The sequence below is a fragment of the Lipophrys pholis genome, assembly GCF_963383615.2.
Source record: "Lipophrys pholis genome assembly, chromosome: 13".
In the NCBI taxonomy this organism is placed as follows: domain Eukaryota; kingdom Metazoa; phylum Chordata; class Actinopteri; order Blenniiformes; family Blenniidae; genus Lipophrys; species Lipophrys pholis.
In genome coordinates, this window is record NC_137632.1 from 8,193,772 (window position 1) to 8,328,034 (window position 134,263).

The following is a 134,263-nucleotide window of genomic DNA, read 5'->3' on the forward strand; positions in this document are numbered from 1 at the left end:
ATCTCGCTCCGCCGGGTCCGACTCTGGCTCCAACATGTATGGCTGGATGGACAAATCTTCCGTTGTTGACATTTTGTAAATAATGTGTGAATATAAAGTTTCTGCGCCGCTAGATAATTGTATCTGTTCTATCAAACTACAAAGATGGCCGAACAGGGTGACGTTGAACCGAGTGTCACCTCTGCAACCTGGAGAGGAGGCGGGGTATGAAGAGACCGCCCCAAAACGAGTTGCTCTCAGAAGCGCATCAGAAAAGGGGTTGAAAAGGGGCCTGTGGAGCTATAATAATGAGGAATTCAGACCCAAGCATTGCAGTTTCGCGTTGTATAGACCACAACTGTATGATTTATATGTAAAAAGGAAGGATTTAAAAGCGTGATATGTCTCCTTTAAGATGCATCGATTTTCAGTAGTAGTTTTAGTTTCATGTGTGTCGAAGGCGACGTGACTATAGCTTTGCATCAAAAATGATCATTATCACAGCATACGTCCTCAGAACAAACAGTAAATGGAGGGATTCGTATGTCGCCGTGTACCAGGAGTTCACTACACCAGGAGTGTTAAACATATGACTGTGTCTAATATATATTCCTCTGCTTTCCAGCTATTTCAGCATTTTCTGATATCATAAACAGTGTCACGGTCATGGCAAGTAAATCTGTGATGTGGCAGTAAGAGTTAACTTATTGAAGTCACAGTCGCATAAAAACTATCCTGAGAGGGTGAGTTTCTAAAAAAAAAACTATGCCTGAAACTGAAACTCTGACAAGAAGCGATCTGGCAGATCGAATCAGAAGACAAGTTCCTGAAAGTTTACGGCTTGTGCGTTAGAGCGGCTCATAGGACTGCTGTAAGTCCAGAATAGAAAGCAAGTCCCAGTTTCAGCACTGAAGAGAAAATAGGACGAGTTGCAGAAAGAAAGTCATTGCTAAGACGTCGGAGGAGTAAGAACAAAGAGGCTTTCCTGGGCCATGAAACACGGCATTGAACTGTGGGAGGCTGGAAGAAGGTATTATGGACTGATTCATTTGAAATGTTCCTTTCATCAAGCAGGATCTTTCTACATCTTTTTTTGTATAAGAGAAAGGATGGTTCCCCAGTGTGTGACAGTAAGTGTCCGACATCGAGAGGGAGACGTGAATGCCTGAGTCCAGAGTCGGTGACTTGTACGGAGGCGCCCTGAACCAAAACGACCATCACAGCGTTCTACAGCGCCACGCGAAGCCCCATGGGGTGAGCCCAGTGCGTCGGGGGTTCGTCCTACAGGAGGAACTTCCCGCTTTCCCAGTCCCAAACCCCTCATTTCACCATGTAGAAATGTAGTGGGAGCGCCCCCACCTCCCTGTTACACACATAAACACACACTACTCTTAGACCAGCAAAATAAAACCTTTGTTGGTGAATGATAGGGCCTGACAGTGGAGTAGTGGTTAGAACTCTCCCTCTGTGAAGCGGTTCCCAGCTCAATTCTGGATTGACTTTTAGTGTGAAGTTTGTATGTTTCCCCCGAGTTTCTTTATGGTATATTACTGAATAAAAGCACGCATTGGACTTGATCAGAGGCTTAAATGTGGACGTGATCCTGTACTTGTGTCTCTTTGGATGGATGTGATTAAGATTTATTCCCCTAGATGGCGCCATTAACGTTTGCACTGCTGGAAAACGCTTCTCATAAAGATTACTTCCGGCCAACTATTGACGATGTTTCCAGTGTTCATGTATTTTTCGTTGTGTTTCCATTTGGTTGGATATTTAGAAACATTTTGTATTAACTTTGTGCAATTCTCATGTTTTATCAGTGGATGCCAGTGTTATTCTTGGAAGGTGTCGTGGTGAACTAGACATCAAATTGAGAGGTGGTTTTAATATTTCAGCCTCCATCTTAATGCACACAAGCCGATGAAGTATGAGGAACACCTCTGGATATATAGTAGTCTAACCATTGTAGAATACAACCTAAAAAAAAACCTCTGATGAGCTCCAGCAAAACGGATCATTAGGACCCTTGTTAAGATGGACTTGGTGGCAGAGCTGTTTCGTTGAGTCACATATCCTTGTTTACTTCTGCTCTTGTTTGTTGTTCTGCTGATTGTTTCATTCATTTCTATTTGTGTCTGATGTATGTTTGTGTTTACGTTTTCCCACTTTCCTCTGTGTCCGCCCGTGTCTGTCTGTGTGTGCGTGTACAGGTGTACTCGGTGGCCCTTGTGGACCCTTGACATGATTAGGAGTCCAGCAGGAGCCTCACAGAGGAGAGCAGAAGCTCCGAGAAGCTGATGGAGTCCTGAGCTTGGGGCTGGTTTCTATTGTCCCCAGTAATTGGATTTGGTCTGGGAGGAGAGATGGCTGCCAGTGAGAGGCTGCGATCATTAGGTGTGAATGAGACATGTGGTGCCAGGGCTGAACGCACGCGCACACACACACACACACACACACACACACACACACACACACACACACACACACACACACACACACACACACACACACACACACACACACACACACACACACTCGCTGGTATTGTGCGTTTCAATGGACAACACACGTGCGTGTCTACAATAATCCAGATTAATCTCAAAACTGCTGTTTCCATGTCAAACACCTTTCTGCCAATGTGTGTTCAGATCAACTCCTCTTAGAGATACCTCGCTGAAACATGAAGATAAACACGTCAAATACTGAATCACTTATACTTTATTCACACAAAATAAACCTGGTAAGTTTAATGATCATCTATATTGACACGTCTAAATGAAAAGCATCTAGTTTTGTAGCAGAAAGTCTTAGTAGGGAGATGCACTATCTGCATTATTAAGCATTATTGGCTTTGAAATATTAGATTTTCCATTTTCATTTTTTATTTGCTTATAATCATGTTGCCTAGCCATCGTCCACACCAGCTTTACAGAGACCACAATTAACCTGACACCTCCTGCACGAAGCTTCATCGCCTGAAGATGAAGACAGGACATGTCAGTTCCAAAGTTGAACAGGGAGACGTCAGTGCCGACCGCTATACCAGCTCCCTACACCTGAGAAGAGGTTCAAACACAGAGACAAACCTGGGAACTCTGACAATGTAAAACAATGCAAAAGTTCATCAAAGCTGGTGAAATTATGTTTGTGTTATGGCCCTTAGGTCAACACGGTAACTTGATATGTTTAATTCACAGCAGCTAAAGGCTTTTCCATACGGGCGTAGTACTGGCATCTATTAGTGGCCAAAATGGTGAATTATTAGGATATTTTGAGTGTCTTCAAAAAAGCTCTAAGCATGGATTTAATTTATGGCTTTAAAATGAGTCAATCTGAAATTCCCAAAGTGGCTGCAATGCAGGAGAAAAAAAAAGATTCACACAATAAACTACAGTTTAGAATTGAAAAGATGTCCATCTCGTAAACTGTGAGTGAAACGCACACGTTCATTCTAAATTCACTCTGGCCACGTATTTCTTTGAGTTGTACTTTTTGGTTGAATGGCACACTTCCTATATTTCTTATTGCAAAAAGTTACAGATGCAACCAACACAAATGCATTAGATCTTCTATAGTGTTTCATCATAACTTATTATGTGATTCTATTGGAAAACAAATTTAACTTTATGCAAGTGTTTCCTTGTATTCCCTGTTTTTCTCCTTATACATAAATATTCTTGCAGCAGGATACGAGCCACCGCCAAGGACGTTATTTGCATATTAAAAAAATTAGCCAGTGTTTTCTTTTTGTTGTTGTGCATGTTCACCTCAATCACAGTCAGAGAGAAACATTTACCCAACACACACACACGCACGCTGAGCGTTTCCATGGGGACCAGGCAGCCACTCTGCGCTTCAATAGCACGCGAGCCAGTCGAGGTAGACGTCTATTGTGTTGTGTGTGTTCAGGGGTTAGGGTGGTGGTTGGAGAGGGGTTAGGGGGAGCACTATTAGACAACGCACTATACAGATGAAAGCGCTGCACATCCTCAAACCTAATCATAATTTAGTCATCATCAGAAGATGGTTTGATCAAAATAAAGAAGGAAATAGGCAAGACGGACAGCACAGAGGGACCTGAGTGCACGAGTCAAGGGAAGAGGGATGTGAGATTGCTGTTAGATGGGAAATGATGGAGCCGCGTGGATAGGGACGGTCTCATTCCTGAAGCTGATGCTTATTTGGCGCATCAATCCCTGTATACAGACACAGCCACTTAGCCTAAAAGGATTTCTGAAGCTCAGATGTGACTCCACTGCAGCAGAGACAGTGGGCTTTTGTTATACCTAACTATATGTGGATTACCACTCATGCAATGTGAAATGACAAATTTTACCACATGAGCCAGATGTCACACAAAAACTGTCTCTGTGTGGAGGAATATCATCTTTCCACCAACAGATGCGACCAGGAAAAAACCTGCAGGATATTTCCAGCGTCATTAACCAAATTAAATTAAATTCAGAGAACTAGAAGATACCAAGTTGTAGAACTCTAGCAGTTTGTATTGTTGACATGCTGCATATTGTTCTGCAACAATGCTGCAGACAGAGTAACATAGTGGAGCCCATTAGGGTGACCCGGCTCTCCTCCTCTTCACTTTTTATACAAATTCAGACAAAGAACATTCAGGGAAACGAGGAGGAGGAGAAGAAGGAAGTCCCACTGGGTTTTTCTTCTCAAATAGGCTTTTGAAAACTCAGGATTTTGTTAGATTGTAGCGACGGATAATCAGTAATTGGTGATGAGCATCACAAAAAAAAGGTGAATTTGCACTGAAATATCTAAAATAGTTACACATTTAAGGATTTATTATCCATCCTGTGTTATGCATTCCCCCTTTGAAGTGACAGCTGTTGTATTACTACTTAAAATAAAATGCAGTGCTGTACTAATAAATTACCTCCTTTGTCTTTCATTCTATAAACTAAATTTGATTGAAGCCAGAGTCCTTTATTTCACGGGTAACTGAGTGAAGTTGATTTGATTGCTGATGATTTGACACAAAGTCTGAACGCTGTTCCTCCTCAGGCATGAATAACTGAGTTATCCAGACCAGATTCATATTGATCACACGAAAGTCTGCATTTCTTTATTTCTTCAAAGCTCTTTCAATATTAATTGGTGACATTTGTCAGAGTAGGGCCTTGATATGCTCCTACTAGTTAGCACTTTCACCTCACAGCAACAAGACCCAGACTCTCTCTCCTCTCTTTCTCTAAAGCTGACATTTTGGGTACTAGGTCAGCTTCAAGGAGCCCATTAGCTGGAAACTATTCTCCTCTTCTGCTTTGTCCTCCCCTCTCTGCTCCTTTTTTTTTTTCTCCACATCTTGGTCAGACTTGTCTGTACAGATGTCTGTCACAGCTTTTCTTTGTCAGACTAAGTAAATGCACTACCTCCTGCCACAGAGGATGGTATTGATCATGCTTTTTACTGATTTTTTTTTTTTTTTGAGGTTCCATTTTGTGATGATGATAATGGAAATGCTCCGGTGTGAAACAGAATTGCTCTATTGCCAAACACATCAACAAGACTCAGAAATGCAGAAAGCTCACAAGTTTTGGTGAAACTTCTTTGATCCATGTGCATAAAAAGAAGAAAAGACGAGTGTTTTTATCACTCCCATCATGTTATATCAACCTAATGATGACAATACGTCCAGTAAAACTCACAGATGCCACTCTTGATTGAATCTTTCTATTAGAAAAAAATAGTGATGCTAGATTGTGTTAATTGTCTATATTACTGTACATTGTCTTGTGAGTTGTTATTATTTTGTCATAAATTAAAAATGTAACTATTCCTAATTACATACTCAAAAATACATAAACATGATTTCAAATCTATGAAAAGTATATTGTCATTTAAACCATATGGCGTAAGCTTTACTAAACAAATGAATACTTCTCCCACCGTTCAACAACTACACACAAAAACAGAGAGACTTCACTCACTCAAGTTCACACACACACACACACACACACACACACACACACACACACACACACACACACACACACACACACACACACACACACACACACACACACACACACACACACACACACACACACACACACACACACACACACACACACACAGGCAATTTATAGAAATAAAATAGCCTCAACCAGATATTTTTGGAAGGGAGATGGGCCAACTGTCTTTAGAAAATCCAAGCATGCAACGCGAGGATATACAAACTCCACAGAGAAATATCCCCAAACCCAAAGACCTGAGACACAAGCCAGAAATCTTAGATAAGATAATTAGCCATAATCAAATGGGACTATCAGCAAAGTACAAAAGTTACTGTAACAAGGCACAAAGGAGAATATAATCAATATATTTGTTGTTGTCATGTCAGTTCACTCATTAACTGACATCTATTCGTTTAGGAAAAAAAAGTTTGTTTCAAAATGTGAATGTTTACATAATTGTGGGCAAGAGCTATTGGAAAACACATGCAAAAGGTAATTTGTCTCATTTTGTTTTGTGTTGGAAAAAACTGAGGTGCTCATTTTAACTCCTCAACATAGGTTTTTTTTGGCCAGTTTTTAAAACTCAAACAACATGTAGAACTTTTTATGTAGCACTTTTCACAGATAAACACCACAAAGTGCTTCACAATAAGACCCAAGGAAACACATAAATTCACAATAAGACACATCCATCCATCCATGTAAAAGCACTTTGTAACCATGTTTAGAAAAGTGGTATAGAAATAAAGTTATTATTATTATTATTATTATTATTATTATTATTATTATTATTATTATTATTATTCCATCTTCTATATCACTTTACACTGTGCAGGGTCATGGAGCACTGCAACCAATCCCAGCTAACTATGGGCGAGGGCCGTGTTCACCCTGGACAGGTCGCCAGTATATCACAGGGCAAACACAAAGATACAGACAACCACACACACTCACTTTCACACCTAGGGACAATCTAGCGTCAGCAGTTAACCTTGTATGCATGATTTTGGACTCTGGGAGGAAACTGGAATAAATGAAGCAGACCCACATATATGGGGGGAGAACTGCAAACTCCAAACAAATGCAATATGACACAATACAACGTAAAACTAACTTAAATCAAAGCTTATCTTTATAAAACGGTCAGATGGCAGATGGAGGCAGAAGCGTTTGATCTATTTCTTTTCATTTCTTTTCTTTTCTTTTCTTTTCTTTTCTTTTCTTTTCTTTTCTTTTCTTTTCTTTTCTTTTCTAATTTCACTTTGCTTCATCCCATAATTGTGTACCTTGAAGGTGGACTACTGATGGAGGCGGAACCTTCGTGCTGGGCCTTCGGTTGCTGTCGGAGGAGTTTATTACCAGGGACGGACCGTCAGATGACATAATGGTAAACATAGTAAGGTGAGTCTCTGTTTACGTCTGACAGCTTGTGTTTGCCTCCAGTTTCACCCTCACACGGTGGTACCGCAGCTCCGGTGAGACACGATGGCTTTGAGGATAGTCGGTGAGCAGATTATTCTCTTGTTAAAATGACATTGGTCAAGGATGGAGAGAGGCTAACGTTAGCATGTTGCTAACGAGCCCCGGCTCCCTTCACATCAGCTGCTGGCAAACACACAGGCCGCATTCACCCTGCACAATTATTGCACCTCTTAATTTATGTGTCGATGCAGCTGTCTGACAGGCTGACTGTGGCTTCACCTCTGTCATTGTTTAGTGCTTACATTGTTTGTTTATGGATGAAGGAGGTAAACACAAACAACTCAGTCCAGGCTCGGATCCGTTAATTAACAAATCCTCGACTCCAGGAAATCTCATTAAACCTAACTGATAAAAGTATCGGACAATAGCATGAGATATGGAATTTAAAATTTAAGTATTTCTGCAGTTATTTTGTTCTACTATTGCTCATTTCTTAGACACAATATCTGTATTTTCCGTCCTTACTTACAAAAGAAGTGTATTTACTACTCCCTACAATTTTAAAAGAGCTTCCTTATACATACAGAAAAGTATGAGTCTGGTTTAGGCTTTGGAGCCTTGCTATGTGAGCACGTTTTTAATATATTGTGCTTGGCTTTTATCTTTGTAGTCTGGTTTTCCTGCAGGGTCCAAATACATGCATTTGAGGTTTTTTAGTGACACTAAATTGCCCCTAGTTGTGAATGTGAGTGTGTTTTGCCCTGTGATGGACTGGTGATCTGTCTAGGGTGCATCGTGTCCTCGCCCATAGTTCGCTTTGGCTTTAATGTCTCATCACTCTACATTGGGCAAAACTAGATGGATGGATTGTTGTTGTACAGAGTGAATGCCCAGTATTGTTGTCACATTATGGCATGATATTGGCTTTACAATAAAACCGTATTCTCTAAATTCTTTTTTTCTTTGCAGATGTTTGTTAATCTTTTAGACAGAATGGCTCTCTTGCTTGTTGTCGGGTTTTATTTCATGTAGCGTGTTCAGATCGCTGCTTTTCCCTCTGTTATGTGCTCGGACTCAACATCGTGTGAGACAACAGGATTCAGGGGAAAGCTCGATGAGTAACTTGAGACTGATGACGGCGCACAGTCTGCTCAGAGCTGTATCTGCAGGCAGATGATGTCATGGGGAGTTTGGTTAGATGTGCTCATTGCGACGTCAGGCGTTAAAGTAAAAATGATAAATAAACGGGTCACTTCTCGTTATCGATAATACAGTAGAAGTTCTCAGTAGCTGATGCTTTGTTATTCAGTAAGAAATAGCAATGAGAATAAAATGTAATTAAATTAAATGCTGGTAACTTCTCTCCTGAATAGCTTGAACAAACAGCTTGATTTAAAGTAGATTATTATGCCTGTTAAGGCCTAAAAAAACAAAAAAGAAACTACTGGCCTTTTGAAATTAGGGATTGTTATTGATGTTCCGGTCTTATAGCAGCAAACTGATGTGATGTATTGTGTTAACTTTCAGGCTTTTGCTTAATTTATCCAGAACAAGCTTCAAGAGCTGCATGATTTCTCTCATTGCCTATTACAACTGTTTATTAGTTATAATAGTGTTTGTTTTTTTTGCTTTCTGTGTTCGATGGAGAAAACCAAAGACAAACTTTTATACTGTGGCTAATATCGGGTTTTTTTTCCCATATAAATTATGTATAAAAAAAAGAAGGTAGTTCCTATTGATTTATTTTTACTTGTGAGTTCTCAGACTAATTTTTATCTGGCTCAGATAAGTGAACTATATTTACATACTTTTCATACAGTAACTGTTGTGTCTAAGGTGTTGACTTAGATGTGTTGGGGCTAGAAAGCAGTGTGCTCTATCGTCTCAGATGTGTGTGCATAATAAATACTGGAATTAATATTTAAAAAATCTTTGCAGTACCAATGATGAAGTATTCTTTGATATCATCAACAAATGTATTAAATGTAAATGTTTGCTGTATGAAGCACAGAAACTGAATCGTGGTGCCGTAATGGTTGTTCAATAATTCATACGTGAAGAAAAGTAAAAGGCTCAGCTGTGGAGCAGAGGAAAATCAATACGAGTGAGAGAGAGACAGCGCAAATGAACAAGGAAAGAAGTGTGTATAAATTGTAGAGAGGGAGAGAGAGAGAGAGAGAGAGAGAGAGAGAGAGAGAGAGAGAGAGAGAGAGAGGAGTGCACAGGATCAGACGAGACAGGCGGTCTGGCAGATGGATGGGAACCCCACCCAGGCCTGCTTCCTCTCTGTCTACTCTGTCCAGCGATAAGCAACTGAAGGAGGAAGTCAAGCATCATTTCACCAGGACATGTGAGGCAGGAAGATTGTTTGTATTTGCTGATGTGGAATTTTTGATGCTTTGGTCTCAGGGTGATGAAGATGCTGAGGGTCTGTGGTTCGTTTTAAAGCTTAGAGTTGACAAAGTCGCCGTTTGAATTTGTCCAAAGTCCCTGGAAGTGGAGGCGGCTTCATGGTATAAATTAATCATAGTTTTCTGGCTGTCAGTTGTGTTTCTACTCTTTGTCTTTGTGGTGCATGCTTCCTCTTTATAGCTTCCTTTTTAATCTATTTTCTTCTTTTACAGCGAAGTCACAAATGGCCTCCCATCAGATGACCTAACAGCCACCTAACAGGAGAGACGACAAATTACCAAGCCGAAATTTGACTACAGCTTCTAAACAGTTTGACTCAAGCTGAGGCCTTTCTGCCAGAGTGAGTGTTTCTGGCTTCATGACATAGTTTACCACCCAAACTGGATTTTAGTAGCGAGTTTCAGGCTGCTGCCAGGACTGTGAAGCTCTGGCATGAAGCCGATTTTCCTCCACTGACTTTCTGCCGCGGACCGTCGTTAAGGAAGGAGCGGACCTGTCTCGAGCAGAGACTTCAGATCGCAGTTTGGGAAACTTGCAGGATGTGTTTCTCATTTTCATAGCTCGCCAGCATAGGTGAAAACTGTCCGGCTGACAGCATTGTGTTTGTTGGACATGTGGATGCTGCTAACTGGGTTTTTGTGCCATACTTGGGGAAACTAACCAGTTGTAAGTCTTTCAGCTCAGGGAAAGGCTCACCCTGGTACAGCCATGGAGGGTCTGGAGCAACTTGACATGGTGGGTGACATCAGCCCAGCTCTGGAGGCCACAGAGGACTTCATCCATTGCATGGATAGGATACAAGGCCAAGGCCCGAGTCAAGCGCAACCTCCTCGTCAGCCTAAGCAGCTGCAGGAGGTTTCCAGTGCAGCTTTAGGAAAGCTGAGTTCCAGCGGCGTGTGGAGCCTGCTGGCTGGAGAGCAGCCGGAGGTTGGGCCTTTGGGCCTGGCCTGGGCTGACAACTTCAGCGTGTTGGGTCTGGGGATGGGTTTGAGGCACGGCAAGAGAAGTCGAGCGCGCTCCACCAACGACTTGGCGGCTCACAGCAAAGATTGCACCAACAATACCGCAAACTCCTCATCCAACTCTGTCTTCAAGAAAGGACACAACCGGTCCAGATCGGACATCAACTACCGGCCGTCTGCCTACACCGACAACGGGCTGCCTGCAGTGGACTGCAACACACTGAAGAACATGATTCTCAACCACCAGCAAGAAGGTGAGTCCATGTGCTGTGTGTGTGTGTGTGTGTGTGTGTGTGTGTGTGTGTGTGTGTGTGTGTGTGTGTGTGTGTGTGTGTGTGTGTGTGTGTGTGTGTGTGTGTGTGTGTATTGTCACATATGCACATTTTCATTCTATATCTTTTCCTTCTTTTTCATTAAAAATGAAAAGAAATTATACATCAACCAACAGACACATCCAGAAATGTCCAACAGCGATCATAAATCACCATGAACACCAACAATCATACACTGCTGTCAGACTGCATGAAGGTGGGAAGTTGTGCTGACATACACAAAGTTGAGTGCAAAACAATCTGAGCTGATATTTGGGCTCACGAGAAGACCTGTCAAATCTTAAACATTTTGATCTTAACATGTTGGCGTTTTGTCAGTCTTTCAGGTCTTTTATCCCTTTGTCTGTCCCCTAAACCATGTGAAGCAAGAAAAGAATTAATTTAGCATCTACCGTGTTCCTGACATCATTTTGTGCCAATGTCACGAGATAATCAGTGTTTATCACTTGACTGTTAAACCATTTTGGTCATCTGTTATTTTTTTGTCTAATTGGAGTGAACTCACCCTTTAAAAACTAAATTTGCCTAATTGGACATTTGTGTTCTGGAGAGTTGCTTTGACTCATTGATGATCATGTCATGTCCGCTGGCCACCAGCTCAATGAACCTGAAGTATTCCTAATTGCATCTAACAAGCTGGCCCTTACCTGCCAGAGACATACACTCCTCCTCCTCCTCCTCTGATTGACTGTCCACTCACTGAAAACCTTTCTCAGTCTTTTTAGAGGCTTTAAGATGACAGAAGTTCCAGAGCATTCGAGCTGCAGATCGGGGCGTGTGCAGTACTCAGGTTGAAGCATCCTCAGAGAAAGCAATAATGATAGAAGATGATGATAACTCAAAATGACACAGCTGTGCTATGACACAGTATTCAGGCTGAGAGCCCAATACACACACACACACACACACACACACACACACACACACACACACACACACACACACACACACACACACACACACACACACACACACACATGCACTATGCACCATTTGTTTGTGTGTTTTCCCTATCTGAAGGCCTAAGGAGATCCTAAAGGATCCTGAGGGATAATAGCCTGTAATCCTGTCAGCAAATGGACTCAAATGAGGCGAGAGAAGAGGCAACCCAATTACCCGGCCCCTGATACTGGCAGGATTATTTAGTATTAGCATATGTGTGAAAAGACATCGGGCTATTTAGTTTGGCTCGATGTCTACTGAAAGGAGAGAAGTAGGAAAGGGACAGTAATAAGCAGAAGGCACAGTGATTTAGCCCAACCTTGCGATGTCTCTTCATTCACATTTAAAAAAAAAAAAAGTGGCCTTTTTGCCTTTCCATTAGTGACAGCTGGGGATCTTTAGATGGTAAATAGAAAGGATGATGACTGTTTTCCAAACACAATACGCATGCATATGTGGACCCAAACAGGCTTTATATGTTGCTTTTATTGAGATTCACTTATGTCTCCCCACTTTGCCTACTTAACAGTAAAAGCTTCATTGATCAGAAATGATGTCACCGGACTCTGGAGACTCGCTTATGGTTTTGTAGTTGGACCATTCCAGGAGTTGTAAAGACAAGCAATACGTAATAAGTGAGGTAAGAATTCAAAAGGTGTGTCTCAAACTAGGGAAGATGATTTAATGTTAGAGAAGAAATGTTCACTTTAAAATATCTTCATTAAAAAAGATTATAAATCTTTGGATCAGTTTGATGATGATTAGAGTAATTGTCCCTGTTTGAGGTCACTTTCTCAATGCTGTACACTGACTCTCACAAAGTAGTGGTGATGGAGCTCCACTGGGAGCAAACCACGCAGTTGGACAGACATGGGACGGGGATCGAACTACCAAATTTGCTGTCGGAAGACGAATCGGCAGTAACAGCTGGACTCTCGCCTTGTCCTTACTCCTCAGCGTTGTTAGGCCGATCTCAGCTGATGGCGACTGAAGGCAGGGTACGGCTCAGGCAGGTGGCCAGCGTTAACAACATTACTGTGCAGCTGTGGGAAATTTGAAAACAAAATCTAAAATTATTCAGACATAAACCGACAATAAGTGACAAACTTCTGTACTTCCTGTCGTGATCACTACGCCAGATCCTGAAGGCCCAGGTGGACAAACGTGTCCTGCAGGAAACCTTAAACAGAAGTTCATCATGACTTGACAGTAGTGGTTCTTAGTCCCTGAAGTCTCCACGCTATTTTTCAGTGACGATGATGTTGATGACGGATCCTTTCCGTCAGGAAGTCCAGCATGATTTCCTCCACACCCGCTGCTCTTCTGGCTGTTTTTGATTCCTCGTGCTACCTGTGAGCTGAACACCGGCCTTGTTTTATTGATTTTATATATATATATATATATATATATATATATACTCCACATAGCTCTATGACATCAGTGTATTTGACACTTTAGCTCAGCTGTCAGCGCTGTGCGGGTCAGTCTGATGACGAGACTGATGAGTCTGATGAGGTTCAGCTGAAGATTCATCAGTGAGTTGAAGGAAGAAGAAGATGATGCTCTAGATGACCACTGGATGAGACAAATAGTCGGGGATCTTTTCATGTTGCTGTCCGGAGGACTGAGTTAGTTCATTAATAAGGTTCTTCTCATTGAGTAAACAAGAGTCTAGTAAAAAAACCAAAAACATTTTCTCATCACTACAGATAACGGCTCTTCAACCGCAATAAGTAACCAAATCCATTAAAATGAATAAATGTTAATATTGTAATTACAAAGTCATTACTTTCCCTTCTTGTGGCTAAACCATAACGTGTTATTGTAGAATGCGCCTTTGTTTTTGTTTTTTTACAGCACTGGTGTGTGGAATCTAAACCATTTTATCATGCACAGGTTTACATCTGGGTTTACATGCGGCGTTGGAGAGTTTAACTGCACTGAGAGAGAAACATTAATTCTAGCGGAAGGCTCGCGTGTGTGTATATGTCAGGTTATTGCTGCGTGCAATGTCACAACCTACCAGGTAGAGATGAAGGCTAATTGAACCGAGCAGTTTTCCTCACCACAATGCCTAATTCTCATCTCAACCCTCCCAAGCGTGAACACTGCCAATCAGCCCGACTTGATTCCAGCGAAGCACATTTGCATATTCATTTGTTCCTTTTAGTCAAAGGTTTGTTAACATGCACACTCGGAGACCCAGAGCGACACTGTGTCCGCTACTGTTTTGATAAGATTGATGAGGCACTGCACTCGCCACCTTTAACTGGAGGTTTGTTGTTTTTTTTTTTTGTTGTTTTTTTTTTACTTTTCCTGCCCCGAGTGATTTGGCACGTTAAAGAAACGAAATGCTACATCGAGCAATTACACAGTTTTATTGTGCCGGTTTGCAATTAAATCAGTTTGTCAGATTGTTTTGTGGGTTTCATTTTAAATGATTGTTGGTATTGTTAAGTAAACCTGTCTGTTCAGTAACCATTGATTGATGGATTTGCGGGTTAAAATAGTCAGTCTGCATGCCGAGGTGTAAACTGAATTTTAAGCGTTTAGTAAAAACTGGATTTATTTTAGTTCATTTTGTTGCGCGTGACATGTCACGTGGCCAATTCGGTTATTTGAAGTGAAACCGCATATTGAAAGGGAGTGGAGGCCTTTATTGTATACGGCATAGACTTTTTCCAGAAGCTTGTCCAGGTTTAGAGCATTTCACTATTCTCCAGTGCTTTAACGTTTTCTACACAAAACCAAAACATGCTGTTATGTACTTTTAACAATGCTGCTGTTTTAACTCATTTATATTACAGAAGCCAAAACAAGTATGTCAAACACATTTATCATAATATAGTATATTTAAACCACTTCCAAGCATTGCTTCTTTCATTTTATAGCAAGTCTTTGTATTTCATGACAATAGAAAGCACACATAGAAACACATGCGCTATAATGTTTGGATTTATTGCTCTTGTGTGACTTTTTAATGTCCTTTCATCCCAATGAAATATTTGTCTAGTATTTGACCTGTTGTGTCATATGAAAGCTCCTGAATATTAATGGAAATATATATATATATATATATATATATATATATATATATATATATATATATATATTTTTTGCAATCCTTCATGAATCGGGCACATTTTAATACAAATGTTTTACAATGGCCTGATATTTAACATTTCGTTCTTGTCACGTGCCAGTTGATTGTGAAAAAAACTGTATCTTCAGATGTCCTTTAAAGTGCTCTTTGCCAAATAAAATCTGCATTATAATGAAATACTGTATATAAATGTTTTAAAGGGCTGATATTAGTTTATCAACATTTGTAATGTATTTTTTTTAAGAAAGAAACTTCTGTGAGGGTACTGTTTTTTTTTTAAATTATTAATATCATCTTGAATGAATTTATTTAATATTAAGGCAATTTGAGCAAATGCAAACTATCTTGACTCCCACATATCGATCGTTCACCCCTGGCACTGACAAGATTTACATCATTTTGGGGATTTACCATCAAAAAAGTTTTTTTTCCAATTGTTTGAATCTAAAGTGCAAGAGGAAGGGAAATGTGCATGTAGGCCAATGACTAAACCAAAAAATAAAAACTGCAAAAAAAAAAGAACTCACAAAGTGTGTTCAATAACAAATAGGAAAAAGTTGACAGAGAAAAATGAGGCTAAAAAAAACAACTTTCCAATCAGCAGACGAGGAAAGACTGGAGAGAAATGGTGTCCCTCTGGCCTCCAGATTAGGAAAGTAGGACAGGCGACCCGATGGAGTCTTTAACAATACTGTTTCTTCCTGCTGTGGTGACATGAGACATTGCCGAGGCACCTAAAGATGGCTGTCTCTTAGAAAAATACTCACCCTCAGCTCTCAGCCAGACGACCGTGATAAGCTGCTTTGTTTAGGTAACTGGCCAACCTTGATTACATTTCCTGGTTTCCCTATAGCGGTAACAACGAGGAGAAAAGGCTGCAGAAACCTTTAAGTTTTCAAAAAGAAAATGTCTGATGATATTTTTCAAACAGGCTTCTAATATTTATAATTGACCTGTACAAGTGTAATAGAACCAACAAGTTAACACAATATGTTTAAAATAATAAAGCCTCAATTGATGTGTAACTGGTCAAAAAGGTCTTTGTTCAAATACTGTTTTCCCTGATCAAACACGCATTAATCGTCTCATCTTTTCTTTCTTTCCTCTCCTCCTCTTTCACTGTTCAGCTCATAAAAGCAGCAGTAGCAGTGTGGTGAAGCAGGGTGAGATGGAGCAGCGTGAGGGCCCCCGGGGCCGATGGACACCCTGCCATGTTGAGCTGACGCCTTGCGAGCTCCGGCTGTACACTCTGGACAGCAGTGCCAACCGTCAGCTGGGCACCGCCTACTCGCTGTCACACTGCCAGAGCGTCATCTCTCCGGCACCCTGCAGCCAGCCCAGTCAGATCGCCCAGCCTGCCGACCAGCGCACGCTCCAGGCCCTGTTCTTCAACAGCACACGTCTCCAGCTGAGGGCGGCCAGCCAATGGGAAGCCATGGAGTGGAGGCAGCTCATGTGGGAGAAGGTGCAGGCAGCGCGACCCACCAGGCAGGAGAACCGCCAGCATAAGACCGTGGTGGAAAATCAACAGGTTGCCAACTACCCTGCCCCCATGTCGCCCTCCTCATCGCCATCTCCGTCTGGGCTCGACACCAGGCCTGATGGCGGTAGCGACACCCCCACCCCAGCAGAGGCGTCACTGTCCCTTCAGTCCAATTCTGGCATCCTGAGCAGGCCCACCACACTTCCTCTGTTCACCCAGCGCTGCCAGGATGTCCTGAAATCTGGTCTTCTGTACCAGCTGGTGGACCAGAACAACTGGCGAGCCTTCAGGTTTGTCCTCACCAGATCAGCTCTCCAGGCCTTCCCCACAGAAGGCCGTGGGTGTGTGTCGCAGCCTGTCCTCCAGTATTCCCTGGCAACCTGTGTGGCTGTGCAGCACGAGCCTGAGCCGGAGAACGGAGAGCCGGGGACTGACAGAGGGGAGTTTTTCCAGGCTGTTTTCCCCAAAGAGGTGCTCCGACTCCGGGCAGAAGACCAGCTCAAGGCCCAGGAATGGGTGGAGGCTCTGCGGGAGGCGGCTGGAGTTAAGAGGCCTGCACAAGAAGAAGGGAAAGAATCAGGAGAGGGGCCACCTGGTCTCCAAGGGGTGCTGTTGAGATCGAAACCATCCAGGGACAGAAGGCAGAGGGACGCCCAGAGAGCCAAGCGGCAGTCAGTCACCACCAGTTTTCTCAGTATTCTCACCTGTCTGGCCGTGGAAAAGGGGCTCACCGCTCAGAGCTTCAAGTGTGCAGGTGAGTTGCCCTTAAATCACACATACATCCAAACAGCACCTGTGAGACAAAAAACGTCTGTGACAAAACGTCATGTCTCGCTGTCCAGCTGGGCTTAGGACCCCTTTTGTGTGGAGTTTGCATGTTCCTCCTGTGCATGGATGGGTTTTCTCCAGATACTTAAATAGTTTTGGGCCCATACGTGGATCACTAAACAAACAAAAAAAAAGGGTACAGTTGCACGTGGTTCTGCTTATGTTACTTGCTCTTATTACCATTCCTTGCACCTGCATGTATGGAAAAATCGCACCGTTCTGTGACACAAAGAGTTTCCTGCACGTCACATTGGATTATCATAATGAGTGTACAAATAATGGAAACGGTTGAGTCAGATAGTTGTCATCATGCAATAATTGTAAGTATTGGTAGGTGCTTATTCTCGTATGATAGATGTTAAATCGTAAACTATTAAAGCATTATACCGCATGTTGCGTACTCGTTTAAATAATAATGCTCGCACCCTGTTGAACACTTACATGGCTGATCTGTGATGGTTTTGTATATTCCTCAAGGCTCTTTTGTGTTTTTCTCAACCCATATTTTTTTTTCTTTTTCTTTTTTTTTTCAAAGCCACGTTCATCACCACCTCTCCCTTCTTTGTTATTATTATTATTCAAGGTAGTCTTCATACCGGGCACTTGGTTAGCCTCATAAATGGCAGGCGGTGCTTTTACTCTCCCTGGGTGTGAATCATTGGCTTCCTCTCTCTCTCTCTCTCTCTCTCTCTCTCTCTCTCTCTCTCTCTCTCTCTCTCTCTCTCTCTCTCTCTCTCTCTCTCTCTCTCTCCCCCCCCCACACCTCTTTAGAAAGGCTTTGAATAATGACCGCTCACCTCCTTTTTTTTTTTTATTTGTAACAACTGGCTTATTAATGCAGGGCTAATTTGAAAGGCCAGCTGAAACAGGAACAAGGGACAGGGGCCGTCTGGGGCCATCTGATGATAATTGGTAGGCTTAAAGCACCGGAGGAGAGGAAAAATGGATGAATGAATGAATGAGAGTGAATGAAAGAGGCCTGGGGATGCTACAGTGGTCAGCCGCGATCATTGCTGTTTAAAGGACTTCTGGGTTGAGCTGGATGGAAGGAACTGCTGGATACGTCCATTTTCTATGTAGGAAACACCGTTCCTCGCTCAGTCCAGTTATTTCCCCCTTTTTTTTTTCTCTTTTAAGTTCACACTCGAAGCCTTTCCCTCTTTTTGTCTCCCTCTCTCCTGCATCACCCCCTCATTTGCCTTCTTAACCTCCTGCTGTGTTACTTAGTTGAGTACTTTGCGCAACTTATATTCAAAGTCTTTAAAACATTTGGTATAACCTTTTATTTAATTTTATTTTTTTTAATAAAGGCTCCCAAATTAATGAGTTACATTTTTTTCACAATTTTTTCTGGGGAAATTCGTCTGAAACCTTTACTGCCACCAATATTAACAATAGAATTTAGAATCTGATAGTAGACCAGATTTATCTTCTCTTTTTTTATTATTTCATTTTTAATGTCATCATTTTGATGCCCTTTTTTTTCCCTTGGTCGTGTGCCCGCCTGTTTTCTTTTGTTTTATGTCCTTTCAGTTTTGATGGTTCTTAACAAGTGGCATTTACGACACTTTCAGATGTTGGGTTAAAGAGAGAAGACGTTCAGCCCGAATTATAGTAATATGACTGAAACATTTATATACCAAGTATAATTGAGATGATATGATATATTGAAATATTCTAAGTTATATGCTAAACATTTTCTGTTATTTTTTTTGTGTGTATGTCCTTTCGTCAGATTACAAAGATATAGCACAATAAATATCCCCGCCATTTCATTTTACTTAAAGCAGTTTAGGTTTGTTTGAATCGACCATAATAAATCCTCTCATCCAGTTAAACAACACAAACGTAATTTATTGAAAACGCTGATCCTCTGATGTTAACCTGAAACTGAATGGGATTGTTTCTCAAGAAAACAACTACTCTAAAGAAGATCTTTTGATAGTTGCGACTGCAGCGCTTAATGTTCAGTATGCTACTCAGGTTACCGTGTTATCTCTTTGAACTTGTTTCAAGTCTTCCCTTTGCATATATGCATGCTACTTCCATACATACAGAGTAATTAGTTATTTAACATCAAAATGTAAAATTTATTCAACTGATTATATATGAGAATTACTGCATTTTAGATTCCCTTTTGAAGCAAACAGTGTTCGTTTGAAGACTGTGACTCCACACCAAGCTCATAACCCCCCACACACCCACCAAACCACCACAAATACACCGTCTAGAGGGTGTCTTTAGGTTAGGTGACCCCTGTTCTAGCAGTGGAGCACTATCCCAGGCCCCCGATGGGCCACGTGAATCTGCTGGATGGGGTTGGGGGGGTGGGTGGGCGTTTTGGGTGAAGTGGGAATCAGTAGATATTTGGGAAGTGATTAAGTAAGAGGTGGATTCACATCAAAAGATGAACGCACGCACACACGCACGCTTTTTCACTTTCTTGCTCATAGTACTCTCCAATTGTCCACATTATTATTTGAGCGTTTTTTTGCTGGTATGAATGAGGCACATCAAAGCTCAGGCTTCTTTCGTCTTTCGTTTTAATTCACATATGCACATCACACACACACACACACACACACACACACACACACACACACACACACACACACACACACACACACACACACACACACACACACCCCAGTGTCCTGTCAGAGGTGTGGTGGTTTGAACCAGTGGCGGGCAGATGAAAGCATGATCCCCTTTTTGCCCTGATGCCCCCCCCCCCCCCCCACACACACACACACACACCTCTCTCTCTCTCTCTCTCTCTCTCTCTCTCTCTCTCTCTCTCTCGCTCAGGTCAAAGTGACCCTCTCTCACTACAGAGAGCCGCGGTACAATCGGTGGACCTTTGAGCTATGTTTGAATTCCCATTCATCTTTCACTCTGTCCCGCTCTCTCTTCATCCCAGAAAGACACATAAAAGATCAGAGCCCGGTGGAAAACACTGTTGTCACTGTGTGCTGATAATGGAGGAAGAAAGGTGCAGCTGAAACTGTTAGTAGATTCTCCAAGAAATTAAAAATGTCGCATCAAAAACACTGAAGAATAGCTGAGGCAACAATCCCTCATAAATTGTCCTTAATCTCACTATTTGGGACAAGCACAACATCATATTACACACACAATCGGTATGTATCTTTATGAGTAAACTGGCAGAACCCCCCCCCCCAAAAAAAAACCAATATCACCGTATTTATTGGTATGTGTAGTATACACAGTATTTAGCTTCACTGGTAAAGCAAGTAAACACTCTATTTTGCTGTTTTTGCACATGAGCCGAGTGAGATTTTCTGTTTCGAGGTTTTTCTGCTGTTCATTGAGGTTTTGTTGTGAATATGGTCAGAATTGCATTGTACACTTGGCGCCGTTTCACCTCCTTTACTTCTCCCACAGTGCCCCTTGCACTTCCTCCTGAGACTTCCCGGCTAACGGGGCACATGATACGGTGCCTCCGCTGTGGTGGAAGCACTTTTCTGGGTCTGTGTGGGTGTGTTCTCTTCTTGCACTCATGATATAGAATTTGAGGTTAAGGTTAAAGGTTGTTATTCAGTTTGCAGGCTATGTATGTATGAGTCTTTGTTCCTCTGGCCCCGACAGCAGCAGACCAAATTTGAGGCCACAAGTTGGCCAGAAAGCTGGTCTGGTGGTCAGCAGTTTCCTCGAAGTGACACAGTGTTCCCCAGACTGTTGACCATCCCTTCAGCCTTCTGGCCTCCAACCAGTGCACTGTGGTTTCTTTAAAGAGCATCCACCCCAACAACAGCATGAGATCATTGCTAAAATTAACCTACCTAGATCTCAGTTGCACACATGCGTTCGATCATGGCCCGTTCAGTTAGATAAGACTTTGTTCGGATTTGTTGTTTTCTTCCCCCATCGAGTGAATGTCAGGAGAAATAACAAATGGTGTGTAGAATGAATGGAAATTATACATTTCTGTTGAGTACAAGGACCTTCAATACAGTGGTTTTTTTTTAGGGATCTGGTGGAAATGTCAGTGATCGTAGGAGTCAGACGGTGCTCAGGAGCAGCAGATCACATCTGGAAGTGATTTGACTTTTGTTGTGATCAGAATTCTGTGCAGAGAAAAAGGAACTTAAAAGGAGCTGCACAGCTTCTTTAGATTTTAGATTAATGATATGGGAACTAAGAAAAGGGTCATATAACTGGCGTGTGTGGCTGCATGCTGACAGCCAGTGATGTATGATACCACAAACTGTCTTATTTCAATATGATTACAAAGTAAAAGGTGACTGGTGCCTTTTTTTCGACAGTCTCGACTCGCTTTACATGTCCACTTTCATCCACCCATTCTTGCACACAATTATTCACACACCAATAGAGATGGCAGCCAATCACTTACTCCTCAGTTTCTTGGGGGTTTGTGGTTTGCCCAAAGACATCAATAGTGATTCATTGTCCAACAGCTTCACGTGTTTGGAGATTGCCGTTATAAAGCTGAATTTTGTGAAGTATATCATTACAATCAAAAGTAAGTCACAGACTATAATTTCTAGTCTTATTTTTCTGATTTCACAAAAAAAAAAAGGGTGATCATCATGATGATCATTCTCATATTACCAATGAAAACTCTTTAACTATGAGTCTTTGGAAACTGACTTCTGGGGCACGTTATGGGGACTGGGCTGGCTGTAGCCCATCGGCCAGTTCCCATAGTTGATATTATTTGGACAAGCTAAAGAAGAATTACTTCCTGACATAAGCTCTTCCTGTAATAAGAGTAATGATAATTTGCTTCTGGTATATATTTGTTAATATATAGAGAGTGAATCATTGATCTTTTGACACAAAGCTATCCAAAGCACTGTCACTTCACCTCACAGCACCAATGTTTGCTGTAACGAACCTGCGGAGGTTCCATGTTCTCCCTGTGCCTGCCTGAGTTTTCTTTGGGTACTCTAGGTTGGCTTCATTTGTGAGTGTCAGTTTTTCTTTTGTGTTTGTCAGAAATAAAAGGAATTTGTCTTCTTAGCACTGATTAGACCATTGTCTGTCTCTTTCAGACGTCAGATAGTCGATCGACTCTTCTCTGTATTGTCTGCCATCATCTGTTCCTGTTTGATCTCCCTTCTTCTCTTTCAAGCACTCTTATTCTCTCTCATCTCTCGATAGCCTTTTACCCGTGTCTTCCCTCTGTGTGTTCTTTTTTTAGAATGTGTTTGTAGTGAAGAGACACAGCTGACCAACACGCTGACACTTGTCCCTCTTCCTCTGTCTTTTCCTTTTTTTCCTCTCTCTCTCTCTTGTTAGCAGGTTTTCCTAAAGACCTGATGACAATCTTCTTTTTCTTTTCTTCTCCTGCCTCTCCTCATTCACTGTTTCCCCCCTGGCCTCATGTACTCTCTGATAGTGTGGATAAGGAACACCTGTTGTCGAACTGCAGCGCCGTGTGCGATCTCGGAGCAGGTCCGGGTGTTTGGGTGAAGAATGACCTTTGAAGAGTCAGGAAGACAAAGCGACGTGAGGAAGCCATCAGGCTGAATAGAGCAGATCTGTTTTGAGTCTACAAAGCTCTGCCCTATTGAAGTCTGCAGTGTTGTGACTACCAGAGATACCAAGACTCTGTCATCTAGGGATTACATAAAATGGATTAGGCAGGTAGATTTTGACGAACGAGTATAAAATATGCTCTAAGCGTGAAATATTACACACAATGTTTGATAAAGTTCTACAAAATGTTACATGTGAGGTTTTTATAGGGACATTAATGTAAGATTTCTTTTCCCAAAGCAAAAGATGCATCATTGTACTACCATGTACTGGATTGGAACTTTTATGAGTAGACTCTTAATAGGATGTGTCATTTCAGCTTTCAGTACAAACACACTTGTGAAGAACTTGAAGAATTTAATACAGAGCCAGAAAATAAATCGTATATGAACTATAATACCGAGACAAAATTCAAGCATTCTTTGTGTACATAGACTGAGATACAGTGTCACAGTTCTACATGCACACATATGGTTTAGATTTGTTTTGCGCTGCAGCCCCAACCAGTAATAAGATGGTGAAACTTGATGATAATATAGCTCCTCCTCAAACATTTGTTCCTCTTCTACACCTGCTTCATTCACAGTTTAGAGCTGGAGAGCTGCGGGCGACCTAAAACAACACAATAACACAGAAAATTCTCTCACATGACAGTCATGTCGTAACCCAATTAGTGTGTCGCTGAGGGAGGTGATGGAGGTAGAACATGCAAACTCCACATTTAAAGGTCTTGTGTTAACCATATTCAAACCCTGTTCCTTGTTACTGAGGTCACTGTGTCACTGCATCATATTGCATACCTTTACTTTGCATCCGTGTGAAGAATAATTCCACTGACAGTGTATTTTCTCAATTTGACCACAGTGGTCCTCTTATAAAGTCTGTGATTTTGCAGCCACGTCTCTGCAGGCAGGTATTTTAAAAGCTGTAGTGCCTGAAACAAAAAGTTCTGTAACCTTTAGTTTTCCGTCTCGGTCCAAGATGACCACTAAGAGAGGTCTTTTATTCCGCCACACTGCGCTGCCCAATTTGCATAGAAACACTGATGTTTCAGTGTGCTGCTGAGTTCTTGGTTGGCTTGGAGCTCACTGCTGGTATTTTCTTCTCTTGGTTGTTCCTGGCTTGGGTTTAATGTGCCACGTGTGTGTTTCAAATTCAGCCTCTAAATCCGAAAAGAAAAACAAAAGTGAGCAGAAGTGCGATTTTGAATTTACTCCTACATGTCAAAGTTTTATTGTTCAGCGGGTGGAGTGAACCACACTCAGAGTTCCCTTCAAACTGTGTTCTCTAGTTTCTGCAGGTCCGCTTGGACAGATCAGTGAGGTATTTAGTGAGGTAATAAACCAACACATATTAACACTAGGCTTTTTGCAACCTTTGTTTTCTCCCGTGGTTCCTTCACCTTGTTCACACCCAGGCTGACTTGTGCAACACTTGTGGTCTAAATAGACAGGGATGGCCCTGAAATGGATCTGGAGATATGAATCTCTTTACCGAAGCTGTTGTTTGATAATAAAAGTCTGCAATAACTCAGCATTGATAAGATTGATATGTGGGATTCAGTTTGTAGAATTCCTTCCCTCTTTAACACATATATGCAGCGTAATTTTGCAACACCAAATCAATCCACTTCCTTAATCTCCAGGTTGTCAGCGTCCAGTTGGTCTTTCCAGAGGAAAGGCGAAGGTCTGTTACTACAGCGGCTGGTACTACTGCCAGAGCTGCCACCAGGACAACTCTTTCCTCATCCCAGCACGCCTGCTGCACAACTGGGACACCAGCAAGCACAAGGTGTGAACTCACACTCAGAAATATGCTGCATGTTGGTTTTTTTTAACTCAACACATCTCCTCTGATTGCTTATGAATATGTTATAAAACTTTACCCTGACGTCCTCTCGAGATGCTTAACATGTTAGTGATGGAATATAGAAAAGATAGTGAAGCAGCATTTTTGTTATAAAGCTCACATGGCTTAGAACAAACTGCCAGCTCATGTAAAAGAAGCATCTTTCTGAGCGAGTCGACCAAACCAAGATGTAGTTTCATGCCTTTGCTTTCACTCAGCCTACTGGTTTTCATAACATCTTCTACTTGATTTCATTTCCCTATGTTTTAATAACTTCAAAAATACTTTTGTAATTATTTTTATTTATTCCCAATGCTTTCTTCTGTCTTAATCTTAAGTTGTATGATTAGTGTTTTGTTTTTTTCAAATATCACCTTCTATTTATGTTATTATCATTTAGTCCCATTCCAATCACTTTTGCCATCACTTATTTTTGTGTTTATTGTTTTTTTGTGAAGCCGTTTTTGCAGCACTTTGTGTAAGAGGGGCATTATTATTGTTTCCAATTTCTTAGAGATGATTGTGTCATTAAAAGTAATATTGAAAATAATGTAATGAATCTGAAAAAGAAGATGTGAAAACAGCAATTATGCCATCAGGTCAAAAGTCCTGAATTGCCACACGTCAACAAATACTATTATTACTTTTGGATCCCAACAGCTGCTAACAGCTTTTTTTTTTAAATTATGAATAACTTAAAAAAAATTAACATTCAACCAATAATAAGAATGAGACTCTCGCATACCACCACTGTGGTGTGAAACACACAAGTTTCACCCACAAGAGTTGGGAGCTGTGCTTCACTTCCAGTTTTGTGTTTCGTTTCCAATCTGCTTTCATCACTGTGAGAGTCAAATAGACTGAACCTCTGAAATAGAAAAACCAAGTTGCACCCTCTTTTTAATTGATTTATACATGAAAAGCAAAGGAAGCCATCTTTCCAGAAAAGATGAATTTCTGTTGATTGAGAGATTGTAGAGGAAATTGATTGGAAGTTTATTTCCAAACTAAATATGAAGCCACAGCAAAAAGACAAATCTTAGATTAACGTGGCACTCTTTAGTATTAATTTCATAATGTCTTAAAGTCTCATGTGTTTGCCGCACTGGTGTTGATGTGAACTCTGTTGTGCTCCTTCAGGTGTCGAAACAGGCCAAGGAGTTCCTGGAGTTTGTGTATGAGGAGCCTCTGTTGGACATCCAGCAGCTCAACCCCTGTCTGTACGAACACTGTGAGTCTCTGAGCACCGTGCTGCGCCTCCGCCAGCAGCTGCAGTCACTGCGGGCCTACCTGTTCAGCTGTCGAGCGACTGTAGCTGAGGACCTCAGGCGAAGGTACGCGTGCCAGCTCTCTGGCTTGCTGTGGCAACTTTCTTCTCGTAGCACATGAAGACTTTTCAAGTCCAATACAAGTCAAATGGCCACAAACTTACAAGAAACTAGATTTAAATATTGGTGCGCTTCCATTCAGCATAAACGATGAGGTTATGATTAAAAGTGTCAGGATTAAAACAGTGATTGTTTTATATACAGAGCAGAAAGGTTGTAGTGTGGAGATACCTGACATTGATCCAGCAGTTGCAGTGTGAACATGTTTAATCACCAAGAAGAGCAGAGTCAGCCGGCCCATCCGTCTTTCAAGGGCTGTGGGGGGGTGTCAGACACTGATCAGGAGCAGCAGTAAATGTTGACTTGGCTCAATGCGACGAAAAAACGTTAAGTTTGTACGACCACTTTCAGTAGAAACACCACCGAGTAGATTGTGTTGAAAATCTGAAAAAAGTAGTTCGTAACGGGTGCTTATCAGGTTAGTGTTTTACAGGTTTCACAGATTTATGTGCAGATCAGTTGTAACATTCCAATCAAATATTGTGAGGAAAAGATTTAAATGGCAACGAAAGGTTCCTCTTTTCAGGTATTCATAAATTAAACACATTTTTTTTGGTTATTTTCTTCACTTCTGACTTGACTTGTTGGGTTACTGCTATATTTAATGCTAAATTATGGTTTCATAAACACATTAATTTTACATGGTTAACATGAGTAGTTGGTGTCATCAGGCTCACACTGACTGATGCACTTAAATATTTGTTTTATTACTGACGAGTACCATCTCTGTATATGCTGTGTGTGTTTGTGTCTGAGTTCATATATGTATATATTGCCATAACTTTTATCTGTATGTGTGTCTGTGTGTGAGAATATACATTGAAGATGTGTGTGTGTGTGTGTGTACATGCTCATGCGTGATGGTCGGAGGGAGACGGCTGTTTATCTGAGTGGGGGTCCCACACTGAAAGCCCTGTCTGTGCTCTGATGGATGCTTCCTGACCTGGTCCAGGTCGTTAACACACTCCGATCCCACAGAGCAATTCTGGAGAGAAGTCAGGAGACAAAGTTAAAATTCAGTCATAATATTTCAGTATAAGAACTACAACAACATTTTATTTATCTGTTGTGTCGAGAGCAATCTCACAGAAAGTAATCAAATGTTGGATTATTAGATATTTCAAGACACCACAAGTCACTGCTGTGTTATTTCTAATTGTTGACGATTTATTTAGCGTTAACTAAATATTTTATATTTTATAATTTTAATGTTAGATTAATGTTCTGTTCAAATTGTCTCTGTTTGCTCAGAAGAGGGCTTACGGAACGTCCCTGCAGGATGGATCCATTAAATTGATCGATTTCAATCTGAACACTTTGCTAATGATGCAGTCCGTTTCAGGCTTTTTAAAACAACAGATCAGGATCCTGAACGACTGATCCTCCCATCAGACTAAGATAAAGGTGTGTGAGTTGCACTTTGCTGCAAAGCGGTGCAGCATCGCTGCTGTGTTTACTTCTGTCCCATTAGCCAGTGCCGGTCAGTGCCCCGACAATTCCAAACACTGCAGGATTGATGATCGCCGTGGCGCTAAAACCTCCTCGTAGTCATCAGTCTGCCTCAGGGGGGATCTGAAGAGAGACGTGTGTTGCATGCCTGCAGGGAGTTCTGGTCACACAATCACAGGAGGCAGTGAAGTCTGCAGGTTAGAGAGCGCTGTGTTTGTTGCCCTGTGGAGCAGCTGTCAGACATTATCAGAGGGATCAGCTTGGGATAGCAACAGAACCTGTCACCTGATAGCGTGTGCAGAATAAAGGGCATTGTTTTATTGTTGGTGAGGGTGAGACTTGATAAGGTGTCATTAAAATATCAGGTGTTTGTGCATGTGACAACAAAAACACCTGACGAGCTTCATCTTCTGGGAAAGCTTTACTTTTAATACATTAGATAATGAGTAGTTGCTTAAAACTCCTTCAAAAATGCCCTCTTGCATAATTAATCTACATTAGAATGTATGATTCATGATGTCATAGTTGTATTATTGTAGCGTTGTTGTGACATATTGGCTGAACTGCCAGCAGGTTCTCTAATAACTGATTCACTCATTTGGCTGCTCCTCCAGTAAACAGGAGATTTGTGAAATAGTAAACTTTATAACTACAGTTTTGGGTAGTGATGATATTAACAGTTGGTTCACAAGCAGGTTAGTTTTGTTCAGTGACCATCATGTAGTCAGGCATTTGTTTCTGGTTGAGAAATAATTTTTGGTTTCATTTTTATTGAGGCGTCTTGGATTCACTTGCAGGAGAAAAATATCTTTTTATATATATATATATATATATATATATATATATACATGTTTTTATTCTTTTTTATTATTAGCAAAAATGATCAAAAATTGTACCAGAAGCTCTCACTTTGTTTAAGTAGTAGTTTCTCATCTTATACAGAATGCCCTTCAGTGATGCCTATTGCTTTAGAATGCAGATTATTTGAAGCCAATTGCAGTTAAATTAGCAAAAGATTCTTTTGACATAATCTTTATAAGTAAAATGATAATCCTGATGTTTTTTTACTTTAAAATAAGAATAGTAAGAATCAAACAAAGTGTTAGTAATATTCATGTTTTTTTGCTTTTTTGTCATTAATTAAATTCTTCCTATATGATAGATTTTGGATTGTTGAAGAAGTCAAGCAGTAATGATTGTAGTGGTGGTGGTAGTTGTCAGAAGAAGCAGAAATACACAACTTCTACTCAACTTTAAGTTCTTGCCTTTAAAAATGAGTGGAGGAAAAAAATGGATTTGGAAATGTAGAATTATTTTTTTTGCTGATATTTGTTTGTAAACAGGCAGTAAAACCTGCAAATAAACACTGACATAAAGTACGAGTACCTGAACAATCCCTTCAGTATAGTAACAAGTAAAGTACAAACATGTTATTACTTGGCACAGTCGTAAACCAAATAACAATTAAGACAACAACTTTACAAACAGCAGCACCTCTGTGATTCTTTGTCTGGCTTTAGTGTGACAAACGTATATATTTTTGCTGACACGCTTCTATTATTTCCAACCACACACGCAAGTGCACACACACTTGCAGGACGTCTACACACTTACTCAGGTGTAACGCTCCTTCAGCACATGATCATAATCTCTTGAGTGATAAGAGGATTTTCTTTTATGAAAAGTACATCTGGAGTGGAAACAGGCCTGCAGGACAATCAAGAAAAAGCTACAATAAAAGACTATCAGGTGTGGTGCAAATACTGCGTGCCCTTGACGTGTGCCTGTATTTGCATACGCGTATGAATTTGTGTCTGCTCTTTGTAATCTAATCTCAAAAAGTTTTTTTTTTTTTTCTTTTCCCTCCCTCAAGTGCTTTTATCAAGATCAGCACACACTTTAAGGGTGGTTTCATCTCGGACAGAAACGTGCGCGTGTGCGTGCATGTGTCTTATGAATGCTGAAGTGGTAACCATTGGTAACGTACCAAACAGAGTGGGATATCAGTGTTTCCTATCACCATGAGGTGTCTGGCTCACACATACACACACATCTTGTGTTGTAGTGACACTCATCGCAGCTTTAGACAGGACTTAACATGGTGCCATCCATGGTAGTGGTCTGAGGGGAGGCCTCAGCAAACACGCACACACACACACACACACACACACACACACACACACACACACACCACACACACACACACACACACACACACACACACACACACACACACACACACACACACACACACACACACACACACACACACACACACACACCACGTCACTTTAGGTCCCGTTGTAACCATCAAAACTGAAAACTAACCAATAAACCAGGTTAAGCATTAAAATTTGACCTGATCTCCTCCTATATTTTTGCCTCTTTATCTCATATTGTTAAATTGAATTGAACATGTGCCTCAAAGTTTATTTCCTGACTTTCATTTGGCACAATGAATCAAGAAGCTGGTTAAACATCAAATGTGAAAACAATAGATTATGTAAGGGTTGTTTCCTTGGTCTCATGCTGCATCATTCATTTACAATATTTAAAGACCTGCACACAGTATGTCAGGTGCCATCTTGACCTTCAACTTGGATTCAGTTTGTGTTCACAGTTTTTGTGTAATCCAAAATTAACAAAGACAAGTAATCGCTGTGCTTACATAGGTAATGACATGTCGGAGCAGCGCAGCAGTGGCCATCTCTGTTCCCTTAACCCGTGTTTAATTTGGTCAAAATGGAAGATTTTGTAATGATACAAACATTTACCTGCACCAGTTAAATACAGAGTTATACACAAGTGACTGCTGACAATAACTTAAACGAAAAGCGTTGTATTTCACTACTAAATGTGCTGAATAAACTTTTTTTTTTTTTTAATATTCATTGTATATTCCGTGTATTACACGGTGTTGTTTTGTTTTTTGGGGAGTTTTCTTTAAATGATGTGACTTTTTACTGTATGTCTTCTGACAGGATCTTTCCCAGGGAATACCTGCTACAGCACATCCACCTGTACTCCCTGGCAGACCTGCAGCAGGTACCGACTGAACACACAATCTCACCTCCATGAATACATCAACTACAGTTTTTAGAGCTTTTGTTTAGAGGTTTGACTGAGCTACTCCCTTTTTTTTCATGAATATATGTTTTTAGAGCATTTAAGTTCAGTTTTCCACAAAGTGTGTGAGGATAAGCGCCTCCACCTGTTGCATGAGAAGGAAAGAATTATCATGGGAGAAAGCATCCCCCTGGTCTTTCGTGCTACCAAAACCCCAGAGCTCAGAGGCTGAAGCTGACTGCTCACTGAAACACTGGTTTGGATAAGATGTAACAAACCGCATCGGATTTATTTACATTATAAGATTTAGACTTTGTGAAACTTCCGTGTATCCTGCTAACAGATCCATGACTCTTTAGCAATTAATGCCTGATGCTGCATAAGCTTATTTTGTTGGTTTCAGATTTAATAATAAATATTGCACATTGTAAAATTTCTAGAGAATAAAAAACATATTCTCACTAATAAAGGACACAGCGTGGTTGGATTATCGGATTGACCCGTCATGTTTGGTTACGTGTAAAACCCCCAAAATGTCTTTGTACTTCAACCTGAAGACAACAGTTCTGTAAAATGTCTTCCACCCTGTTGTATGAAACAGTTGTACTTCAAACAATACCTTACTTTTACAAATGTCGCCCACGTTTCTTTTTTTGGGAGCAAAAGTAAGTTAGGCAACAATAGTTGATTTAAAATGGTCACGTCAACCTTGATTTAAATGATTTCACTTCATTTATTAAAGGCTTCATGTGGTTGTACAGGACGCATGCTTATTCATTTATTTATTTGATTTTTCAGGGACCACGTACACAAACATTAGTCTTAAAGAAATGATGCTTCGTACCAGATTTTAGCCGTAGCTCGTTTCCACCTGCAGTCCCCGGGCAGCCACGCAACATAATAATCCGTATTTACAAATATAAGATGCAGTAACGCTGCTAACGCAGACATCTGCTCCATCACTAATATTTGCCAACAATAAACCCCCAAAACTCCTTTACTCGCCTCATGTTCTCTTATGTTGTTGAAATAACTGCAAATCGATGAGGCGACATTAGACGTATGAGGAAATACAACGTAAAAAGGCTGATAAGTTACGCACATTATTAACCACATTGTGCCATTGATGACTAATGACAATTAGTGAGCGACAATAATCTGCCTGCTGTTGCAAATTCTGACAAAGGAATAAAATCTCTAAAAATATAAGAGATTTATACAACAGTTTTATTGAAATACTAGTATGAACTTCTTCTCTGATGATACTTTTTCCGCAATTTGTTTGTCCTAAAGAAACACGTGGACTAATGCTAAACTTATTCTTAAGGTAAACACCAGCTTTCCTTTGTTTCTTTTTTCAATTGTCCTTGTCATAACAGTGATAAGAGAGGCTAATTCCCTCTAATAGCCTCACTTGGAACAGGGTGAGCTCTTTCGAGGGTCCTGATCCAGGAAAACAATGGTGTCGCTGGAAAGAATTCATATCTGGCGTCGTGAAAACTCGGCCTCTCGACTCGGGGCCCCATCTCGGTGTGTTGTCTCTCATTTAATCAGCAGATCTTCTTATCAAGTTACAAAGTGCCATGTCTCCGTGTGCCTGCAGTTAATAGTCACATCTGTTTGAATGTTTGAGGAAAAATGTAATTTGGAGAATTGGAATCTTTCATTTGCGGCAGATTAATCTGTTTTGCTGAGATCATGAGAAAGAGGGGGGGCACACACACACACACACACACACACACACACACACACACACACACACACACACACACACACACACACACACACACACACACACACACACACACACACACACATACATACACAGAGCCTCCCCTCAGCAGTTGAGTGTCGAGTCGTGGAGCTGAGTTGGGGGGTCAGAGGAAAGCGACCACAAATGACTGAAAAGTTCTTTTGTTTGTCATTATGCTCATTATGTTGGACCCTGCCCCGTTTTTTTTCTCCGACTCAGAGCACGGCCAGACTCTCACAGTGAAAGAGCTTGGAGCTCCTCTTCCATCTCCTCCTCCTCCTCCTCCTCCTCCTCCTCCTCCTCCTCCTCCCCCTCCCCTTCCTCCTTCTCCTCCTCCACTCCCACACTGTGTGTCTCTGCTTCACTAATTGGTCACATTCAGAATCAACAGGCAGAAAAACAAAGCGTGACATCCCTCCATTCTTTCCAACATCCCCTTGGCCTCACACACGCTCACCTCACATGTGTGTCTGTGTTTCTCTTTCTCTCTCTCTCTCTTGCTCTCTCTCTCTCTCTCTCCCCCTTGCTCTCCCTCTCGCCCTCGATCTCTCTCTCCCTCTCCCTCGCTCTCTCTTTTTCTCCCTGTTACAGCTCCAGGATTTACCCATAAAGCCCAACCTGGAGATCTCGCACTGATCTCCACAATAGAGCGTCTTTGGGAGAATCTGCTCTACTCACTCACTTAGTTCCCTCCCCCTTTTCTCCCCCTTCTCTCCCCCTTCTCTTCCCCTTCTCTCCCCCACCTCAGAGATTCTCAAGCACTTTGGCACTTAATTGGTTTTCCATATTAACAAGCTTGTTTCTTTTGATTCACCTCCTGAATAAAATGACGCTCTTAATCAACATGGCTTTTTTTGTTCCAGAGCAGAGGTCAGTGAAGGCTAACCCCCCCCCCGGCTAAAACACAGACCGCACTAGTCTTTTCACCTCACGACAAATAGCCTCCACCCATATCCCCCATTAGCAACCGGAGTATTTTGTGAAAGCCATATGTGTTTGTCTAAGGACACTCTGCCCTTTCCCTCTACTTGCCTCAACAACAGTTTCTAGGGTTTTGTGTGGGGACACAAAGTAAAAGTGTTTGTGTGTCTGCATGTCGCAGGCTTCCCACAGTGACACCCTGGCATTCCCTGTATGCCAGGCATGCCTCTCCACTCACACTTGTCCCAACACACAGAGACCTCTTCAGTGTATGTTAGATGTTCTCAGAAAGATTTAAAAACAAAAAAAAAAATTCCGCTCGTGGCTTTAAGTGCAGGAGAAGCTCTCACCCCTAAATACTTAACACTTAATTATAAGATAAGAAACGAACGATGCAGATTGTGACGTGCGCCGCCTCAAAAATGCAACATGTGAGGACCACCAGCTCTGCGGGGGGTCGGTTTGGGTTGCGCGTGTCTTTTTCTGTGTTTAGGATGCCTCCAGGGTCGTGTAGCAAGTTCAAGGAGGACTTGCTATCAAATTGATGTTTGCAAAACTAACCTAATCTAAACCTACGCAGTCGCTGTCTGTTAGAGCGCAGGATCACTGAATCTTCAGGACTGTCAGTCACATCGGAGTTTAAGTTGCATCTGTCAAAAAATTTTGCAAATGCAAACACATGCAAGTTGCTTTGGTGTATGAGATGCATTTAATTTTTCATGACCAGGCGAGGCTGCGCCCTCAGTAAACCTCGGTCAACAGCCGCTGTTACTGAACCATCTGGGAATTTGTTCCTCCAGCTCTGGGCTTTGTTCTTTCGGCCTTCTTTGTCCAATTCATCTTGGCAACATTTGGTTTTTGCTGTCAGTCAGACATAATAGTAAGTCGTCCTGCAGCCGCATTCTGTTGTTTTATCATCCGGTGGTTCCAGATGATATCAACTTCTACATTCTGATCTAAGTTAGTAATTAATATGTTGCATGACCGGCCAAATCAAAAAATGTGACTTGCTGTGCGGAAACTATCAGTGCATATCTGTAAGTGTGAGGGTTGCCTTTTCCAGATTCATTTTCTGGTTTAAATTTTCTATCATTTGCAACCAATTGTCGTTCTTTGAATGTTGTGAAAACCCATATTATTTACAATACATGACTATGAAGTCGAGCTTCTCATGCCAATATTTATCTCAACAGAAGCCTCGAGTCATGTCAAACTGCTAGTCCCTCAGTCGTCCTTCAGATTCTTTCTGTAAATTGAACCTTTTGTATTATGTTAAGGTACATTAGTGGTTAGTCTTGTTAACTGGCAGCAACTAGACAAAGGTTTGACTCCTGGTTGGGGCCTTTCCATGAAGAGTTTGCATGTTGTTCCTGGGTCTGTGTGAGTTTTCTGCTGGCAGGTTTCTTCTCGCCATCTAAATACATTGGTGACTCTTAAAGTGGATATACAACGTGCAATATTGGCCATCCCATACTAAAGGTTTTGTTCAAATATCTCTAATAGTGGCGTTAAAATCTGTGGCCTTATTAGGGATTCATTGATGGCTGTTGTAATGGTTGTGTGACCACAGGCAGCCCGCAGAAATCCTAAACAGTGTCAGATATTTAACCAACGCTGTTTTACTGCAGGACACGTGACTGCCGCTACGAGCAGCAGAGTTTTACCAGAAAATGAGCTGACAATCGAAGCGCTACCGGTGCTGCACCATAACAATAGTTTACCGACGAGTTAAAATACTCCTCCACTTCCTCGTTCTCTCTCTACTTCTGTGCTGAGACTAGTCTCTGCACTGGTGGAGTACGTAGTTGACGTACAGGATAACGTTGTTATTCTTGCTTTTGAAATACGTCGTAGCGGTTGTCAACTCAAACTGGGTGGAGAGCGACGTCGTGTAGTGAAACTGACAGCTGTGGACCCAAGTTTATGTCCTCTTTGTGTTTTGTGGTCCATTTGTGGAAGTGGCGACGCAGAAAACCTTGGTGAGCCACACACGCAGACAATCTCAGTTGGACAAGCGACTCTCGGTCCCAACGAGCTCTTGTGAGGTTTGATTAAAGTCTGATGGAGGCCTGAGTGCAGACCGAGAAGCTGTAAACAAACCAAATTAACCTGGTGAACTTCAAACCCATCATGTCTTTGCAGCAGATCATAATCAAGCCTTTTGCTGTCTTGAAACCTTTATAACGTTCAAGTATCTTTATTATCCAATTGGGGGCAATTAGTTCTGCAGTCAGCATAGACGACTGAAAACACACAACATCTGCACTGAGGACACCACGCAAATAAAATACTACAAAGCATTTGAAAGATCAACAGAGATTAATTAGTTTTAAGTTTTTGTTTTGTTTTATCTCTTCGTCTGAGCATGAAGTATCTGCAGCCAGAAGAAAGCAGCTGAAACTCTTGGTGGACACGGGGTCTGCCAGGATCAGAAGCTGCTGGAGAGTAGAAATACCAGCGCAATGGGCCAACATCCAGCTGAGCAAGTCGTGTTGCAGGATCCATGTGAAAACTGCTGACAATATTGCCATGAATTCACAGCTCTGAGTCTGCAGGTTAAACTGTTAGTGTGAAACAAAACCGCACAAGTGAGAACACCGCCTGGTTATTATAGATGTATGAACATATTCTCACAGTTCAGTGGAGGAGTAGTGACGCCAAAAGGAAAAACATAAAGAGATGTTGATTTTTTAAGTTGAATTGGCTTGTGTCTATAGCTTTAACATTAAATGAAATGTGTTATTAAATCATTCCAAGAGCACTGAAGACAATTCTGCTGCATCGTCTCTGCACTTTCCCCTGTATCTTTCACACACACTTTAGTGTATTGAGGTGATTTTTTTTGTTAGTTTTTTTGTCTTTTCACGGTGGAATGTCTAACCTTCACAGTCGTATGTAAATCTACTTCTTTAACGAGTCGTCTTTATTCACATACACAATCATTCATCACGCCTCCCGGACACATAGTTACCGTTGGTTTATTAATCTACAGAGAGATAGAAGTTGTATATCTCTTGCCTGGTTGGTTCAGTAGAGATTTTGGGAAACCCCCTCAAGACTGCGGTGTGCACACGTCGGCATACATCAGGCTTTCTGTGTGACAGATAGAGGAGAGGGTGTTATCCAAACACAGCTCACCCTGCTCTCTCCAGCCGTGTAATCCCAGCTGGCTTTCCAGGTTCTCAATGGAGCTGCGGTTGCGTGTGTGTGTGTGTGTGTGTGTGTGTGTGTGTGTGTGTGTCGGCGTGTTTGTGTGTCTCAGTGTGTGTGTGGGAGATGAGGGCAGGCGAGCGGCTGTTAAACAGCAGTTTTAGGGGATTAGGAGGTTTTGGAGCACAAAAACGCAGCGTGGAGCAGAGAGAGAGGGCGAACTGGAGGGGGAGGAGTCTGAGACGATGGCTGGAGGGAGAGGAGGTGAAGTGTGTGTGTGTGTGTGTGTGTGTGTGTGTGTGTGTGTGTGTGTGTGTGTGTGTGTGTGTGTGTGTGTGTGTGTGTGTGTGTGTGTGTGTGTGTGTGTGTGTGTGTGTGTGTGTGTGTGTGTGTGTGTGTGTGTGTGTGTGTGTGTGTGTGTGTGTGTGTGTGTGTGTGTGTGTGTGTGTGTTTTTGGAGGGAAAGAGGGTCAAACGGGGTTTGTCCTGTAGACTTAAAGGATATTTGTTTGTAGTGGGTTTCTTTTCTCTATCTGTTCTTACATGCAGCTAAAAGTATTTAAAGGTTTTTACTGACTCAGTGTGGATTTGCCTCAAGTGAGCTGCTATTTAGACTCACTGTCTAACTTTTTCTACATCAGTGCACAGCTGGCTTGTTCTGAAAAGCAGATTTAGAAACGGTGTAAGGACCTAGAGAAACGTAACTCAGGAGCTGAAACACTGCAACAACCTAAACTGTTACAGTGTATTTGTAGGACTGTTTTTAAATTGTCTCACCATATGAGAATAAAACCACAATCAGCATTGAAACTGGATGTCAGTGATGTAAAAGGGCTTCATTTTTGATTTAGTGTCTTGACTGTGGATTTAGATTTCTCTTAGATCAGAGCACTGTTTTTTGACATATACACAGTGAGGATGTTCGATTTTTCATTCCTGTTCATACACGAGGAGGCCTGTTACACAGATGATGGAGAGCAAAGAGTGTTAATGTGGTAAAGGTCTGGAGATTGGTATTTGAAATGTGAGCTTCATGGTTGCTGATAGCAGCCGACTGGCCTTTACATGCTGAGTTTACATGTTCTCCCTGTGCCACTGTGGTCTTTCTCCTGGTCCAGTCTAAATTGGCTGGAGGTGTAATGTGTGGCTGTTTCTCTTTCTCTAATTAGATGTTTGTTTTGTCTGGTTATCGTTTTTTGTTTGTACCCTGATTTTCCACTGTGTTCGCTGACATAAGCTCGGAAATGCTTTCCCTGTAACCCTACAAATGAAGGCTGGCAGTATTTCAAAAGATCCCACCCACCATGGACATCACCTGAAATGAGATAGAAATTAAGGGTAGTTAAATGGCTAAGAAATAAATAACACAACAAATAAATATCAATCAATTAATGATTCTATCACAAGCTCTCGTCCCGTCTCTGGATTGTCTCTGAGGCGTCAGCTGACCAGAAACAAAGATTCATTCTCTTCTGTTGAGTTTGTTATTTTCAGGATCACTCAGGGATTTGAACTCCAGACTTTTGGGTTTGAGCAGAAGTTGTGAGTCGGCCCTGGTTGGCGGTGGACAGACCTGCTGGTTGGTAGGAGGCTGGAGTCATCAGACATATTTTGGCTGCACTGTGTCGTTCATGATGCCACTACTGGTTTGATTTGTAGTAAATCAAATGGTCTCCGGCTGCTTCTATCAAGCAGAAAGAGCCAGGGTATGAACATTTCAGGGAAATGGTGAGAAACATTCTTCGAGAGAGAAAAGCAATATTAACCGACATAAATCAGTTTCGGAGTATCTCACTCTGTAAATTGAAAACTGCATCCGGGCTCCACGCACTTTTGATTTACTTGTGCTTTTCTGTATATTGCCCCCTTCGTCTTATGCCTGTTTACTCTGTCACCCTCCATCCATCTGTTTTCCTGCGCCTTCCTGCTTCGTTCCCACCGTCCCTCCAGAGGACCAGTCAGCCACCAGAGCTGTGCTGCCAGTCGTTTGATTCTGCCCAGTCCAATTATAGTGGGCCTTAATTACCGAGCCTGTCAGGCTCCATCAGGAGCGCCATTCGTCATGTGGACTGGGCTGGACCGGGCTGAGCAGGCCTGCTGAGGGCTGCTGTGGGTGGAAGGGGACACGTATATCCGTCTGCCCCTCTCGGTACCTGTCTGCGTGTCTGGAAACGTTTATCATCTCAGTTTAACGGCTTCAAGCGCATCGGGGAGACCTCATGGAAGGTTTTTTTTTTTTTTTTTTTTAATAACTTCACTCAGTAGAGCCTTTTGTTCAATCACTCCCATCACTATTTGACTTTATCTGAGTCAGATCAGAGGCTATTTTCTCACAGATAGCCAACGTGTCATGGCATTTAAACTCAGAATTAGTGCGAGAAAAAATATCTAATGGTGTCATTTTTCGGACATAACTTGTTTACAAATAAAAGAGAAACTATCCCAAGGTTTTTGAATACAGGCGACACAGGTTTTCCGTGTTGTAGTCGTTGTCACTAAAGCACATGTTTTGTTCCAGGATCTGGCCAACTTTAAAACACGAGTGAGTCATTCGGTCCTCTTCCTTTGCAGACACACAGGTGGAAGAGTCGCTGCTGCTGCTGCTCGTACTTTGAGAAGAACAAACATCCAAACTCAATGCAGATTTTCTCTCTTCATGAGAATCAAAACTGACTTTATCTTGCCAAAAGCCTCGATTATATCCCCACTTAGCAAACTGTAGTGTTGCTTGCTTCTATTTGATTTTAATGTGTAGTTTTGTGAATCTGTTATGTCCTCCTACATCACTATCCTCACTTTTAGCTGCTTCGACTGCTGTTTGGTCTCGTTTATCACACGTTCCGTTCAGAGATCAACAACACACATGTAGTTTAGTCCTTCTGGGATCTGGTGGGTTTTCTTGTGTGATTATTGTGGCCAATGTGCAGATTTAGAATTTATTGCAAAATCTTGTTCACACGTTCTTCCCTTTATATATTTTGCTTTGACTAAACTATCAACTGTTTCATATTAAAGGCATACATTTCAATATTCTTCATTCAGAAAAACAGGACTGACGTATAGAAGTTGAAGCAATAGAACCATTTTCTGCTGCTTCTGGAGAAAAACGTGTGTCGTTAGATGATTACGTTGTAGTTACTTCTATACAGATAAAACACATAAAGATTTTCTCATATTTCATACAAAACATTAGGAAACATTCATCTTCTTTTACAGTTAGGACCCAGTGGGTCCAGCTCTTTAGGGGCCGCTCCAAGACTCTCCGGGACCAACCCACATTTAGAATCGGATTGATCAATTGTGTTTAGTCACAAGTTTGCAAGAAAGAAAAATGGAAAATACCAGTTTCGTTGAATTCAATGTTTTCATTGTCGTTGTAGAAAATCCAATGAAATTAGGTTGTTCCTCACAGATTAAGGATACGATGGGTCAACAAAGGTGGAGAAGGTCATGAAAGCAATGAAACTGTGGATCAAAGTACATAAATATTACCGTAGTGGTAAAATATCAGATATTAGTTTGGGCTTGTCGAGGTGTGACGGACGTGCAGAACAGTCCCTGAACATCCTTCATGTGGACTCGCCTGCTGCGGTTGATTGTGTGGATTACACTCACCCTTTCTGTGTGGACGTGCTGTGACATTTACGTCTGTTCAGTGGAAAGATGTTAAAAGCATCTGGAGAGGTTGTTCCGTATGAGAGTGAACCTAAGAGCTCAGTATTTGTTAATATATGAAAAACAAAACACACACAGACACACACACACACACACACACACTGCTTTTTCCATGCGGGATCTGATTTTAACACTCGATTGGATCATGTTGATTATGTTGATTATATGGGGAATGCAGCGACGTTGTGCAGCTGACTGATCTCAATGGAAAGAACCAGGTTTTCACCCTTTTGTGTGATTTAGTGTAAACAGGATCAGTGAAGCCCAGAGTGCTGCGATATACGGTGTGAGTGTGTGTGTGTGTGTGTGTGTGAGTGAGTGTGAGTGTGAGATTTCTTCCTCCTCACTCCATCTCACGTCCTCTCGTCCTCTTCGTCTAACAAACAGCATGAAGGAGGTTATAATTGGGAGGTCCAGAGCTCTGCCAGGTGGAACCACTTGTATGTGAATACGGTCTCTCTCTCTCTCTCTCTCTCTCTCCACTCCCCCCCCCCCCCCCCCCCCCCCCCCCCCATATATTGTTTCTTTCTTTCTGTTCCTTCACCTTCCGTTTTGCTCTGTTACCTCTGCCTTTCTGTCTTATTTCACTTCCAGCTCTGTAAGTGATATTAATGCCATGCGGCAGAGTTGTTCAGTGAGTTTGTGCGTCTCGGCTTTTCTGTGCCGCCGCTTGAATAGACGAGCACAGCCCCCCCCCCCCCCCCCACCCCCTCCACCCTCCCCCCCTTCTTGAAGAAACTTGCCTGGCGTTGCCGTTCAAAGACGTTCACCTCATTTCCTTTCTTTGGGTTTCCTGTCCTGTTTCCCCGTCATTCGTGCAACACTTTGTTACAGTCGATTCCATTCGGACCCGTTTGTCTCCCTGATTTTCTCTCATTCGTTGTTTCTCAACAGTCTCAGACGTCCGCTTCATCTCGCACATCAAAATTGTGTGTTTCATCAAAATAGCAGATTTAGAAATCCCTGTTTGTTTTTATGTGTCGGCCATCTTTGCTTAGTGAGATGAAGCTTTTTTTTTTAACTGATAAAGGGAAAATAAACCTCTTTACACGTCTGTGTATTAAAGAATATTTGTTTTGCCGCACATCATCTTCCTTTCTGACGCTGCTAATCTCTCAGTGAACCATACCACTGTATACGAATGAAGCCACGACTGATGTGGTCCTTTGTGTTGTTCTTCTCGCTCTTCTCCCTCCAGGTCATTGACGGAAAGCTGGCTCCCTTCCTCTCCAAAGTGATCAAGTTTGCCAGTTCCCATGTTTTCGGCTGCAGTTTGTGTCGAGAGAAGGGTTTCATCTGCGAGCTCTGCCACAACAAGCAGGTCATCTACCCCTTCCAGGAGAACGCCACCCGCAGGTACGCTCACCTCTGTCAGAATGGGAACAGTTACACAGGCAGAGAAATCCGAGCTGGACTCTTCATTAATGTGACTCGTTCTGAAAGAATTTGATCTCGGGGATTTATAATTTCAGAAATTGCGTGAACTTTCCCTTTATGATGCTGAAAAGCACAGCGACACCGAGCCTGCCGTTTGTTAGTAACACTGCCGGGGGTGGTGGTGGGGGGGTTCCACGACACAGTCCAGATCCTCGTCTCCACCGGCGAGACTCAGAGGGACCGACAGCAGGGCGATAAGAGGCCATCGGGACCGGTTCCTAAAGAGAGACTCGCACACACCAAACGTGTTGAGCTGTTTTATGACTTGTGAGGAAGTGTGAAGTGTTGACTGATTATGGCTGCATCTGCTGTACTCGCTGGAGGAGAGCAGCCGAGATTCACAGAGCTGGACTCTGACTCTGACACCTGTAGGAAATGAGTTTCATCTGGACTCAAACACACATTCAGACTTTACTGTCACTGTCTACACGCTGACCGTCAGTATTAACCAACAGGTTAATGAACTGTTGGTGTTTGTTGTAAACCTATGATGCTCACTGAGCTTCACATGGCAGTTTAATAGTTTTAATGGACCTGCTAATAACATTTACTGATCAATTTTATCTACTTTGAAAACCGTGTGTCTGGTTGGTTGTGTATTTCTCTTTACTAATTATTTTTATTGTAATATTATATATGTGAGGATAGACTAGTAGGGTCATAAAAATGGAGGTAATAACCAGGCTGGATTTGATATAAAACACTATAAATTGTTTTGTTTTTTACTTGAAAACAGAAGCGAGAGTACAAATACTTCATTATTTGTCACCTACATAAAATACAGAACTTCATGGCTCATTGATATGAGATGGAGTAAAGGTATCGCTATAATATAGTTCAGCCTTTTATGTTTCATATTCACATGGATTTGAATCCTGATTGCAGCAAGACGGGCATTAAAAACTTGCTTTGTGCACAAAAAATGTGCATATTTGTTAATTTTTAACAGAAACTGTAAAAGGCCTTGCAGCATTTGAACAGACAGTGAATAATCTACTGTCTTCTTCGGTATAATTAAGGAGCATTTAAAATGAGCGGCATCCTTTCTGAGCTCTGTCAGAGGTGGTGTGTTTTTAAAAGTGGCTCAGTTGATGGTGGTTTGTGGTTTGATGCCCCGTCTCGCCTCGTCCTGGTGTTAAAGTGTCCTCTGGCCAGACACTGGACCGCGGCTGGCGCCGGAGCTATCATGGCCGCCGTTACATTGGTTCTCTGGTCAGGAAGAAGTGTGTTATTACAACTTGTAATTGGTAAATTGAATAATAATAATGATAATAATAATAATGCTTTAACTTGCCAATAATGTGAAAAAACAGTAGAAGAGTTTTTACCATCATGAGTTTGTATCTTTAATAAAGGGGAATGACGACGATAGCAAACTGAACAAAATTCAGCAGTGTAATAACTTATTACGTTATGAACTTCATCACAATGAAAAAATACCCAAATTATTCCATTATTGGTTGTTAAAGGCCTGTGTGTGTGTGTGTGTGTGTGTGTGTGTGTGTGTGTGTGTGTGTGTGTGTGTGTGTGTGTGTGTGTGTGTGTGTGTGTGTGTGTGTGTGTGTGTGTGTGTGTGTGTGTGTGTGTGTGTGTGTGTGTGTGTGTGTGTGTGTGTGTGTGTGTGTGTGTGTGTGTGTGTGTGTGTGTGTGTGTGTGTGTGTGTGTGTGTGTGTGTGTGCAGGTGTGACGGTTGCGGTGCCGTTTTCCACACCGAGTGTCGTCAGAAGGCTCAGCCGTGTCCGCGCTGCGTCCGCCGAGAGCTCCACCACAAGCTGCCGTCGTCCTTCTGGTCGCCGGACGACGACAGCCCCGGGTGTTTCCACCTGCCGTACCAGGACACCTGAGGCGGCGCGGCGAGGGTCCGGGGCGGCGCCGGGACCGCCACACAGGCCCAAGTGCCTGCGTTTCCGTCTGCAGGACTCAACCTGGTGACAGCTTTGACCACGGGACAGATATCAAGCTTTCAAAAGCGTCGTCGGGTTTGTGTGTGTTTGTGTTTCTGTGTGTGTGTGTGTGTGAGACGAACACACACACCCTGAGCTGAGCCCCCTTTGCAGTACTGTACGGACGCCATGACGGGAGATCTGCTGCTTCAGGCTCGACACACTGAACTTCTTCTCCCACTTTGCTGACCCACGGCTTCCTCCCTGCACCACGTCTTCACCTCCACCTCGTTCTTTTGTTGAAATGAAACGACGGAGCTCCACTCCACCAACTGTGCGGACTGGTTACAAGCTGAAAGCAGCGACTTTGAGAAAGTGTGATTTTCGAAAATTGTTATAAACACATCATGAAATCACTAATCAATTGTAACCCGTCTTATTTGAAACAATCTCAAACCATGTGACTGTGAAACCTTCCAGCTTGGAAACTGTAAAACCTTTGTAGTTTTCTTCTTTACAAGCGGCTCAGGTCAGGCTGCACGTCAGGGAAAACAAATTACACTGTCCTTCACTTCGCCGGGAAAATCAGTTTGATAATCATGTCGACGGTTTGGCAACTCTTCGGCGCTCGTTTGGGCCTGGTTTTAAAATTTGAGCTCCCACATAGATTCGATCAAAGATCGATTCTGTCTGTATCTTTATTTTACAGACTCCCATCAATCATCCAGCGGTGCTACGTTTATTTTTATTTTATTCGCTAAAGGTACATGCTCTCTCTCTCTTTCTCTCTCTCTCGGCCACCGGGTGGCAGTGTTGATGTCGGACCTTTCTACCAGCGAAGAAGTCACATTGTACATTCAACCTCAAAACAGCAGGACGTATAAGAAAACTTTTGCTTGTTAAATCCAGCAACTAAAGATGGAGACGTTACGATATTGACAACACTGATAATATGATATAAATATGGCATGGGTCAGATTCTAACATCCTCCGCTCACTCGTCGTTCAACGGGAGCAGCTGCGGTTTGTTTTTTCCTCTTTCATAATGTAAAGAAACATTAAACTTTATCACACTGATTGACGCAAACTCAGCTTTGTATGGACGTCTTCTCTTCGCCTTCAACTATCGTCTCCGTCCCGATTCGCTACTTTAACCTCATGGAATCGGGGCCACGCCCACTCCGTCGTCCGCGTGCGCGTCTCAGCGTTTCCCAGCCCTCGTATTCCCATCAGGCTGCGGCAGTTTAATATATTGACTGTTAATGCTATAACCTATAGCATTAAATTCACCTCAGTTGATCCAAAGTGTTTGAAGAAGCAAAATACAAAGAGTTTACAGTCGGATCCAGGCTTCAGAGTATCAGATTCAAGTCTCTTAACAGGTTGTTTATGGTGTCGATGTGGAACGAAAACTGTTTTTAACCCCGATTTCCTTTGACGGAAATGTAAAATGCACTGAGACATTAATTTAAAAGGGACTGGTCAGTCTGACTGTAACATAAGAAGAAGAAAAAAGAAAACGGGGGGGGGGGAGCAATAATACCCTGTAACTTTCCCTCTCATTGTTGCCTTTCCTCCCCCTCCGGCGGCCCGGCTTTACTCACGTTGAATCTTTCCCTCATGATAGCGGCTTTAGCGTTTTAGTATTTCTATGCAACCTAGATGGCCTTTAGAATCTTCTGCTTTCATGTGTAAAGGTCTGGTTTGTCCCGACGCTGCGTTTCCGTCCCGCTTTCGGTCCAATCTACGGACACTTCAAACAAATCCCACCGAAGTGTTTCGCTCACCTGATAAACAGGGGGAAATTTCAATATTAACAAATAGGCGTCATAAAGTTAATCCGTTTATATATCAATAGTCTCAATCCAATTTATTAGAATTTTCACGTGCAGTTTTTCCATGTCTGGTGGAAATTTCTTATATTTCTTGTTTGAAGGGACAAAAACTAAATTCTGGTCCAGAACCAAATTTAAAGTAAATCAATGTTTGAAGCTGCATTTCATTTATTTAATTCCATTGTTTAGGTGCTGAATATGATTATTCTTGCATGAAATGATTTTTAATCTTTTCATTTCTTGTAGCTTTTATTTTAGTTTTCTTTTCCTCATATAAATGTAATTCATAGTCTTCATAATAAATCGTTGTTTTTTTTTTTCGAGCTTTAAGATGAAATAACGTTGGATGGAAACGCAGCGACTCTCTTCTGCTCCGTGTCGTCGGTCTGACCTCTTCTCTCAGCTCTCCTCTCTGATCCTCGTCCTTCAGCTTGTTTGAGCCATAAAACACTTGAGTGAAGGAGGGGGGAAAAAAAAGAAAATCTGTGTAATCAGATTACAGACTCCATATCTGGTTTTATTCAGGAATATGTGTTTGTTGTGAGGATTCATGTTTAAGAAGCATGCAGGGGCAGTGTAGACCGAAACATGTAGTTAAAAGTGTGTGCGTGTGCGTGTGCGTGTGCGTGTGTGTGTGTGTGTGTGTGTCTGCTGCATTAAAAAACAAAAAACAACCTGGAGTATGTGAAGCTTTTAGTTCGTATCATTTGATTCACTCTGTTTGTTTACTGTGGAGCTCAGCGGGTGTCAGGGATTGTTTCTTATTATTATTATTATTGTTGTTTTATTCTTTAGTCATGAGAGTATTACCTCGTCAGGTCTGAGACACGGAGCCTTGTTGTCCTCTATCTGCTCTCGGCTCATTAAACGTGTGAAACTAAATCATCATCAAACTTTAACTCGGTCCGAGTGGACGGCTGGACTCCACCTTTAGGACCGGCTTCATCCACACAACGACCGGACCTCCTCGCTTCCTCAAGAGTCAAAGCACATTACGAAACTACGAAGGAGTTTCTACTCTGGGAGGGATTTGGGATTAATTGGGATTTTTCTTGAGCAATAATGTGTGAGACTGTAGAAGTGTCCCACGACTCGCCTCCACCGTTCAGTCTGTGCACGACGGACGGAAACGAAAACCTCCGCTTTACTTCTTAATATGAAAAAGCACAAGTCTCTCTGGTGCACAAATTCCAAACATGCAGAACTGAAGGACTCCTGCTGGGCTCCATCCTTCGCCGCCGCCGTCGACGTAGCTGAAGCTGCTCGTTTTGTTCACTTGATCAACTCGAAGAGCAAAGTCCGACGTTTTATTTCCTTTGTTTGTATGAAGTTTGGTTTGTTGTCCTTTGATTTGCTCTGATTTGTTTCCCTTGATGTTTGTTTAAGTAGATTTGACATAAAGCTGAACTCGCAGCTCCACCGTGTCCCAGTGAAAGACTGTAAATGTTCTTTATGTTCCAGGCACCTTTTTATTCACCGCAGATTGATTTGGGATCAAAGTTTCCTGTACAGTATTTAAGCAGAACAACTGGACTGAAATGCTCATCCTTTTGCACTTTTTAAGTTATTATATTGTCGTTTGTGGCATTGTTTACGTTTCCATCGGAGCCAAACTCTTATGCAAGTACAGGGAGTTGTTTGTTTGTTTGTTTTTTGTTTCAGGTTTGTCTGCTCGCCACTGATGCCAATAAAGACAAAACTTCTTAATAGTGAAAATGTTTGGACGCTGCTGAAACGTCATTCCGCAGGGCTTCATTGCTTTGCTCAGGATTTGAACCAGCAAACGTCGTCTCTCTGGAGTGCTCGGACCCAAAACGAGTTGAGCACAAAGTGCGTTAGTTCCGTTTTTTAGAAAACAAGTCCCGAGATCGTCAGGAAGGGTCCGAAATAGACCCAAGTGTAATTAGAGCCGATCCAAAGCTCAGTCACCCTGAACAGACCCACATGGAGAGAAAAGCCCCACCGTCCTCATCCTGCCCCGGCTAACGAGCCCCCGGACGCCGCTGCTGCCCCGCAGAGCGCGCTTCTCAAAAACTCAAAGTCTCTTCGGTTGGTTTTGGAGACGAAAAGCAGAACCCGGCAGCCGTACATCAGAACCGGAACCGGATAAGAGACGAAGCGTAGATTTAATGTAATGGTGTGACTCTCAAAGCAGTGAAATCAGTGTGTTTTCCTTCTCACGTCATTCAAAATAAGTCGGTCCAATAAGAAAAATGAGAAGTAAATCTATATGGGAACAAATGAAGATTCATGGCGCCCTCTAGTGGCCGCGGTTCATTATGACAGCAGCAATATAGCAACGATTACTATCCTCAGCGCCCGTTTGCAGCGGGTCACTAGTCCCACAACGTTTCGGAGCACGTACACAAAAACCACGTGAAAACGTGAGTTAAACTCTGGAATAGTGTGCGACCACTTTAATGATTAATGATTCAGTGGAAAAAAACAAAAACAATCTGCCAGACAAGTCAGATGGGATTTTGTTGAAAATGGGAGCACAAACACAAAAGACACACCAAAATGAGAAAACTTGAACGTTCCTACCAGGAAAGTGGGACGTTGGTTCTCACTACATAAGGCAACACGTCTTAATGAAACTAGGCAGACTAGAATAGCCTGACCGTCATAGGTTTAAAACAAAATAATAAGGGACAGATGAGAACCTGCTGGGGGGCAACTGGATGCTGCTCATCCCACAAATGCATGCTCCGTACAGCTATAGCATTATTTGAAATGGGAACAGCCTCTTTGACTTGCCGCTGCGCCGGGGAAACGAGCTGTTGATGGAGACGACTCCCACCGTCGGTCGTCGGCTCGTGAGCCTGAACTTCACGATCCCGTGAAGACGAGAGTCTCGTGAATAAAGGCGGCCGTAGACCTGCCCGACTGAATGCGGATATTGTTGCGAGGGGAGCGGGGTGGGGGGTGGGGGGGTTGGTGCTCAATCATTCGGCTGTGATGTACGTGGAGCGGCCGGCAAATTGGAGCTGAGTGTCGACCGCGCTTAATTGTCATCGCCAATTAGTGCATTGTGGGACGCCCACAATGGATCAACTGTAGCGAGTAGAACGGGGTCCTTTGTGCTTCTCCAGTGGCCTGCGAGCCAGTCAAGACTCATTTAGGGCCCGAACAACGACGGGGCAGAAATGCCAACGAAAATGAAAACAAAAGACAGTTTAAGGAGGAAAAGGGGACAGAGGGAAGAGAGGAGGAGGAGGAGGAGGAGGAGGAGGAGGAGAGAAGGGCTGGGCCTCCACTCTCCCAACATAAGAGGAGAGCGTGCACACACACACACACACACACACACGCGGTACCCTCAACCCTCCTCGACATTGAGCGAGCTGCAACACAAAAGCTGGCCGGGCCCCAGCGTTCCCGCTGACCTGCTTGTTCAGAGGCTCGTTGGGCCACATTGACGCTTTCAGCAGCTCGTCAGTGTTAAAGGCTAAATCCACTGTTTTCTATTTACAACCTGGACACAAGACGACATCCTTCTAAAAAGGTTTTAGGACGGGGACTCAGTGGCGGCAGCAGGAATCAAGTTTTTGGAATCAAGTTTAAATACATTCCCATGCAACATTTTCCCCAAGAGATCCTGAGTTTTGTGAAATGAAACAAGGCTGAGTTCGTCTACAACCACATTTCCTCCCGACACTTGAGACCGGCTAAATGACATGTCATTATTTAAAAATTAGTTTTAAACAACATGAAAACATCAGACAAATGCAAAACCTGAGAACTGCAATGTTTAAAAAAAAAAAAAAAAAAGCATGCCAGCGACACAAGTTCAAAAAAGGACAACAGAAGATCGATGTCGATTTGTAAAATCCTCTGTAACACATCGACGGGTCCCGAGACGTTCCAAATTATTGTCCTGGTGGAACTTTATGAACACAGCACGCCGGTTAATCAAACCTTCTTTGATTTGATTTATTATGTATTTTCGTGCATCAGACTGATCAGTTGTGTGACCAGTGAAGACGTCTGTGGTCATTTGTAAACTAACGGCGTCAGACATCAGTTTCTTAAAGGGAAAGTAAAGTTTTGAGATAAAAGGCGTTTTAAAGTAAGTTGATTGTTGGGTGTTAGATAATGTAGGAGTGTGTGTGTGTGTGTGTGTGTGTGTGTGTGTGTGTGTGTGTGTGTGTGTGTGTGTGTGTGTGTGTGTGTGTGTGTGTGTGTGTGTGTGTGTGTGTGTATCCTGTGGTTACCTGATCAGCCAGCGATGCAAGACTGTTTGTGTTCTTGCAGAAGTCTTAGTCAAACAAATCTGGCACCAGGAAAATCACTACAAGCACAACCATGTACGTGTGTGTGTGTGTGTGTGTGTGTGTGTGTGTGTGTGTGTGTGTGTGTGTGTGTGTGTGTGTGTGTGTGTGTGTGTGTGGGTGTTATACACCAGAGATAGATGCCCTGCAGGCTTCAGCCATGAACTCTTCACTGTTTGCTTTAATTTGTGAGTGTAACCTGAGAGAGACTCGTCTTGGCCGATGTGCTCAGCACACACACACACCTTCACCACTAAACACACACACAAACACACCTTCTGAGACCTTTGTCCCCCCGGAGAGCATCATGACCTTTGGCCAACGTGTCTGTGAGTCAAAGAGAGAGAGAGAGAGGATTAATGCTGTCAAAAACAGAGTATTTCTCAGGGTTGACAGACATATTTGCAAATAAAACTCAGTTATTTTTCTATTTGTGAGGTGTGCATGTAGAACAGAGTATTATTCTCTAGTCTTCATTCCTCCGGTAATATCTGAACTTCCGCAGATATGAATTGTTTAACACACGGGAGTTCAATCATACTGTATTTAAAATCGAACCTCGGACAGTTTGTATGAAGCGTCTGGGCGTCATCACACAACTAAAATAAAGATCCCACAACTAGAATTGAATTACTGAATGATTATATACATAATGATGATGACGTTTGCTCATGTCAAATTCTGATAAAACAAATCAATACCTGTGTCTTTACGTGAATGTAGCACACATTATTGAAATAAATAACTCAATCAAGTAACTTTATGAATTATTGTGATTTGCTTCCATGATGTATTAAAAACTTATTTTTCTTTTTTAGTATATCATATAGCTCCAGGATTTGTTCCCTCTATGTGGAGCACTTTTACAATTATATGAAAAACAATGCAAAAGATAATAAAAAAAATTAATAAAAAAAAAAAAAGAAGAAGATCCATTTGTGCTTTTTAATCCTTTAACCTCACCTGACACCTTCAAGCTCTCCTGGTGAACTTTGACCTCCTCGTGCAGGAAGGAATAAACATGATTCACTGAGGCGTTCATGGACTTCGGGAATATTGAGACTCAGTCACACCAGCGAGTGAAAATCAAGGGTGGGGAAATACTATTAATTAAATAAATAAACCAAGATCAAGGCTACAAACAAAGTTTGATTCCAACGAAAGAGGTTAGATGTTATTCAACACTTAAAAGTTACAATATGTTAGTTTTATTTTGATTGTTTGTTTTGTTTTAATAGAGGTCAAACTTTAGTTTTGTTTAAAATGTCGCTGACTTCAATCCAATCCAAGCTGCTCGTCAGAAAACAAGCCTGTTAACTCCATTGGATGAAAATAAATCTTAAAGGTTCCACTTAAGACGTGTTCTTTATACAAAATATAGAAATACAAAAATGGACCTCAAAGTTCATATTCAAATTGAGGAATTAAGACTTATTAATCATTTTTCATTTGATGACGTGTGTTTGATACAAAGTCCTGACCTTACTTCTAAAGGCAGGGTGTTGATATTTCCGGGGGGTCCTGAACGCATCAGCAGCGGGTGAGACGAGGAGGCGCTGCAGCGCGCGGACCAGACGGACTTTATTCCGTCCTCAGACGCATACAGCGCCGCGCTCACCCACCTGATCTCCCTGGATTCTAAGTCTCTTTCTCACCCTTGGAGGGCTGCGGTCATCATTTCCGGTGCATTTCTATCCGGTGACCGTGGAAAAAGTGGAAACTTGTAAAAACAAAAAAAAGTTTTTCACCAAAGATGTTTTCAAAGTTTCCGGCGGAATAAACAGACAAGTGGATTTTACGCACCGGGCTGCGGTTGTGCGCTCACACCGGACACTTTATTCTGGGAAACTGATTTATTCTTTTTTTTTTCTTTCTATTTCAATAGACATGTTTTTGTAGTTGTTTTTTTTTTTTTACCCCCAGCTGTGGCTGTCAGGATGCGTCTCTCCGCGCTGCAGGCTGCTCGGGCACAGAAACTGTTACTGGATCGTTAAATTCATTGAAACGTGACCGCCGGAGATGAACTTTCTCCGTAATGATTGCGGGAGCTCTGGTGAATGATTGACAAGCTCTCACAGGGAAACGGACAAACTGGATTTAACTGTTTTAATCATTAAGAGGCCGAGGGGGGGCTTTGACCCGGGGTTTTGTGTTTTTTGATTTCTCCTTGAACGGAATGAAAATCTGCTCTTGATTCTCCCAGAAGAAGAAACAAAAATTAATTAAAATTAAAAAATTCAATGACAGAAAAGTAATGATTTTAAACATGGCATCTCGAGGACACGTGTGCAGCCTGGTGTTCCTGCTCCTCTGTCCTGGTCTCACGTCAGGAGCCTCCAAGGATCTGGTCTGCGAGCCCATCACGGTGCCCATGTGCCGGGGGATCGGCTACAACCTGACCTACATGCCCAACCAGTTCAACCACGACACCCAGGAGGAGGTTGGGCTGGAGGTGCACCAGTTCTGGCCCCTGGTCCGGATCCGCTGCTCTCCAGACCTGCTGTTCTTCCTGTGCAGCATGTACACCCCGATCTGCCTGCCGGACTACCGCAAGCCGCTGCCGCCCTGCAGGTCCGTGTGTGAACGGGCCAAACGGGGCTGCTCCCCTCTCATGAGCCAGTATGGCTTCGAGTGGCCTGAGAGGATGAGCTGCGAGCGTCTGCCCAAGCAGGGCGACGAGACCCTATGCATGGACCAGAACAGCAGTGAGACCACCACCCTGGCGCCCCCATTTCCCAAACCGACCCCCAAAGGCAGGACCAGACCCCCGAGCCCTACGCAGTGTGACAGGGAGTGCCGCTGCCGGGACTCCCTGATCCCCATCAAGAGGGAGTCTCACACTCTGTACGGCCGGGTCCAGACCGGACCGGTGCTCAACTGTGCCCAGCCCTGCCGCCTGGCCGACCTCTCACCCGACGAGCGCGCCTTCACCAGCTTCTGGGTGGGACTGTGGTCGGTGCTGTGCTTCATCTCCACCTCCACCACCGTGGCCACCTTCCTCATCGACATGGAGCGCTTCAAGTACCCGGAGAGGCCCATCATCTTCCTGGCAGCCTGCTACCTCTTCGTCTCGTTGGGTTACATCATCCGGCTGGTGGCGGGTCACGAGCAGGTGGCGTGTGGCGACAGCGGTCTGGGCGGTGACCGGATGCACATCCTGTACGACACCACCGGCCCCGCCCTCTGCACCCTGGTCTTCTTGTTGGTGTACTTCTTCGGCATGGCCAGCTCCATCTGGTGGGTGGTGCTGTCCTTCACCTGGTTCCTGGCGGCGGGGATGAAGTGGGGCAGCGAGGCCATCGCCGGATACTCTCAGTACTTCCACCTCGCCGCCTGGCTCATCCCCAGCATCAAGACCATCGTGGTCCTGGCTCTCAGCTCTGTGGACGGGGACCCTGTTGCTGGGATCTGCTATGTGGGAAACCAGAGTCTGGAGAACCTGAGGGGATTTGTACTCGCACCTCTGGTGGTTTACCTCTTCACAGGGTCGCTTTTCCTCCTGGCTGGTTTCGTGTCTCTGTTCCGCATCAGGAGCATCATCAAGCAAGGCGGCACCAAGACGGACAAACTAGAGCGGCTGATGATTCGCATCGGGCTCTTCACGGTGCTCTACACCGTCCCCGCCACCATCGTGGTCGCCTGCCTCGTCTACGAGCAGCACTACCGGCCCGGCTGGGAGCGAGCCCTGGCCTGCAGCTGCCTCTCCGAGCGCCAGCGCCTGGGCCTGAGCCCGGACTACGCCGTCTTCATGCTCAAGTACTTCATGTGCCTCGTGGTGGGCATCACTTCAGGGGTCTGGATTTGGTCAGGAAAAACCCTGGAGTCCTGGAGGAGGTTTGTGGCCCGCTGCTGCCCCTGCTGGCCAGAGAAAGCCACTGCCCCGCCCTCCATGTACAGCGAGGCCAGTACGGCTTTAACTGGTCACACTGGAAGTGGCCTGACGACTGGGATCTACCAGAAATCTGCTCCGTCCCATATATGAACCGACCGGTAGACGGAAACACTTTGACGGGACCTCGGTTCACCTTGGGATTCAATATGTAAAAAGGGAAAATTAAATCGTATTGGTAAACAGAGGAAAAGCCAACAACGGACACTCCGAAGGGAGTTTAACTCCAACTAGTCAAAGTGCTCAAACCAGACATTCATCGGAGGTGAACTGGATCTATAAGTCCGGCTTCTTCCTACCTGCTTATCCCGAGTACGGACACAAATACATATTTATTAATGTACATAGTGTAAATATTTGCTGTACAAAAGAAAAAAAAAGTGTGATATGTTTAGTTTATAACCACAAACTGAGTGGAAAACACCAGAGAAACTAATGTGAGTGGAGCTGTGTAAAGTGGTGCATAAAGGTGTTGTTGTACGTGTTTTGAGTGTGTTTGGTTTGAGTACACCGTTAAAAGTGTCACGAGGAACCGTCCTCATTTTGTTGCTTCCTTTAGGATTTGGAAACTGTTTTTTTTTTTTTTTTGTATGTGTTCGGTCTTTACACTGGGCTAGTTGTGAAGTCACTAAAGTCTGGGAGATGAGAGACGTCATGTTGAGTTGTAAACAGGCATGAAGCTGCAGGACACTGATGTTGGTCTTTACCGCCCTCTGCTGGCTCACAGTGACACTGCGCTCAATACAGAACCTTCATCAAGATCGCAGAGCCCATTTAAAGAGTCATACTTCAAATGTATGATTTACTACAACTATTGCAGTATCGTCTCATTCTTAACATTTAATTCTATTCGAAACTCTTATTTCCTCTAAAAGACCTCACAGTCCTTGAACTTCACCTTGAGAAACCCTATTTATCTCACATCTATATGTCTTGATAAAAAGGAAGTAATGTACGTGGTTGCATAGATAACTTGATAAAACAAAATGCCTAAATTTAGGAGTTCCACAAAGAGAGTATTTTTTTAGTGTTTGATCAAAACGTCAAATTCTAAAATCCATTCAACTCATTCTCAAAGAAATGATAAAATTCATCAGTAAACTAAGATTGACTTTTGGAAAAATATAATTTCCCTTTATTCCTGATACTCCAAAGTTTAAACATGAGCGAGGTTTGAGGGACATCGTTGCCATGTTGGACTTGTTAAAGTGAAGATGATGCTGAAGTAGGTTTTAATGTTGTATCCTGGTATTTACTCAATTTACTACTTTGAGATTTCAAAACCAACTTGAGGATCCAAAATAAGTGATTGTTTGTTTCTGGTAACCTTCACTCCATTTGAAGAACTGTAAAACGTCACGTTGAAAAGGCGATATGAAAATCAACTGCAGGAGTTTGTGACGACGTCCGTAATGAAAACGGGGGGGGGGGGGGGGGGGGGAGGAAGTTCAAGTGAGTTATTGTGAATCGGAAGCCGATTATTTTCAGGCTTCCGCCCCCCCCCCCCCCCCCCCCCCCTCCCCCTCCCCCTCCCCTCCTGTGATGTTTGATCTCTTCCCTGGGTATCGATGTGTTGTTCGGACTACTGTGTGTTCACATGCTAGATGATACCTCTAATTTATTAGTCTGTGTGTGAGTGAACATGATTGCATGAGAGGTGATGAATGCCAAAAAATAATAAAGGAAAAAAAAATGTTGGGGGAAAAACTGACAAATAGTTTGTTTTGATGTATATTTTGCTTTCACATCGACAGATTTCCTCTGAGGATTGAAAAAAAATAAACAAAAAAAAACAAACATTGTAGATTTTGATTCATATTGTGAAATTAAAACGGAGTTGATCTCGAGTTTAGTGCTTTTCTCGTACGTGTCTGCTTGTAGTCCCCCCCCCCCCAATACGCTTATTCTCTAGAGGCCTGCAGGGTGGCTCTGGGTCCTGGGGGGGGGTGGACCCCCCCGGCCGCTCTGAACATGGGTCAAAGTTGAGCCTGACGGTGCCCCCGATGGTGTTGAAGCACAGCGCCGTGCGCGGCGGCTTGAACTACTCTCCTGTGAATGATTGGATGAATTTGGTGAATGTGACAGGAAGTATGAAAGTGCACTGAAACTGCTGACGCGGTAAAACGCTTTATATGACTCATCTAGCCGTTTGCGGTTAAATGAGTGTGGTCCTGTTGAAGTTTCAACGTCTCAGCGGTAGACCAAGGGGAAACTGTATTTACTGAAAACAAAAGTATTTGTAAACCCGTCTTCATATATTTCCAATGGTGAACGGATATAATGACTAAAATGTGAAACGACATTAATGGTGCGCTTCTGACAGATGATCAAGAGGAACAAGCTCACGACATCATGTCCTCACAAGTAAATCCTCGTATTTGGCGGAAGAATCTTCATTTTAAACAGAAGATATCAAACTTTTTTTTAAACCCGAGGGCTTCTTAAAGGAACAACATGACAGACTCCTCGTTTTCAAGTATTCTGACTGAAGCAGGACTTTTGTTTTTTGGGGTTCAACTCTTATTTCCTTTAACATCAGTGAGTCACTGAACACATCTCTGTTTACTTTAAAGAAATAAATCCATCCGCAGGTTTGTTCCAGGAGACGAGGGCGACTTATGAGCTTCCTGCGCCGGTCTGCTGCGAGTTCATCACACTTCCAGTGTTCCAACTCTTTTGAGTTTCTGCAGCAGCGCCAGATTCCAGCTCACCGTAGAGGCTTGTGTGTGTTGTTTAGATCTTCACTCATCGACGTTGATTTTGTCTGGCTCTGCCAGAAGATCATTTTCTATTTTGCTTAAAAGAAAACCGATTTTCATCCATTCATCGCTCACAATGTAAAAACAGACAGAGGCAGACAACCACGCACTCACCCCGAGGTAGAATATAAGGCCACCAATTAGGCTCACGTGCATGATTTTGGGTTGTGGGAAGAATCTGAGGCACCCGGGGAGAACATGCGATCTCCAAGCAGAACGAGAGAGCAACAACCGCTGCACCACCGTGTCGCTCTGAAACATAACTAAATTAATTCAGCAACCAAACGATAAACAGACATAGGTTTTGATCCGTGAAGCTATTAGAGGTTTCGTTTTCTACATCAACAGTAGAAAGTAACCGAGCAGGACTTTGAGGACGGGTCTCCTCTCGCAGGACGTCCTACCTCCGTCCGGCAGGACGACGTCCCTCCAGCACCTGTCCAGGTTGAACACCGCCTTCGCTCGCTGGCAGCCTGGGAGCAGCGTCGCCGCCCAGCGACTCCCGAGTTGGATGAAGCGGTACGGAAGATTGAAGGTGGACGGACAAAACGCTGCAGCTCAAATCTTCAACCAGCTGCTGGAGCCTCGAGGGACACAACCCCCACACTCTTTTTATTCTTACTTATGGTTGAAAATCCAACTTCATTTCAGAATAATTCTTCAAATGATCAGAGCAATCAGTTAATTCAAAAATGCCTAAAACCAGTTTAATGTCATTATCAGAGATTTATCTGGAATCACATTCCTGTTAACAACAATAACAATACAAACTTTCTGAATAATGATATAGCTTTACTACATGATTACGAAACAGCCAAAAATGCTATTAAGTCTGCATCTGAATAAGTTTTTATTCTGATTCCTCTTTAACTGAAGAAGCATTTCAATTGTGCCAAAAACATTCATTTGCTTTACAAAAACCAGAGAAAAGAGCTGATTAGTTGTTGTTTTGATGAAAATGTGAGGTACATCAGAGATACAGAGGCAAAAATGTGTTTCATATAAATGGATTTTTACAATTGAGAAATAGAGCTGCTTTAATATAATATGCTTTTAATAATACGTCTTCAGTTTTTCCTCACTCGTAATAACTTAATGTGATTTTGAATTTGTATTTATTTAACAACAAACTCTGAATTTGCTTTGCTCAAGCGTCTCTATCAGTGAATGCTACAGATCCAACACGTCCATATTATAATGTTTTCACTGGGAATAATCTGGCTCAGGGCACAAATGGAGCTGCACCCGAGAAATAAAAACAGTCACATGTTTCAACAATTTAGATAAAATCTAAAGAGAAATGGATGTTTTCATTAATTCCCATAAGTTTACTGAATATGAAGGACTAATTTAATACTGACACTTCCAAGATTTCTCCCAGGAAACCTTCAAGCCAAAGATGCGACGTTTTTTTGTTTGTTTGGTGGAACGGTTTACAGTCAGCAGAGTGTAAAGTGTGTTTTGCTGTATGCAGATCAAACGCAGGCCGAGGTCCTGCGGGTGAGACCGACTGCAGGCGTCTCGGTCCGGTTTAGCCTCCAAAACAAACCAGCGCCACCTAGAGGCACGTCGGCACGCGACATAAACAGAACCACAACGTTTATTAGTTACATGATTAGTGTTTATTTAAAATACTCCATCTGCAAATCTTTTCTTTTCGATTAAAAACGAGACAAATTTCACAGCTAGTAGCCTACATAGTAAGCAAAAACGAGGGCAGCGTCCGTCAGTCTGTTTTCACTCAGTATCTATGTGGTATGGTCGAAAACTCGGGGCGGTCCGGACGAGCACTTTTTGGGGGGGGGTGGAGTCAGAGTCAGAGCGAACACAATACTGAGATTGGACCATGTGGAGCACTATCTTTTTTTTTTTTTTTTACATTATGTCAACTTGAGAGCTGCGTCAAGCCCCTTGGTGGATGCACTGATCCCCCCCCCCCCCCTTTGACCACCTGTGGTTCATACAACGTGACAACAATGGCGGTCGCCACGGCTGATTCCCTGACACATGACAGCGAAGAACTGATGGGTTTCTTCCTCCAGCCGACTCCTGCCGTGGATTCACAGTTCAAAAAGCTCGTAATAAGAGTCTGCTCAGTCCTGGCGGGCGCAAAATGTACTCCGACGTGAGGAAACACCGATGGCATCGACAGTAAACAAGCTGGATTCACACTCTCACAGTAGATCTTGGGGACTCTAATTTACATGCGTTTGCATTTGAGTCGCCTGTTAAGAAGAAGAAAGCTGGAGATGAATCACCTTTATTGTACCGTCACCAGAAGTGATCACATGAGCATTATTATTATAATTACCATCACCAGGCTTATCCAGGCTGCTTTATGTTGTATACATTGTTTACATGCCAAACATGTAAATCTGTTTTTAATCACTGATAGATCAAATAAGAGCATTTAAAAAAAATAAAAGCGGTCTTCGAAGAAAAGTGCCCACTTTGGTTTTACTGAGTTGAGCATCAGGTGGTGTAGTGGTTAGTGCTCTGGCCTCACAGAGAGAGAACTCTCAGTTCAAGTCCAGTTGTAGGTGTTCTCCAGGTACTCTGGTTTCCTCTTACTGTCCAAAAAAAACATACATTTGAGACTAATAGGACGTCATTAAATTGTGTGTCTCTGCATTGCGTTTCGGTCTCCATGCACAGCAGCGACTGGGCGGGAACGCCGTCACTGCTGCCTTACAAAAGGACGGAAGTCTCACAAAATGCAAAAATGAACATCTCGTTCAAGTTTTGCTCTAGAGACATGTTTCTGATGTTCACCATCTAAACACAGTGAATGAATGAAGGAATCCCAAGAGAAGCTCAAAACACACTTCACTGTTGTAATCGTCGTTAAAACAACGATCCAAAAGGAGTAAAGGCGACTCCTGCGCGTTCTGAGATTCTTGACAAGGAACCAATCAACAGGCTGAGTACCGGGCTACATCCGTGTCAGACTAACACATTCCTGGTTAAATGATTTTATGGGATTCAGTGAAAGTAACAATAATATAGATGAATCAAGACCAGCTTTGTTCTTCAAGGCGGTGCCAAACGTGCCAAACATTGTTTGCAGAAATAACATTTTTTACGACAATTCAAGGTTTACTTCAAATAGATCAACTCCACCAGAGTCACACTAATTAAACACTTCTTCCTGGATATGAGGGACGAGCGAGTAAATAAATAGGGTTTCTTTAAAAGAGTAAAAGAAAAACAGTTGTACGGTGACACTTGTGTCAATTCAGGTAAACTTCACGCACCTCTACAGCTGTAACAAACATCGCCTTGTGAGCAGGTCACACATTCCCTCCTGATGTGGAGGCGACGACTCAGCGAGGCGGCCATGTTTGTCCGGGGACTGGCTGTGGGTTAGCTGGACTTTGGATATCTCGGGAGGAGGGCAGCAGTCTGGCCTACGACAGCACCGCATTGGAGCGTCGTATACCGATCAGGTTGTCTGCGCTGAAGGATCGTCTCATTGCTGCACGACTCAGGTCCTTGTACTTGTCTTCACATAGTCTTGAAATGGCCTGAGCAAACAACAGCACAGTTACCGGAATCGCCACGGAGACACCTCTTCTAAAAGCATCCAACATTTTGTTTTCTCTTGTCGTTCACTACCTCATAGTTCAAGTGGCTCCGACTTGGAGAAGACCGACAGACAGAGGATTCGACATGAAGTAGAAAATATCCAAAAAGGCGGCTCACCTCTAGTTTCTGGGCACGCTGGTTATTCAGAGGCTCCAGAGGGAAGCTGAGGTTGTTGTCATCAGCCAGCTGCCGCAGGTCGAAGTAGTACTTGGCATAAACGCCGGCTGTCACGTTGATGTTAAACTGAAGGAGTTCCAGGAAATGGCGCTCCATCTCATTCCTGCAGAATAGGGAGACACCTGAGGGTCAGGGGCGACGGCCAAAACTCCTCCACTGCGACACATGAGCGCAAAGCGAAGCGAGCAGCTGTGAGAAACGCAGGAGAAGCTGTAGAGATGTTTGGACGAACGCTTTCCAGTTCCAGTAACAGCGGCAATGAGCAAAAGTCATTTTGGAATCACACGACAGTCCCGGTAAACAGCGATATTGAAATATTATAACTATTATGGTCCTTCGAAGTGAGATTTGAGTTCCTAATGTTTACTGAGATCAACATATGTAAACAGCTAAAACAAAGTCAAGTGATTCACTGTTGGTAAAGGAAGGAAAATCTTGTTAATGCTTGAATATTGAGTCACACTCAAAACTAAAGTGGTTTATTTAATATTCATAATATTATAGCCATGTTCAATGAAGATCAAATGAAGTCGATGGTTCCCAACATTTTATCACGTAGGCCACAAAGACTATGTCAAAAAAAACAAAAAAACAAGGATGCAGAAACCCTTTCACTTCTGATTTGTTAAAATATTACAGCAACAATTATCAGGAGAACTTTATTACTCGGGTCTATTTCCATAAAAGAAAGTGTCCGATCATGAGCTCCGGGTTGGAGACCTCAAGGTTTAGATGTACAATTAAAAAAGCGTAAATAAAACCCCCCCTCAAAAAAACAGAAAGTACTCTGCCACAGTAAACACTACTGGATGTGTTCCAGTCAGCTGGCCCCACTTCTTTATTTTTTCTGTGAACAGGGGACCTACAATAAAGTCATAATATAGTCATGCAATAAAAGCAACGTGTGTGGGTGTGTATATATATATATATATATATATATAAAAAAATATATCATTCACTCATATATATTCAATGATTTTGTTGCTGAAATGTGCTGTACAAACAAACCCTGCCTTACTCCACAGCTAATCATGTGAGAGAGGAACAACGATGTACTCACATCTTTGATACATAAAGGAGTCAAAAGTCAGTGTACGAATGAATGAATCACGCTCAGAGACAATGAGAAGTAACGGCTAAACTTAACTTAATTCTGCACTTTAGGGAAGAAAAATATCATCCGTCAATTGTCTTCTGTTCAGAGGAATAACAGAGGAGACGTGATCTGAGTGAACGGTTTAAAGTCTAAAAGTCTGCGGCTGGAACGGAAGAAAACCTCATTACAAAGTAGAACATCAGCTTTTCTTTGTGTATGGACTTTAAAACTTCTGTGTGGGAAGTGTTTGTGGAGATGAAATCCAATCTCCCGCACCGACATCTTACAAACAGGCCTGCGGGTAATCAGACGTGCCTCTGGGCACTCAGCTGGAGCGTCACAGCTCATCTTTCTCCAGACTACAACCACCATCACCCCTCCTCATCATCACAGCCATGAAAATCTCTAAGGGAGCTGGTTGCCAAGGAGACAGCATCCAGGATGCTTTGTTGGTCAGCAAAGGTGGTAAGTGTGTGCGTGTGTGTGTGTGTGTGTGTGTGTGTGTGTGTGTGTGTGTATGTGTGTGTGTGTGTGTGTGTGTGATGTCTGGTCTCCCAGGGCAACTAATGGAGTGGGCGAGAGCCGGGGCCATTATGTAGAAGCAGTGAGAGCTCTTGAGACCCTCCCCTAAATTTCTCTCTGCTTCTCTCTCCAGTCCTCTTCCGATCCCTCCATCCAGACGGGAGCCGGCTCACAAAGACACTTCAAGAGAGGCAATGAAAACAGAGCAGATGGACTGAAGGTCACACGAACAGTCACACACACAAACACACACACACACGAGTACGCCCCAAAGAAATCTTTGTTTTCCGTCATATTTAAACCACCGAATAACTGATCCTGTAGGAAACGGCGTCCTTTAAAAAGTGAGATAAAGTATTTTCGTATATAATCGTGGGGCAGCGGAGGCCTAGAGGCTGAAACATCGGGGCTGATATCCTACTGCTCCGCAAACCAGCGGCAGATTTTCATATTGCTGCTAAAAAAATGACAAGAAGCAACCCAAGAGAACGATAAACAACTAGATTTGCTTAAGAATATGAGGTTATTCCACCAACTACACATGTAGAGTGACAGCTTGATCATTAAAAACACAAACATCTTCTCTCTGGTTTTAAAGTGTGGAATCATCTTTCCAACACTAAAAGAGACCAGAGGCCTTTGACCTTGACGACGGAGATAAAAATATATTTACATGGTTTCAGACTTCTACAAGTTTGTTCATGACTTTCCTTTGAATTTCAGCCTGAAATCAGTAGATTTGAAGCAGTGAAGCATCAAAAAAGATCCAAAGGTTATTTGCAAGCAGCTCTGTTGTGTAAAAGTGAATGGATTTGCAATCAGAGAGCGATTGCTCAAGTGACTAAACTTTATAGGAATGGGGGATTTTGAGAATATAGCCGACTAATGTACAACAAGTTAAAAAAAAAGTGAATTTCCTAGTTTTCTGCTTCAAGTAGCCGTGAACTGCGATCCAATCTTTATTTGGGTCATAACACTTTTCACAATTTTAAGTCAATTCCGATTCGTATCATTTTTATTTACATAACACATTTTTTTTAAAACGGTGTTACATCCTTGTACTTAGTGACTGATTGAGCCTCTTCTTGCAGCAGCAACTTCAACCAAGTTTCTAGTAGCTGTTGATCAAACTGGAGAATTGCACAGCGCTCGCACACATCAGGAATCCTGCCATGAATGGCACCTCAATAAGATTCAGGTCTGGACTCTGACGGGGAATCTCCTTTCTGTTAGTGGAGATATTCTATATCTACCGGGTCGATGGCCTGCATCGCTTGTGTGGTTATTAGGTGACACACTTATCGTCGATGTTTGACTTCTGTGTCAGTCTGCCCACATTTTTAGGACCAATCAACCATTTATCTGGCCCGCTATACAAATATAAATACAGTCCACTATGAATAGGTCTTTCCACTTACTCCTCTCTCCACCCTTCTGCACTGCTGCTACACTTTTATTAAGGTTGTAAGCAGCTGGAACCAGCTGATTATCAGTTCTTTGTTACTGAACATAGAGTGAAGAAGTCCAGGAATAAGGTGATGATGAGGTGAGAGGTCTAACTGCTGAACAACCACATAGATAAAGACACAACACACACAAAAGAAGCTTGAAATGATGGAAACAAATAGTCACTACAAAACTAGCGTGACTGAGAAAAGATTTTCCTGATACATTTCCTCTTGTGTAAATCAAGTCATTGCAAGAAATCGTGTTGGTATTGGCAGTTATAGTATCTCGAGTTTGAGAAAAGGCCGTCAGGGACGTAGTTATACTTGAAACCCTTTTCTACCGTCAGTCCTGGACAAATCCTGCACCGGCTGATAATTTCCCTCACATTGACCGAGTGAGCCGTTCACATCTTGGCACTTTGCACTAAATCAGGCTCAAATGTAATGTTTTGTTGGGTGCGAGAGCAGCTCCTGTGAACCTTACATTCTCCATTTTAACAAATTAATAATAAATTGTTGAAGTCTTGTGATATCAAACTGCTGAATGACTGCATGTTCTTGAATTCAAGTCGCCATATCTATTCATAGGAGCGGTTTCAAAGAGGAGGACGTGCAGAGTTCTGCACATACGAGAGAAAACGGGGGGCATCAGGGAGGGATGGGGGCTCGCAGACAGAGAGGAAGACAAATGCAGGTAGTGTCTGTCCAAATAACGCACACACACCACTTTTGGACACACACTCACTCTCATACACAGAAAAGCAATTGTCAGAAATGAAGCCTGGACCCTCCAAGTGCAGCTCCTGGCAGCAGAGGTGCTGCAGCCTCCATCTATCTGAGCGCGTCTCCTCTTCCATCTGCTTTAAGTGCATCTTTGTTGTTATATTCCTTTCATTTGGGGTGGGGGGGTGGGGGGTCATGCTTGGATTGCCAAAAATAACTTTTTCAGACACATTTCTTTATCTACACCGGCGGCCCAAAACCCAAATATAACAACCAGAATGAAAACCACAAATATCCAGTTTTTACTTTGCACCATTACTAAACCAACTCAAAAAAGCATCGAGACACTCACATGTCCTCCACAGTGATGTCTTTGAGGATCTGGCAGTAGTCGACATTCCACACAGCCTGGTCATCCCAGACTTTGGAGGCTAACAGGATGGCTCCCAGGACGATGCGCTTCCAGTTGGCCGGACAAATGTCCAGCTCAGCGTAGGTCAGCAGACGCTCCAGGTACACCTTTGAGATGCAGGACAACAGAATTAAAAAAATTATAATAATAAAGAAATAAAAATGATGATCCAACACAAATGTGGTTGGTGGACTGGTCTGCATGATTAGAGAACACATAGAACATATTTTCATTTTAATTAACCAAATGCATACAAAACAACTAATCAACATGAAAATAAATTCAAATGAAACTAAACCTGCATTTTCTGCAGAAATTCTGCCGAAATTGAAAGATAATAGTCCTCCGGAGCATCAAATACTTGTTTTCAGTCTTTGTTGAATCAAATTCAAACTGAGCTAATATATTTTTTTTTAAATTAAATATGGAGAAAAATAGAGAAATCACAAAAATGAATACAGGTGTCTCGGAACGGTGAGGCCATCCTGTTCTACACACTGTCCAAACTTTTTAGGGCACAGGGCTGTAAATATATCTCTGTGTCTGTATATATTTTTAACATCAGGTTGTCAGTTACTGTGGCTCTGCTGCTCACACACACATGGGAATCAAACCAGGAGGATCTTGGCTTCACTATCTTTTCTTTTTCTAAACAGCCTCGATCTTGAGGCCTTGTTTTCATCATCCCAATCATTCAGTGGTAAAGTGATATAAATGTGGTTTCCAGGACTGGTCAGTTTCCAGGAGCTCACTGCCATCTGGTGGCCAGCGAACGCAACATGTCAATTTCTTACAACAGCCTCTTAGTTTGGTAAATTTGAGGATTCTAACATTAACATCGACTGAGAAATAGATTTGACAGAAGCTGATTTCTGATCATATTTCTTAAAACCAATGCAGTAAATGTATAGCACTGTAGAGGCCCTCAGTGCTTTGAGACTTAAAATAACCCATAGATTTAAGTAAATTACACAACACATCGGGGAGACACGGACACTTACGAGTGTGACGATGGCACATTCTGCGGTGAGCTGTGCGGCACTGAAGAGCGTCCTGACGAAGCGGTAGATCAGTTTGTGTTCGGGGTCTACGTGACAATATTCATCCGGCACTGGCTCTCTCTGTTTGGGACGAAAGGATGGAGGGATCATCTAATTGGCTTTGAGGTGCAGTGAACTAGGTGATGGAAACAACTTTATCCAGACAGTTGTTGTCGTCGTCAAACATTTTGTATGACTGGGGAGTTTGGAGAACAACAAGCACGTCGGGCATAACAAACATTATAAAGCAAAAATATTTAAATGCAGGGTTAACATGAACAGGTTTGTATGAAGTTTATTTTTTTGTTCCCAATCTTATTCATTAAAAAGCTTATTCAGATAAACATAATACCTCACAGTAAAATGTGACCATTCCTCATCACAATACACTAAAATAAAGTTTATTAATGAATCAGTTTTATCGTATGTCATAATGTTTCATGTCACAAGAGAAGAAATGTATTACTGCGTTCAAACCTGACATCTCATCTTTTATTTTTTATATCTAAAGCATTAATAATCCATAAACATAATTTAATTTTCTTTTAACACTTATAAAAAATTCTTGTGATATTCTGGCAAAAAATAAAAACAAGAAAATCCAGACTGCAAAACGCCACACAACATTTCCAGCATACTAACGCTGTGCTGTAAAAGTGAAATGACAAAATCAAGGAACTCAATATCACGCGATTGTTAAACTATCTTGAAGCCACATGTCTGGAAGACGAGGGATGAAGGTGGAGCTGGAATGATCTCACAAGGCCAGCAGCCATCAAAACACATCTGGACCTCAGTGGTCTGTTTTACACTGTATAGTTAAGAAGCTTCAACACTTACAGTGAAGATGAATGTAGGACATGATGTAGTCACATAAAACTACTGTGACCAGCTGACTGACATGTAATAAATATAAGTAACTGAATCCAAAGTGCCTTCTTTTATATTTGGCCATTCTTGATGAGAGGAAGTCAGTGAGACTGAGCGTTAGTAATTTCCGACATACTCACTGATAAAGGGTGCAGCTTCTCATCAAAGATATCCAGCGACCTGTCCGAGTCCCTAAACAACAAATATGTGTCAGGATGGATCCCTTGCATGCTTGTTTTAGCAATATAATGAGTCACAATTGTTTTGACAAGGATGGACTTCAGAATTGGCACCCACCTGTTTTTAATGTGGTAGTATATTGCTAAAGTGACACTGGGGGAAAGGTAGGAAAAAAAGGATTGATTAGTCTCAGTAAAAAGCAATAACAAAAGCTGTGTGTGTGTGTGTGTGTGTGTGTGTGTGTGTGTGTGTGTGTGTGTGTGTGTGTGTGTGTGTGTGTGTGTGTGTGTGTGTGTGTGTGTGTGTGTGTGTGTGTGTGTGTGTGTGTGTGTGTGTGTGTGTGTAAGAGTCCATGTTGTAACAGCAGTTTTGACACATTCAGTGAGAAGGCTTCATTTAAACTCACCAGGATAATCCTGATAAAATGTGATTATCCAGATCCTCTAAAATAATGTCATTACGGATTAGAGTCCCCCATGAGGTGTAAGACCGTCTGTTTTAGTCACGCATCTGGAAGTATTACTTTAGGGATTACCAAGCGGTGATGTAACAGGATTTTCTCATGTGAAACGAGTGACTCTGGGACCGCAGTGCAGCCCGTCTGTGTTTCTCTGTGTCACATTCTCACCATTTGATTGTGCTTTTGAGGTTGGGCTGGCTGACGGTGCTGTCGTCTATAAAGATGGTGGAGCAGGAGCTGTATTTCTTCGAGAGAGGACCAGGAGATACCTTCAGACCATGAAATCACAGAAAGGCAAATTAAACTCATCCAACATGAATTGGTCTCAACGGCAACATTTCTTACTTTGAGGTTTGTCAAACACATGTGATTCAGCCATTTGCTCTGGGATTCCTCGAGTAAGATTGTATTTTTTTCAATCCTTTTTGGTTTTCAGAGTACATCCTATATTTGATCAGAATGTGTCAGAAACTTTCACTCTTCTGTGTCAAGGCTACGTTGTTGCTGTTTGACCCTCTAACGATACACTTTACAGAGTAAATACACATTCTCAGTAATCTGAACAATTGGTGCATAAACATATCAACCGCTTCACTTCATGTTCACGCTCTCTCTTATGAGGCCACCTAGTTAACATTACATACCAAGTGCAGAATACCATATTAATACAGTCCTGCTAACTATCATTAGCACCCCAGAAGCAAAAGTATGCAATGTGGGAATATCTAAAATAATATCTACTGAAAAAAAAAAAACATTATTCAGCGTGATTTCTGTGAAGCGGTCAGCCGTAACTGGATTTAAACCAGAGGTGAAAGATCTACGCAGGGAAAAGGTCAAAGACACTGGAGACGGGAAAGAAAATGCAATAATTTACAAAGATAAACGAAAAACTGATGATATCAAGAAAGAGCGACCAGGATCACTTGTGATGTATAAGTAATGTTATTGGAGTTGGTTCATTAGATCACATCAGATAATACAAGTGTATTCAGTGAAATGGTATGAGGCTGTAAAAAGACATTCAACACAAAGAAGAAAGTCTGTAGAGTGAATCTTCTACATGAAAGCATCACCTTCATTTTTTTTAACATTTCAGACCCAGAGTTGCAGATTTTGATACTTACATGGCTGATATGGTTTATGTGGTTGCTTTTCCTCTTGTCTCGTACTAGAAAGACAAACAAAAATGTTCAACAAAGGAGGAATTAAGAAAAAATTTAATAAAAAATCAGTCAAAGCTCCTGCTCCACTATATCAAATTCTTCTTCCATCTAATTGAAAGATTTATACATTTCACGTTTTTGGTATCGGAAATACTTTGAATTCACAGGTTTTTGTGACTTAGCCTAAAATAGAGGCAGAAATTCTGTTCATATTAAAAGTAAACAATTTTCAAAGGTTGAAATGTTCAGGCTTTCCAGGCTTCCATCTGAGATGCAGTCTTGGACACTACATTAGTCTGTAGCCGATGTTTTCATTCTATTATCATTCAAGACGTCAACAGACATCAGAGCCATTTGAATTTGATGAATTATTCAATAGTCTGGGTTCCAGTTTGTTGAGCTGCACATGTCAACAGGTGCTACAATAATATCAACGATATTATAAGAAGCAGTGCAAGCTCATCATATGACAGAATGACACGTCAAAACGATCAAAAACAATGATAAATAATGAAGTTAACATTCAACATGTAGTACGGAGACTGCAAGATGCCACTGGAAACATGTCAGGAGGAATACAGAGTCACGACTCGTGTGTGTTCATCACTCAGTCTTGTGGAACATGGCTCACTTGATGTGTGTGTGTGTGTGTGTGTGTGTGTGTGTGTGTGCGTGCGTGCGTGCGTGCGTGCGTGCGTGCGTGCGTGCGTGCGTGCGTGCGTGCGTGCGTGTGATTGCTCACCGTCTGTCTGGGACTTGCTAAGGAAGATGGTGCTCGCTCGGGCGTGATCCGATGGGTTAGATTCCAGGGCGAGCTCTGAGGAAACAAACAGGGTGGACGTTACTCAGGGATTAAATCAGCTACTGAACTCGCTTTATTCGGTAGAAACAAATTCATGTGAAGAAACACAACGTGATGAGCCAACACGTTCATGAAGCTTACCAACAACAGCACTCAAAGTAATTATAGAAACAATCATTAAAATATGAAGCAAAAACCTGAGACTTAAATGTGTATTGGTGAACAGCTGAGCAGGAAATTGTGCTTACATGAGATTTTGGTGGACAATCATCAGGAAGTGTTTGGTGCCAAGTATCCAAACTTTAGTTCAATGAATGGTTTAAAAAAAAAGAAGAAAAAAAAAGTCCTGCTTGTTTCTTAATCATGCTGTTTGTTTCTCACTCCGATATCACTTAACTCGAGCCAATGGAGGCAGATTGTTGCCACATCTGAGTTTCATTATGCTGAAGATTTGGTGGGTTTTTTTTGTGTTTTTTCCCTCACTGTCGCCCAAGTTTGCTTTTTTCTTGTAAAAGCCATTTCATGTTATTATCAGACCTGTATAATACAAAAGAACTAAATTATACGTCAAACAATGGTGTTACAATGTGTACTGATTGCTTTTGATGTATCAAAGATTTTTATATCAAAATCCTTATCAATCAGCGGAAAAATGACCTCAGTCACTCCTTTCTGCAAAATGATATAAAAAAACTACTGCTTTTACTTCTACAAACTTTGAAATGATACAAAAATTGTCATTTTTCTTGCAGACGTATCAGCAGCGGACATACATACAAAACACACAAGGAAAACAAAAAATAATCCATGTCTCGTTATACACGAGCATTACACGGAAAAATGTTTCCGATCTAAACAGACAGCGCATTACATAAAAGACGAGGGATTAAGCGACAGAAGCGTTTGTGAAGTAAAGACAGCGAGGAATGCAAGATGGACTGTCGGACTGGTTCTGACCCTCGCCCTGCAAACAGCTGGTCTCCTCCCGCAGCGCTCGCTCTCAGAGGACCGCCCACAGCAACACCAATGGAATGAACACCGTGCATGTCGGGGAATCAATGGAGAGTGGCGACATGAGGACGGGTGGAACAAAACTCAGCTTGGGCCTACATCACAGAGGAATATCTGAGATGCTTGCCTGATCGGGGCCTCATGTCACGGCGTGGGATCAAAGGGCCGACTACAGGCACCGTCTGATCACTAAACTTAATTTGCACCCCTGACTTCGTAACAAGAAGCTAATGCTGTGTTCCAGTTGTCTCAGAGCTCAAGATTCTTGATTGAGAACGACATCAGTTGCTCAGGAGTACCGAGTTGCGATTGGTCTTTTAAAAGTGTTCTCTGCATTGTGTGTTTCTGAAGATACATAAATACACAGCTGATTTACTTGACAAGAACAGCAAGACTTTACACTTTCAGGTATTTGCCACACTGTTACATGAGAGGATAAAGTATATAAAGTGACTCATACCTGTGTGAGTCACTCAAATGTCAAACAACTCTGCTATAAGCGCTATATAACAACAATGAATAAAAACAGCTCATGACAACATGGCACACTGCCCACAGCCATGCTGAAAACTTTACTCATGATCCTTGATTCCCACAAAGCACTCTTAGGACCCGGACCTAAAGAGGACAGATTCAGACCTTCGAGGCAACTGTAAGACATCATCAGTCAGGTCACTGTGAAACAGTGTTTGTTTGTGTAAAACTGTGTTTACAAAATAATGTCACATGTGTTATAGTTGAGGTTTGACTTACTTTTACTGTATTTGATCAGTAAACCATGGATTCATAAGAAAGGGCTTCTTCTTCATTGCTGATATATAACTAGTGAATGTTCCACCAAGAAGTGAAGGAGTTTGTTTTCATTGCCAGTCTGATCAATAGGATGAAGCCTAACTTTCAACAAGAAAGCTCCACGATTTAATAAGGTTTATAATGGGGGATGTTCCAGGTGAGTCTTGACCATCCAGTAATCACATTACCAGGTCTAAGTTTCTGAGCAGTTTCCCACGATGTGCTAAGTAACTCACTTCCCCTTGTTTTCCCAGGTTCACATGACACTAATGGGTGTCACTGATATGCTTAAACTCTAGTTTTTAGTTCTTTATCCCCTCTCTGGCTGTATCTTCTTGCTGGTATGTTGCGCTCTAGGGCATGCTAATACATAACCTGCGTTTACTGCAAACCCCATCTTGCCCAGTTATTATGAAGCACTGTGGCCAAAGCTGTGCTTCAGAGCCTGAGCAGTGTACATTCAAGTGCTTGAAGCCTTAAAGACGTCGTAGCATGGTATCACAGCTAGGACTTGTGTGTTCTCTTAGCTGTTGTTTCATAGAAGTTCTACTTTCTATTACACATGTAAAGGCAGAGGATTACATACATTTGAGTTGACTTCTGTGAGATTGCTCTCCTGGTGAAAAGACATTTTTTCTTCCATTGTTTGTGAAGCTGTTGGCTTTCCATTTAAATCAACTTGAGATGCTTCTTAACATTAACATACGTGTCTTTTACAATATCACATGTAATGTGAGTGCAACGGACTGTGTGACATCTGCGTCTATCATTTAGGTTTGTATGTGGTCTGGATAGTCACCTGTGGTGATGACATGACGAAGACAAACTTCCCTAAAACAAACAAAGAAGATTGAATCTTCAAAGGGCTCAAACAATGAACATGAAAAAGTGACTTGTCGTGTCTGTGACAAAATGCCTGAAGAGATTTCAAGTTGCTTGAGAATTATGTGCGGTTTTATTTACCCAGATACAGACTATATAAAGCACATGTAATACCTGAAACCTAGAAGTAAAACCTTTACAGCAAAGGAGAAGGGGACTGCAAGGAGTGGTCCTTCAGCATGTGGTGGACACACCGTGAAATACCAGTGAGTTATCACTTGATAACACTTGTGAGATTCTGCACATTTTAACCCCAGTGTGCATTTATGTAATCATAGATTGGGTCAAAGGTTATTATGATTAGTGATTGAGGTGTTATTTGTGCATTGAGGTCGGTGCTCAGGGTGACGGTGCACACACACACACACAGAGCAAACTGTGATTAGGTGGGTGTGAGGGAGACACCTACCATCGGGGACTTCTCTGTCGCTGATGTGCTGCAGGTAGGGCACGGTGTTATCGTCGCTCACTTCGGTGCTGGTCTGGAACTCCTCCAGTCGCTCCACCGGCTGCCTGGACGGGAGCTTCGGGCTCGACTCGGGAGAGACGCAGCATGTCACCGTATTCCCCATCCCCAAACTGGGTGTAATAAGTCGCACACTGTTGTAGCCAAGTCCGAGGAGTGCAGATCTTCGCAGCTAGCTGAAGTTAGCCTCCAGCGTCACAAACATCACCGGTCTAGAAGCACAACATTGATCTCTGCCAGCTAAATCGCCGCCGTCCATAAACTCCAGAGGACTGCATTCCTGTCCGTTTGAGGGGAAGCAGTGGGAGAAGTTACCCCGGCAGACCCCGTTGTAGAAAACAAGTGTTTTCCAAAGCGATAGTCTTGTAAATTCAACTCAGGTGTCAGTTAACGCCGGTGCGCGCTGTTTCATTCATTCATTCATTCGATACATCAGCGCGTCGGTGCTAGCTGGCTAACTAGCCTCAAAGCGGCTAACTTGATAGCCCGCCTTCTTAACTTTTCTCAGCGCCGATGCCACTTTTTGAGGCCACGTTAACAGCATTTACGCTCCATGCGTGAGCAGGTCGCGACTTCGATTTCAAAACGTCCAACTATGTAAAAAATAATTTTACGTGACTTTTCAAACAATCCCGCAGACGCCTCCTTCCAGCTCGACTCGGTGTGTCGCCAAATCGAGTCCGCGGCTTCCGCGGCCTTCAGCAGAGAGCCAATGATACAAAAGGAAATTAAGAGACTGTTGGCGAGAAATTGTCAATGGATTTACAGTGGCAAGGCTTTCTCTCGGTCCCTCGTTACATAAACAACCCTGTTATTGTTCCGAACTCCCCCATCGCAGCCTCCACCCTGTCCGATTTGTGCTGTGTTGACGCCGCCGCCATCTGTTGCCGGAGCTCACAAACTGTACCACTTGATACAGAAGCGCCAAAGGACCGCCTACCTAGGAATTCCATTCACTCCCATTGGATGATAAATCAAAACAAGGACTCTGCGTGTCCGCTCATTGGTGGAGGGAGCTGTCAGTCAAAGACGATTTAAACCCATGAAATGTATTTAGAAAGCTACTATTTTTGTATCGGCTCCATCCACACCCTTTTTTGACAGCGAAAACTGACTCCAGTTATCTATTGCTCTATCCACCGGTCAATCAATCCATCCCTTCTCATTCAAGAAAAGAAAACCTCACTTTTCCGCACCTCACTATAGTGTCTCAACATTGTTTGCTCATGAAATATATTGATGACAACACATATTCAATTTTGACTGGAAATTAATACCTTCAAGTGACCCATGACAAAAAAACATGTATGTTAAGGTAAATGCTATTGGCAATTGAATGTAATCACTGAGAAATGGTTGAATGAAAGCTCATTCCAATAAATAAAAGTACCTGCATCTCTGTTAGTTCAGCACAGACATACCAAAGAATTCCACAACTTTCTTAAGGCATTAAAATATCAGTTCTTCATCTTTGTAATCACTTTGAAGGATGTTTGGATCCCTGTATATGTATATATATATATATTTAACCTGAAAAAAGTGTCCGTGGAATGGCAGGTTAAACTCCGTGATTTCCTCATGATAGTAAATCCATATGATTAAATTCATGCTATACCAGTGTAACAATGGGATAAATATGACATTTTTAAAGATTGCAAAATTAAAATCTTAAAAGAAAAAAGAAAAAACTCTTTTCAACCAGGACATTGTGTGTTGACTAAATGACAGTAAGCTGCATACCAATCGTCAAGAGCAGTTTATTGTGACTTAGCAAGTTTTTACAAAAGTGATGCAACATCAGAATAACAGCACTTTAAAATAATGGGCTGGTGCATTTGATATTGTTGAAACAGTTTGTAATGCATTGTACATCTGGTGACCTCATCTCTACAATGTACAGAATGATGTATGGCATTTTAAATAGATAGCTTGTAAACATGGCAATATATAAATTCATCACATTAAAAGTTAGAAAAAATTTAATTATTATTGTCCTAGAAATTCTCTCTTTATATAATTTTACACACATGGATATTTTTTTGTTGTTGTTTTTTTACATGCACAAATGAGGCCAATGCGTACAAACTAGTCTGGCACAGAAATCAAAACATTGTTAGAAAGATATTGTGTTATCACATCACAAAATTGAGCTCACAACATCAAATCAATAGAAAGAAAAGATGATTACGAGATTCTCTTTTTAGTTCAGCACCAGCACTTCATGTGTGAATTACAAAGGGAGGAAATATTTTTATTTCCTAAAAAATACACTTAATCTGAGTAAATTAGATATCATAATGGCACCAGTTTCTAAAAGTTTGGCGTGCGACCAAGCCCTACACACCAAATTTTAAAGCCCTGACGCTGATCACAGTTATTTCTAAACACTGATTCTATCAAACGGACCGAGTCCTCCACCCTGACAGAGGCTTTACAATCAGACACGAGTACAATGCGTCTTCATTTCATCCTCTGAAACACATTATTAAAAAAAGATGATTTATTTATGAGCTCCAAGATCATTTATTAACCCCTGTAGCGTTCCGACAAACGTGAAATATAACATCTGAGGAGAGACGGTGATAATCTCACACTCCTGTACAACTTTACATGATCCCTTCATGATTTTCACATGACATCTGCATTAGAGTACGGATTTTGAAAAGTAAGATGCATTTGACAGTTCTTTTGAAGGTGTTGTACCAACCAGCCACAACATTATGATCACTGACGGGTGAAACGAAAAACACTGATTATTTCTTTACCGTGGCACATGTTCATGGGTGGGATATTTTAGACGACAACTGATCATTTTGTTGTTAAAGTTGATATGTAAAAGCAATAAAAATTAACATGTGTGAGGGTGGGTACATACTCCACAAGAACAGACAAAGGACTCTGTTTTCTTTTGGTTGGCAAGAAAATAAAGTTAGTTTTGGCCAAGATGTTTCATAATTCATGAAAATTCAGTGCAGACCTCCTACTATGAGAAGATGGAAAATAATACATTCAAGACATTAAGTTATCGACAACAACCAGAAGAAAGGTCAGCCCAGATGATACGTCAAGGAAAAGCAGCACGAACTCCCGAACAAGGGCTCAGAGAAAACGATTATATCGTTCTTCTCTCTCAGCCTTGTGAGAGAAATAATTCCTCCGTTGTTGTGGAGTATGTGCGTACATTTCATTTCATTATATACTCCACAAGCTTAGAGAAATGCCACCTGCATTATTGTCAGCTTTTTAGTCAAATAAAAAAAGCAATAATAGTATGAAACAAACTAAAAAGAGCTCCGATGGAAATAAGAAAGTGCTTTCATTTCATGACAGGGAAAGTATAAAAACAGTTACTGATAAAATACATATAATCATGTGTACAATTACAATATACATATGGGAAAACACATTCTATAACAAAACTTGAAGATTTTTTTTTTTTTTTAAATAATGACCCCAACAGCCCCCAACACTCTCCCTTTTATACAGAAACCATTGACCCTAAACAGAGTACTGCACTCGAAAATATAACATCTCCAGCAAAGGCCTTTTTCTCCCCTCATACATTAGCTGCCATGGCAATGGTAGGCCTGGTGGATCACATGAATACACACATACATTGCTTTCAACTTTACACTGATATATCATACAAATATGCAAAGTTGGTTTCGTACAAGCCATAAGAACATTTTCCATATCAAAGAAACAGAAACACATGAGGTCTACACATGCTGTAGAGTCTATGTACAGGAGTATAAAAAAATAAACAAGACAAATAAGTACGCATATCTTCTAAAAAAAACAAAACAAAACACACAAACGTGACCTCTTTTCACCATTATTAGTGTTAAACTCATGTAAATGTAACTTATGCTTACAGCTGGTTACAAGATCTTCTCTGGCCTCCACAAGAAATCCCGTTTGCTATGTTTTCACAATCTGAATCTTACTGGCTTTTTGCAAAACAAAAACACTGGGAAATACCAACGGTCTGACAGTCATAGTAAAAATGGTGACGTTGATCATTATGATTTTTTAAATTTTCCATCTAACGATAACCTGATGTGACAGTGCCTAATTTAGAATTAGGTCAACACACACTCAATAAATGTGCTCTTCTCTGTCTTTTAGACACAGTTAACTGTTATAGGACAAATTTGAAAAGATATAAATCCTGACAACATTTGCTATTTGAAAAATATTTATAAGTATTCAGTCAAAGCTGATTTATGAAGCAGTTTTACATCATTTCATAGTTTCCCTTTTGTTATAAACACCTTGGGGAAAAACTTTTTTTTTTTTTTGAACTTTAATGACTTTGGCTGGAACTAATGTTGCTGCTTAATTAACAGAAACGGTAAAAATGACATGATAACATATATTTTTCAAACACATGCCTCAGATGGATATTGACAACCAAAGTGCGAGGGATGAGGTGTGATGTCAGACTACAATACATCCTGCTGACAAACACAACCCCCTGCTGACACACAACGAGTTCGTAGCATCTTTGAAAACACTTCAATGTGTCCAGTTAGTTAGAAAGTCCCCTGTGGATCAAGATGTGGATCAAGTAGAAATTCACAATTCATTCAAAGTCTTTAACTGCGACGGTCGGGGTTGCCCGATAGTGAAATATCTTATCCAGCGGTGTCCAATCCTGGCCCTGGAGGACAACTGGTAGGACTGACTGTGTTTACTTACAGGTAGAAACGGTCAATTACCAGTCAGGAAACTAGTGAGTTGAAAGTGTTTACCTGACCTGACTTTGCAATAATATAAAAATCACTGTTGTGACAAAGAAATAATAATCTAACCAACACACAAGTCCCTATTTTTGAGTGTTGCTTATATGTGCTAGATAAGGAGGTTTGGCTGTTTCCCCCCTCAGCTCTGTTGTGGTGTTCAGGTTCGTTAGCTCATTGAAATTTACCACATTTTCAGTAGCAAGTTATCAATTTAAACAATATTCAGATGTGTTATTCCCCAACTTGGAATGCTCTGATTTCCTAGCGCTCCTTGAACGCACCACATTTCTTGTATTTGATGACGAGCCAGGCATCGCTATTGGGCGTGTTGAAGCAGAATAGGATCTGAACCTTGAGGCGGGGACCCTCCAGGACTGGGCTCGGACCACACCAACCTACGTCCTAACTGTTGTAAGTTATATTAAAGGATAAAGCGATTTTATATGAGTTGTAAACTGTATCATAAAACGTACCAAATGTTCAGCCAGACAAATCTAAAACGGTTATTTTTTTAAGTCCTTTCCATAATGAAGGCAACAATGTAGTTTTTCTTTTACATGCTGAGTCTTGTCATAGTTTTGACCAATATGTTTTAAAACATGGTTGTAGAGGTGAAGTGACCCTAACGGAAAGTACCATTGTGTTACGTTCAAGCAAAGAGGAATAGTGATGATGAGGGATTATTGCTCACAGAGGAAATAAAAGAATTCTACCAGAGTCTTATGAGGCCAATGAAATAGTGTACCAATACCCAGCGGATAAATCCTGACGCAAAGTTAAAAGTAAGAAGTCTGAGTAAAGCTTTAAAGATTAGTTCCTTGTTGACCCTGTATGAATCAGAAGATTTTTCTGAAAGTGCACCTTTTAGTTTGATCTGACGTCAAAACTAAAACTTTTTCAAGTATATTTAAAAACAATATGCTTTCGTATCGTTAAGACTTTTTGTTTTCAAGCATCTCAACAAAAAAAACAACCCATCGTGATAAAAAGGCTATGCTAACCGATATGAGTCAAAACTATGACAAGAAGACACGAGTTTGGAGAAAAAGTAATGTTTTGAGTGCGCATGTTGTTTTAGAGATTTAAGTTTTAGTGAAAACTTTTTGGATAAAACCATCAAGTAGTGTGACAGTATATAACGTTGGGTATTTTAAAGTGATCATACTGACAGCCTACTGAAGGGGAGGTGGTATTAATAGAAGTTGATTGGGCAACTTTCTCAACAAAAAAACAGCCGTGGGCAGAAAAAAAAGAAAAAGAAAAGGCCAGGCAGGCAGAATAAAACAGTCAAAGTATTTGAAAGGACTTGAGATGCTACTTGGCCCAGCTTGCTGCTCATAAGAGGAACTACTCAGATTTATGGCAGTAAAGGTCTTTAAGTGCTTTAAGTTCCTCAATAAGTGTCTTATTTTGGTTTTCCAGGACGGCCACTCGGTTCTCCAGACACTTAACATACTCCTTCTTTTTCCTGCGACACTCACGAGCCGCCTCTCTGTAGGAAAGATAAGACACACAGTGTGGGGTTTGTGTTTCCCGCATGTTTCACTCAAATTCAGGCTTGAAATTTCTGCTGCTCAGCGTGCCGGAATAATTAGTGAGGCGGGAATTGTCTGTTAGTATTAAAAGGAAAACGTAAATGGAAACATGCCGACTGATGATCTTAAATGTCCTAAAATCTTTTCTTGGACATTTTATCATGTAATACAACAATAATAGTCTCTTTACATTTATTGCAATTGCGAAGGGATTATTGAGAATCCATACCTGTTTTTCATGAGGCGGACCTCCCGTTTTCTGGTGACCTCCTCAGTTGCCCCCTGGGTGGGTAGGGCCGGGGAAGAGGCCATGACGACTCCAGGGGCGATAGTGCTGGCAGGGGCCGTCCGGATTTGATACGCCTGAACGTCTCCAGACGTTGCTGAAAAGCAGGTTAAATTTTTACTCTTGATAAATCCTAAGTCACATAACCCCCAACTTTACCCGACTGCTCACTGGTATTAAAGAAGGATTTATCAGCTACACTAATCAAGCTTTATTTATTTATTTGACAATAACTTTTAAAAGAATTTTGACTGAATGACCCATCGGTAGCAGCACTCAGGAGGGAGCTGGTGGGGACCGAGGGTCTTGCTCGGGGACCCACGGTGCATGTTTTTTGGGACTGTGGGGGAAAACAACACGCACACAAGGAGAACATGCAAACGCCACACAGAAAGGACCCAGCTGGATTTGAACCAGGGCCTTCTCGCTGTGAGGCGAGGGCGCTCACCACTGCGCCTCAAAGTCGGATCAATTCAGTGCTGTTCATCTGGACTCTGATTGGACCATAAGCAGTTGGACCTCCTCCTCTGATCTCGTCATGTTTTCAATCAGATAAGCCCAATTTAACCAGACACTCGTGTTTACATGGGGCAATTCTTATCACATGTGCATATAATCAGATTACTTATGGTGCGCGTGACTGCAAGAATTGTTTCATTCTGCTTTTAAGGACAATACAATCTTTTTTATCTCTTTATCAACTCAGAAGAAGCCTGTTTGAATCAGGAAAAAGAGTTTCCCCAGTGACGGGTGCATTAAACAATCACGCCCGCCTGGCTTACCTTGGACCACCACTTGGTTGCTGGGGACGAGGATCTGCTGGCCGTCGCTGGTCTGTGCGTACTGCAGGATGGTGGCTCCCGGCTGGGCAGCTGCTGCTGCGTTGGTCATGGTCAGAGTCTGCAGGCCCTGGACTCCATCTGTACCATTGTTGGCCAGCTGAATGGCCCCACCCTGTGTGATGGCAACTGTGTATGTGTTGAGTGGAATGGAGGAGAGAGAGAGGGGAAAGGCATACAATTAATATAAACGGAAACAAGTCGAGCAGAGAATCCTGTCTGATGATTGAATTATCTCTAACGCTGGTTGCATTATCACTTGTGGTGCTTTAGGTTTTCCTGATAGCTGAATTCCATGCCTAATGCATTTGAATGAGTACTTGGCAACCAGTCCAGCAGAGGGTGCTGCACGGAATCATACAAGTTCTTTTTGAGAGAGAAAGAAAGAATTTGAGGATAACAAGGATGGAGATGGCAGCACCGATGTTGTTATTGTCAAAGAGGCCCAATTAAAGGCTTCAGATGTTTGTTATCCACTTCTACTCTGAGCAAGTGTCAGTGGTTAACATGATCGGTCGGCCGTTGACATGCACATTCATGCACACACTTCTACACGATGATGACGGCCTCCCTGCAACATGCTCGCGAATGATTTCCGGCAAAATATGCGTTGTGCATCGTATAAAGATAATAAAGGCTTCCTATTTCTAAAACAAATTCTTCAACACATGCACAGAACAAAAGACCGCCTTAGTCGAGCCGCCTCAACTCAAATTCTGAGTTGTATTTAATGCACTTACAACTTCCCCTTCTCCAGTAAATGAACTGCATGACCCTGCTGGTCACATGCTTACTGTATTGGCCGCTGCTGGTCTGATAGATGGGCGTGGGCACGGTGACGGTGGCGATGGTGGGCGTGATGGCCGCAGCGGATGATTCCTCTTCGGCTTTTTCCTCCTCGATACGAGGAACAGCCGGCGCATCAGACGAGAGGTCGTTCAGAATTTTTCTGTTAGGACAAGAAACGGTGAGACTTACCAACAAAACCCAAGGAGGATAGTTTACCGTTGCTTTACAAGCCGAGAGCCTTGAGGTAGATAAAGCGGAAGATCACATTCAATTGATCAACTTGTCGAGGTTGCCCTCAGTTTGTCGTTACTGTGGTTCAAAGGTAGATTTACAAACAAAGAAGAAGAATATCATAATGTGGTAAAATTGATTGAACATTTTCACACTGATTTGTCACTTTTGTATACGTAGATGTTTTGAAATTTAACTGGAAATCTGTGTATTTATGTAAAAAAGTGACCTGCTTTCTCAAGCTTATTTACTTACTTAATCAATAAATAAGTAAATAAATAAATACATTTCTAAAAAAGCTGCTTGCTTTAAGTTCTATTAAAATGTAACGTAGGATTAATGGTCAGGATCTCAAAATCATCTTGGCGATCTCGGTCATAACTTACCTGTATGAAGGACGTCGTGACAAAATCTCTCTGCGCTTCTGGGAGTCGGTGACGCTGTCGACAGACTCCTGTGAGTCTTCACTTTCCGCGATAGTGGAGATCTGCAACAACAAAGGAGACGCAGCTAAACCGAGTGAACCTTCTGAACCTCACCTTCTCGGTGCCGAGAGCTGAAAGAAGCAGAGAAATCTGCTGAAGGTCAGTGCAGGTTTGTTCTCACCTGCACAGTCTGGACCTGCGGGGACTGGATAACCGACGGCTGCGCAGCCTGGATGACGCCGTGGACCTGAACCGTCTGCCCATTGGGGAGCTGGACCAACGTTACTGTGGGGCCTGTTGCCGAGGCGTGCCCTGCCGCCATGGTAACCTACAATTCAAAAGAGATTAGTTTAAAAAAAAAGAAAAAAGAAAAAAAAGAGAAATCTGAGCTCACTATAGCTTATATTCTAAAGGTGAACGTCATCATCACCACCTGTGCCAGCGTGGCGATCTGAGCCGTCGTGATCTGCTGGCTCTCCGTTTCAGTCACAGCAGTCTCTATGGCCTGCTGAACCTCCACTGATTCCATCTTCATTGGCTGAGCTGAGGATGGACATTTGAAGGGAAGCGGTTAGAATCCTGAGGCTGTAGGAGCCCGAGACGTTTTTTTTATGCCGCAGCTTCGGGAAATTATACTTAAGTGAAACAATACATACCAGCCACAATAAAACACAACCCCAAACTAATCCAATTAACTGTCAGTAACGATTGAGTTTTGTGAACAAAAATATCAGCCAGCAGAATTCAACTAAACACCACAGCAGGAAAATATTCTTCTATTTTTGGCAGGTGGCCATATTTAATGACAGTTACACCGGCACTTACAGAATCCACCATTAACAAGTTGTGCCCAACTTTGACATCAATACTTTTTGCAGGTTTCTAGAATATGAGGAAGTTATAAAGCTGTTCAACATGGAAAACATTAAAAAGTCAGCAGTTCTTAAATGTGGCTTACTAAATGAATGCAAGATACTCTACAACGTTTTTAAACTACAGGGGCACTTCGAAAAGTATAAAAAAGTACTAGTATATATATTAAGTGTTGTTTCCCCCCTTAATCTAATAATACACAGTGTGTATGTGTGTGTATATAAAAGATGCAAGTTAAATAAACTGGACTATATCATGCTTTTCTGTTTCATTCTGTGATGTTGCTGCTGAATAAGAAAAAAGACTCACAAAACATAATATTTCTTAAGATAACATGTATTTCCTAGATGGTGTAAATTAAAATACTCTCAGGGCTGGGCAAAAGAAATTGATTTAATCGTTTTTGGAATTTGTAGGTAAAAAAGATTTTTATTTAGCAAATTCAAGCCCTCCACCCCCATAAAAACACACAATGAACGACTGAGAACACTGAAACATTAATCTAATTATCTTATGAATCACCACTGAGAGTAAGTGAAAAAAATAAAAAATACTTGGAACTTTATAGTTTTTATAGAAATAACTTACATTTTACTTTGCAGTGACAGTCCCTTGAAATGTAATTTAATATTCTAATCACTGAGATGCACTTTAATATGGCAAAAAAAGCATTTCGAGTTTAGAGGTTGTGTAATGGTTAATGTGAAGGTTTCAGACTTTATTTGTTGGAGGGGGGGGGGGGGGGGGCAGACATGTGTTCTATGAAGGTGAACAGGACAGACAGGCAGTCCCTCCTCTCGTGTGTTTTCATGTGAAACAAACCTCTCAGATGTTTGGCTGAGAGTGAAAGCAGGTTTGGGTTTTTTTTTTTTTATTATTTATTTGTTGCCGTGACTGGAGGCGCAGCGTTGATGAAGGACGTTGTGAGCTCGGTGATCTCACACTGTGCGTAGCTTCTCTCCGCTGCATGATTGGCTTTACACATTTCTCCCTCTGCTTTTCAAAAATCACTCGGATGCTCCGTGTGACAGCAGCGCCACATGGCCGGGCACCGCCCCCTCAGCCGACACACACACATCCCCGGAGATGGAAAAAGAAATAAAAAAAATTTAATAAAAAGAACACGAATTTAAAAAAAAAAAAATACCAAACTACAATCTGTCTGTTGTGATTGTAAAAAAAAAAAAAAAAATCTACAGGCCCCAAGATGTTATTAATGTGCAGCCGCACAGGAGGCCTGCCATGTCTGACTTATATCGACAAATACACGCAAAAATAAAAGCGGGATGATTATCAAACACATTAACTCATAATGCGTTACATTTTGATTTATTTATTTATTTTTTAAGTTTAGTAAAGCAAAATGAAAATACAATAGAAAGACGTGACGCTTTCCTTGCGCCTTTCGGCACAAAAACAGCGCAAATCTTTGCGCATGATGCTTCGTCCGCATCGGGGATCGTCTGCCAGCGGAGCGCCTTCTCCAATCTAAAGTGGAGTCTCACTTTCTGACGAGTCCGCACACAAACTGCCCCTCCTGGTTCACCACGAAAGCCGCACAATTCGGCGTGTTTCTCCCAAACAGCCGCAGCCTCCCCTCCCTCCATCCTGCTACAAACACACCGCGGCGCCATGATCTCTTTGTTTCCTTCGGGCCGAACCCGACCAGACCGACACTTTATAAGACCGCGTCCCGTCTCTCGGAGCCCCGGATACCGCTTCGTCCTTACCGATACAGACTCCCTTCGTCACTCCAGGGCCTCCGGAGCTCCACTTTTATTCTGGCCGACACGTAAGAGCCCGCGTCAGGCTACACCTCCGCCGCGTCACCGCGAACAACAACACGGAGATTGGAGAAGGACGAAAAAGCAGATGGCGACGCTGGCCGGAAAAGAACGAAGTGCTGACGGAAACGGCCGAACAATGCCGAGGAGAGGCGGAGGGGACAGACACCCTCCTGCCGCGCGAAGCCTTTGGCAAAATGACGAATCTGTATAATAATAGGCTTTTAACAGAAATTCTCAATTATGTAACAAAGACAATAATAATGCATTTCATGACTTAATCAAAAATGGCCTTGATCATTAGTAGTTTGGCCATGAAAGTCCACGGTTTGTTAATTTATGGTGTTGTTATACAGACGTTTCTGTTTTGCATTTTTATTATTGCCTGGATCTTTTTTTCAAATAGCAATAATCCTCAAATATTTATTATCATTAATGAGTATTCTCATTCATTCACGTTTAGTGCAACATGGAGCGGCTGTGATCACTGAATTTCCCAATTTTCCTCATGTGGGGTGAATAAAGTTTAATCTCATCTCATCTCATCTCATCTCATCTCATCTCATCTCATCCACAGGGGTGAATCCAAACATTGTGTAAAGGTTGGGAAGGCTTGTAGGTAAACTTGGATCATCCAAAAGTGATGGAAATGAAAGTTATCACTGACCTCTCTCATTCTGACTCTGAAGTGTGAATGGACTTTTTAATTGGCTCAGTTTTTTGTGGGGTGTCAAACATAAGTCCGCTATTTGGATCTATTGCACAACGTGTAATTGTGTGAACGTTTATATGCCAGCCCAGACGTTTCCCTTTGTTTTAGTGCAGATAAGTATAAGTGCATTCTGAAAATGTTAATACTTTGACAAACAGATATGTCATGAAAAAACACCGGAAATTTCTTAAATGAAACATGTGCAATCCTATTTGTCACAATGCTTCTATCAGACTTGTCTCTCGGACTGGACAGTTTATGTCACACTAGTCATGCACATAATATGGATTTAATACCAATGTGATTTCATTAGCACAAGGTAGCAAGCTCACCCGCCCTACATAATGTGATCAGCTCTGAGGGTTTTGGCCTCAGTGTTGTGTTGTGCTTTCTGATCATATTAAAACAGCCTGACTCAGTGGGCGAACAAATATGGAATAACAGTTACTTATTAAAAATATGCAATGTGTTTGACACCACTGAGCGAATGTATTTATTCCAACATTTGAGCTATGTTAATTCTCTTTCTAAAGACATACAGTGTTTTTTCTTCATGTTCCACTATTAACATTAATAAAAGGTTGTAAATATAACCCATACCCTAACGATACACGTAAAATGAACATTTGGTCTGGTAGCTGACAAGGGGACATAAAACTAAGATTCTGCTTTGGAAAATCTTCTCCTTAAATCTTTCCAGGCTCATAAAGAATCTGATAATATACAGGCAAGCTTTCAGCTCCACCTATAGATCACCTAAGGAGGAGAAAAAGTGGTCGGATAATCACAATGCACCGTCAAAGTTTACTGAGAAGCTTAAGAATATTTGGCTTTAGAAAAATGGGTTTTCATTTGCGGTCGTTACCACTGTAACCACCAGAGGGCAGCAAAGGACAAGCGGAGCACCGCTTAAACAGAGGGCTGATGGTGCAGTAAAAAAAAACATTGGGAAGTCTAAAAAGATGAATAAAAAAACAAATGTTAATCTCAATTTTTTTATTAGTTCCCTATTTGTCCACAGGGAGGACATTTCTTTGGAAGCCAGTCACACAGCAGCGTGGCATCATCAGTGTGGCGATCTCTTCGTCCTTGTTCCCCACAAAGCGACGCAACTGTTGTTAACTGTTGCTGCTTTCTCTGGACTTTCTCTGGAGCTGCTGCCAGCGTCTTCGTAATGCACATCGCCTACTGTGTCTGACAGCACTTCTCCAGTATGAACAGAATATTGACGTATGTGAACTAGGGCCCCAAAGGTCACTTGTTTGGCAGGCTTAAGTTTCTTTTCCTTGGCATTTCTTTTTGACTTGGGGACCTTGTTGTTCTTCCGTGCCGAGCGTTTCCCCTGCTCAAAATTGTCTTTCTCTGATCCAAGCTTTGACATTTTGCGCTTCTGGCGTGGAGGTGAAGTTGAGCTGACGTTTCCTTGCTTAGCAGATGCTGTCGTACGACTGGACTGAGCGCTGAATGTATTCAGTTGATGAGCTCAGATACAGAAGAGGACATGTTGCCATGACAACAAGGTGTTGCAATGATGTTATGAAGGAGAACGCAAGACGTGAAGTTTTGTTATTGTTTAAAAATGTCAGGCTGTACGCTGTAACAAATTGCTGTAAAAACACGTCATATTTTGTACAGTAAAATAAAATAATATTTTGACTATCCTCTGAGAGAGCGTTGTTAAATGAGTGAGAATTGTTTTTGTAAAGGCAGGTAAATTATAGCATAAAAAAGGTCATTTGCAACATTCACTATGTGCAACAACCTGGAATAATGCATTTGCATATTAAAAAGCACATGCAAACCACAGTTGTATGCCTAATGCATCATTCAAGTGTTGTTTTCCTGCAGGCAGTTGAGTTAATTCTAAGTTTTCAGCATTAAAATTTCACGTTTCACATTATTATGAACATGAAAAGAATTGGACTAAACTAGCGAGTTTCTTAAATAGTGATTAAAATGCCAATTTTACTGTATTTTACTGTTTTCAGTGTTAGAGTAGTACTCAGAAAGGTCAGCAGAGGGATCATAGAAGGCACATTGGCGTTGTCACATCTGCAATAGATTTCCTTTAAGAAACTTTGACCTTTCATTTGTTTTTTCGTTCAGTGCATTTTTATTGAATAAGAGATACAATGGTCTTCAAAATTATCAGCATTGTCCTCTAACTATATTAATAACAGGACATTTAGCCTAAAGAGAAGGCCAATGCAACACTTTATTTCATTTCCGTTTTGGTGTGAGCAACTGCAATATATTGGTATATTTGAGTAATGCGTTGTCATTACCTACCAGGTGTCATGAAATATATTGTAGCATAATTGTACATTCAATATACTATCTGGAAATCATTGAAGGATAACATTGTGGTCAACGTTCTTATTCTGAAGTTTGAACACCTGGATTAAAAAAATGCGAATAAAAGCGCAATGTAATCCTGTTTTCATGTAATGCAAATGTCTCAGAATGTCTCCAACCAAACAACTCAGATACTGTTATAATGGTAATACTGGTCTTTTGTATCCATGTTCCATTTCTACTAATGATAAAATAGTTTGTCAAAATCATGTCATACTCACACTGATGAGACAGATTATTATCATCATTATGATCATTATTATGTATGTGCATCAGAAAATGTTTCTGTGATGAATGTGATGAGATTATATGTTCACTTTAAAGGATGTTTACCGACCACAACTAATGTATTCTTTCTCCATTACTACATTAAGTGCTTCATCGGTATCAACCCTGAGAGAACTACAGTCTGATCTACAGTCCAGAATGATTTAAAATCCTTGAGAGTCTCTGGCAAATGATTTCTTGCCGTTTGTCCACGTAGACTTACTGTCAGCTGATCCATGACAGTCAGAACCAAATCAGTATGGAAGACCTAAACAGGTAAATTTGAGTACAAAAAGAGCTAATGGGGAACAGTTGAACCAAATCAAGTATTATGCACACCCTGCAGGAAGGAGTTTAAACGGCAAATCATATAAAAGTTGACAAATAATGAGCAGCTTTCTGAGATAGAATTATATCAAGCGGTCTAAAAGCTGAAACTGAACAAGAAGGTGTTATGGGAGTCAGTCCACATTGAATTAATCTTTATTACTACTTTATTTTATTACCACCTACAGCCAGTGGCAGGCCGTGCATTTCAGTCTAAATCAATTCACCTCTCAATCTCTCACACACACACACACACACACACACACACACACACACACACACACACACACACACACACACACACACACACACACACACACACACACACACACACACACACACACACACACACACACACACACACACACCACTCTCCCTTTTTGGGAGTGGTGGGAGTGGTATGGACGCTGGAACCAGCAGATGGCGGTAGTGCAACTTCTCGGATGCCAAGTGAAGAAGAAGGGAAACCGTCATCAGGGACGATGGGAGCGGTGGGAAACAGTGTAGATAGATAGAACCAGCAGATGGCAGTAATGCAACTTTATGGACACAAACTGCAGTTAAACCCAAAATACTACTACTACTACTACTACTACTACTACTACTAATAACTTTTTATTGCTGTAAAATCCATGTTATTATGCAGATATGCAGTAAAAAGCTGTTTCATCACCGATAGATACTCATGTAGCCAGAATCAATACCTTTACTGATGAAACAAATCCAAAGTGCATATCTCCTACTGCTGCAGCTGCATAAAATAGCAGGTGCTATTTCTGAAACTTCTGGGGATTGAGGAGAGAGACAAATGTCGGCTTTTCGTGGTCTTGAAATCTGGAAAATGTTAGCTTGCGCTGGCGAGTAAACTCTGACCATCCAATCAGAAGGTGTGAATACGCCGACGTTACCCGAGGCCTGCTGGCAAGCCCTGTGGTGCCAACACAATCCTGTTTTTATTTTATGCTGCAGAGGCCTGCAGAACTGATTGTGGAGGCCTCGGGTGGATTTCTTCACCCTGGCAACAGGTGATGGCAGAAATGTGATTAGATAAAAGCTTCAACATGAAAATTCATGTCTGGAAGCAGTGCAACCAGGGGAGAAGCAATGAGAGGAATCATAAAGACCATTTGCAATTATTTATTAAGTATTCATGGACAGAATATGATTAACATCAGTCTGTAATTCAGATATTTTTCTTCAGAGAAGGCCTTGCAGGCCCCGACGACCCACCACTGTCTGACCCACAGACTGCTATTCCCATAAATGACAGCAACACATTAATTGTACTTTTTCTGCCCCCACTCGCTTTTCTTGATGTTCTATACATCACAACTTGATAGTGAATTTGGACAGAAGATATAAAACAGATACACACTGGTAATGTCAATCCAGCAATACATTACACAACCACAGTGTGATTAAATAGGACTAGTATTCTGAATGGATTTAAATATTTCTTATCTCGCAGCAAAAAAAAAAAAAAAAAAAAAAAAAAGACAAATAGATTTTAAACTTCACCACATGGTGGTACTATAGAGCTACAAAAATCCTTTGACCATGTGCTCCTTGGTACCTCCTCCTCCTCCTCCTCCTCCTCCTCCACCACCTCCTCCTCCTCCTCCTTCTTCCGAGCAATGGAGAGAAGAGCTGCCGGTGTGTCATCACGCAGATATGTGGAGTTTATCAAGGCAATTCCTTTTATAATCCTCCTGATGCTCGTTGCCGGTGTTTTATCTGTTTAATAGCATTTTACTGCTACACGCCATAAAAAACACCCTTTTTATTGTGGCACCAAACACATTGTTTGGGGAATTGACCCTGCCTGGGTAATGAACAGCAGTGAATTTGCAGCCAGTTAAAAAAGAGAGAGAGAGAGAGACGTAGAGGAGGAGGGGAGGAGAGTGCAGAGAAGAGAGGGGAGACAAATTTAACCCAAAGGGAGAGGAGGAATATTTTATCGAGGGGGGAGGACTCCTGCTCTCTACATCCTATTATAGGTTTGAACCCTGCTGATCCTTCGCTGCTTCTCCTGGAGAGTAGCTCAGGTATCAACAATCACTTAGTTCAACATCAAATAAACAATAAAATAATAAATAGAAATCAATTATTTTAAATTCAAACCAATAAATAAATGAAAGAACATAATTAGTATGCTTTCATGCACCTCGGCTCAATGAATTGTTAAACAGGCACCAAACGAACAGGAGTTGGCCTTTATTCTCCACAATCATCATCACAGCAGGAGCGTATATTTTCCATACCTTCGGCAGTGGTTGGAATTTATTCATAACTATTGTAGTGAAGAAAATCAACAGAACAGATCTGGACTTGCAGCCATGGTCCATTGTTCTGCATCAGTTGCCCCTGACCTCCAGACAGGCTGCTGGAATTAGATTTGGGTGGTGTAAATGTTAAATGTACTTTAGGAGTCAGGGACGACGGCTCAATCGGGTTTTCCTGGTGTCAAATGCTGCCGTTTTGTCAGAGCTGTTTGCGTCTCAGAGGGATGCAAAAGAACTGGCATGAACTCAGAGATTTCAGCAAAGCGATATCCATGTTTGTGTTAAAACAAAGTGTCTTCCCTGTTCAATTGTTTTTTTTTTAACTTAGTGCTCATTTCAGTATGATATTATATACAATGTCACATTTGTGCACAACTTATATGGGTCCATCCAGAATGTCACCGTGGCTTTTATATGTCAATATTCTCCCAAAATGTACCTTGATTTGATACCTAAAATTATAACAATAGTGGTGCTTTCAATGGGTTTCACGTAGTTGTACTTTAATGTGGTAAAAGAATGTCTCAGACAGATATCTCATTTCTTTTGAAGTAAAATTCAGGTATTTGCTTTACACATTAATAACTTCTTTATGGCAGAATAGATCATTTCCCAACATTGTGACACTATCTAGTGTGATGGAGGGGATCTGGAATCATATTTCATGCGTAAGAACTCTGTCAGAGTCTATGATATTTAAACATAGATCAGCCAAATGTGTTGATACAAGCAATCTATATTCTACAGAAGCCTGGACTGAACCCGGGTTTATTCATTGTGAAGTGAGTATCGCCCACACAACAATTCAAACTGAAATAATGCAAAATGTTGTGTTGGTCCTTTACCTCCAATGCTTCAGTCATATCATGATTATTGTTAAAGGGAACAATGTGGATAACCTTTGCTCAGATATCTTGATTGAAAAAGCTGCATCTGTTAATGGAATAGTAAATTGACTTCATTTGTTGTGTTGCAATTGAATTGCTTCTGCAATCTCACTGCACTTTACATTATTCATTACACCCACACCAGTGGCGCTAAACCTCCACTGAGATCAATTATGGGCTTGTGAACGAGGACAATTTGACATGTGGGCAAGACGAGGGATTGAACCATCAACGTTGGCATTGGAAGAAGATCTGCTCGACCATCTGAGCCACGCTCAATAGTCAACACTTGGAGCCTTTTGAATGTGTGCTTGTGGCTTTAGTATCATCCCTCAAATGCATACACTCATCGTGCTTCTGACAAAGCGGAGCATATTTTCTCACATCTGTCTGACATGCATGTGGTGTTTTTGTTCTGTTTTCTTAAACTTGTTCTTGGGGGGGGGGGCAAAACAAGTAATTTTAGTCTGTATTCTTTTTTTTTCTGAAACAGCTGAGGTTTCTCTGAAGGACAGCCTTACAAATAAATATGTCAAGGCCATTATTATCATTTGTGGAGAGTGAGTTATCACTGGGAACTGTAGCCTGAAGCCAATGCATGGACCAGAAGATATCCCAGCACTACCAGTGAAAAACACACGTGGTCAAAGAGAGTGGGAAACAAGACAAGAAGTGAAAGTCTGTAAAACTGATCATTTGACATTTGCTGTCACCCATTTGTATGCAATTTCTAAATAAATATGATCGTGGAAAGACAAAATGAGCATTCATGGAAATGTTTTGTCTATCTGCCCTGAAAGCCTCAATATCTGCACATCTGATATTTTTCATGGACAGGAGGTGTTATTTTTCAGAAGTCAAGTTTTTCAATTTCCACCTCTATCAAGCTCCTGCTATACAGCCTGACTAACTGTGGATTGGCGCCTCATTTCTTGTGTGCAATCAGCCTGGTTCAAGCATTTCATTTTCCGCCATAATATTTTTGTTGTTCGTGTTTCTAATCAAATTAAAGACAGATTGGCCGAAGTGGAAAATACATTAGAATGGAGAAGCTTAAAAAAAAAAGAGAAAAGAAATAATTACAACAGCTGACTATTTTAAAGATGAGAAGCGAACAGTCTTTCATGCAGCAATGAAACTGATTTTACATGCACACACAGACGCAGAAAGACACAGAAAGAGAAAGAATCAATAGAGGCATTTGGTCTATTATCATAAACACACACAGTGTGTGTGTGTGTGTGTGTGTGTGTGTGTGTGTATGGGAGGAATGTTTTTTATCTCCAGATGGTTGACTGAGACTTGGCTGGTTGGTACATAGAGTCAGAGAGAAAAAAACGGGCAGAAGGCGTCTTTTCTACTTGAGCTCGACTAAGTGTGTGTGTGTGTGTGTGTGTGTGCGTGTGTGTGTGTGTGTGTGTGTGTGTGTGTGTGTGTGTCTCATGTCTGCCAAACGCCTGTGTGAGTGAGCTAGTGTGTGTGTGTGTGTGTGTGTGTGTGTGTGTGTGTGTGTGTGTGTGTGTGTGTGTGTGTGTGTGTGTGTGTGTGTGTGTGTGGGTGTGTTCCTGACCTTGAAGAAGGAGGCTCAGTTGGAGGAGAGAGGGATGAGGAGCCCACCTCCCCCTGCTGCGCCTCCCCCCTGGGTAAAGAACAAGTGACTTCTCATGCTCCTCCTGTTCTCTCTTTTCTTCTTCTTCCTTCTCTCATCTGTCCTTTCTCTCATTTTTGGGGTATCTTATCCACTCTTCTTTCTTTTCATGTGCCTATTACATATTCTTGGGTTTCTCTTCAGTTGATCTCTTCTGCTTTTCCCATTCACTCCCTCACTTTGTCTCCTCTCGTGCCTTTCATTTCCTGTTCCTTCTTCTTTCTTCTTTTCTGTCTTCCCTCTTCCCACTATTTACTTTTCTACTTTCTTCTTCTATTCCTGGTTTTCGTTTCTTTCCTCCTTTTTCTTCCATTTTGGACTTGTCCTCTTTTCCCCTCCTGTATCATCAATCCACTCCGATCACATTTTCCTGTCTTGTGTCCTTCCTTGTATTGTTTTCATCTCTTTTTTCCCCCCTTTCATCTTATTTCCTGTCTTCTTAATCTCATCTCCTTGTTTCCTTTCACCTCGTTTAATCTTGTTTGGTAATCTTGCTTCCTTTTTGAACCTCTCGTCTCGTCTCGTCTCGTCTCGTCTCGTCTCGTCTCGTCTCGTCTCGTCTCGTCTCGTCTCGTCCCGTCTCGTCCTGAATAACTGTGGACTCCTCCAACACTCTTTCAGCAGCCAAGGTGCTCTGCATGAAAGGGAAGGAAAGAAAAAGACGGGGAGGGAAAAAAGGCACAGACACGTCCAAAGCAAAGGAGGGCCTGGAATCAAACGCCAAACTAAAAGCTCTTTCAAAAGCTTTGGAAACAGCAGGATGCCTGCGGGGTGATTTAAAAAAATACACCAAAAAAACCCCTTCCATCAGAAGCGGTCAAAAAGCAGGTGTGACAGTGTGTCTGCGATACGCTTCAGATTGACAAAGAGTCTGGAAAAAGCACTTTGATTCCTTCGCAACACTTGTATGAGGACGTTTTGGGTTTTACTTGGCGCGTATGATTTGATTTTGTTCTGTCCTTCTTTCAAATAACGTCTTATTTGGATTCCCCTCTGTATCTTTACTTGCTGCTCCAGACAGACGAAAGTGAACTTAACTCACCTTAATTTCTGTGTCGCTCTCCTCCTCCATCAAAAATCACACAGTTCCAAAAAAAAAAAAAGATGACGCAGGCCTACATTTTGATATTTTTACAGATGAAAGGAGGCACCACTTTAAACCACCGAATCATGTCTGCGTGGTAAAACATAAAGTCCATGCAGGCGTTTAAAATTATCCATTCGTGACCCCTAAAAACACTGAAAGGTGCTGGATTTGAAAGATAACCTCAAAGAAGGAGAAAGAGCAGAAGCTGGTATATCAGATATTTTCTGTTGCCTCTTTCGTGATTAGATTTCTAATCTTTCAAGCAGAAGGCAGAGAGAAGAAAAAAAAGACATGAAAGCAGTTTCCAATAAACCTCTGCGTGGGAGGTTACCGAACTTAATATATCTGCATTATAATACACCAGAGAAAAGGATAAACTCACCTTTAAACTCTAACTGCAAAGCTCAGTCAATACTTTGTGCGTTTACTTTATATCTAAATAACATCAAAGGTTAGTTACTGACCGGGAAATGGACTGAAAACAATTCTAAACATACAGTCCCTCCCCTGGCGTAATGATTGACAACAGCCCAATGTCCTCAAAGTTTACTGCTCAGGGCTTAAAAAACTCCTATACTCCCAAATCCCAAATGTGAGAACTGTTGAGAACAAATGCACAAACAATCAAACAAAAACCTATCAAACAAACAAGTATGCCGATTACACCATACATAAATGCCCCCTACTAAAGGTGCCAATCAAATGTCCTTTTTAATCTCAACCTATGCTATTCTAACCCCTGTAAAGAAATATTGTATTTTAAACTGCTATAAACCATTATAAACTGATATAACAGCAAGTTGGCTGTTAAACCTTGTCAAATGAATACCTTTCAACTTTGTTTTTAACCCCAAATTAATTAAATCTTTTCAATATATTGACATGAAATAAAGCTTTTAACTATTGCATTCATAACAGAAATATTTGAACTTAAACCTTTACATTCAGGCCCCGTTTACACCACAACGAATACGAGTGTATCCGCAAAACTTTCTTCACTTTTGGGGGGTCTGTTTACATAAAAGCGGAGTTCGCACTTGTGAAAAACGCATATAATTTGTCCGTCCACCTATTCAATATGTCCCCCTGGAATCAACTGCCAACAAATAGTACCTAATCGCATAGTACTTGTCTGCTGCTTGTCCACTAGTACCTACTCAGCCCTACTCGACTCGACTTGCCTAGTACCGCCACGGTGTAGGCAAAGTCATCGGAGCCTTTCCCCAGTGTTCACAAGGAACGAACAAGCATTGGATATCGGCTCAAATAATAAATGAAATAGAAGATATTTTTATGAATAATATTACAAAATGTGGATTGTTACTCTCGTGTTTCACTGTCCGGTGTTTTTGTTGCACTAGTGCCCTTGCTAACTGGTGACCTCTACATGAGGTTAAACGGCGTTTGCCAGGGCAGCTACGGATTTTGGCCGGGTTTTTAACATCTGCAGTGAAAAGGGGATGGTTGAGGAAGCCGGTCACCAGTTAACTAGTGACTAGTTAACCTGAAACACAGTGCTATCCACGGCTCGGAGACCTCCCGATACCCGTAGCGGGTTGCTCCGTCGAACTCCCAATGAATCCTCTAGTCGCCACCAGACAAAGAAACGCCTGCAGCTCGTCGCTGCTCCACAGGTTTATTTCCGTGCGTCTATCTGTTTGTGAGCTTTACATTTGGGAGCAATTTTGGTTTTGGGGTTTTACCAATTCACACCTAAGATTGTGGGGTAACCTGCTCTACCACCTGAGCCTGAGCCACACCCATATAAATGTGAAAATTTGATTTGTAAGCAGAATGGAGAGACAGCAGGTTTACAATGGATTATTTTTCGAACAAAGAAACTATTAAAGACCCACTGGAACTTCATTATTTCCAACTGTGTAACTCATTTTTACCAAAAGTTGTCAAAAGTAAAAGTTACGTCCTCCTCGATAAAGTGTTATTCTGAACACTGGGAACGGATCTATTTCATGCTTTCTTACAAAAGCAATAAAGATAGCTGGTGTTGGTCTCTCCACTGATGGATAACGCCATAAAGTAGTGAGTCACACCAAGACACATAATTAAGTCACCCAACAGTCTGACACGTGGAAGCAATTCTGTGTTTTGCACCATGATTAAAGTAAGCCTGTTTAACTTGCTCTTTAAAACGCGTCTGTCTCACAGTGCCTCCATGATGAGAAATCTGAAGTCACCTGTTGTCAAACAGCAAGGCAGCAGAGGCAGAACGAATGAACACACTGAACTGTAGTTTGGGATTACATTACACGGGTTGCTTTCAGATTACAATTTGAATATATTACATGTTAGGTCTTAGTTGTAAGAACTTGAGTTTCTTTTACAGTGACAGCCCTGAGGCTTTTTTTGTGGGCATGCACTGCAGTCTGCAGCTGCTGATGAAATTTATGTCACACACAGACATGGAAAGTTTAATTTGCCCCTCTAGTGCTGTGTCTGTGATATTCCTGTTTTGTCGGGTTAAAGTAAACACTATCATGGGGTATAGAATATATGTCATAGCTAAATATATGACAGCTAAGTATCGTAAAACTGGGTTAAACATATAAAAACTTGACTAAATATGATTAAAAAGAAAGATAAATAATGAAGTCTAACACTTTATGAGCTGTGACAAAATTACTCATCAACAGCACATCACACATAATCATGTAGCGTGACACACTGTACATGTTCTCAACATGCTGTCACCTTGAAAGGTACCAAACCGTGAAACGTGGGTCCCCAGCCCCCTCCATCTATCTGCCGTACCCCCTTCCGCTCTGCTGTTGGAATCGACTTGAATAGACTGGGTTGAGACAGTGGCAGACTGTCAGAGGTTCTACTGTTTACACTTCTCTATCTGTGCGGTGCACAAACACACTCATCCAGACTGGGTCCAGCATGCCTCAATCACAGTGTGACATTCACTCTTTTAATGTGGAAACGTCTGAGTGGAGGGAGACGTGTGTGGGCGGAGTGACAGTTTAAAAAAAAACAACAACCAAAAAACCCACCTACTTCTTCGGGAACAGGACGATGTTGAAATCACATTATTCTCCATTTTCCAACGTGACCTTTAAAAAAGAAAAGGAGAGCATGTTGGAACTAGTTTGAGAAGACCTTTATCACTTCAGTGTTTCCATATATTAATTTTCCACCTCATCTATTTCCCTTCAAATGCACTTTAACGTTCACTAACTAGACGGCTGCTCTGTGACGTGTGAAAACTGTTTTACCTTATACTGTTATAAAAGTTTCATGGTGATGCTCAAGATAGAAACCATCCATCCATCTTGGTAGCAGTATGGCGAGCAAAGAAGCCCAGACATCCTCTGTATCTCCCATCTTCCTCCAGCTCCTCTTGGGGAACTACAAGCTGCTCCCAGAACAAGCCACAGACATAATCTCCCCAGCAGGTCCGGGGTCGACCTTTCGGTTTCCTCCCAGTTGCACGTCCCTGGTACACTTATAATGGGAGGGCAGCCAGAAGGCATCCTAATCTAATGCCTGAGCCGCCGCAACTGCCTTCTATTATTTTTGGAGGAGTCGTAGCTCTATTTCTAGTCCCTCCGGAATGGCTGAGCTCCTCACTGTATCTGAAAGGGTGAAACCCACCATAATGTGGAGAAAACTAATTTCACCTGCTTCTTGTCAGGGATTTCAGTCTTGCCCCCGAAGCTCCTGACCCTCTTTGAGGGGGGGAGTATGTAGACTGATTGGTAAACAGAGAGATTTGACTTACAGCTCAGGTCCCTCTTCACCACAGTAGTTAAGTGGGGCAGCCGCAGTACCATCGCGGCTTGCCCGTCCCTACTGATCTCTCACGATCACTCAAGAACAAGACCCTGAAACTCTTCACCTCCTCCAGCTGGGGTAAGTACACCCATCTTTTACCCTTAAAACATAGTCTCCCATCCCAATGACTTCACATTCCGCTGTTAACGTATGAAGACGGAAGCTAAATTTAAACTTACACATAAGCTGTTTTAAAAAAACAAATAGAAATCAAAATACAAAAATAGTTTCTGTCACATGTACAGAAAGCTTCAACAGCTGTTGTTCTTCCTCTGTGACCATCTTTTGATTGAAATGGCAGGAAGTCATTCTAACTTTCTATCTGCTTGTCTTTACAGTGAATTTCTATATTACTTTGATGACTATAGAAGTGAACCCATGTTGATTTTATAGAAGAATTGCAGCTAAAGGTCTCGAAATAAAGCCACAGATGTTAGGTTATTGACATATGTAGCTTTTTCAAGATGTTGTTAAATTGGTCTTGCTCCAGTGCTGTAGTTATGCCATTCAGATGTTTACTGGAAAATATAACATAAGAGAGTTGAAACAACAAGCAAACCAAAAAGCAACAATTTGAAACTAAAATCTATCATTCCCAACACACTTTAACTATGGTCACTGTGAACAACAATTGAAATGACATAAGAATGCATGGGGTTGAACTTGGAGCGTCATGGTGTTGTATTAGGTTTGTCTGTGTGTCATCTCCTGTGTAAATCTCCTGCTTCTATTGCACCTGCCAGTACGAGGTTTATACATTTCAATAGAATAGAATAGAATAGAATAGAATAGAATAGAATAGAATAGAAATGACATTATAAATGCTAAACCCAGAGGGAAATTCTTGATAATCATTATGCATTCATCAATCAGGAACAATGTTTAGTATCTGCCTGGCTAGTTCCATACATGTGTTAGGGTTGCACAAACAGCTTCATCTGAAAGAAATGTTTCACAGGCAATTAAAGAAATTATTCCAATCACACAAACCTGATTAATTTGGCTGAACATAAGCTACTATGATAAATATGTAGTTGAAAAACATGTCACATCCAGTATAATGTGACAATGTTTTTCTTCTTTTTTACATCTTACCTCTCCGATGACTATATTCATGTCCTGACAAGAAATGCTATTACTACTTTCCATCCACCGAGAACAAGCAGGCATCTCATTTTTCTGTCTGTGCATCCTAGTTTGTGCATTTAATGTCTGGGCTGAGGAGCTCCTCATTTCCCCGGAGCTGTGGCTGAGTGCATGCAGAGGAGGAGTGGGAGGCGAGAGGCAGAGGCCTGAGCAGGGCTATTTTTACGAGACACATAATAAAGATATGGAGATGAAGCATCTATATGCTACCTGAGGACCTTCTCTGTGCTCCCAGTCTGGCCTCACATCCTCTTCTCTCGTTCTTCTCCTCACCGTCTCCCATGGAGGATAGAGCAAACAGGCCGAGATGAATGGGACTAATAACCCTACTGTCAGGAGAGAGAGAGAGAGAGAGAGAGAGAGAGAGAGAGAGAGAGAGAGAGAGAGAGGGAGAATGTGTGATGGGTGGATGCAGTGAGGGGAGGGTCACGATGGTGTAAACACCAGAGCAAAAGCTTGCAGGTCTACGGTTCTATTTTTACGACGGCGCAGGGGCAGGAGGAGGGGGGAGGAGAAAAAGGGATGCGAGGAGAGAAGAGGAAGTGGTATGAAAATGTGAGTTCTGCATTATTCATGCACCCAGTGGAGGAGCGTGGTCGGCGGCTGGGATACCTTTTCACAGCCTGCACATTTGTACTTATATAGCTTTGCATGAGGATGCTCATCGGCATAATCATAACAAAATCCCTCGCTGGTAACCTTAAATGGGAAATCACTGATTCCACACATTAAAGTTGCACTAATAATACTTTAATATTAATCAAGCGTGTAAATCTTAAGGCTACGCGCAGAGTCACAACCCCCAAAGACTACTGAACTCATGCATCTTTTTTTACTTCACTTTTTTATTTTTTTATATTTACGCCACATTTACTGCAGGGTAAACTCATTCATTAAACTGCAAAGTTAGCAACTGTGCAAGAGGAAAGTAAAAGATGAGCAGCAAAATAACTAGCTTGAATGTATGTGCGTGAGTAAATAAACACAAGAGTTTCAAATCGACTGAATAAAACTTATAATACTGTACTTGATTAAAACAAATCATCAAACTGGTGAGGGAGAATAACTCCTGAATAACAAATGACACTACAGATTACGTTATATTGCGGAAACCCCTGCTTATGACCTTCAGTCTACTTTTACACTTTACGTGGCCCAGATTATCTTAGATATCATGAGGAAGTGGGATTAATGATAAATTCACACAGACATCAAGCAATAATTGTTCTGTATTTCAACAATTGGAAATATTAGTCATTCTACCTCAAACATCTGAGGACGCAGGTAACAACACACAACACTTGCTTCCCAGGGGGCAGGTGGAGTAAAGCCAGAGCACCTACTGATATCCAATATCAATCTTTTTATAAAGTCGGTTATGCAGAGAATCAACTGATAATCACCATGTTTTTTTTATATGTTTCCCACCACCAAGAAGCAAAAGAGCATTAATGCTGCTTTAACAACTGTTCAGATTTAAGAGGTCATAATTAAGTTACAGTGAAAGGATGAAACGGCTGATGGAAACAAGATCTGACGTTTAAGACGGAGTTTCAAGGGCCTGATTTACTAAGATCATGTTTAAAATGTGCTAAATTGCATATTCACACGAATAGGCTCTTGTGCATTTGTTTGCAAGCTGATGGATGAACTCAAATCATGTGCAAACTGGAAACTATGACTCATATGTAATATTCATGAAGGTAAGACCTTTAAATGGATAGTGCATGATATTTTGTGCATCTGTCATAAGTAGACCAGCTTCTGACTGAGTATGCAATGTCAGGTTTATAGCCAAATTTATTCACACAAACCTATCATCCAGATAGTATTTCACTTAAAGACCAGTCAGGTTATTCAGTTTCTGACTCAACAGGAGGTTAAAGGTTGAATCATGATCTGTGTCACTACTGATAATGAAGCTGGTATATCCACACACCAACGACAAAATAGGTTCACGATAGTTTTAATACCAATAAAGTTAAACATTCATATTTACATTTTATTATACTTGAGTACATTTCAGAATTTGTGATTTTTTTTTTACTCCATTCTTAAAGGTGTATTGGAAATTTCACCAATGGATTTTGTACACAACTATCTTTATACCTATCTACTTATGTCAAAACATTTGCAAATCGATTGCTGTTGCTCGTCTGTACAATACTTCATTTACAGAGTTTTTTCAGGATATGATTGCGCACAAGACACAAAGACACCCCAATGGCTGACTGGGAGAATTTCAGTCTGACTCAAATCTTCCGACATCCGCAGTGTTACAAGTGGCAGCAGAGTAGCAGAGGCTCCTGGGATTTGTTGACGCCTCCAACCTGCTGAAAACAGCGTGATTACGATCAGCTAGTCAGCAGCCTGCTGTCAGCAATGCTCATTCGATGGCTGATTTCTGCAAGTACTAATAAGTGACTACTACGAGTGACTGAGTGCCGCTGAGGCACTGCTCGAGTGGCTCTTTCCACCTCGTGGTTCTTGTGTACTAAGAGCTTTGAGTCGCGCCGGCTGCATGCAGAGTAACACCACCGTCAATGTGGCCCCCGTGTCCAGAGGTGACAAATGAGACTGTACGAGCAGCGAAGAAGCAACATCGGCAGTGTGTTTTATCACCCTGGGCTGCACAATGAAAGCAAAACAATTTCAATTTGACAAAGATGGATTAATGTGCCGCAGTAATCTGATTAGACCATCTCAGTGCAAAGAATGGAGCTAATGAGCTGATTTTCAGTCCATCTAGCCAACAGCTATGAGTTCACTCGGTCACAGACGTCACATTCAATATGTGCTTTTCCTCTGTGGTCTGGTCTCCCATATCTGGCTCCACTGTCTGGATTCGTCTTTTACAATGATTTACATGTTTTGTGCACGAGATGCAGTGATGGATGAGCATAATGAAGAAGGCCTATAGGGATGGCTTTTGTCTCTGTTACTGTCTCTATCATAGAATTCTCAAATCAATCTTCATGCAGGATATCGACTGCAAATCACCATGCAAACTTCCATTTCTCTACAGAATAAACTGAAGAACAACCTTGTTTTAAAGGGTAAAGGCTAAAAAACAACAATACTCATGTTAAAATGTAGGATGTGACAAAAATAAAGATTGCAAGCCTGATTTCTATCTCAGAGATGAACACATCAGCCGATATACAGAAAATTAGTAGCTGATTACAGTTCTTTTAAGTGCTGGAATAGTACAAATGGCATATGAATTCTGAACTCTTGTTTCTATTAGGTAGGACAGAGTTCTGAACATAGATGTGATATTGTAGTGCCACATTAGCTGAGCTGACTGGGTCGTTCTAATGAGTGATTCATTCAATATTCAGCTGAAGCCACATCAGTTAAATGGAGGAAGATGCTCTATCGTCTTGACATAAGTAATTCTTTAAAAAGAATCAATTAATCACAGAGCAAATAAGCTTACTAGCTGGAATAGATTACTAACGATCAGGCAGGTGCTATAAAGGTATTATAAAGGCAAACATGATTTTAACAGCTACTGTGGATACAGAAAAAAAGATAATGTTAATGACTTGGGAAAATGTGTCATGATGGACTCAGTTCAGGATGAATGAATACGGTTTATCTCCTCCTGTAAACAGGAGTTTAGTGGATTAGTAAGTGAACAGCTCTTCCCTGGAGATACTAGCATTGCTAATGCTAAAGTTTGGTTCGCTGAGCAGAAGAGAGAAACGACAGCTTTGCAGGTCAGTAGGTACGGTTAAGGTTAAGTCTCCATCAAATGAATGTAAGTCAATGTAATGCCCCCTTAAGTCATGGAGGCATGACTTTGTGTGTGTGTGTGTGTGTGTGTGTTTGCGCGGCTCCTATCGCCTCCCTGCTCAGTGCATCAGTAGGAGCTGTCGGATCCACATCAGGCCTCGCCAGTCAGATTAAGGATGTTATAGCAGTGGCACCTTGTCCAGCAGCCGTACAGCTGCAGATAGATTACACACACTCTCTGTTTATCTCTCCTCTGTCTCAGCCTCAGTTTCGGCTTCTCTGTCTTCCGAGTCTCTGCTGCTCGGTCACCTCAGGTCCCAGGGTCGAATGGAAGAGAGGTGAAGGGACAGGTGGCAGGATGCCACAGTCCCAATGCAGCCAAAGATGAATAATTCTTAGAGAGAAAAAAAAAAAAATCCCATCATAGTGAAAAAATAAATAAATTCATCACTCGGTGCCAGTTAGAGCACGAGTGCAGAAACCGGTGGGGGAGGAATCCCACAAGGTGGAAAGGTATCATTTTAAAGTGTGTTTTACTGCTTTATTACCACTCGTTAAATTATGCTTCATTTATTTTGGATTAATTAGCCACTTACTCTCTACCAGATGCACTAATGGCTCCGTCATCCATGCAAAATCATCCAAACCCACACAGAAAAAACACATCCAAACATATTGACTATTTGGGATACAAAATGATGCACAAATTAAAGCATTTGTATTTAATGCATCACTGGGCTACAAACACACGCTACTAACTGACTGAGACACAACACAGCAAGAAAATATACAAATTAGAAACAATTTTGTGAGGTGCATGATACGTGCTCAACACTCGCACATAATTTGTTCATTACATGACACACACACACACATTCACATGTTTTTGGACGGAGGGGGGGACGCTGGAGTACTCAGTAAAATCCTGTGCTTGCACAGGTAGAACATACACACTCCACAGAGATGAGGAACCCCTGGGAACTCATCTCCCCCAAAAAGCTGCTCACAGACGTTTTCCGCTCCACCACTGAGAGCCTCCTGACCCACTGCTGTACGCCGTGGCTCAGCTGCTGTGCTGCAGAGGACAGGAACGACCTGCAGCGGTGGTGAGAGCAGCAGAGCGGCGGATTGGGACAACACTACCTCCCCTCAGAGACATAAACACTGGAAGACTTCAGAGGAAAGCCAGGGGGAATCACCAGAGACCCCTCACACTCAGGACACTCTCTTTTCTCCCCCCTCCCTTCAGGTAGACGTTACAGGACACTTAGAGCCAAAACCAACAGCCTCAAAAACAGATTTTACCCCCAAGCTATCAAACGTCTTATCCCTCCTTCCTGAATCATGTCACATGTCTACAAGTGCAATATTCATGGACAACTGCAATATTTATGCTTAATTGCAATACGTATTGTTGGTAATGTTCATATATCTGGTCCATATTTGCTCTTTTGTATATATTTTGGTTGAATTGTATTCTTTTAAATCTGTGCTGCTCTATATAATTTCTATTTTAATGCCGCTAATAGAGTACCAAACTGAAACTGACAATAAAACACTTTTAATATACTTGAAAATAGGTTTCACGTTGTTTGAATGTTTTTTGTTAGGCGTCTTAAGTTATTGTCTTTTATACTCTACTCATATAAAGATTAGAAGGTCGATGCCAGTTCAATGATGATGATGATGATGTTCGAGTCTGCATCAGGATGGAAACAAGAAACAAACCTACCAGCTCCAATAAAATTCACTCGTTAATGTACATGATGTACACTGGACAAAGCAAATAAAGTTTGTCTTTATTGCAGACACAAGGCAATTCACTGTGCTTTACAAGACACACAGTTATGCAATAAAAATATAAAGAGCAGAGATACATGAAAACAAAGCAAATAAGAATGAAACCTTTTAGAATAAAAAAAAGCTTTATTAAAAATTAGTAAACCTTTGTGAGGACCTCATGGGTCTGGATGAGTCATATTCTCCAAGTAAATCTGAGATGTATTTGTTTTATTAGCCTTTATTTAGTCAGTAGAACCACATTGAGATTAATAATCTCTTTTACATGTGTGTCCTGAGAAGCCGAGGGTCTTGCTCATGTTTTTTGGACTGTGGGGGAAACCGGAGAACCTTGAGGAAACCCATGCAGACACTGGGAGAACATGCAAACTGCACACAGAAAGGCCCTGTACTTCAACCCTTCTTGCTGTGAGGCGAGAGCACTAACCACTGCGCCACCGTGCTGCCCGAGACCTTTCAAAGCTTTATAGACAAGAAGTACGATTTTTGAGGTCAATGCTTTGGCACACAGGCAGTCAGCGCAGAGATTGAAGCTCAGGTTGTGCACCACCTTCTTTACGTTGGGGAGAACTCTGGCTGAGCTGTCGAATAGATTTTTTCAAAAATCTTTTTACCAAGACATTTTAACACATATTACAATAATCCAGAAAATAAATGCATGAACAAGTTCCTCTGATTGTTGAATTTCGGGTCTGAGACCATGCTTATCATAAGATTTACCACTTGATTCTTATTACAGCACTTGTCTGGTCATTTTATGTGTATAAATCTCATAAAGATTCCCAGTGTACCAGCAAGTCTCAGATTTCTGGACCATTATCCTATAAAAACACATCAGTACTTCTCCTTTGTTGTCCGGATAATCTCCCAACGTCTGTTCTGTCCTGTTTATTTTCAAGGCACCCTGGAGTAAACATAATACCTTTGCATCACACGAGCAGGCAGAGCCTATTTATACCACAAAACCCTGTGCTGAACCTGTTTGTCATGTGAGTTTGTGAGACCTCGGTGTGTAACATAAAGCTGTTGTGATTCTTGAAGCTCCATCTCGAGGAAACACGATATTCATGCCGGTGTGAGGGAGCGGAGTGGAGGACTGGAAACTGTGCACAGTTACAGCACAGAGGGTTTCACCGAGCGTGACATGACCCTGTGAAGGTCACTCATCCATGGTAATAATGCAGCGTCTATGAACAAACAGCCCACAGCGGAGGACAGCGGTGCAGAGACACATGAGGATATCACAGTATCAGATATGGACATGAATAAATCCATAAAGTTATTATGAAATATGAGGTGCATAAATGAGCCAAGAGAAACACTTCACGGTCAAAAACAGGTACTGAAATGAGAATCTCTCACACACGAAAAACCTTTCAGTGGGCCCTCCTTCCCTTTGCCATAAAGCTTTAACTTGCCCTTTACTCACACCTTCACCATTACAAATAAATGCTTAATGGTGACCTTGTCCTCAACTCAAACATCCACTCAATTCACCATTAATACAACACACAACATTTCAAATACATGTGAAACATAGTGAAGCTCAGTATTTAGGGCCCCCAAGCTACATCAGACGTGTAGTGTAGTGTTTTGAGTTTCCAGGCCCCACTAAGGACCCGTTTATATAACGATTGACTGAAATTGAAATTATTTATGTATTTTCACCTCAGTTGCAGATACTGAGTGGGCCAAAACGACTCAGAGAACAGTTTGAAGGAACTTGAGTGTTTACAAGGTACTGTTCTCCGCGTGCATTCGTTCAAGGTTATACTACATAATCACAGCACCAACTCTAAGGGAAAAACACATTGTTTCTGCCTTTTCCCTGTGTGCCATTTTGAAACGTCATTTCAACGCAGAACTTTTCTGAAACTAAAACACAAAAACGCCACCATCAGTTGATCGTATAAACGGGGCTCGAGAGACTGAGAGTTTTCAAAAAGTTCACCAACTCGAAGCACCATAAACAAACTCAAAATACAATAAAATAGTTTTCTGTTTTGCTTGAAAACACTGTGTAAACGGGGCCTTGCAGAAAATGACCTTTCCCTAAAGAGACGGACACAAACATGCACAAATAATATACACACACTCATACTCAGTTTGAAGTGGCAGTACACTGAATGTTAGCTCTATATATCTAACAAGTCACAGTAATGACTTACTCTGTCAACCATAGCTACTCCTTGCGTTACACTAATCTAACCACGGTGTAACCTTTACATAAATACTGAATTAATTTTGATCAAAGTTACCAAAACGCACCTTGTATTGGACTGACTTTGATTCTCCATGAAGCAAATCAAAGCAAAACCTATCGACCTGCTTCTTTGTCCAAAAGAGAGGGGAAAAGCCCTCCCAACATGGCAGCCTGAACAATTCAGTGTCCCCCGAACATGAATAATACAGTCACACTCACGCATATGCCCATGTGGATGATCTCTTTGTAACAATGCTGCTGAGGGGTGGTTCATTGACGCTCACTGGGAAAATTGTAAACAAAAAAATACCACGAAAAACACACTACACATGACTTTTCTTTCCATCTTTCGTTTACTCTACAACCACAGTGCATTGCACAAAGGCACTTTCACCCCTTCAACCTTTAGGGCACAACGGGGAGAAACAAATCATCAGACACGCCACAGCAGTTTGACGTCAAGGTGACTTGCACCTGCTCCACACCTGCTCAGTGTCGTCGTCACTGGTCTGGAAAAGAAAGCGATGGAGCCAATCATCAAAACGGCGAGCAAGCATATAAAGCTCCTCCCTCATTTATTTCCCTCATCCTTCTGTCAGGCCACTTTTTTCTTGCCCCTGTATGAAGGTGAAAAGCCTCTCCCGTCTCACCTTTATGGACCCTCGGAAATATAAGACAAAAACTTTTATTTTTTCCTGCAATCGTCAAGGATTCATCTTGAGCTCCTGCCTGGTTTTTTGTCTCCGTGTGCTACTACGATTGCAGTATGGTTTCCATAGCAACAAACATAATGTGATTGTGGTATGGGCTTGTATCTAAAGTTCCAATGCTACACTGACCCTCTTCACAAACCAGGGTCCAGTTCATCGATATCACAGTCTGATGTGTTTGCTTTCAAAGACGTCTGATCGCAAACTGAAGACAAACCGTGAGGCCTTGTCTGTATGGTTACCGCTCTGTGGTAAAAAACCCCAAAACATAACTCCTCTAGATAACACAAATGGTGGTATTAGTATTTTGAATCTTGTATTGATCCTGAAAGTGGTTAAACTATTCACTTGTCATGCAGCCTTCACACAAAACTAGCAAGCTTTATGTAAAACTACGGCTATTTCTCTAAAAGATACTCTAATTATAGAGGAAAAACTTGACTCTTGACTGAGGAAATGAAGTGCAATTAATTTCCACCTGTGCAACTTACACAGGACCACATTCAACTGAAGCAATGTTTAATAACGGTGATGGCAGGAAGGAATTACAGACGCTCAACAAAAACCTACAGGGAGTCAAAAAGACTGAGAAACACAGCAGGAATGCACAGGACTATGCAGGTGGACAAACAACACACAGAGACAGACTGAGCTTAAACACGCTGAGAAGCAGGGCTGACGAGACACAGCAGACAACAATGAAGACAATAAACACAGGCGGGAAGAGAAGACCAGACAATGGAAAACATGAGTTAGAAGAGACTTGAAAAGTGACACAAAACCAGAACAAAAACTGGCAACAACTTTCCGTAACAAAACTCAATTAAAATTTCAGTTAAGATTAGTCAATGAAATCACTAAAATATATTTTTTTCACATAATTCCATTGATAACATTTATAAATTAAATTTATTGGATGTGTTAATTGAGTCTGGGCAGATTCAACTACTTCACTGGCCGATGAAATCTCCAACTACAATATAGTAATTCTACTCTTGACATACAAGTACGAAGTTATAGAAAGCAAGTGAAAATTTTACTTTACAGAAATGTTCAGCTTTCGATTCAGATTTGGTTTTTCACATTTGTCCACAAGTAATACACCATTGATTTAAACTTAGTGTAAAATCGATTCTTTACATGAAATTCTCCTCATCGGATTCAATGGTGTCTCTATTTCAAATTTTAAGCCAAACTGTAGCCCAAAAGGATCGTCCAAATTAGTGTGAGACAGCAAATATTTACTTTCAGTTTTACTTGTTTGAAAGTATTTCTTTTGTGTGTGTGTGTGTGTTTTTGATTTGCTGTAATTGTTTAGGAGCATAAAACATTAGAGAGTGTATACTGGCAAAGTTACATAAAGCCAAATTGCCCTCCCCACACACACACACGCACACACAAAAATGCACAATCATTATTGACTGTCTTTTGGGCGTGTGCGTGTGTGTGTGTGTGTGTGTGTGTGTGTGTGTGTGTGTGTGTGTGTGTGTGTGTGTGTGTGTGTGTGTGTGTGTGTGTGTGTGTGTGTGTGTGTGTGTGTGTGTGTGTGTGTCTAGCTAATCATGTGTGGCTGAGTGCACTCAACAACAACAACACCCCATCACCAGACAGACAGGCTGGCCGGCAGGGACCCCTGGTCCACCATCTGTGTGTGTGTGTGTGTGTGTGTGTGTGTGTGTGTGTGTGTGTGTGTGTGTGTGTGTGTGTGTGTGTGTGTGTGTAAAAATGACACAAGCACACACACACACCCACACACACACACACACACACACACACACAGACTGGTGGTCGTGATGGTGCCCCCCCCCCCCCCCCCCGTCATTACCCAGGAGGTGATGGAGGGGGAACAGAGAGAGCGAGAGAGAGAGTACGGAGGGAGGGAGGAAGGGTTAGAGAATGAAGAACAGGGCAGAGCAGAAAGAAAAAACAAGATAAGAAGACAGAAAGCAGAGAAGTCAGCGTGACAGTCGCAGGTGAAAAAACAACAGAGAGACACGTTGAGGGACTGCGGCGCTGACCCGATGTGACAGCGTGAAGATGGACAGACTGAGTGTTGGGCAGAGATGGAAAAGGACAGATCAAAAATGAATGACATGGGAAGGTGAAGGGAAGAGGAGGGGGTAGAAAGGTGAGCATCTCTCAAAAGGATGAAGAGGCCCCACAGTCTGTTAAAGTGAAAAATAAGGAGAGCAAAGAGCTGCAAGACAAAAAGGAGCAACATGGCAAATTAATTTAAAGTTAAGAAAGTAAAGATTTAGAATGTTTGGTGGTCGTTTGGTGTTTCAAACAAAGCTCCAAAGTAAATACAGAATTTACGAATCACTAAAACTAATTCAAGAGTTAATTGTATACCTTCACTGAAGGCTGGTGCAGGTAAAACTGCTTAAAAGCTGGAAAATGAATACAAGCTTGGCTATATAAGATGTGAAACTACAATTGAGTACAAGCGAGAAACAACAAAAGCCACCTGGGTCGTCTTCTTCAATCATGTGTCAGTGTTTTTTGGTGAAAAGTCAAAATACAGGCCATTATTGCCATTTTTTATATATATATTTTTTTAAATTACTGACCGAACAAGCACAAGGACATATAGTGGTGTACTGGTTATTAAGCTTGCTTCAACGTGAGAATGTCACATCTTAGATTGCCGGCTTTAGAAGATGTGTATCATTATGCATGTGCTGTTTTTCTCCAAATACACTGCAGCTTTGTCTTAGTTTGAAGACGTGCATGTGAGGTTAATTAGTGAATCTAATTTGCTCATTGAAGACGATGATTTTGCGTTAAAGAGCTTCACCTGCATTTCAGTAGAGGAAGCGTCGCACGTTTGATGTGGTTGTTTCGGCGCCGACAGCATGAACATCTCTTTCACAATGTACAAACACGGGCAGCGATCCTTGATACTCGTGTTCAGGTCAATTTGCAGAGAAACTAGCCACAACCAGAGTCTCCCTCTTTTTGCGGAGCAACTGCTGAAAGCTGCACCCCATCATTCTGTTCTTTCACCGCCAGCACGAATCATTATGTAGCTCATTTGATACCGCCTCTCCAGCGCAAACAACCACTGAACAGCCAGACACAGCATCGCACATTGAGGTAAAGCAAGTAAAGTAAACCAGTTTCACACAGAAGAACACGCAGGGTCATCGGGTTGGGTTCTATATATATATATATATATATATATATATATATATATATATATATGTGTGTGTGTTAGCTGCGGCGCTCTCCGACCATATGCTGCTCTCCCACAACAAGGACAAAGAGTTAATATTCTTCGTTGCTTTCTCAACCGACTGCAGAGAATCAAATCCGCCATCGCTAATAGAAATGAGATAATAATAAATGACACTGATGTAGCGTTAATGGTGTTTTTTAATGCTTTTTTTTTTTTTCCCGGGTATTACTGCTGTCGCGCTCTGTAGACCAATCGCGTCTTTGGTGGAAGAAACACATTGCATTAGTGAATATGGTTCTTACATATTGGTGTGATGAAGCGGTTCATTGTCCATCTGTCTTCTCCTTAACTTCCTCCATCTGGTGCAGCTATGCGCTTGCAGAACAGCTAATAGTGTCACGTTTTCCTCTAATTCAAAGCTCCACTTCGAGATACACACACTTGATGTTAATGTGGTGTACAGCTATTACTGGTGTAGCCACACATGGAAAAAGAATGTGTACATTACTGCCATATTTATATTTCCGATTTGTTTGTTTTTTTAACCTTTACTCCCTACATTTAAAGACAAACATCTGCTCTTCACCTCCTTGTGAAGAACAGATGTTCTTGTTCTTTGCTTTAACCTCAGTGACGACTCACATTAAAAGTGAAAAAGATCATGGCAGCGGACAGTAACAGTTATTCATCCAAAACGCCACCGTTGTCACTGGTGCAAATGTTCCACGATTACATTTCAACGATTGATTTCACACTGAGAGCATCAAAAATGTGGACCGAGCTCACGGTGCGCACAGAAATTAGATGACCTTTTTTTCCCCCCTTTGTCTTGTCTGCTTGGGTTTAACCTTTAGGCTCATGGAACAACTAATGTGGGTGTCAATTAACCTTCAACTCATGTGAAGTCACACAAACGCACGCACGCGCGCGCACACACACACACACACACACACACAGAGGTTAATTAGAGTTCAGACCAGCAGCCAATCATGGCTCGCCGCCTGTTCATGATGAACTGTTGAACAGCGGTGATGAAGTCACACGTACCGGTGATGTGTTGAGACTGTCTTCCTCACAGCGTTGATGTCTCCATTTGAGAACACGGACAAAAGCAAGCGGGCACATGCAAGACATTTCCATGCTGAGGAAGGAGGGCAAAAAAAACCCAACCAAAAAAAAGAACTGTTCATTTTTAGGAAGACTTTCTTTCCAGAAGATGTCCATTTAATTAAGGGAGCTCAGTTCCGACAGTCAGTTCCCTGTGGACTCGCGATGCTCCAATAGGTGAATATACTGTCAGCTCAACCAAAGCTCAGTTTGAATACCACATCACTTATCAACACATCCCCCCGCGGTGTCACAGCTGCTGGTTTCATGTTGGTATTTAATGTCATGTCTGGTGATCGGTCTCTAACTGGATATGGAGTTCCTCTGGCTTGCAGTATTAATCAGTGTAAGTGATGGCAGATGTTTTTTTTTCCCTGTTGAATCAGTTTAAAGTTGATGCGTTCACATTAATAGTTGATTAGGCTATGAGTTTTTATTTTTCCCGAAGTTCCACATTTCAGGTTAATGCGATTTTATTTTAACCCCTTTAATAGTTAAGGCCACACAAAAACACTCCCACAAACAGCAACAAACATAAACTAATCATCACTCGTCAAATTCAAGAGGAGAGCTTTTATGATAAGACATTTTAACATGCTCAGAACAGAACAACTTCACGGGCCAAATTAATTTTCCAAATAGTACCCATGCAGGATCAAAAAGCCATGCAGCCAACATTTCAGAGCTTTGGCACTTCATTACGCTGAAGCCTAAAGAATCGGCTAAATTCTGAAGGGTTACGGACTCATGCTGTCAGCGATGAGGTGCTGCTCTACAGGCAGGAGTCAATAAATCTCCCTCCATGGGAAGCCTTCACATTATAACAAGAACATGACTGACCGCAGCCCATTTCTCCAACATGTGCACTGAGAGGTATCCGTCCACAGAAGCAGCTCCGCAGTGCAGACATCCATATGCGCACCGCCACATCTTTTTGGATCAACTTCCATTTGGGAGAAAGCCCGTTTTCATTTCAATTGCTTCATTTCTAAATCCCCGTTCTCGCAGTCAGGCTCTGTGAGCTTTTGCAATAAAAAAGAAAGACTGACATCCCACACAAACACATGACGAGTGGATAGTGACTAAGAGGCTGAACATACATCCTGGAGGACACTTACGCAGGCGGCTGCAGAGACCTTGGTGACAGAGTGCTTCATTTCAGACTTTGTGGAGTCCATTTGGGGGATGCAGTAGACTGACGAATACAAGAACAGAAGTTCAGCAAAGAACACAATTTATTTTCCCAAACTTGTGAAAATTGGCGTGCATTGGTCTGCTTGTATATTGTTCTAAAGATAAATTGCTTCAGTCGGCACCTTTATGGTGTGGTAGCTGTACGGAGGTTGGAGGTGTGTGGGTAGCTGAGGAAAAAAAGGAGAAGAAACAAGAATATAGGAGTGAGATTTACACACTTTCTTTGGCTAATGCAAGTGAAGGCTGTAAAAACTACATTTTGACAAAAGAAACATCAAATAGGCTATAATAAGCATCAAAGATGGTGTGAAATTAAAAGTGAAAGTAAATTAACTAAGAAAGTCGTGGCCTTCATCAATTGATGTAACTCGATTCCTTGAAAATTCAAAGTACAAACATTTGTGTTCAAATGTAGGGACTCAAAGTAAAATCTACTTGAGTATCATAACGAAACTCCCATATTTTCTTACTTGCCACGTGTGGATACAAGGATTGGAAAAGTTTAGGAAGGAAGCATCCAAATATTCATCAGAAGAACAGCTGAGCTTGAGCAGTTCAGAAAGGTCAGGTGGAAATGATTTAGACCCGTGTTGATGAGCGATAGTGGCTATATTGGAAAGAGATGAAGAGATGCACTCATTCATGGATGTAGTGAAGGTAGAGGTGTAGGTAGGGACAGAAGAGAAGGGAATGATCTGTTTTAGTGACTCCTGAAAGGAGCTATCGAAAGACAAATAAGATCCACATTACAGGAAGCAACAAAACCTAAATACTCAGTTTAAGAATTATATAATGCGGATGACTAAATTTCAACAATAACCTCAGGAGGCGAACAGCATGTACATTTTGGGTTTGGCTGATGAAACAGCAAAAAATAAATTATGTGGTTAAAGCCTTCAGCTTATTAATTTTCTCAATTTTACTGAAAAGGGGGGGATTTAAATAAATGAATGAAAAGTTGCTGAAAATCACCCCAGGCCATGTGTTTGAAGACAAATCTGATTCATTATGCAACGTTCTATAAAGTAAAACAACAGACGAGTATTCCATGTTTTTCAGATACATTTCAGACAGTATGTATCCCGGCTGCTGCTGCTGAGGCTGTTTACACATGTGCATATGAAACACTCTGGAGAGTTTGGCCGTCTGTGGGTTTCTTCTGTCTCTGCATGATCCACACCTGGTAACCACACGCACACACACGCACACGTACACGCACACACACACACACACACACAGACACACACGCACACGCACACGCACACGCACACGCACACGCACACGCACACGCACACGCACACGCACACGCACACGCACACTCAAATTTGGATTATTCGGTATAATCCGGCTACGTTTTTGATTCAAGCTGTGAATTTTTGCACACAATCTCTAGATGCACTGGAGCCTCCACGTGAGAATAAATCCTAAGAGAAGGTCCAATTATCGTGCGGGTGTGAAGGAGATCAAACTCACCTGAAAAAAAGGTCAGACTGCTTTTACACCACACCGTCGAGTTTCATATTTCTAACAGAATCTGTACAACCTTTCCGAGTACATAAAAAAAAAAAAAAACCCAAGCTGATTTTAGCTGGCCTTAACATCCCTCCTGCCCAAAATCGGCCCACCTTCATAAATTGAATCTGGCAGATATGATTTTTAATCTTTCCAGCTTCATGGAAACTCGAAAGAGGTCCTTGGTTCTGCTTTGAATACATTTCTTAAGTCCCTGCCTCCATATTGATATCTCAAGGTATTGCGGGGAGATTTATTTAGAAATAAATCAATACGAGATGGAAATGTGGGCCCTGATAAGGTTTGCAATGTCGCCAAATCTAAACTACAGCCTGAGGCAGATGTACTTAAGACAGGGGTTCATGGCGTGGGCACCTGAGGGCAATTTTGCCTGGCTGTGTGACGATTATTAACACGAGAGAAAAACAAACCTCCCCAGACATTCAAATTAAGCTGCTGTTGATTAAATGTAAAGATTTGACAAATCTTTCAATGTTTAAATGTTTCATCATAGCTTGAACTGCTAACATATTGCCGTGTGATTCCATCTGTCTGTGAGACACATGACTTCATAAAAACACAGAAACAAATAACACTGGATAATATTTATTGATAGCGAGAGGCTTCATCCCTGAACATGAGACTGTTATGGGACTATAAAAGCATAAAACCACTCTGTCTGTATAAAGATGAAGTGCTGCTGCTGGATTCCAGGCATGTCTCCCTCATTGATCCCGCCTGCTCCGCACTGTTCCGTCTTCACTCATATTGCTGTGTTAAATTGACTATAAATGGATGGCGCAGTGCAGCAACATAAGAGGTCAGAGGTCAAACCCTCAGAAACCTAAACAGCCTCAAGCAGCTGCTGTTCCTTTTGACCCCCCGAGACCTTGATGAAAGAGGTTTGGAGGATGAAGAGAAAAAAGGGGGACAAACAAAGGAGGGAGTGGGAGGACACGGACAATAGATCTGCGGTGGACCTTCAAACACACACACACACACACACACACACACACACACACACACACACACACACACACACACACACACACACACACACACACACACACACACACACACACACACACACACACACACACATTATGAGCATGTACAGAATAACAGTGGTAGATTTTAAATTGATGCTTTATCTTGTGTTTGGCCTTCAATCAACATTCGGCCCGCAAATTCCACCCCGAGCTTTCTAAAGAAACACTCCTCGCCGTCTTAAAGACCGGCCTCGCTTTTCAATGTGGACAGAAGGACACGGGGCTGTTCTTTCTGGCTTGTGGTTTTGTTTTTTTTCTTTCTAATCAATATTTTTCTCTTTTCCCTCCCAGAGACACACAAACATATGAGAACAGTTTATTGTACAACATCCTGTGGAGGACAATGCTTATTCCATCCTTAACATGAAAATACAAAATGGGGTTAAATGTTTTATTGTTTGTTGCTAAAATAGAGTAGTGGTGGGTATTGAAGAGGATTATGTAAGTGAAGGGGGCGTGTCCAATCTGTGGTAAAACTGACTATAGAGATGAGGACCTCAGGTGCAATGTGCTGACAAAGAGAAATAAGATTAGCTCACTAAAGTAAAATGAAGAAAAAAAATGTACCCCCCCCCCCCCCCACTTTGAAAATCAAGAAGTCGCTGGCAGCTTTCATTTTGATGACTTTCAGATGCCCCACCCCCCTCTGTGACTTCTAGATTTCAATATGGTGCAGGGATAAAGCAGCGGGACTTAATGGCAGAGGTCAACAAGAGGTAAAGGGGAACAGGTGTGCAGGTGGAGAAAGGTTGAAACACACTGAGGACACCTGGTGGACAGGTAGAAAACTAAAGTCAATACGTCTTCTGTGGCCGAGCCAACCCTAAAATGCACAATCTGTACAATATATGAACATGGACTACAGTCAAAAATTGTGTATATATGAATAAATGCAAAACAAATCAACCTAAATCAAAATGACCAATATTCAAAGAGATTTTGATGTTTTGAGATGCATCACCTTTGTCTCTGACCACTGAGGTGCGTCTGCAAGAACAAACATTATGAGTCAGGATGAGGATGCTGTTCCACAACAACATAATGAAGAACTAAATAAAAGAGTGAAGGATGCCGGTACTCATCTATTCTCACTTCCCAAAGTCTGAAGTTACAATACTTACAATGCAATACACATATTTTGATTACAAATCAAATCGAGCCTTTTTTTTTTTTTTTTAAATGTTTTCTGTTCATTTTCATTAAGTAAAAGTAATCTCTCCAGCAGCGTGGTTGAATTAAAGATCTTCAAACCAAAAGAGCACTGAATAGGACAAAACATTACTAAGGTCAAAGTACTGTCAGAATAAGAGCAAAGGGATTATATATAGCCAGTGGGCATCATGTTCACTTTATTCAACGTCAGGTCATTTCATTGTAAATGTCTTTACATAGGTTGTGTTTAAGGTGCATGATGAGACATACGTACCCCTTCACGCAAACAGTAGTAATAACAGACTCATTCTCAGTCTCATTTCTTCTGAGGACCTAAGAGAGCTCTTTAAACCTAGTTGTAATGACTGCGCTCACTTCAGCAGCAGAGAAAAGCAGATCATAAATGTCGGAGGTTTAAATAAGTCAGGTTGCGTCTGTCACTCCCCGAGGAGGTTTCTAATCTTCCACACCTACCCTGAGTCTAATTTGATGGATTTGAAGGCGTGATAAATGTATGGGGGTTTAGGTTTGGGATTTTTTTCGTGGCACTGATCTTTTTCTTTATTAAAATTGTCACAAATTTCTGCAAAAAAAAATGTCAAAACTGGTTGAGTATGTCAGACTGTTCGCTGAATTTCATATTAGTACACGTTTGAACATGGTTACGAACGACAGAAGCTGCATAATCAGTTTCTCACTCTGTTTTGTGCCCAAAAATTTTATAAAATTTTTACGTATAGTTCATCCAGTTGAATGGCCAAAAATCACAATTCTGGTCGCAGTCAGTTTTATTTTAATCTGTTTGTTCACGGTTTTAGTTTTGTAGAAGATCTGTGCCCTTTTAACTGTAATTTATTCATTTCAATCCTGGTTTGCATCCAGTCATCCAATTAACCCACCAGGATTTCTTCAGTTATTTTTTGTAAGACCTGCGATGTTGCTGCAACACTTTGTCGAGATGATTCCGTCTTAAATTTTTGTTCCTATAGTAATTTGTGATTTTATAGCGTATGGTTTACTGGTGTGTTATCAGAATTAAATTGGGTTCTGTCTGTGTGTAAGTGGCTGGTAGCACGGAGCAAATCTATAGAATTCTGTATTAAAGCAGTTCTTATGCGGATGGTTAAATAAATGTGCAGGCCCAAGTTACTAAAGCTCCTGATGTGTGTACAAAGGCCACACCGTGTCCTGGTCTGCCTCACAGCAAGTCTATCCCCGGCCCAGTCGAGTTAGAGGACCTTTGTGAGGTTTTTTTCTCTCCATCTACTCCAGTGCAAAACCACACGTTTGATGTTAATTGATGCATGTGATGGACTCCCAACCTGTGTAACCTGCTTCTCCCATCGTCCTCTGAGCCCATCCATCTAAGACTTGTTAAATCTAGATGAGTGCACCACATCTAAATGCGGCTTTAAAATTCATCAGCACTGTGAGGCATGAACCCCCCCCCCCCCAAAAAAAAACAAAAAAACAAAAAGCAAGAACAAGGTTTTTTCTCCGGCTGCAAGAGGACAAGACCGGTAATTACCGAGGAAGCCACACACACATAGCACATGTCATGAATTCATTACCTTCAAGGGACATTGCATCAGCTCACACCCATTTCCTGCAGAGTTACTGTCACCGCAGCCAAAACTTGAACTTACCTGACCCATGACGCCATAGTTCCAAACAACCAACCTTAGTCTTGCTTTAAAGCGCATTTAAAAATGTTAACATTTTGATTCCAACTAAGAACTAAGACATGTTGCCATACTTTAACCGTGTAAACAGATTCAAGCCCCTGCAGCAGTAATAAATACCTGTCTGTATACACAAGCTCACGCACACACACACACACACACACACACACACACACTGAAGACATCTGTAGGCAACTGGTGCCAGGGCAGCTCGCGGCTAATTGGATCATTGTCTGCAAAGGAGAGAGGAGGAGCGAGAGACGAGGGAAGAAAGGAGGGAGGAGAGGAGGCAGAGGAGAGAGAAAATGAGATTAATTTGACTAACAGCTCTCAGAAGAGTCTTGGACAAGGTGAAACTCACCCGAGAGAAGTGCTATTAGATTCATCTGGTTTCTACCACCTATGGGGAAAAAAAAAAGAAAAAAAGACTGTATATGTCAAAGCTATGTATACCACCTGTTTCCGTTAGGGAGCGCGATGAATGGAATAAGATTTGACCTTTCATCACTCAGCCTGGTTAAATATCACACCGCCTGTAAATTAAAAACATACTGAGCTTCTGAAAGATTTAAAGTTCACATTAAAATATGCAAATGCACTTGAAAACTACACCAAAATATACAATTACAATATTTTCTGTGTGCCCAGGGACTACGTCGAAAAGAAAAGTGGTCACTCACATAGACGATCAGACGTTTTGTCATTGGTTGGTTTCATAGTGTGCAGCAACAACAAGCTCAGTTAAACCCTCTTCTCTTGGTCCACGTCCAAAAAAACATGTCCAGAGATGCGACTTAATGCAGTTAACTCATCAAGTCCAGAGGCAATCTGTGCAACTGTTACTTTTAGCACAAATCTTTTGTACTTGTTTTAACCGGTAAATGGCTCCTCTGCTTTTCTGCTGTTTCGTTAAATTTCACGATTGCAAATGATTTACTCATAGAAAACTGGATGAATATTTATGCGATACATTGAGATAGTTGCTGCTCTCATGATTGGTCCCTTTATTTTTGGTAAAACACGATGTCCTTCCAGTCAGAGAACTTCATCGAAGCATTTTAATTGAAAATATCAAAGAAAACAAACAATAACAACAAAAAACGTCTGAAACCGAACACATTTTCTTTCCAAACAAAAGTGCAAATGATATTTAGACTTTTTGCACATGTGGTATTATAATAGGACAGTGGTACTCAGTCGTGTGTTGCTAATCTGTTACAGATATCCAGTACCAAAATATTGTAAGGAATTTGATAAAAGGCTGAATAGTGTTTCATTTTGTTCAGTTTAGGAGTTAAAAAAGATTCTTGTGACACAAATGGCACAGAAGAGACTAAAATTTAGCCTTCCAGGTATTTTGATGAGAATTCTTGAAAATATTATTGCAGGTAATGAAGCATTTCATTGGCCACGACTCTGTGAAACAATATATGATATGCTACTACATCAATGCAATGTTGTTTTATAGAATAGTCGTATTTTAACTGCCAGCATTAACATTTAAAAGTAAAAATCTCCTTTTGTGGATAATTTGGGACACTATAATCAACTTTAATCAGTCAGTAACCTAACAAATAGAAACAAAGGACAATACATTAACATTCAGGGCTCTATGTTACAGTTTCATAATGGTTTATTTAAGATTTGTAGAACTATATATAAAGAAATAACAAAACGATACTTATCCAGCATTTAGTTTTCTTTCTGCAAGCAACAGAGTCAAAATTCAGAGGTGGCGAGACGTTGAACACTAAATAGGGAGTAAACAAGGGAAGAAAATGTTTTACACATATGGCAGATGGCAGAAGGAAGGCTGGATGAATGAATGAGTGAATGAAGACACAGAACCCGTAGAAGTGAACTTTGCAGAAGCAGGATGTTCCCACCGTGCGCCGATGGAAACTATGTTATTGCAAAGCTCGTCGTCTATAAAAAGAAAAGGAGATTCCTGACCCCATGTGCTGATCTTTATCGTGGCTGAATGAAAAGGGACAAGTTGGTCTATATGTGTGTGTGTGTGTGTGTGTGTGTGTGTGTGTGTGTGTGCGTGTGTGTGTGTGTGTGTGTGTGTGTGTGTGTGTGTGTGTGTGTGTGTGTGTGTGCGTGCGTGTGTGTGTGTGTGTGTGTGTGTGTGTGTGTGTGTGTGTGTGTGTGTGTGTGTGTGTGTGTGTGTGTGTGTGTGTGTGTTACTGGAAGCTGTAGGGGAAGAATGACTCATATGGATGGTGTAGTGAGACAATGAGGGCCTCTGGAGGATACGGTTCTGCATGTGTGAACATACGAGTGTGTGTTGCAGTGCTGATTGAGGAAATGTCACAGAGCAGTGAGAAGGAACCAGGCCAACTGCCACCAGAGCGCTGGCGGTCAATTTGGACGGACTGTCACAGCGGCTTGTTTCACGTCCGCGTCGCCTCCTTCCCCCTGTTGCTCGCCAAGCGCTAACAGCACACTGTCGGGATGATCAGTGTGTAAGAGTGTGCATGTGCGTGTGTGTGTGTGTTCTCTGGCCTATATTTGACATGGGTATAGCCTTATAGCCAGATGGTAATGATGCCCCACTGGCCTCCATGTGGAGCAGAAACACTGACACGTTGTGAGCGGTGTGGACGTGAAGAAACGATGAGCAGTGACAGGACCAAAGCTTCCGCTGTCACCGCCGGACACAGCAAGGACGTGCTGACAACACACACACACACACACACACACACACACACACACACACACACACACACACACACACACACACACACACACACACACACACACACACACACACACACACACACACACACACACACACACACAGTAAATCATCTCAGACCTTCTTAATGAAGCCACAGCAATCACGAGAGTCGTGCTTGACGCACATCATAAATCAAGAGACTGTGGAAAGTGATCGGGCTTCACTGTATTTCAATCTTTCATTCAAGTCACATCTCTCGCGTTCACAAGCCGGCAATAAGGCAAGATGCACGTCTCTCAAGTCTTTGAAGCCTGACCTTTAGAACGAAATGGTATTTAAACATTTTTTCTTCTCAAGCTGTGTCACTCTGGTCCCTCCATTTCACAGTCAATCTGAGTGCAGGGAAAATAGATTCAATAACGCCTGGGCTGGAACAAATGTATTAATATTAAAATTCTGGGTTGTTATTTTTTTCATTATCAGTGAATTTTTCTTTAATTTCTTCAGCATCTGCCGTTCAACAGATACATCAATCCATCTAATCCACATTACTGAAGCTTTCTATTCCATTTATCTGTCACGATCACAGAGCAGCAGGAGGTGAACGCTCCTGGAAGGTAATAGAAGATGACAGTAGCAGGTCTACTTGGCCTTAGGAAATCCATTATTTTATCCAGTTAAAATTAAATTTTTGCTTTTGTGCTTTTTTTTTTTACTTAAAATATTAGTTTACCTGTAATAACTACACACACAAGTAGTTTTCCGTTTTGTTTTTAGGTACATTTTTAAACTAATTCGACGGTGACGGTGCTTCACAGAGGCTTTTTTGTTTAACATGATAGCCTCCAATGGTTCTTACAGGAAAACTAAAGTGCAAATGGTAAAGGTTGGCGGTGTGGTTATGAGGTCAAGATGAATCTTCTTGCACATGGGTCAAACCAGTAAAATGAAAGCATTTAATGACAACAAGAAATAAGGAGATATGTTTTGCCTTTGTTATCAAATACTGTCTAGAGTCTACAACAGGTTGAACACGTGGGTACACTATGTAGAAATGACATGGGGCAATAAAACAGGAGAGAGGCAACGGAATGAAACCTGTTAAAGTTAAGCAGCTTGTTTTACAGCGAGTGCTAATGCATTCGCATTTTCATCACCTTTGTGTAGATGACTGTGTGTGGTTTTTAACGATAGAAACAAGAGTTGTCACACTAAGCCACATTAAATGTGTCTGTCTTCTGTTGTTGTGCTCTATGTTCCATTTCTATCAGAGTAGATCCACAAACGACGACCTGAGACCTTGACTCACAAGACAAAGGTTGTGAGAATGTGTGTGTGTGTGTGTGTGTGTGTGTGTGTGTGTGTGTGTGTGTGTGTGTGTGTGTGTGTGTGTGTGTGTGTGTGTGTGTGTGTGTGTGTGTGTCTATCCTTCCTCTTCCTTTTCCTCCCTCACAATGCAGCAGGATGCACCAGGTGCACGCCACACAAATGGTTTACGTCTACACAAGCACAGGCTGGAAACTGAAGGACATGCACCGGAGGAAATCTCAACAAATCATCATAACACTCTTCCCTGTTTCAGTTTTATGTCCGATTTCAGTTTTCTTATATAGACGCCGCTAGATAGGTCAACTTTCACTTCCTGAAATTGTGCAAACAAAGCCTGTCACAACATGCATGCACACATAATTAGTCAAAAAAAGAAATTCCAGAGATGAACCTTTTATGGATTACTGAGCTATGCGTTTGTGCAATGACACAGCTTGAGATAAACTTCTAGAATCTTCATTTCTAAGTGAAGTTACTCTCGTGATGACTGGAAATCTAAAGCTTCTTTAGATTTAAAATTGTTCCACAAAACAGTCCCGGCTTCTGTTCAACCATCCCCGTGATGAAGTGAAACAGAGCAACACCCTTCAGCTGCTTTGAGTTTCCATCTTTTAATACGGGTTCACGTTTGATGATTACAGACTGACAGGAGGGACATTAAGGGCTCGGAGCTTTTCAGTGCAAGGACAGGAGAAATCTATGATGCTCTTTCAGGTCCTTTATCAAAGGCAAGAGTCTGACGAGAGCTATGAGCTCATTGATTAAAGGACCAATCCTGTGTTTTGACTAACCTGGGAGCTCATAGAAATCTGTGCCTGTATGAAGACCTGGGGTGATGGAGGGGGAGTCTGTGAAGGCGGCTAAAGAGTCTTCATCACTGCTTTCAGACATCAGAGAATTAGAATGTCACGGAGCTCCACCTTCATCTATATAGTGTTGGATTTGATTTGCGCAGGCCGTGGAGACAAAAGTAAATCAAATGAATGAACTAATTAACTCAAAGGTGATAAAAGTTTGCGTGGCAATATAATAGTATTACCTTGTCTGGGTAAAGTTTTGTGAACATGACAATACAGGATGACCAATAATAAAACCAATAATCGTGTTGGTGAATCATCAGTTAATTTAGGTTTAATTTATTAGTTTTTTCCTTAATTATTTATTGATTAATGATACTAGACTATATATTTCCAGACGTCTGTCATGGTCATAAATAGATCATAAGCCACATTTGGCCCACTCTCACCATAACGACCTGTATTAATATGTGTGTTATTGGCAGGTATGATTTGTGATGAAATGTGATCGTCTTTAGGAGAAGGGAAGACATCAAACTGAAGATCATTAGACAGGAGTGAAAAAATATAAATGTTCTTAAAACATAGAAGCGTTTCATACAGAATGTAGGTAATAAATGTAATCATGGAGGGAAAACAAAATAGAAAACCGAAACAACTGGTGAAAATCCATAATTCAACCCGATTTAAGCTTATGTGTGGAGACAGTTTGCTATCTTAATGCAGCGTTGAGTGAATTTCAGTAAAAGCGTGAGAGGTGAAATCTAATATATTTTTTTTTGATCTAATGTACATTATCCACAGTGCTTCATTTGCTATTTACATTTTATCCCACTTGTGAAAAACCATGACACAGAAAGTCTAATAAAATATCCCAGATTATACTCTGGTAATTAGCAGAGGTACCCATCCAAACAAGTTTGCTAAATGCAGATTTCTGAAGAGCTACAGAGGTTGTAAGGGGAAGAAACCATGTAGAAAGTGCAACCTTAGAAGCTGTAAACTGATATAACATCAGGTGTTCCCTGAGTCTGAATATAACTTGTGGTTTTTTTGAACCTTTGTTCAATAATTATTATGATACAAGTGGCAAAAGGTTAAATTACTTCAGCTCCAAGAAATAGAAGAGCCAAACAAATATCATCGCTTCAGTGAGTCTGGTCTTTATCTTCTAGTGCCATTGAATTACAGTCACGGCAGTTCAACTAAAGCGTACACGAATAATTACCATTAGCGAGGCAATTCACAGCTCTTGAGAAAACTTAACTCCTCAGTCCAGTAATTTACCCTGAGAGGAAACCGGGGGAATGAGAAGCCTCTCACAAGACAGCAGCGAGGAGGAAGGAGGACAGGGTTTATTCTGGTAAACACTGTCTGAACCGATGTGCACTGAGACGGAAGAGGAGAAAATAGAGGCTGCTGTCGAAGACAATCTCTCTCCCCTCTTTCGCTCGATCTGGGCAAGCACTGAATAATTTAAGGCTTTACAGTACAGCCGGTGATAAAGTCAACCCAACAGCCGACGCTCTGGCTGAGACAGAGAGAGATGAAGGTGGAAACATCGCTGCTCGATATTTGACTCCGTGCGATAAGCTCGACACGCGGCGCTCGCCGTCGTTTTCCACAAAGAGGACCATTTCCTAGATTCCTGCTCCAGATAACGCTTTAATGTTACCGCCGTACGTCTCAACTCTGTGTTGGCATTTACAGGAAGCCTGGGACCGACGTCTCTCTGCAGGATCTGAACATATCGACGCATTCAAAACAACTTTACTTTTTGTTTTAGCTTTTAAAACAGTCAAATTCATTTGCAGGCACGAACTTGTATAAATCAACTGGTATTTCATGAATATGAAAAAGCGTTGTATTTGGGAGGTGAGCCCTCTTCCTCACAGTGAGAATATATCTGGTTTGGGTCCAGGCTTTCAGTCATTTCTGTTGGGAGTCAACGTGTTCTTGCCTTACGCAGGGTTTCTCCAACTACTTCGGTTTCCTTCTACAGTCCAACAACCATTTCAGGTTCATTGTTGAGTTGAATGTTGATGAAAAGGAATGATCAGAAATTAATCTGTACATAGAAAAGATGAGAAAAGATCTTACTTTATAGTATCAACACTAAAAAGAAAGTGTTTTTGTGTGTCAGAAATCAACAAAAAGTGTTGGAACTTTAAATACAAGCTTTTATAGGTGTTTGTATTATGTGTGAAGGCCTTTCACAACTTCCCTGTTTCCTTAATTTTTAATAAGAATTTATCATTTCAAAAAGCAGAAATGGCGGAATGAAAGTTGCCATTTCTTTTCAGTGCATCGGTTTGTGTTTGAGTAACTGCTATTATAGTAAATGTAATAAAGGCAAAATAGATTAAGCTTGAATGCAAAACTATAGTAAACAGTTACTTTACAGAAGATAAGATGAGATCAACTTTATTAGTTTTCATAAACTCCTATACCTGCAATGCAGGATGAAGGTGCATGTGAACAATCCCACTAAGATATCAAATAAAAAGCTAAAGGCATCAACATCTTGCTTGCAATGTGTGAATAACACAAGAAGTCACACGTCTTCCTGTTGCGATCGAGCGTAAACAATTTCCTTCTGCAGAAAATAAAACAAAAAAGAAAAAAGGAGAAGATAACGTGGTTATTTTAAATAACACGTGAGCGCGGCGGAAGTGAAGTGAGGAGGAAGAAGAGACCGACGGGGAGACAGAGATTATCTGTGATAGAAGGCTAATGTGTGTTTGACCTCCTGAGTGGCTGTAAGCAGCAGATAAGCTAAAGACCTGATTGTCTGCAGACCTCCGCACACACTGGCCGTAATTAGTTCATCTATCTGAACATGTAAAGACAGAGTTTACACAGACGGCTCCTCTCCGCTGACGATGACACAGAGGAGTCCACGCCGACCTTTGACCTCTGCCGACGGAGCATCAGAAAAGCTCTTTTGCCTTTGATTCCCCCGGTCAATTAATGTCACCGTATGTGTGGAATCAGAGAGAATTGTGTTCCGGGGAACTTTAGAGGACTGACGCTTGAGATTAAAATCCTGACATATAAACAACAATCCTGCATGAGAAGTTCCTAAGAAACTCTAAACTATAACTACAAATAAACAAAACCTAAACAACAAGTCTCATTAAGAAAACGTGAGTGTTGTTAGTTCATTCCCTTATCAAGGCACATAAGAAAACTAATTTATTTTGTTGTGAATGAATGTTTTCTGGTCCAGATGAGGAGATTTGGACTAAATAATCTGCAGTGAATGGATCAACAGTCAACATCCAGCCGTTCTTCTTCTTGGTCTGCATCACTGCAAGTTCTTCGTTTTAATTTTTCTATCAAAATGGACCAGAGGCAATTATATTTTGTTGCATTGACGCTTAAAACTTTCCAGGTGTAGATGAGCACATTTAACATTTGAACACTTAATAGTTAGAGTGAAGTGAGCGAGGAGATAAGTTCTAGATCAGAGATGATAAGTGTCAAAGTTTTTTTGGTTTTTTTAAATTTCATTTAGTTTCTCTTTTCAGATTTCCGTACTTTAATTATTTAATTTTCTGCTGATTTTTGTTTTTTTTTGCTCCTTTTACTCACTACATTGAAGATAAACATCTGTACTTTTTCCTCCTCACATTCTCCAAACTATCTTCTTCTTGGTGAAAAGAGCAACGCAGCTCAAAAGTTAACGCAATGACCTTTTCAATAGAATTAATGTTGATTTGCATTATTAATGATTAAACTGTATCCACAGTGGCAGTTTTACAATAACAATAATCATAATGTTGGCATGCTTCCACATGGTAAGACATTGTATTAAAAGAATAGGGAGAGTGCGCTTGCACATATGCGTCCTTGCATGTGCCTTTTTAGATTTGTGGAAAACTCGAATCTGTAGTTTGATATTTACCGTACATGCTTTACACTTCAGTTAAGAAATTGAGTATTTTGCCTTTCTACACTTGAGTTGAAGCAATTTTAGAAAGATTCAAGTGTAATGAAAGACGAAGATGTCTGACAATTTGTTTTTCTTCTTGTTAGTAAGATGTTTAACAACAACACTTGTACACTTTCAATTACCAGCAGTGCTTTTTAAAAAGGTATTTTTGTGTGTATTTTGTGGATGCACACATAATTTCTGGAAAATTTAACATCATAATCAATTTGATTTCAATATTTTACTACATATAAAGTAATTGCATTGGTGATCATTTGGTTTCTCACCACTTGAGATACATTTCCACTGATCCACAGGTCCAAGAACCAAACCATTGTGAAGAATGGGTGTCGATATGATCCATCCAAAGTTACAAATGCAATAATTCGTGAATATAATTGGCAGAGTAAGTGTTTTGCTGTCTCCTCCTCAAAGTGTTTAAAACTGATCGAATGATTTATAGGACAATGATCAATTTTTTTTAAGAGTTCTTTCCACATATGCCAACAGCTGAACACACAATTGAAAATAATTGGCATCTGGAAAAGTGCCTACATTTCTTAAATGTGCAGCATTTCCCCTTCTTGTTTTAGAGTCTGTTTGAGCTAATTGGAGCTGATTATATAAATGTAGATGACTGACTTCTCAGAAAAACAAACAAAACCTTTAAATTATTTTCTTCTTTCACTTTAACTCGGAGACAAAGATGCTGTGAAGCTAAAATAATCTTCAGGAGTGTATGAGCATGTATTGTTGGCGAGGGAAACAGGAAGGCATTTTAGATCAGTGTGTTGAGATTCATAGCTTGGCTGCAGCGACATACATCTTTTTGCAGGTTATAATGAGCTCAATTTACAAGCGGCAGCAGTACAGACGTCTCTGAAATTGTGAAACCCACAAACGGTGTTTGGTAATCAGCGCAGACGTCATTCGGACATGATTTGAGGATTTAATTTACCTGTAAAGCAGATGCATGTCTTTTTTTCTTCCTCTGTGGCTTCTGAAGGAGGTTTTCTGTTTTTTTTTGGCAAAGGCCAAACAACAAGTGACAGCAGGTGTCTAATGTGGCCTTCAGACGGTTGCTCATCGCTCCGGCATTCAAATCATATTCCACTTTTATCCATGTGAATCAATGATTCCTTTGTAAAAGGACATTATCTGGGCTGCAGAAGCTCTCAGGGGGACCAAGTGACACATTTTAGAAGCCACAGATAGCTTGTTTATTTAACTTAGAATCCGATGGGCCATCCTTGAATTAAGAGAAAATATTTCACAGCCGTTGATGTTCAAAGCGCCGCCATCAATTGTGAATGTCAGCTGCTGATAGGCGGCCAAATCTTGCTCACGGCCTGCAAAAGGCGCTTAAAAGCTCAGAACCTCAGAACCTCATTACCCACCTTGACTGCAGGTTTCTGCTGCGTGTGGCTGTTTGGTAACATGGAAGGAGCTCGTTGTCATTTCTCTAATAGTTTAGTTGACAAACTGGTCATATTGTCGCCTCACAGCGAGGAGATCTCACTTTGAAGTCCGAGCTTGTGGGTCTTTGTGTATGAAGTTTGCAAGTTCACCCTGTGCATATGGTGATTTTTCTCCTAATGTTTCCTGTTTTCCTCCCACAGTCCAATGTTGGATGAATCAGAAGAGAAGATGGATTGAAAGACAAAATTGTTTTGGCAGTTTGTCAAGAGAGCTCACCTGGACGGAAAACATCTCTCATTGGTTTTAGGAGGTCCGGCTAAAACAAAGTTGAAACGCTTTTTTCCACCCGCTGCTGAATCATTTCCACAGGTCTGCACTCGATCCTTCAGACAGGAATCTGCAGCGCACAACAGGAACAGGAAGGACTTGCAGCAGGTGGCGAGGAGGGCAGAGTGCATCAAACACAGAGTACTACTTCCCCGAGGTAACATTTTAATTTCAAAAGTTACACATTTTCTGGTTTTCTAAAAGTAGGTGGAACCAGCTCCCAGTTTCAGTCAGGGAAGCTGACATACTCTCTAGTTTTAATTTTAGACATAAAACTTTTCTATTTACATAATAAAGCTTACAAGTGGGGTTGGTTCAAGTCACCCTGGACCAGCAGCTACAGGTTTAGGCTGCTGGGAGACCTGCACTGAGCTTCTTTCTCACTCTCCTTACAGGGATGTTTCGCTCTTACAGGTCACACACACTAAGTTGTATTTGGCACCATATGTATAAAATTTAACTGAATATCCTCCCTGCAGCCCTCTGAAAGGAGATGCACACTCTTTACAAATTGAACAAATAGACTGCAAAAACAGCTGATTACCCCAAAAGATGTTCATGGGATTCCTGTTATTTCTGAAATAATAATAATCAGTCCTGCCAGGAACAAAACAACAAAATTAAAAACAAAAACAACAAATCTGTGTTGAGCACGTAGCTGTGGCCGGAGCGTAGACAGACTATCTCTGTGTTATGAACGCCATTGTTTTGTTTGGGACTTTCATTTATTGCACCGGATTCACATTTTCTTTTCCTTTTTTTTTTTTTTTTTCCCAGTCATTGTAAATCATTTCAGAGTGTCTGCTGTTCTTTGTGCTGAACAATAGCAGTGCATTATACTGGCTCAGTGTGCTGCTGGACAATGCAGTCTGAGAGTCACTTAAATGAGCTGACATGGTCCTTCTGGGAGATAAGTATAGAAGACGCTATGGGGCAATCCACCCACATTTCTGTTTATTTTCTGCTGTTAGGGAAAGCTGATGGTGGCTGTTTCTGCCAACACTACACAGACTAATGCTGCTGAATAAGATTATAAACAGCTCACTCGCCTTCCTTCTTCACCTCTGACAAGAAGTGAATAACCTTGCAAAACTTCAAAATACCCATGCTAATCAACATTGTGGATTCCCCTTTTCAAGCCAACGCAGCCCCGCTGCTGAGAAATGATAATAATCCTCGGTGTTAGCTTTGCTGAGGCGTCTTTGCCGAGAAGTGCTCTGTAAGCAAAGAAAGTGCGAGCAAATGTAGGAGTGCATAGCCTGTGTTTACAGAGAAGCCAAGAGACCTGTTAAGATGATTTAAATCAGAGGGATGAATATTAAGTGTGTCCTTCCAGAGAAATAGAATTACAATTTGGTGCCTTTTAATTTGTTAATTAGCCATTTCTATGTAGGAGGACGAACTTACAGAGCAAATACGCACTATATGAGCTCCCCATCTTCTGCTTAATTGATCCCCAATTAGCCATTAATTATTTCATTACCTCATTTACTCTGCATGACATTGCATTGTATGTCAGCTCAGTCAGTGACAAGTCAGCTCTAATTAAAGGCCACGAAGACATTTAGAGGGAGGGGGGAGCTATAGATATTCATGAGATTGTTTTAATTTGTAATAAAGACCTAAATTACCGCCGGTGTCGAAGACGTGAGCTTTTCTAGTTGTAGTGATGTGGCGCCGGTTCTCCATACGTCTATGCACTTGCCAGCGGCTGGGCAGGACACGTCCATCTGCCTTGAATGGCGATTACGAAGGAATAATGTTACTCCTAATTACATTTGGGTAGCCACACAGGGGTGATTTCACTCGTTTTCTGAAAGCTTTTCTCAGCTTCTACTTAAAGTGAGAGGCTGCAACTCAAAGACATGCAGAGGTTGATGGTTCGTACACAGAAACCCATTAAAAGAAAATAAGAATTGATAAAAAATTTCTACAAGCAAATATAGTATTATATTAGCAATATGACAATCTGTGCAGCGAATATTATTTTAATATGAGTTTTTCTTCAAATTCAGAGAGGTCCCTATTTTGTAATGCTTATTAATTAGCATATTAGCATGGTGGATTATAAAACAGTGGGTTCAAAGGCAGAGCTTCTCTGAAAGGCTAAAGTGAGATAAGTGAAGTTAAACTGCCCGACTGGCGACATGTGAACACTGATTATCTCTTTTTCATGGCACAAGGGATGTATAAATCACCAATTTGTCCTTCAAGCTTACGTGCTGAAAGCAGGAAAAATAGGTAGAATGAATTCTAACCAAATCCGACGGTGCATGCGGGGGCACAGCTCACCGACGTGATGACTAAAGTGAACTATATTAAAAAAACCTTTAAACCTGGTAAAGCTTGTATTATTTCTGGCTGTGAGAGGAGATGATGGCCTCTGACCACACAGCTTCATTTCACATTGAGTCCTCTTTGACTTTGTGAAACTAATGTTCAGGTTTTCTGTTTTTCGCATTATTTTTGCACAACGAGAGAATTTTTTAAAACTTGGAAGCACTGACCATTGAAAATAAAAACGTTACAATGGCAAAAGATTGTAAGTCACGATACACCTTCATAAACTTCAATGTAGAACTTTTAAATTATTTTAATCGCAACCGAGTTTGAATGTAAAAATAAGTGTGTGTGTCCCTGAAAATGAAAGTGTGTCTTGGAATAACTGTGTTGTATTTGTCGCTGTAGATGTTTTTGTAAATGTAGAGGGGGAAATATTTCTGTAAATACCTGGGTACGCGTAAACGTGGCCACAAACATGCAGGCTGTTGGCCCTCCAGGACCAGCAGTGTTCTTCCTATTTGGAGGTGTTGGTGGCAAGAATATTTTTACTACTTGGACAATCCCAAATAAGTTATAAACTAACTATGTGCACTTCCATGAATTACAAGAGAATATATACTTCATTCCCCACTTATGTCTCCGCATTTTTCACATTGTGAAAATCTTATGGAGATATGTGTTTTAAAAACAATGAGTTTGACCCAAAAAGAGAGGACTAAGAAATAAACTACAACAACGCAATCAAACCATGAGCAGATTCTACCATTTATTACACATATTACATTCTTAAATAAAAATGCTCCACTTAACAGTTCTTGCATAGATATCTTACAATACCAATTTAGAAAAGAATTATGAAACAGACCAGTAACAAAAATAAATTTTTCTTCTTCCTTAATAAAGAACATTACCATACTAACATCATATAATACAAATAATATTTTAAACACTTTGTACAGCAAAAAATTGTAAGTAAAACAATAGAAATGAAGTCAAATGAACTCAACAGAGGTGATGGTGGCAGAAGAGAGGAAGGCGGGGTGGAGTGAAGGGTCATGGATCCTGGGTTGAAATATGAGCGTTAGAGCCCCCCCGTAGCAAAAGTGAGAGGGGTGCTGTGATGGTGAAAACACATCTGCTTGTCTTTTTTTTTTTTTTTTTTTTTTCACTTTTTTACACGTCCGTTCATCCCCCTAAATATGATACAATCCCTCAGCAGCTGTGGTTTGTTGTTACTGTGGATCATACAAAGGTGCTTAAAATAGCTCGTCTGGTTAATGACAACATCGGAATGGCCTCTAAAACTGGAGCAGAAGGTTTGGCACCAAATTCATTTCTATGTCTCCTGCAGACACCTCTAGTAATTGTAGATACTAATGCTTAGTATTTCAAATGGAATTTTTCCTGATCGGTCCTGCGATGGCAAAAATTCCTCTTAGATACAATAATATTGAATGTTGCTCACCAGATTCACTGGGAAGGAAATGGGTTCTTTACTAAAGTTTGCTTGTACAATTACAACATCTGCTTCAAAAAGCACAATGAGCATTACTTCTACGACCTCGTGTTTCACCGGATTGACTGAAAACTCTCGTTTGGCACTTAAACCAAAGGAAACATCGACTATTGTCTTGAGGTGGTGAGCAGCAACATATTGGTGTAACCAAGAGGAACAACGCTGTCTCTGAGAAATTACACAAATTCTACACAACTTTGATTTTCCATTTAAGTTGTGGCCTGTTAAATATGGATTTTTTATTTCTTTTTCTTCTTTTTTTGAGACCGGAATGGTTCAGAACAGCTCGTAAAATGTAATTCAATACCGAAACTACCAAAACAATTAAGTTTTAGGTAACGGACTGTAAAGAAACAAAATAATCCTGCACACAATCAGCCTTTTATAGAAATCTGAGGAGTGATATATTGAAGGATTGTTTGATTTCTACACCTGATAATAAAAGTTTATATGGCAAGTTGGGACATAATCCTGGTAATTCATCCAATAAGAATCTGCACTAATATCAAGATTGGTGCTTCTACATTTGCATAAAACATGTAGGTGCATAGGGCATAAAAATCACAATTTTCAGGTAACCAATGATAGCCTTTTTTGAGAATTTACAAATATTGTGACGAAGAGGTGAAAAAAAAAGAAAAGATTTCCAACACGTCACAATTAATTTTTCCGATGGGTTGAACACGGGTTGTTAGCCGACACGCTTAAGCACACACCAGAGACAGAAACTTTCAGTACCAAACAACTTTTCACACGCTGAGAGAAAGAGCGGGACAGACTCCAAAAAGTCCTTCAACTAAGGCTGAGCAGATAAACCGAGAGAGAACGCAAAGCACCGGCGAGGATGGATCGACTCAGGTTGAACCAGCTGAAGACTTTCAGGCTGACAAGGTGGAAAAGTTAGTGTCGTCTCACCAAACAGCTGCAAAGCTCCTGGGAGTTTTCCTCAGAACAGCCCCAGAGGGCTCTGACGGGTGAGGTTTTATTTTGGGGTGGAGGGGAGGGGAGGGGAGGGGGGAAGGTTCGGTGTGGGTGCATTGAAACATACAAACACAAGGAAAAGGGTAAAGATCTGTGAATCTCTTATACTGACACATCGAGCATGGACAAACACAGTAGTTACAGTCACTCCGGGATGCCACTGAAGCCATGAAGGTTGAACCAAGTCACAGGTTGACTGTCGGGTACATGGAACCCTCTTTTTCCCAGAGCAAGAGAGGTGAAAAAGGCAATTCTCTGGAGGCTGGAGTGGATATGTTAGTCAGATCTGTCATGAGTGGACCTGCAGAAAATGATTCCCGAGTGGCAAAGTGCATCCTGGTGGAGTAACGAATGTTAAGTGGATATTTAACGTAGTGCTCCAACAGACTATGCTAGCAGTGCGCGCACATGGAAGAGTGCAAGAGCTAAATATGATGATGAGTTAGTGCATGTTTGCGAAAAACTAAAGCAGATCTATTAAAATGCTGAAACGTCTGAGACGGTGCCGTCTGCATGTTAAGATCTCACGCTATTTACAAAAGCTGCCAAAAGTGACAATCCTTCTTCAGGATGATATGGTAGAAAACCGCGGAAAGTTCGGTCCCTCGAACAAACTTTTTTTTGTTTTTTTGTTTTTTTTTTAACCCTGGAGTCCCTGTGATTGCCAAATCCAAGTATGAGGTCTGGGACCCTCCCCGAGTGATCGCCACAGGCCTGCCCTGGTCCGGAGATTAAATTTGCTCAAATTGAGGAAAACCAGAAAATGCACTTTCCAGGATCTAGAGCGGATCTGGAAATCAGAATCAGTCCTATGCTTTTATCTTAAAGGGGGCGTGTCAATCGGAATTTAGCTCCAATGCAATATTCATGAAAATCAAACGTCAGAGAGGAGGGTCCACAGATTTTCTGAGAGCAATCTCAGAGGGCTCCAGGAAAAAAAAACCAACAACTTGGGAACCACTTCCTTAAAGAACAAAATCACCGTCTGTAGTCAAAGTGGAGGTCTGCAGGCTGGTTTCACTTCGGGTTTGCTGGTTTGAGTCTGAATCTGTCTGATTGTAGCTCTGCTGTTGAGCTTGTTTACTGATTCTGATCCATTTCCAAGAGATGCTTCAGTTCACGAGGAGTTACGTTTGAAGTTCAATTTAATGCACAGATTCTAAATAATTATACTGAGAGACATTTCACAAATTGAAAGAGAGTAGTTGAACGCAAGCTTCAGATCTGCGATGATAAAGAGTAACTTCCCCTGAATGATTCTGTTTTTGCTCACAGTGACATAAAACCATCAATAAACTGTCTTGCTGAGTTGTATATAGAGTTTTTCTTGCGTCAGCATTCAACTTAGTGCTAAAACTTTTTGGGGCGACAATTGCTGGTCCGGCTCCATAGGAGCTGCACCAGGAGTTCATCTGCAACACATTTTGGAACTTTTTGCGTCTGCACCCGAGGCAGGAAAAACAAATTTACTGACATTACGGCGTTTTCAGGTGAGAATGATCCCAGATTCAGACTGAACTCCCAGAGTGAAAGCAGCTTTACGGAGTTTCTCCTCAAGATTTCCTCTGAGCTCTCTCCATTTAACACATTGGAACACTAAAGCCCCCCCCCCCCCCCCCCCCCCCCCCCAAGTTTTTTGTATCAAGACTGAAACCCACACCAGTTTAACGTTTCCCAAGAGTCAAGCCTACCTCAGTGCTATCTGCAGTGCGCTATAAGAAGCTAACTCAAACT

The 134,263-nt window shown here is 41.6% G+C and overlaps 4 protein-coding genes across 5 annotated transcripts; 2 read left to right on the forward strand and 2 right to left on the reverse strand.

The window, feature by feature from the left end:
* The first annotated feature begins 7,323 nt into the window (after positions 1 to 7,323).
* On the forward strand, positions 7,324 to 44,629 carry plekhm3 (pleckstrin homology domain containing, family M, member 3). The gene is made up of 8 exons (XM_080479080.1): positions 7,324 to 7,364; positions 10,010 to 11,013; positions 16,264 to 17,373; positions 24,616 to 24,761; positions 25,959 to 26,152; positions 30,637 to 30,700; positions 41,418 to 41,575; positions 43,338 to 44,629. Exons 2-8 carry the CDS (start codon positions 10,506 to 10,508, stop codon positions 43,498 to 43,500), a joined length of 2,343 nt encoding a protein of 780 aa, XP_080335206.1. The 5' UTR covers positions 7,324 to 7,364; positions 10,010 to 10,505; the 3' UTR covers positions 43,501 to 44,629.
* A 7,369-nt stretch (positions 44,630 to 51,998) lies between these two features.
* On the forward strand, positions 51,999 to 53,928 carry fzd5 (frizzled class receptor 5). Its single transcript, XM_080478891.1, has one exon. The coding sequence runs from the start codon at positions 52,014 to 52,016 to the stop codon at positions 53,622 to 53,624; it is 1,611 nt and encodes a 536-aa protein (XP_080335017.1). The 5' UTR covers positions 51,999 to 52,013; the 3' UTR covers positions 53,625 to 53,928.
* A 3,967-nt stretch (positions 53,929 to 57,895) lies between these two features.
* On the reverse strand, positions 57,896 to 72,827 carry ccnyl1 (cyclin Y-like 1). Of its 2 annotated transcripts, XM_080477920.1 has the most exons (10): positions 71,866 to 72,827; positions 68,712 to 68,786; positions 67,931 to 67,974; positions 66,972 to 67,072; positions 66,461 to 66,496; positions 66,304 to 66,355; positions 65,255 to 65,374; positions 64,194 to 64,360; positions 59,993 to 60,155; positions 57,896 to 59,814 (listed from the first exon to the last, which is right to left on the reverse strand). In XM_080477920.1, the coding sequence occupies exons 1-10, from the start codon at positions 72,026 to 72,028 to the stop codon at positions 59,698 to 59,700; spliced, it is 1,038 nt and encodes a 345-aa protein (XP_080334046.1). In that variant the 5' UTR covers positions 72,029 to 72,827; the 3' UTR covers positions 57,896 to 59,697. The 2 variants fall into 2 exon arrangements, with proteins under 2 accessions (XP_080334046.1, XP_080334045.1); XM_080477919.1 differs by having other exon boundaries at positions 66,304 to 66,496; positions 71,866 to 72,140.
* A 3,396-nt stretch (positions 72,828 to 76,223) lies between these two features.
* On the reverse strand, positions 76,224 to 83,525 carry creb1b (cAMP responsive element binding protein 1b). Its single transcript, XM_080477923.1, has 8 exons — positions 83,376 to 83,525; positions 81,206 to 81,315; positions 80,954 to 81,100; positions 80,734 to 80,834; positions 80,122 to 80,276; positions 79,271 to 79,456; positions 78,432 to 78,585; positions 76,224 to 78,159 (listed from the first exon to the last, which is right to left on the reverse strand). Exons 2-8 carry the CDS (start codon positions 81,305 to 81,307, stop codon positions 78,015 to 78,017), a joined length of 990 nt encoding a protein of 329 aa, XP_080334049.1. The 5' UTR covers positions 81,308 to 81,315; positions 83,376 to 83,525; the 3' UTR covers positions 76,224 to 78,014.
* Positions 83,526 to 134,263: the final 50,738 nt, after the last annotated feature.

What these genes read in the sequence shown, in the direction of transcription:
- plekhm3 (XM_080479080.1), top strand. Translation starts at nt 10,506, where the DNA reads ATGGAGGGTCTGGAGCAACTTGACATGGTGGGTGACATCAGCCCAGCT. An exon ending in TCTCAACCACCAGCAAGAAG is followed by an intron (nt 11,014 to 16,263) that starts GTGAGTCCATGT and finishes TTCACTGTTCAG; the next exon opens with CTCATAAAAGCAGCAGTAGC. An exon ending in GGGACACCAGCAAGCACAAG is followed by an intron (nt 24,762 to 25,958) that starts GTGTGAACTCAC and finishes GTGCTCCTTCAG; the next exon opens with GTGTCGAAACAGGCCAAGGA.
- fzd5 (XM_080478891.1), top strand. Translation starts at nt 52,014, where the DNA reads ATGTGCCGGGGGATCGGCTACAACCTGACCTACATGCCCAACCAGTTC.
- ccnyl1 (XM_080477919.1), bottom strand. Translation starts at nt 72,028, where the DNA reads ATGGGGAATACGGTGACATGCTGCGTCTCTCCCGAGTCGAGCCCGAAG. An exon ending in ACATAAACCATATCAGCCAT is followed by an intron (nt 67,073 to 67,930) that starts GTAAGTATCAAA and finishes CATGGTCTGAAG; the next exon opens with GTATCTCCTGGTCCTCTCTC. An exon ending in CTCAAAAGCACAATCAAATG is followed by an intron (nt 66,497 to 66,971) that starts GTGAGAATGTGA and finishes CCTTTCCCCCAG; the next exon opens with TGTCACTTTAGCAATATACT.
- creb1b (XM_080477923.1), bottom strand. Translation starts at nt 81,307, where the DNA reads ATGAAGATGGAATCAGTGGAGGTTCAGCAGGCCATAGAGACTGCTGTG. An exon ending in TCACGACGTCCTTCATACAG is followed by an intron (nt 80,277 to 80,733) that starts GTAAGTTATGAC and finishes TTGTCCTAACAG; the next exon opens with AAAAATTCTGAACGACCTCT. An exon ending in CAACCAAGTGGTGGTCCAAG is followed by an intron (nt 78,586 to 79,270) that starts GTAAGCCAGGCG and finishes CCTGCTTTTCAG; the next exon opens with CAACGTCTGGAGACGTTCAG.